Source organism: Dendrobates tinctorius, unplaced genomic scaffold, assembly GCF_039654945.1.
Source record: "Dendrobates tinctorius isolate UK_male_01 unplaced genomic scaffold, ASM3965494v1 ptg000008l, whole genome shotgun sequence".
Classification (NCBI taxonomy): domain Eukaryota; kingdom Metazoa; phylum Chordata; class Amphibia; order Anura; family Dendrobatidae; genus Dendrobates; species Dendrobates tinctorius.
This window is the reverse complement of record NW_027361676.1, coordinates 36,228,555-36,372,733: the sequence shown is the minus strand read 5'-3', so window position 1 is coordinate 36,372,733 and position 144,179 is coordinate 36,228,555. Positions and strand designations below refer to the sequence as shown.

Here is a 144,179-nt window from a genome sequence, read left to right as displayed (position 1 = left end):
TATCACACTGTGACTGTACATGAAATAGGGAAATGGGCCTTTCACTGTTCCTCGGGCTAGGGCCCTAGCTATCCCTGTTCCTAAAGGTATTTCTGAAGGTAAGGAGGTTCAGGCCTCATGCCTCATTGTTCTATCCTAAGCTGTCCCCACCCTCTCCGCCAGGAGGCACGGGACAGAAATACTAGTGTATCAACACATAAGACAAACAGGGATAACCGAAAAGCCACTAACATACAAAATCCATCACCAAAGGCAGAGTGGTATATAGGGTAGGGGAAAAAATGTACAAACCAAATAGGAATAGGACAAGGAAAAAAGCATACACCCAAAAGCAGCATATAACAATCTCTAGCAGCAACAAACGATCTCCAACTCAGCACACCAACTCCAGAGAAACAGGAAGTAGAACTTTCACTGGCAAGGAAGAAAAAGCCTGTACAGTTTTTATAGAGAGAGAGAATTACCAGATCAGAAGCAGCTGAGAGATGGAGCTGCATGTTTCTAACCCGCATAGAAAGGGTGGAGAACCTCTTCAGCATCAAAAAATAATAAACCCATTTAATATGGGACACGAAACACAAATGCTGAATGGATGACCTGCAATTCACAATACGTAATAACTTTCTAACTCAGCATCTCCCAGGAGGACACACATGACACACATGATCAATTTCCAAAATTTTGACAAAACTGGACCAGTTGAACCGCTGGAGCTTCCTTTTCTGGGCCTTATCTACCCCCAAATTCCCACCCAACACATGAGCATGAGCCATCTGACACTCTGCATTTATACGGTCATGTTACCAGTAACTGCTCTATTACCTCACCCCTTTGTTTTACTTTATATAACAGATCCCCATTCATGCAAAAATATGAGTATTGAGTGTCAACCCATGGATCATAAGGAACACCATTCAATACTGTTACATTTTCAAGGGCAACTTTCAGAGTTAGGTCCCTGAGTTGGGCGGTTCCAACGTTTTATATGGACACCTCTAGCTTGAGCCGTTGAATTCAGGGATGTTTCCTCATTCCCCTTGCCAGCAGGCACACAAAATGGAAACTAGTTGGCCGCAACATGCAATGAGGTTGCTTGACCACCCCCCCGACTTCATGGAATCCGGTGCCAGAATTCATGTTTATATCGACCCGGGCCACAGAATTGTTCTTTGTGTCCCCATTCCCACCACATTCACATTGACAAGCCGATGTGGAATAGTGGCCCTTACCAGGATCACCAGACTGTCAAAGTCCAGAAGTTCAGGCACTTGCACCTTGTTTAAAGATACCTGCCATTCCTGGGGCCCCTTGTGAAAATGAGGAACAATGTTGCAGGAAGGGTAGGCAAAGTAGGAGCAGTGCCGGCCTATGCTGCAGTCCATTGGCTCTGAGGTCATGGGACACCAGGTGGCTATATAGCATGGGGCAGAAGTGGATTAGATGCCTCCTGAGCCTTTGGAAGCCCCACAAGTGAGGCTTTAGTCCCCTTCTTTTGAGTGTCAGCCCCCTTTTGCGAACCCTAGTAAGGTGACTTTAAAGCTCCTTGACTTCCCAGGGAATTCTCGATCACCCGATATCTCTCTAGGAGGCTCACCGGGTCATCGGCATTCTCCCTGTGCGAACCCAATCTTAAATCGGTCTCGGCAACAAGTGTATCAATCCGTCCATCATCACTTTCTCCACCATCTGCGCTGGGGAACAAGCTCAGTCTACAGCCATTTCTGCACCAGGTGCAGGAGGTCAAATATCTGAGACCGGGGTGGCTTTCCTTTGCAATGGTCTCAGTAGTGCACACGTTGTGCCCTGACTGCCAGGGTTAAGCCATGATGAGCCAAAATCTCTGCATTTAATTTGCTGTACTCCCTGGCATTCTGAAGAGCCAGATCAAAGTACACCTTGAGAGGTTTCCCAGCAGGCACGCCATCAAGGCATTACTGCCATGACAGACATATGGGGCCTGATGAGCAGAGTGGGCTCGCATCAGGCCCCGTCTCATTTACTCATCGGGCCCTAGCGGCAGGATTCTGCCAGTGCAGAGATGCAGGTTCAGTTAAACTCTAACTGAGTTAAACTGAGTTAGACTCAGTTAAACTCTATGGGGCCCGCATGGCAATAGTTAAAAGCCGCCAGCCAATCGGAGGCTGCCAGCTGACGTCAGCGCGCACGTCGCCGGCGTATGACATCACTGTCATTCATTTTTTTTACTTTTATTGAAAGCGGCAAGCTGCAATGTTTCGAAGGCAGGATGGAGACACATGGACCATGTGTCTTCATCCTGCCCGAGGCAGAATGGAGACATGGGGCAGAATGAAGGCATGGCGCAGAATGGGAGACACGGGGGCAGGATGGGAGGCATGGAGCAGGATGTAAACACATGGCACAGAATGGAGACATGGGGCAGAATGGAGACATGGGGCAGAATGGAGACACAGGGGCAGAATGGGAGACACAGGGGGCAGGATGGGAGACACGGGAGGAAGGATGGGAGACAAGGGGGCAGGATGGGAGGCATGGGGCAGGATGGGAGGGACGGGGGCAGGATGTAAACACATGGTGCAGAATAGAGACATGGGGCAGAATGGAAACACGGGGCAGGATGGAGACACGGTGCAGCATAGAGACACAGGGTAGAATAGAGACATGGGGCAGAATGGAGACATGGGGCAGGATGGAGACAGATGGGGCAAGATGGAGACTTATGGGGCAGGATCATGGGACAGATGGGGCAGGATCATAAAATGGAGACATGGGGCAGAATGGAAGCATGGGGCAGAATGGAAGCATGGGGCAGAATGGAGATACGGGGAATAATGGAGACATGGGGCAGAATGGAGATATGGGGCAGAATGGAGACACAGGGGCATAATGGAGACATGGGGGCAGGATGGGAGACACGGGGGCAGGTTGTAAACACATGGTGCAAAATGGAGACATGGGGCAGAATGGAGACACGGGGCAGAATGGAGACAAGGGGCAGAATGGAGACAAGGGGGCAGAATGGGAGACATGGGGCAGGATGGGAGACATGGGGCATGATGGGAGGCACGAGGGCAGGATGGGAGGCACAGGGCAGGATGGGAGGCAGGATGTAAACACATAGTGCAGAATGGAGACATGGAGCAGAATGGAGACATGGGGCAAAACGGAAACATGGGGCAGAATGGAGACACGGGGCAGAATGGAGACATGGGGCAGAATGGAGACACGGGGGCAGGATGGGAGACATGGGGGCAGGATGTAAACACATGGTGCAGAATGGAGACATGGAGCAGAATGGAGACATGGGGCAAAATGGAAACATGGGGCAGAATGGAGACACAGGGCAGAATGAAGACACAGGGCAGAATGGAGACGTGGGGCAGAATGGAGACATGGGGCAGAATGGAGACAAGGTGCAGAATGGAGACATGGGGGCAGGATGGGAGACACGAGGGCAGGATGCAAACATTTGGTGCAGAATGGAGACACGGGGCATAATGGAGACACGGGGCAGAATGGGACATGGGGCAGAATGGGACACGGGGCAGAATGAAAACACGGGAGCAGGATGGGAGGCACGGGGGCAGGATGGGAGGTACAGGAGCAGGATGTAAACACATGGTGCAGAATGGAGACACGGGGCAGAATGGAGACACGGTGCAGCATGGAGACACAGGGCAAAATGAAGACACGGGGCAGGATGGAGACATGGGGCAGAATGGAGACACAGGGGGCAGGATGGAGATGGAGGGGGCAGGATGGAGACGAGGGGGCAGGATCATGGGGCAGGTTGGAGACAGATGGGGCAAGATGGAGACTTATGGGGCAGGATCATGGGACAGATGAGGCAGGATAATAGGACAGATGAGGCAGAATGGGGAGATCATATGGAGCAGGATAGGACAGCACATGGGGGCAGAATGGATACTCATGAGGGCAGGATGGGAGAACATATGGGCCAGGATGGGAGAACATATGGCTGGAGCCAGGAATGAGACACACGGGGGCCAGGATGGGGGATATTATTACAATGGGACTAATTAAGGGATATTATTACTGCAGGGATGCATTTAATTTATTTCTTGAGGACACTGTTTTGAATGGGGGAGGCGGTCATGTTACTGTGCAGAGCAACACTATGTCGCCTTTTTTTCTTTATCTGGTGTAGTTTAGAAGTTGGGAAAAAATTAAGTAATTTGTTATGCAAGCAGTGGTCTAGATAACTGTCATGATCTGCTTAGTTCATGGGATTAGGTAGTTCAGAGGTTAATCTGGACAGCCTCACTCTGAGATTCTGGGAGGCTTTTTATAGCCTCATTGTGGACTTATTCCTTGTTGCTTATACTCAGATCCTTGGTCGAGTGTTTGCGACCCTGGTGTGCTTTGTGACTGTGATACTTTATGCTTGTTTGGTTTTGACCCGGTTCTGTCCCTGTTACGAGATCTGCCTGTTCCTTTTGTACTGCTCTGCTATTCCCGTGTATGACTTTTGCCTTGGACCTGACTACTCTCTGACTGCCTCCCTTGTACCTCGTTGCTATCTCTGTGTATGACTCATTGCTTACGTTCTGACTATTCTCTGCTTGCTCCTCTGGTACCACTCTGCCCTTTCTGTGTATGACCCCCCTGCTTGTCTGACCTGAGTTCCCCTAATCTTCACTCCAGGATTCCTGTAATAGAAACCTACAGTCATCTACTGCAGCAGGACGCTAAGCCACGCCCCCTGTGGTCACATGATCGTAGGTCCTGGTACACTATACTACCTTTAGTGTCGCAGGTCCTGTGCTCAGAACTTTCTCTGCAATTTCGGACCTCGGGCCCTCCCGTAGTCTGGGTGAGTGACCCTGCTCACCCGTGAAAGACCGCCGGCGCTGACAGGATCCTGATAATAACTGTGTTATTTCCTGCAGAGATGAGCCCTGGCTGGAAGAAGTGATGGCGGTCTGTGCTGGATGAAGATGAAAAGAGAAGATGAAGGACTTCACCTAGACATGTCACTGGTGAGTCAGTGTGTTACCTGTACACTGACACTATACACTGTATACTATATACAGCGGTCCTGTGTAAAATGTCACCAGTGATCACTGTATTACCTTTACACTGACACTATATACAGAGCTCCTATGTATAATGTCATTGATCACTGTATAACCTGTACAATATATACAGCACTCGTGGGTATAATGTCACTGTTGATCACTGTATTACCCGTACACTGATACTGTATACAGAGCTCCTATGTATAATGTCACCGGTAATCACTGTATTACCTGTACACAGACACTGCATACTAAGTACAGATCTCCTGTGTATAATGACACTTATAATGATATTAGTATTGTGTTTTTTATTAATGATCAGTATTGTAGTATTCAGTCACTATGTGATGGTAATATGTTGTCCGACCGTGATGTCGCAGTATTTGTTCCTTGTATGTGCTATTATTTGGTCACTATGTGGTGGAAATATGTGGTCTGGTCATGGTGTGGTGGTATGGTGGTAATTGTTCCTTGTATGTTACGATTGGTCACCATGTGGTGGTAATATGTGATCTGGACATGGTGCGGTGGTATTTGTCCCTTGTATGTGAATTTATTTGGGCACTATGGTGGTAATATGTGGTCTGGACATGGTGTGGCAGTATTTGTTCCTTGTATGTGTTATTATAGGTCACTATGTGGTGGTAATATGGTGTCTGGTCATGGTGCGGTGGTATTTGTCCTTTGTATGTGATATTGTTGGTCATTTTAAAAATTGAAAAATAAATAAAAATATACCTAAATTGTATTGGATATTTAAATAAATGTTTCATAGGTTAGAATCCACCTTGTCGTGGTGGCGGCTTAAAAAAATCTTTTGGCCAAAACAAAAGCTTCTGGCTATATGTGTGATCTGGTGATGGGAACTGTTAATGTGTGATTGGTGAGAAGTGGAGTTTTTCCAAGAGAGAACATTTGGACTGTGAACAGTTCAAGGGGAGGAGGTGGGGCTGGGGTGGAGCCTGTGCTGAGTCTCAAATGGGTCCTGAAAATTTTGCTAGTATGGGGCCCCGAAATTCCTAGTGGCAGCCCTGTTTCCCAGTCAGATATGGCGCCAGAACCTCCACCCACTAGTCCGGAGGCAACTTCTCCCGGTCCGCCACTGTCTTGAACACAGTCATTAACACCTTGATGTCATCACCTGGAGTCATCTTCTGACACATCCCTCTTATCATCTTCCTCACCTGGATCTTGTCACTTCGGCTTGAGGAAGATGCGATTTACTGGACATGGACCATCTCTTCCAAAAGGGTTATCTGCTGTTGCTGTTGTTGCTGCTTTATCTGTTTCTGCTGGAACTGTTACATAGGCAGTTTATTAGTCAACTGCTGGGCTAGATATTGCTGCTGCCATTGCTGCTGTATATTGGTCTGTGTTAGGAATCCTAGAGTGGACCCTCAGGGTTGTGATACCCGAGCCCTCCTGAGTGAGCTGGCCTAGTGAAACCACCCCCTATACAGGGAGCGTCAGGGGCAGGTCCAGGGGGTCAAACACCACAACAGCCGGTATCAAGGGGCGGCTCATAGGAGACTGGGAAAAGGATAATAGGACTGCGGGATGACAGAGAGAGCGACAGGGAACAGCAAAGGTGCAGAGAGGAACACAGAACACACAGCCGGAAAGAGGAGGTGAAGGAATGGGATAAGAGGACCAGGAACCGTGACGGCAGCACAGGGTTCAGACACAGATAGGAATCTAGGGATCTCTTAGAATAAAGTGATGCAAAAATAATAATTTTTTTCATAAAATAGTGTTGTGTGGCTAAGGGTCATATTGTCGATGGGAGGTATGTGTCTCAGAGATGGCTTGTCTCTGTAATGTAAGCCCAGAGTGTTTCTTTAGTACACATAAGCCCTAATGGATATCATCATATTTCTAATGTTTTGCAAGGACCTGTGGTGAGGTCACAATCACATGACTAGTCAGCTGCTGGGTTCATGGGTGTGGCTATAACTTTATAATGTAGAGCTGTATGTGGGGAGGGATAAGCCTCCTGTGTGTGCTGGGGCTCCAGGACTGAGCCTGAAGTAATGGACATTTGTGCTTTCTTTTGCCTGAGCTAAAGGCTATTTCTTTTGTTTTGTGCTGCTTTATGGGTTATGCCGCAATAAACCCTATGAACTTTAAAAGGAACGTGCCTCCTGATTGACTCCCATTGCACCTGAGCGAGTAAAACCCCTACAATAGTTTTATTGCATAAAAGCGGCAAAACATAAAAAAAATATAAATAAGGTATCGCTGTAATCATACTGACCTGAAAAATAAAACTACCTTATCAATTTTACCACACACAGAACGGCATAAAACCCCTCCCAAAAGAAATTCCTGAATTGCTGTTTTTTGTTCGTTCTGCCTCACACTAATCAGAATAGAAAGTGATCAAAAAATGTCATGTGCCTGAAAATGGTAACAATAAAAATGTCAATTCGTCCTGCAAAAAACAAGACCTCACATGATTTTGTGGACCAAAATATGGAAAATTATAGCTCTCAAAATGTGGTGATGTAAACACAATTTTTTGCAATAAAAAGCGTCTTTTAGTGTGTGACTGCAACCAAACATAAAAACCCTATATAAATCTGGTGTCGCTGTAATTGCACTAACCCGAAGAATAAAGTTGCCTAATCACTTATACCACACGAGAAACATTGTAAAAAATAAATAGAACCAATTCTTCACATGCTGTTGATTTTTTCATTCTGCCTCCCAGAGATCGCAGGAAAGCTCGGCACAAATTTATCCTGTGCTCTGCTCTGAGCTCTTACATTGGGGTTTCCCTGTAAATCGCTGAAATACGTGATTCAGTCAGAACCATTGGCGGAAGATGCCCTATAATGAGTCAGATGGAGGCACTATGAACACTGTGTGACATGTGATCTAGCGGTGTCTGTCTTTTTAGGATTGCATAAAAGTGCCACAGTTTAGTCCAGTTATGAAAAGAGGGACACTGCTGAACAGAGGCCAGACGGCATCCAGAGTAACTCTGCTGCCTCATTATAGTGAAAGGATCCCAGGGGGTTTCATCTGAATCACGTCACTTGGAGATTTAGATGGAAATCCCAAAATAAGTGGTCAGCGTAGAGTGCAGGATGAATGTGATCCCAAATGTTATATAAAATGTTCCCAATGAAAGCTTCAACTCAATCCACAAAAAAAGCAAGCCCTGATCCGTCATCTGTTAACGGAAATATAGGGGGTTTCCACAATACTGGTAGCACAAAGGCTCTGGAAAAGCGAAATGAATCCTCAACTGCAAAAACAAATTCAGCAAATTCTCCGCTCCCAAATCCAAATGCCCCCCTCCCTTCTGAGGTTCACAAAGTACCTAAATCACATAATGCGTCCACGTTTGGCATTTCTGAATCGATGAGAGCCTGCCTAACTTGCGGGTGCATGCCTCCAGAAGCACGGGCTGGGCATAACATAAGGGAGACTGCAACGTACTGGTTACTACAATGGAAGTTTGCAATTTTCACTTGGCAACATTCCTTGCTGCTTGTTTCTGGAAAACACCCATGGAGTCAAAATCGTCACTACACCTGTAGATAAATTCCCCAAGGGCTATAGCTTCCCAAATGGGGTCACTTGAGGGGGGATTTTGCTCTTCTACAGTAGCAACTAGGGGCTCTGTATATGGAGTCCTCAAACTGTTCTAGGAAAATCTGCGCTCCAGGAGGCAAATAGCGCTCCATTTCTCCCGAGTTTCTCCGTATGGCTAAGTAGCACTGTACAGCCACATATGGGGTATTGCCACGTTCAGTAGAAATTGTGGGACAAATTTTGGAGTCATTTTTACCCACTTGTGTATAAATGTAAAATCTGGGGCTAAAACTAAATCTTGATGGTAAAAATGTAGTCATTTTGTCTTCACTGCCCAATGGTATAAAATTTTGTGACACATCCGTGGTGTTAATATGATTACTGCACCCCTAGATGAATTCATTGAGAGGTGTAGTTTGTAAAAGGGGGTTGCTTATGGGGGGTTCTGCTGTTCTGGCACCTCATGGGCTCTCCCAGTGGGTCATGGCACCTGCAAACCATAACAGTAAAATCTGGCACTCTTTGTCTTCTAAGCTTTGCACTATGCCTGAAAAATATTTCCTGACTGTAGGGTATTGGCGCACTCAGGAAAAAATGTACCTTAGTTTGTTGTAAAAAAAAATTACTATTAGCCCCTACAAGAATTAAAAACTTGGGGCTAAAACAACATTTTAGTGGTAAAAATGTAATTTAATCTTTATCTTATTTAATCTTAACCCTATATGTGCACAGGTCTGACAACCCTTGCCCTACATTTTAATGACACGGAATGTTTAATGATCTAGTGATCTTCAACCAAGATTATTGGTCCACCTGACCTAATAACTTTACTTTATTCTGTAACTGATGAAGTTCTGATGTAAGACCGAAATGTTTTGCTTACTACTAGTATGGACAACATTAAATTATCTGATCACTTAAGTTGAGTGCCGAGTCTCTTAATATATCCATACAGAAGAAGACTTTGTAGTCTAAGAGAGCATTGGCATTAAGTTAGGTCCTGGAAATTAGAATTGCCTTAACGTGGCTTCCAGGTACACATGAATTGGCCAATTTATGCGCTAAGCATTGTCAATATTTGTAGTACAGTAATATAATTTAATTTTCATATTTCATATTTGCATGCTATGGCGCTACAGAGTGCTGCCTTATTTGTTTGATTGTATATGTGTTGGTGACGCTAGGTAGGCACCGGTTGACACCTAGTTTATGTTTAGATGTGATGGTCAGTTTTTTAAAATTTGTATTCATTAGCCTTTTGACTGAGCATTTCGCCCCTTAACCTCACGTGTTTTTAATCACAGCAGGACCCTACCCCTTCACAGAGTTACAGATTTCAGGCCAAGAGAGGATTCACATTAGGTTCCCATACAGAAGAAGACTTTAGTATAAGAGAGGATTGGCATTAGGTTAGGTCCTAGAAACAAGAATTGCCTTAACGTGGCTTCAAGGTACACATGAATTGGCCAATATACAGTATGTGCTAAGCATTCTCAATTTTTCATATTTCTAATGCAGTAATCCAATTCAATTTTCATATTTCATATTTGCATGCTATGATGCTACAGAGTGCTGCCTTATTTGTGTGATTGTATCGGAGTTTGTGACTCTAGGTAGGCACCTGTTCACACCAAGTTTATGTTTAGATGTGATGATCAGTTTTTTGAAATTTGTATTCATTAGCCTTCTGACTGAGCACTCCGCCTCTTAACCTCAGTCGTTTTAAATCACAGCAGGACCCTATCCCTCCACAGAGATATAGATTTCAGTCCAAGAGAGGATTCACATTAGGTTCCCATACAGATGAAGACTTTAGTCTAAGAGAGGATTGGCATTAAGTTAGGTCCTGGAAACGAGAATCACCTTAACGTGGCTTCCAGGTACACATGAATTGGCCAATTTATGTGCTAAGCATTCTCAATTTTTCATATTTCTAGTGCAGTAATGCAATTCAATTTTCATATTTCATATTTGCATGGTATGGCGCTACACAGTGCTGCTGTCTTGCCCTCAGCCGCAGGTCCGGTCTCTGCTGTGCAGGGGGACCGGCGCTTATCGCTTAGCTCCATTGGTACTGCTCACCCTGTCCATGGATCCAGATGATTGGTGGCTCCTTTCTCTGCTTGGAACCTGCTTCCTCTTGGCAGGTCTCCTGGAAATGCTCTTAGGAGGAGCGCCCCACTTCCTGCACATACTTAAAGCATCCGGGCACCTGTTTTCTATTAGGGCTGTCTGTGCTGTCATACTCTGTGCATAAAAGGCTACCTCCCCTTAAGGGAGGTGCCTGGTCAATGTGTTCATTCTTTAGGACCGTGGCCTCCTTCTCAGGCCACACTATGCTGTGCTCTGCAAACTGAAGTCTGTTGCTTGCATGATACTAATTCCTCTGTCTCCTCAAAATCCTCTGCTGACAGTTCATGTTCTGGATCCTTCTGGACACTCCAGTTTCCACTCCAGGCTTACCAAGACTCTCTTCACAGGACCATCCAGATATTGCTGCCGGCTGGTTCAGCCTTTCTGGGATTACCTTTCTGGTCCGGGTATCTCGGCATTTAGGCCACCTGGTGTTGGATGGGGGAATCCCTGTTTAGGGGTACACCTTGCCCGGTGCTCCATTACATGATTCAGTGTCGTGTTCCAGAGTGTTCTCCCCCAGGCATCTCTCCCTTTTGTTAAGCTTCCTATAACCCATTTATCCGCAAGGGTGGTTTGCACGTTCATGACCGGGCCAATTTTTAAAATTCTGACCACTGTCCCTTTATGAGGTAATAACTCTGGAACGCTTCCATGGATCCAGGTGATTGACACTGACAATGTTTTCTCGTGACATATTGTACTTCATGAAAGTGGTAAAATTTAATACATATAACTTGCATTCATTTGTGAAAAAAATGGAAATTTGGTGAAAATTTCGCAACTTTGAATTTTCATGCCCTTAAATCACAGAGATAAGGCACATAAACCACTTAATAAGTAACATTTCCCACATGTTTACTTTACATCAGCACAATTTTGAAACCAAATTTTTTTTGTTAGGAAGTTATAAGGGTTAAAAGTTGATCAGCGATTTCTCATTTTTACAACACCATTTTTTTTTCGGAACCACATCACATTTGAAGTCACTTTGAGGGGTCTATATGATAGAAAACATACAAAGGTGACACCATTCTAAAAACTGCACCCCTCAAGGTGCTCAAAACCACATTCAAGAAGTTTATTGACCCTTCAGGTGCTTCACAGGAATTTTTTTGAATGTTTAAAAAAAAAAAATGAACATTTACCTTTTTTCACAAAAAAATTACTTCTGGTCCAATTTTTTTTATTTTACCAAGGGTAACAGGAGAAATTGGACTGCAAAAGTTATTGTGCAATTTGATCTTTTCACCCCCAATTTTTATTTTCCCAAGGGTAACAGGACCCAAAAAGTTATTGTGCAATTTGTCCTGAGTACGCTGATACCCCATATGTGGGGGTAAACGACTATTTGGGCGCATGGCAGAGCTCAGAAGGGAAGCAGCGCCATTTGACTTTTTTGGCTGGAATTGAGATCGGATGCCATGTCACATTTGGAAAGCCCCTGAGGTGCCTGAACAGTGGAAACCCCCCACAAATGACACCATTTTGGAAACTAGACCCCCCAAAGGAACTTATCTAGGTGTGATGAGAACTTTGAACCCCCCCAGGGCTTCACAGAAGTTGATAACATACAGCCAAAAAACTAAAACATTATATTTTTTCCACAAAAATTATCTTTTCACCAACAATTTTTATTTTCCCAAGGGTAACAGGACCTCAAAAGATATTGTGCAATTTGTCCTTAGTACACTGATACCCCATATGTGGGGGTAAACGACTATTTGGGCGCATGGCAGTGCTCAGAAGGGAAGAGGCGCCATTTGACTTTTTTGGCTGGAATTGAGATCGAACGCCATGTCGCGTTCTGAAGCCCCTGATGTGCCTAAACAGTGGAAACCCCACACAAATGACACAATTTTGGAAATTAGACCCCCCAAGGACCTAATATAGATGTGTGGTGAGCACTTTGAACCCCCAAGGGCTTCACAGAAGTTTATAACGCCCGGGCGTGAAAATAAAAAAATCATATTTTTTTCCACAAACATGATCTTTTAGTCCCCAATTTTTTTTTATTTTCCCAAGGGTAACAGGAGAAATTGTACACCAAAAGTTGTTGTCCAATTTGTCTTGAGTAAGGTGATATCCCATATGTGGGAGAAAACTACTGTATGGGCACACGTCGGGGCTTGGAAGGGAAGTAGTGATGTTTTGGAATGCAGACTTTGATGGAATGGTCTGCAGGTGTCATGTTGCCATTGGAGAGCCCCTGATGTGCCTAAACTGTGGAACCCCCCCATAAGTGACCACATTTTGGAAACTAGATCCCACAAGGAACTTATCTAGATGTGTGGTGAGCACTTTGAACCCCCAAATGCTTCACGGAAGTTTATAATGCCCGGGCATGAAAATAAAAAAATCATATTTTTTCCACAAACATCTTTTAGTCCCCAATTTTTTTATTTTCCCAAGGGTAACAGGAGAAATTGGACCCCAAAAGTTCTTGTCCAATTTGTCCTGAGTACGCCGATACCCATATGTGGGAGAAAACTACTGTATGGGCACACGTCGGGGTTTGGAAGGGACATAGTGATGTTTTGGAATGCAGACTTTTATGGAATGGTCTGCGGGTATCATGTCGCATTTGGAGAGCCCCTGATGTGCCTAAACTGTTGAAACCCCCTACAAGTGACCCCATTTTGGAAACTGAACCCCTCCAAAGAACTTATCTAGATGTGCGGTGAGCACTTTGAACCCCGTAGTGCTTCACAGAAGTTTATAACTTAGAGCTATAAAAATAAAAATCATATTTTTTTCCACAAAAATATTTTTGCCCCCAATTTTTTATTTTTCCAAGGGTAACAGGAGAAATTGGACCCCGAAAGTTGTTGTGCAATTTGTCCTGAGTAGGCTGATACCCCATATGTGGCGGTAAACCACTGTTTGGGTGCATGGCAGAGCTTGGAAGGGAAGGAGCACCGTTTGACTTTTTCAACACAGAATTGGCTGCAATTGAGATCAGACGCCATGTTGCGTTTGGAGAGCCCCTGATGAGCCTAAACAGGGGAAACCCCCAAATTCTAACTCCAACCCTAACCCCAACACACCCCTAACCCTAATCTCAGCTCTAACCCTAGCCCTAACCCTAGTTCTTGTTAGGAGTGGCGGAAGACACTAAATAAAAATAAATAAAGTGCCTTCGCCACTCGGGGTCCACCGTGCGGTGGATGGAAAAACCCCTGCTAAAAGAGGCAGGGCACTATGGCGGTAATGTGCACAGGGTTTTAACTGCACCCAGTGCACTGAAGCAAGCTCTGTTATGCTCACAGAGCTGCAGGCACAAAGCATAAACTAAACGCTGAGTCTGTTCAGGGTCACAGACTTTCAGCGACGCAGACACGGTATTAAGGGTCACAGGAGTAGCCTTAGACAGCAGGACTACTCCGTCTACACCTACCGTAAAATGAGGTGCGTGGCATCGCAACTGCGGATGCGGAGATAAGCTGCAAGTGCAGCGCGGCAAGAACTGAGCCGCTGGCAAGGCGCTGCAATAACGCTGGCGCAATGCAGACGCTAAGCTGCTGAGCACGATGGAGCTAAGGCGCGCTGGCGCTAGCGCTGCTACTGGCTGAACCCAAACACTCATACAATCGTATTATCAGAGGGAAAGGGTTTCTTAATAAGTCAGTCACTAGTCCAAGCATCCATCATCATACATACAGCAGCAAGTATAAAAATACTAGCGCATGGCGGAACAGCCATGCGTGCTTTTTATACTAAACGGGACCTTCCGGAAATCTCCAAGGCTCCAAGAGGAGCCAATAGGATTTGACACAGGACCTGAGCACCTGACTCCCGAACTCCAATGGGAGCTCGTCCCATGAGCATGCTCAGTTAAGGGAACAAAGAACTTAGCATCTGGAGAGAGTTGGCGCAAGGCACTCTCCTCTGCGATCTCCTCTGCAGCAGATGAAGCACATGAGACTGCAGAATGTAAGGGTCTAGATTTCAACATAGGAGAGGTAGAAATCTGACTCCTAACATTACCCCCCTCCTAGGGCCCCCTCCTCCCTGAGCCTTCCTGACCATCAACCTGTGCCCTACGGTGGCATAAGGCTCAAACTCGTCCGAAGGTAAGCTTGGTGTCCTGGTAGGTGCTACCGAACGCCGCCGTGAGTCAGCGACCATTACCACTCTCCGCCTAGGAAGGCTGTCCTGAGCACATAAGGTGCAAGCCTGGATACATTTTTTGATGTCCCGAGCCCTTTGGGGCCACCACTATGATCCGGCCAATAGCTTCGAGATTTGCATGTAACCCAGATGGTGTGGCGCATTGGACGCATGTGCCCAGGTGAGAACCTGAGCCCTAAGATGAGGAGGGACAAAGGTCTCGGTACCCAGTTCAGACTCCGACCATTGCGGGGAGCTGGCTTCCGGAGAAACCGCACATACATGGTGACAACCGCAAATGGATTCCTGGTCCGAGTCCGTATTAAGATTGGTACGAGACACCTCCATGGGCTCAGGGGGTAGAACCTCTGGCTCAGACAGCTCAAGATGCCGTAGTTTTCCACGTTTGCGCATTGAAAAGGCCTCCGGCGCTTGCACAGTATGCTTTGCCCAACTGTGGGCAAAGCATATAATCTGTACTCCGCATGCATCGGTATTTTTCAGCGCGGTCTATGCCCCAAAACTGTGTCCTGCATGTGAAGACTTCCGGGGCATAGACCGCGCTGAAAAATACTGGCGCATGCGCAGTACCGATTATATGCTTTGCCCACAGTTGGGCAAAGCATACTGCGCAAGCGGCGGAGGCCTTTTCAATGTGCAAGCGTGGAAAACTACGGCATCTGTGATATTCACAGATGAAGATTACGTCCAGCAAGCCGAGGAGGGGGGGAGAAGGCGAATAAGCCCCGCCCATCGGACCGGACCACGGCGATTTCCATACATCTCCAACAAGGTAAAAAAGGTATTTATGCATCAAAGGTGCGGGGTCGGAGGGAATCAAAAGTCCTAATAGAATCCTTATGAGACGCACAATTGGGTGATATCTTTATATGATATCACTAAAAATGGGTGACAGATTCCCTTTAACCCATTCTGGCTCAAGATGATTAGTTGCGCTAATATTAAAGAGCAGATTAAGGAATTTTTTTTAAATTGCCGTATATACATATGTATAAGCCTACCCATGTATAAGACAACCCCCCTAATTTTGTCACAAAAAACTGGGAAAACTTATTGACTCGCGTATAAGCCTAGGGTGTGCTGTGAGTGGCCCTGTTGTGAGTTCATTTTCCCCTTCGTCACTGAGGTCTGGTGAACTCCCTATTCTGGTAAAGGAAGGTAATGAGCCTGATTATCAGGCACCTGAGTCTAATGAGGATGACTGGCTGAGTGGAGTCACTGACTGGATAAAAGGCTGCCGACGCCCTTCTGCCCTGCGGGTGATTTTTTCTGTGGACTTCTAGGACACCAGTCTGATTCCTGCTTCCCTAAAGCTAAGTTTCTGCTTTGCCTGTTTGCATTTATGTTTGTTTTCCTTGCTTTTCTGGATTCTGCCATTCCCTGCTGGGATGAGCTGAATCTCCTTTTGCCGGTTGCTCTGTCTTCAGAATATTCCTGAGTACTGACATAGCTTTTTTGAAGCCTAGCGTCTTCAGGGCCTTTTTCACTGTCAGTCTGTTGGCTCTTATTTTCATAGGGTTTTTCACGGATTGCAGACAGCAGCCTTCCTGTCCTTTCCTATCTAGGTAGTTTGGGCCCCGTCTTTGCTCAGTCTATCTTTCTGTCTGTGTTAGTGTTTTCATCTTGCTTCACCGTCATTATATGTTGGGGGCCGCCTATTGCTTTGGGGTCTGCTCTGGGGCAGTTTAGATTTCCCCTTTCTTTCTTTAGGCCTATTTAATTCTCCGGCTGTGATCGAGGGGTCTAGGGCATCGTAGGAACCCCCCACGGCTACTGTTAGTTGTTGTGATAGGATCAGGGGTCTGCAATCCAATAGCTGCCAACCTCTCTGGTTTTCTGGACTTAGCTAGCATTTTTGTTTTTGCCTCCTACGGTGACTCAATCATAACAGGCCCCCAGATAATGCTGCACAGAGAGTGGCCCCAGTTTTGCTGCACAGTGAGTGGCCCCAGATAATGCTGCACAGGGACAGGTGAATATGGCTCCCCTCGCTCATACTCACCCCCTCCTGACACTCGTCTCTGCAGCGCAGCCCCTGCTTGTTCCATGTTCTCAGCGCCACTGTGCTCTTCCTCCTTCAGTGGTCACGTAGTACCGCTCATTAAAGTCATAAATATGCGCATATTCATGAGTTTAATGAGCGGTACCACGTGACCACTGAAGCAGGAAGAGCAGGGGTGCTGAGAACATGGAGCAAGCAGGGGGGCTGCAGAGAAAAGCCAGGAGGGGGTGAGTATGATCTCTGACACCCCCTATCCCCCTCCCCCGCCGACCCCCCGGTATATGACTTGTGTATAAGCCGAGAGGGGGACTTTCAGCCCAAAAAAATGGGCTGAAAATCTTGGCTTATACACGAGTATATACGGTAACTCTGGCACGGCCCATAGTAGTATAGTTTGGGATACGATGAAAGCCTTTCTGAGGGGAATCCTAATTAGAGAAATTAAAATGGTAAAAGATAAGTCAAGGAAAAAGGGGAGATCTTGGAAGACAGAGTTTGAGAAACTGAGGGCTGGGTTATACAAGACAACAGTGTGGAAAATAGGGAAAACTGGAAAGAGGCCCAAAAACAATAAAAAGCACATCAAAAAGAACAGGCGGATAATAAAAGAATGTTTATAAAACAACAGTTCTATGAGGATGGGGAGACCACGGGAAAATTATTAGCTCAAATGGCTCAAGCTCAAAAAGAAAATGCATATATACACAGGTTGAAAGATGACATGGATAGAATACATACTCAGACGTCAGATATTCTACAGGTTTTACGAGAGTTCTACATGAAATTATATTCATCTGGGGTGGAGTATACAGAAGAGGAACTGAGGGAATACCTACAAGGGATCCACATACCAAGCTTAAGGAAGGCTGACAGGAATTTTCTAGAACCACCAGTCACCAGCGTCGGACTGGAACACCTTGGGCCCACCAGAGAAAATCATTCCTGGGGCCCACTATGTAGCTGCATAGAGTTAAATACCAGACCACCAATTATGCGGTAAAACACGCTAATATCCGGGTATAATATAAGGTTGTACATGTCTTAATTATGTAGCAGGAGTTGGGGTAGCCCCCTCATAGAATATAAAGCAGCCCCCTCACATAGTATAATGCAGCCATCTCATAGAATATAATGCAGCCAGCTCATAGAATATAATACTGCCCCCCTCATAGGGTATAATGCACCCCCTCATAGGGAATAATGCTGCCCCCCCTCATAGGGAATAATGCTGCCCTCCTCATAGGGTATAATGCTGCCCCCCTCATAGGGTATAATGCTGCCCCCCTCATAGGGTATAATGCTGCCCCCCTCATAGGGTATAATGCTGCCCCCCTCATAGGGTATAATGCTGCCCCCTCATAGGGTATAATGCTGCCCCCCATAGGGGTATAATGCACTCCCTCATAGGGTATAATACTGCCCCCCTCATAGGGTATAATGCTGCCCCCCATAGGGGTATAATGCACTCCCTCATAGGGTATAATGCTGCCTCCTCATAGGGTATAATGCTGCCCCCCTCATAGGGAATAATGCCCCCCTCATAGGGTATAATGCTATATAGATATAGAGTTAGATAGATATAGATAGAAAGATAGATGTAGAAATAGATAGATATAGAGATAGATAGTAGATAATGGATAGAAAGTAGATAATGGATAGATATAGATAGAAAGATTCATAGAGATAGATAGAGATAGATAGAGATAGATATAGAAAGAAATATAGATAGATAGATAGATAGATCGATAGGTAGATAGATATAGAGATAGATAGAAAATAGATAATGGATAGATAGATAGATAGATAGATATAGAGAGATAGCTATAGATAGAAAGATATAGAGATAGATAGATATATAGATAGAGATAGATAATAGATAGAGATATACAGATATAATAATAATAATAATATAGACATATATAGATAGATATAGAGATAAATATATATATATAGATAGATAGATGGCTATAAATAAAAATAGATATAGAGATATATATATAGAGATAGATAGATATAGAGATAATAGATATAGAGATAGATAGATAGATAGATATAGAGACAGATAGATATAGAAAGATAGATATAGAGATAGATATAGAGATAATAGCTAGATATAGAGATATGTATAGAGATCGACAGATATAGAGTTAGAAAGATAGATAGATATAGAGAGAGATATAGAGATAGATAGAGATAGCTAGCTAGATAGATGGATAGATAGATATAGATAATAGAGATAATAGATAGATATAATAGATAGATATAGAGATAGATGGATAGATCAATAGATAGATAGATAAAGAGATAGATAGATAATGAGATATAGAGATAGATATAGAGATATAGTGTTAGATAGAAAGATAGATATAGAGATAGATAGATATAGAGATAGATAGATATAGAGATAACAGATAGATATAGAGATAGATAGATAGATAGATATAGAGATAATATATAGATAGATAGATAGAGATAATATATAGATAGCTATAGAGATATAGAGATAGATATAGAGAGAAACAGATGTAGATATAGAGATAGATATAGAGATAGATAGGTAGATAGATATAGAGATAATAGATAGATATAGAGATAGATAGATATAGATATAAAGATAGATAGAGATAGAGAGAGCGGTAGAGAGATAGATATAGAGAGAGATAGATACAGAGATCGATAAATATAGAGATAGATATAGATATAGATAATAGATAGAGATAGATAGATAGATAAAGATAGATAATAAATATAGAGATAACAGATAGATATAGAGATAGAGTAAGATAGAAAGATGTAGAGATAGGTAGATATAGATAATAGAGATAGCTAGATAGACATAATAGATAGATATAGATATAGATAGATATAGAGATAGATAGAAAGATAGATATAGAGATAGATGTAGAGATAGAAAGATAGATATAGAGATAGAGCGATAGAGATAGATATAGATAATAGATAGAGATAAATAGATAGAAATAGAGATAGATATAGAGATAGAAAGATAGATATAGAGAGAGATATAGAGAGAAATAGATATAGAGATAATAGATATATATATAGAGATAGATAGATATAGATATAGAGAGAGATAGATACAGAGAAAAGATATAGAGATAAATAGATAAAGATAGATAGATATAGAGATAGAGCGATAGATAGATATACAGAGAGATAGATATAGAGATAGAGATATATAGATAGCTATAGAGAGAGATATAGAGATAGATATAGAGAGAAATAGATATAGAGATAGATATAGATATAGAGATAGATAGAGATAGATATATATAGATATAGAGATAGATATAGATATAGAGATAGAGCGATAGATAGCGAGAGATATAGATATAGAGATAGATAGATACAGAGAAAAGATATAGAGATAGATAACGGATAGATAAATAGATAGGTATAGAGATAGATATAGATATTAGATAGAGATATATATAGATAAAGATAGATAGATATAGATGGTAGCTAGATAGATAATAAATATAGAGATAGATAGAGTAAGATAGATAGACATAATAGATAGATATAGAGATATATATAGAAAGATATAGAGATAGATATAGAGATAGATGTAGAGATAGAAAGATAGATATAAAGATAGAGCGATAGATAGATAGATATAGAAATAGATAGATATAGATAATAGATAGAGATAGAAAGATAGATATAAGAGAGATAGAGAGAGATATATATAGAGATAGATAGAGAGAGCGAGAGAGATATAAAAAACAAAACAAAACACAATACTCACCTCTCCTCCTCGCTCCCACGCTGATCCCGGCTTCAGTGTCAGGAGCTGCCCCCTCTGCCAGACACACAGCGGGTGCGCGATGTAGTGACGTCATCGCGCACTGGCTGTGAGCCAGGAGCAGAGAGGACTGAGGGCGGCGCCGGCCCTGATTTACAGCTGTAGTCTGCAGAGCAGCTTACTGGGCTGGGGGCGGGGCCTCTGGGGGTGGAGACTGTGAAATGATATTCACTGCTTCGCAGTGAATATTCATTTCTCTTTAGTAGCGGGGACAGGGGCTCCTGCCTCCTGACACCCGCTGCTGCTCCGCTGGCAGGGGCCCCCATAGCAGCTGCATGGTGTGCGACACACCACTGGCTGGGGGCCCCTGGAGCAGCGGGGGCCCTAGGCAACTGCTGGCCCTGTATGCCAGCAGGTGCCAGGGCCCACCGGAGAATCCACCGGTTCTCCGGTGGGCCAGTCCGACGCTGCCAGTCACCATAGAAGAAATACAAAAAGCAATAGGAAGCATGTCCAATTTCAAAGCGCCAGGACCAGACGGTCTCCCGATAGAAATTTTTAAAACATTTCAGGAAGAAATGGCACCTCATTATTTAGAAATGATTAATGGGGCATTAAATGAGGGAGAGTTACCGAAGTCATTATATGAAGCTACAATAGTGGTATTGCCTAAGGAGGGAAAAGATAAAGAATTGCCAGATTCGTATAGACCCATTTCATTATTAACAACAGACATTAAAATATTAGCTAAAATTTTAGAGAATAGGTTGAGCTCCGTTATTACGGCAGTTGTTCATGCAGATCAGGCTGGCTTCATGCCATCTAAAGCAACCGCCATTAATTTACGTAGGCTATTCTTAAATCTACAGGCAGGACAATCTGACCCCGGGGGTAAGGCAGTGCTTTCCTTGGATGCCACGAAAGCATTTGATAGTGTGGAGTGGGGATACACGTGGGCGACTGCAAAAAATTGGCTTTGGCTCTATATTTATTAAGTGGGTACAGTTGTAATATAAAGCCCCAATAGCAAAGGTAAGGGATAATGGGGAAACCTCAGAAAGTTTCAATCTGTTCAGGGGAACAAGACAGGGCTGCCCATTGTCACCTCTCCTTTTCGCTATAGCAATAGAGCCATTAGCATAGACAGCACCAGGAGATAAAAGGTTTTGCTTATGGACATAGAGAGGAGCGGATAGCACTATACGCAGACGACATATTATTGTTTGTGGGGGATATATCTACAGTACATCTCTTCCGAAGATTATGGACATAATTACTAGGTTTGGTGTATTCTCGGGATTAAAAATTAATTGGGGAAAGTCGGCTTTACTCCCTTAAGGAAATAATGACAATCTTCAAGTGAGCAGTTTCTCAAAAATCCCAGTAGTTAAAAAAATGAAATATTTAGATATTCAAGTAACTAGGGAAGTGAATGATTATACGTCACTGAATCTTGGCCCTTTAATAGTAAAATCAAGTAAGGTGGGAACTTGGGGAAAAGTACCATTGTCCCCCCCTTGGGAGAACAAATCTGGTCTCTGAGCACCACGTCTAATGCCCCTACACCTACCCCATCCTTTCTTTTGATAGCAGTGTGAAGCTCTTGTAGGGCGTTCATAAACTGGGTCATGGTCTCCCCCTCTCTTTGCACCCGATGGAACAGTCACCTCCGTAGTTCCCCTATGTCAGTGGGGTCCCCATATGTCTCCTCTTAGATACGTAACACTTTCTGCAAAGTATTTCTTTCTGGGGGGGTCTATGCATGACAGAGTCCCGTGCTTCCCCCTCTAGGGCCATGAAGGCTATTTCTGCCTCTAGGGCTGGTGCCAAGGGGTGCACCCGCAGTATCCCCTGAATTCTCTCTGTCCAGTTCCATAACATCACATTATTTCCCGTAAACCTCGGCAGGTTATTCAACATGGCCCCCAAGGAGATGCTAGTCTTGGGGCCTTCCCTGACTGCTTGGTCCGCTCTGTCCGTGTCTTCGTGTGACATCCTGCCGACTATGCCAAATGTAATAACGTGCAGGAGGAATATATGTCACCACGGAGCAGGCAGACCAACAGTAAAAGGGGAGGTTTATTTACAGGGAGAATATCTGGTGAACATATAATATAACAGAGAAAATGCTGTAACAGGTGATATTAGAGACTGAAGAAATAACAGAAGTGCAAAACAACAGACAGTTATTCTCTTATGGGGATGAAACTTATCAGTTCCTGGAGATCTTGCTTGTAGAGATCACTCTTCTCCCACGTAGGCACCCAGGCACCAGGGGTGCTTGATGTCGTCTGTCTCTGGGGTCCTAGGTATAGTCCAACTGGCGTATGGGGGGTTAACGTGAGAGCTCAAGGGGTATGCGGATGGCGGTATCCCCCTGTGTGCAAGGTTCTTCCCTCTGCTGCGCAGTGGCATTCCCTCACCAGGATCAGGGGCTCTGCCTGGTACAGTCTCTCTTGGCAGGTCAGTGTCACCTTACAGTATGTTCCTCGGTCACAGGGAAGCGTCTCAGGATAAAGCAGGGTCTCACTGCAGGGGAGTGTCTTAAGGCGCGCAGTCTGTCGGTGTGATAAAGTCTCTAAAAAGGAGGGGAGCGACCAGTCCTCCAGGCGGTGCAGTGACAGGCTTCTCATACTCAGTGCTCACCGCCTGTGTCTGCGGTCCCTCAGTGTTCAGTCGCTGCGCCTGTCCTCTCCTCTGTCAGCGTCCTCTCTGCTCCCGTCCCTGCGCTGCTCTGCTGAAAGCGCGCCCAATTCTCCCGCTCTCTGTCCTGCCATCTTCCCGTTTCTGGTGCTCGTGCAGTCCACTAAAGCATCCCCCGGGGAACCTAATACCCTGCTCGATGGTTCCGGGCATGGAGCTAGGAAGCCAGCTCCCCCTCAGCTCCTTCGGTGCTTCACCCCCTTACATTTGCTCTCCTCCTTTGCATGTTCTCCTCCTGTGAAAGTACATCTTGCTTTGTGTATGTGTTACTAAAAAGCAGTCTTTAATTTATTTCCTAGACATCTAGCCAGCCTGTATAAGAGAAGAGAAAGGTAATCTTAACATGCCTTATGTACTAGGTGTCACCAACTACTTCCGAAAAAGTCCACTGGCAATTATAACGTACATCTGATATAGATAATCTTGCAGGGGAAGCAGGTTTACTCAAGTGGTTTACAAGGAAACTGACCAATATTTTTGAGGAAGCTAAAAATTAAAAGAGAAAAAAAAGCATAGCGTTGTGTCATATTCAAGCTCTTATGCTTTTGAAGATGAAGCTGTCTTTGAAGTTGAGCCCGAATTTTCAAACAATTTTCTTTTCTCCCAAAGGATAAAGCTATGATTTTTGATATGTGAAATATATAAAAGAAACGTGTTATGGGCTTACTTAGTAAGCCGAAGGTCAGGGTGAGTAACAGAGACTGAAAGAGCTATCACAGCAAGCAAAACATGCCAGATAGTCTGTGGATCACCAATGTCCAGAACAGGAGGTTATGCAAGATGGTAAACGAACAAGCATAGCAGGATATACCAGAAGACACAGAGTCAGGATATATTGAAATACACAAGAACTGAAGAAGTATAGTCAATCCAGGACATTCAGCAAACATATAGTTAATGGCTTAACTTATAGTTAATAGTTATAGTTTATAGTTAATAAAGTTAAAAGCTGCAAAAACGCCCAGTGTGAACATACCCTTAAGCCCCTGTCACACATAGCGATCTCGCTAGTGAGATCGCTGCTGAGTCACAAGTTTTGTGACGCAACCAGCGAGATCAGTGTGTGACAGCTATCAGCGACCGGCCCTCTTGCCGGGTATCGCTGATCGCTGTGGAAACCTCTTGACATTTTTGGGGTCGCTGGTCTCCCGCTGGTCAGCACGCATCGTGTGACAGGCGGGAGACCAGCGACCAGGAGCTGGTAACTAGGGTAAACGCAGGGTTTCTAAGAGGCGCGCGGTGCCTAGAAAGCCGATGTGTACGTTAGTTACCAGCGCGCTGATGCAGGGAGCTGGTAACCAAGGTACACATCGGGTTTCTAAGTGACGTGCGCTGCTTAGAAACCCGATGTGTACCTTAGTTACCAGCTCCCTGCATCAGCACGCTGGTAACTAAAGCACACAGCGACGCCGTGCGCTCGGCGTCGCTGGTGAAGCTGTCTGTTTGACAGCTCACCAGCGATCATGTAGCGACTCACCAGTGAGCCTGACACATTGATATCGTTGTCCGGATTGCTGGTGAGTCGCTATGTGTGACGGGGCCATCAGGCTGAGTTCACACGTGGCGGTTTTTTCACGTTTTCGCAGCGGTTTTAAACGCGCGATTTTGCTGCGAAAACGCGAAAAATAAGCATCCCATGGGATTCCGCAATGCTGTGCTAATGCTGCAGTTTTTTCCGCGGCGGAATCGCTTTGCAGTAAAAATCGCAGCATGCTCATTAATTTAGCGGAATCGCGGCGATCATGCACCCATAGGAATACATTGTTCCGCTTACTTCCCACATGTGGTTGTGCCCACCATGCAAAAAGTAAGCAGAACATTTGCGGATGGTACCCACGGTCCGGAGGAGAGGAGACTGTCCTCCGGGCTCTGGGTACCATATCCCTGTAAAAAATAGAATTAAAATAAAAAATATTGTTATTCTCACCTTCCAGCGTCCTGCGCAGCCTTCCCGCCTCTCTACACGCTCCTGGTCCCAGTAATCCTTTGTGAGAATGACCGCGATGACGTCGAGATCTCGCGGGAGCGCGACGTCTCGTGGTCATTCGCGCAAAGGATTACTGGGACCGGGAGCGTGGAGAGGCTGGAAGGCTGCGCAGGACGCTGGAAGGTGAGAATAACAATATTTTTTTACATTTTATCTTTTACTACTGATGCTTCATAGGCGGCCTCAATAGTAAAAAGTTGGTCACACTGTCAAACACTATGTTTGATGAGTGTGACCAACCTGTCAATCAGTTCTCCAAGCGATGTTACAGATCGCCTGGAAAATGCTAGCATTCTACAAGCTAATTATGCTTGCAAATCGCTAGTTTTTCTGCAGGAAAATCGTGGGAATTTAAAGTGTGATTTTCCCGCGGAATCGAATCCGGAATTCTCGCGGTAACTTCCACGAGAGTTCCGCTACGTGTGAACGTAGCCTAAGTCACAACTGTGAAATGGCTCATGAGGGACAACGCTCCATCCAGTTAAAAGGCTGCAAAATCCACCTCAGGAGGACGTGCTCCAAAAATCTCCTGAAGTGGTTGTTGGTCACCTAGAGAAACCTGTGTGCACAGCGCCTTACCGCACATTTCATGTAGCTAAGCACTAGCTTTCCCCTGATAAATGCTTTCATGTGAAAGCCGTTACAGGGCACAACACGGGCCCCAAATCCCCACATTGTGCAGCCCAGGAGCCCCATAGCAGTCCCTTGGTTGCTATGGGCACTGGCGCCATTGTCCTCCCAGTGATGCTATTATCCGACCCCTGACGGCGGGGGGCGCACACGTGGGGGCTGTGCGGGGTCACCACCTCCGTATTTCGCGGGTCTCACCCCCAACTAGAGAGGAGCGAATGAGGGAAGAGTTTGCCGGGGACAGGAAGTGTGAGAGGAGGAGGAAGGGGAGGGCGGCGCACACGGATTATAGCTGCTGCTCGGCATTCAATGAAAGCCAAGGGACTGCAGCAGCAGCAGGATGGAGCGGAGCCGCAGGTTGCTGCTGGAGGTGGGTGCACTGTGCAGGGAATGAGGTCACGGCTGCAGCCCTGTATCCCGCGCCCTGCGGGGTCCCGGGGAGAGCAGTGTACAGGGCCCAATGCCGGGTCGGGCGCTGTGTCATGTGACCTTCCCGTCATGTGACCGCCAGGGTTTTCCTTCTTTTGATCGTCCTGTTCCAGAATGCTGGAGGTGTGTTTATCTGATCTGCATGTCCTTTATGCTTCTACCCCTTTACATCTACTGACACAGCGGCATCACACACTGGGCGGTTATAGCTCTGGTGTGTGGGGTGCAGTGTTTTATGGTGGGTTCTGTATAGGTGCCCTGTCCTCCCTGGTCCTGTGGGGGCGCGCAGTGTTTTTGTGGCGGGGTCCTTTTCCTCCCTGGTCCTGTGGGGGCGCGCGGTGTTTTTGTGGCGGGGTCCTTTTCCTCCCTCGTCCTGTGGGGGCGCGCGGTGTTTTTGTGGCGGGGTCCTTTTCCTCCCTCGTCCTGTGGGGGCGCGCGGTGTTTTTGTGGCGGGGTCCTTTTCCTCCCGCGTCCAGTGGGGGCGCGCGGTGTTTTTGTGGCGGGGTCCTTTTCCTCCCGCGTCCAGTGGGGGCGCGCGGTGTTTTTGTGGCGGGGTCCTTTTCCTCCCGCGTCCAGTGGGGGCGCGCGGTGTTTTTGTGGCGGGGTCCTTTTCCTCCCGCGTCCAGTGGGGGCGCGCGGTGTTTTTGTGGCGGGGTCCTTTTCCTCCCGCGTCCAGTGGGGGCGCGCGGTGTTTTTGTGGCGGGGTCCTTTTCCTCCCGCGTCCAGTGGGGGCGCGCGGTGTTTTTGTGGCGGGGTCCTTTTCCTCCCGCGTCCAGTGGGGGCGCGCGGTGTTTTTGTGGCGGGGTCCTTTTCCTCCCGCGTCCAGTGGGGGCGCGCGCGGTGTTTTTGTGGCGGGGTCCTTTTCCTCCCGCGTCCAGTGGGGGCGCGCGCGGTGTTTTTGTGGCGGGGTCCTTTTCCTCCCGCGTCCAGTGGGGGCGCGCGCGGTGTTTTTGTGGCGGGGTCCTTTTCCTCCCGCGTCCAGTGGGGGCGCGCGCGGTGTTTTTGTGGCGGGGTCCTTTTCCTCCCGCGTCCAGTGGGGGCGCGCGCGGTGTTTTTGTGGCGGGGTCCTTTTCCTCCCGCGTCCAGTGGGGGCGCGCGCGGTGTTTTTGTGGCGGGGTCCTTTTCCTCCCGCGTCCAGTGGGGGCGCGCGCGGTGTTTTTGTGGCGGGGTCCTTTTCCTCCCGCGTCCAGTGGGGGCGCGCGCGGTGTTTTTGTGGCGGGGTCCTTTTCCTCCCGCGTCCAGTGGGGGCGCGCGCGGTGTTTTTGTGGCGGGGTCCTTTTCCTCCCGCGTCCAGTGGGGGCGCGCGCGGTGTTTTTGTGGCGGGGTCCTTTTCCTCCCGCGTCCAGTGGGGGCGCGCGCGGTGTTTTTGTGGCGGGGTCCTTTTCCTCCCGCGTCCAGTGGGGGCGCGCGCGGTGTTTTTGTGGCGGGGTCCTTTTCCTCCCGCGTCCAGTGGGGGCGCGCGCGGTGTTTTTGTGGCGGGGTCCTTTTCCTCCCGCGTCCAGTGGGGGCGCGCGCGGTGTTTTTGTGGCGGGGTCCTTTTCCTCCCGCGTCCAGTGGGGGCGCGCGCGGTGTTTTTGTGGCGGGGTCCTTTTCCTCCCGCGTCCAGTGGGGGCGCGCGCGGTGTTTTTGTGGCGGGGTCCTTTTCCTCCCGCGTCCAGTGGGGGCGCGCGCGGTGTTTTTGTGGCGGGGTCCTTTTCCTCCCGCGTCCAGTGGGGGCGCGCGCGGTGTTTTTGTGGCGGGGTCCTTTTCCTCCCGCGTCCAGTGGGGGCGCGCGCGGTGTTTTTGTGGCGGGGTCCTTTTCCTCCCGCGTCCAGTGGGGGCGCGCGCGGTGTTTTTGTGGCGGGGTCCTTTTCCTCCCGCGTCCAGTGGGGGCGCGCGCGGTGTTTTTGTGGCGGGGTCCTTTTCCTCCCGCGTCCAGTGGGGGCGCGCGCGGTGTTTTTGTGGCGGGGTCCTTTTCCTCCCGCGTCCAGTGGGGGCGCGCGCGGTGTTTTTGTGGCGGGGTCCTTTTCCTCCCGCGTCCAGTGGGGGCGCGCGCGGTGTTTTTGTGGCGGGGTCCTTTTCCTCCCGCGTCCAGTGGGGGCGCGCGCGGTGTTTTTGTGGCGGGGTCCTTTTCCTCCCGCGTCCAGTGGGGGCGCGCGCGGTGTTTTTGTGGCGGGGTCCTTTTCCTCCCGCGTCCAGTGGGGGCGCGCGCGGTGTTTTTGTGGCGGGGTCCTTTTCCTCCCGCGTCCAGTGGGGGCGCGCGCGGTGTTTTTGTGGCGGGGTCCTTTTCCTCCCGCGTCCAGTGGGGGCGCGCGCGGTGTTTTTGTGGCGGGGTCCTTTTCCTCCCGCGTCCAGTGGGGGCGCGCGGTGTTTTTGTGGCGGGGTCCTTTTCCTCCCGCGTCCAGTGGGGGCGCGCGGTGTTTTTGTGGCGGGGTCCTTTTCCTCCCGCGTCCAGTGGGGGCGCGCGGTGTTTTTGTGGCGGGGTCCTTTTCCTCCCGCGTCCAGTGGGGGCGCGCGGTGTTTTTGTGGCGGGGTCCTTTTCCTCCCGCGTCCAGTGGGGGCGCGCGGTGTTTTTGTGGCGGGGTCCTTTTCCTCCCGCGTCCAGTGGGGGCGCGCGGTGTTTTTGTGGCGGGGTCCTTTTCCTCCCGCGTCCAGTGGGGGCGCGCGGTGTTTTTGTGGCGGGGTCCTTTTCCTCCCGCGTCCAGTGGGGGCGCGCGGTGTTTTTGTGGCGGGGTCCTTTTCCTCCCGCGTCCAGTGGGGGCGCGCGGTGTTTTTGTGGCGGGGTCCTTTTCCTCCCGCGTCCAGTGGGGGCGCGCGGTGTTTTTGTGGCGGGGTCCTTTTCCTCCCGCGTCCAGTGGGGGCGCGCGGTGTTTTTGTGGCGGGGTCCTTTTCCTCCCGCGTCCAGTGGGGGCGCGCGGTGTTTTTGTGGCGGGGTCCTTTTCCTCCCGCGTCCAGTGGGGGCGCGCGGTGTTTTTGTGGCGGGGTCCTTTTCCTCCCGCGTCCTGTGGGGGCGCGCGGTGTTTTTGTGGCGGGGTCCTTTTCCTCCCGCGTCCTGTGGGGGCGCGCGGTGTTTTTGTGGCGGGGTCCTTTTCCTCCCGCGTCCAGTGGGGGCGCGCGGTGTTTTTGTGGCGGGGTCCTTTTCCTCCCGCGTCCAGTGGGGGCGCGCGGTGTTTTTGTGGCGGGGTCCTTTTCCTCCCGCGTCCAGTGGGGGCGCGCGGTGTTCTTGTGGCGGGGTCCTGAAAATCTCGGCTTATACACGAGTATATGTAAAATTGCTCTGACTGGTACGGGGAGAGTGGGGGAGTTTGAAGCGGTAAGTCGGAGAGTTAGGCCCGGGTCACACTTGTGAGAAGCTAGCATGAGTCTTGCGTCTCAATGCCTGGAACTGCCGCGGGCACTCGGACTGGAGTGCTCAGCTGCATAGAAATACATGCAGCTGCACACTCCAGTCCCGAGTGCTGGCGGCAGTGCCGGGTATTGAGACTCAAGACTCGTACGAGTTTATCGCCAGTGTCACACTTGCAAGTCAAGATGTTGCAGTGTTCACACAGAAAATGCAGATCATCCGGCTAAATCTATTAGTGAAGCCCATACTATTAGATCAGGCGGGCCAGCCAGTGCTAAAACAATGCATACCGTGTGAACAGAGCCATCTGGGCCCATCTGCACCCTGAAAAAAAATACAGTGCAAAAAACATAGCGATGTATGTGAGGTATTAGTTTATATTATGCGAGTCCCTACTCTAACAAGAAAAACACCAAAAAAGACTAGGTTAGAAAAAAAACACCAAAAGGCAGTACTGGCTGGCCCGCCTGATCTAATAGTATGGGCGTCACTAACAGGTGCAGTCGGATGCTTAGCATTTTCTGTGTGAACACTGCCACATACAGATTCTATTTTTTTCGGGCATTATCCTACCAAGCGGCCATGTCCAGATTGGAGGCTGGCTGCCTCATTGGGTATTTTTGCACCTGTACCATTTTAATGGGTCCGCTGCACCTTGTTTAGTTCATTTGTTCTGTGGCTTTTGGCAGGTAAGCATCTTTGCCTGCCTTCTGGTGTTTTTATCTAACCTAGTCTTTGGTATTTTTCACACTTGTGAGTGCAATGCGCCTCAATACCCAGCACTGCCGCCAGCACTCGGGTCCAGAGTGTGCGGCTGCATGTATTTCTATGCAGCTGAACACTGCGGTCCCGAGTGCCGGTGGCAGTGCTGGGTATTGAGGCGAGAGACTCGTGTGAGTTTCTTGCATTGCACTCGCAAGCGTGTCCCCGGCCTTAGAGCAGCTCTGGTGGCAGTGGGTTGTTGTAGGCTTTTCTGAAGAGGTGAGGTTCATGTTGCATCTGATGGTTCCAAATGTGGCAGGGGCCCAAGAGGGGAGGGGGCCTATTTTACCTCCTAAGCAAGTGCAGTTGATGAGCTATTGGGCTGCAAAGAGCCCATACACTTTTCTTGTACCGGGGGCTCTCTTTTGTCTGTGTCCGCCAGTGGTGGAAGACATTCGAACATGCTGAGGAATACTTGGTGAAAATCTGGAAGGTAATTGAGGGAGGAAGAGAAGGCAATCTTGTGAGGAATGGGGATTAGTTTGGAGACGTGTGGGGGGAAACTAGAGGATGGATTTGTAAGTCAAAATTTGTCATTTAAACAGGATTCTCTGGGTAATTGGAAGCCAAAGAAGGGACTGGCAGAGGGGAGAGTTGGATTGATGGAACTGGAGAGGTGTGAGTGTTAGTTGGGAGGCTACAGAGAGGGATGTTGCAAAAGTTGTGGCAAGAGATGCTGAGAGAATTCATCAACATTTTAGACGATTTGGTGAAAGGATGGATTTTGGAAATATTGGATGCAGCAGGATGTGGTGAAGTCTTGGATGTGTGGTTCTGAAGGACAGAGTAGATTTGAGGGTTACAGCCAGATACTGGACTTGTGATACAGGGGAAAGTGTGATGGATTGTCCTGGGGGGACTGAGTAATATGGAGGAAAGATCAGGAGTCTAGTTTTGTCTACATTGAGTTTTAGAAAGTGTGATGAGAACGCAGGGCTGTGGAGTTGGTATTAAATGGGCCGACTCCTAAAATATATAATTGGGTACAGTAGTTCAGTATGTGGTGTAAATGTTTTTCACAAGAACATTATGAAATGTTCTGTTCGTTATCTAAAGATCTCTGCTTTTAGGTGAGATGAATCTGTGCTGCACTTTATGTACATGCTTAGTAGTGACCAGTGCTGTGGAGTCAGTGGCTTGGCTTGCTGACTACACAGCCCTGATGAGAAGGCGGATATGGTTGACAAATCTATGGGGCTCTTGACAAGAGAGGTTAGATTAATGTCATCAACATGTTGGTGATTAAGCGGTGGAGTTTTGATTGCACAGACTGAGGGAGGGGACCATTGTACAGACTTGATCACCTCAGCAATATTTGCAAGCCACTAGGTTAATTTTTCGGTAAAGGGAGAGAGGGATTTTCTAAACCCATTACGTGTTTACTCCATATGTATACGGCACTGTCTGCAAACCCCCTTATATTTATAGCACTGTAAATTAGTGCTATTTAGGTCTCGGCACCATACGGGGATTAGAGACTGCTCTGATCTCAGACATTTTACCCCTTAGATGTCAATAGTACCTGCTGCATCTAAGTAGTTTTGTGATCTTTCTGTTAATTCACCAGTTTATGTAATCTTTTAGGACTCTTAATCCGAATATTCTAAAAGAGCTGTATCTCGGGTGTAGCATTTTCTGCAGCCAATCTATGGGTTTACCAGCCATAAAATTGCTCAACAGTCTTTAACATGGTGAGACATGAATGCATGCAAGAGTGATAAGTAATCTCTAGTCTCTGCCAATTTAGCATAAAAGTTACTAATTAACCGAAGTAATGTATGCAATTACAGGTTTTTCATGCTAACTATGTCTGGCAAGGCATGCTTACAGTTGCCGTTTCCCAGGCGTGCTTTGGAGATCACTAGTCAGTTGTAGAACTCAGAAAATTCTAGAGTACCCCCCCCCTTTTTTTTTTTTTTTTGCGATCACTTTTAGTTCTTCAGTCGTAATCCTGCACTTAGGCCAATACCATACATTTACCGTATATAGTCGATTATAAGCCGAGGCACCTAATTTTGCGACGAAAAACTGGGTAAGCTTATTGACTCGAGTATAAGCCGTGTCTGCATTGTCCCCCTCATCCCTGTCCTGGAATCTGTGGCTCCCCCTGTTGTATACATGACTCCTCGGTCAACCCCCCCCCCCCCCCCCCGTCGTACTCGCTCCTGGCATCCTTGCTGCAAGTCCCCCCCATACATCTTTCTGTTGTCCCGGGGCCGGCAGCTTCTTCCTGTGTTTAGCGGTCATGCGGTACTGCTCATTGAAGTAATGAATGCGTGCTCCACGCCTATGGGAATGGAGACGTGCGCATATTAATTTAATGAGTGGTACCACATGACCGCTAAACACACGAAGAAGCTGCCGGCCCCGGGACAACAGAGATGCAGGGAGGACTTGCACGAGGAATGGGTGAGTATGATATGACAGCCGCTGGCTCCTGCTGCTCCCCCCTCCCCTGCCAACCCTCTGGGACAATAGCTCGTGTATAAGCCGAGGTGGGCGGTTTCAGCACAAAAGTGCTGAAAATATCAGCTTATACACGAGTATATACGGTATATTTAGTTGGCATGAGAATGTTCCATGATGCGCGGACTTTCTGCGGGTCTAACTAATCCTAACAACTTTAAACCTCATGTAACATTAAATAACGATCCCTTCAAAAACAAATCATAACACCAAAAGAGAGAGAAGGAGCAATTTGATCCAAAAAATACAAATTTTATTATATGAAATTAAAAAGCATGTCACATCAATAACACTTTACAAACAAATACAATACAAAGGATGGTAAATACCTATCAATAATTGCTAGATCACAGCTGTGAATACCAGAGAATTATTTAGGGCCACATCACCCAGACTATATAACAATGGTGTATCCTTTCATTACACCAAATGTACCCATCAGTATTTATCCTAAAAAAACACATAAAATAAATATCCCAAATATTCTGACTGGTGAACCTCCAACTGTAATAAGTACTATAATTCCCAATTACTCCATAATGTTCACCATAGGGATTAATACTGTAGGACTATATCATATATCTGACCACTATAACTAGAATAAATATGCACCATGTCTCAAATTTATATGGTAAAGGTAAGTATATAAATCATATCACCCTAAAGGCCCCGTCACACACAGCGAGATTGCAGATTTTGTGACGTCACAGCGATCTCGCCAGCGACATCGCTGTGTGTGACATGGATCAGCGACCGGCCCCTCTGCCGGATATCGCTGATCGTGCAGGATCATCATAGGCCATTTTTTTGATCGTTGGTCTCCCGCTGGCCAGCATGCATCGCTGCGTGTGGCAGCGAGAGATCAGCGATCCTACACACTGGTATCTAAGGTAAACAGCGGGTTTCTAAGAGCCGCGCGGCTCTTGGAAACCCGCTATTTACCTTAGATACCAGCTTGCTCGCTGGTCCTGATCGCTGGTGAGTCTGTCTGACGATGTCCCAGCGATCCCATCCACGTCGGATCGCTGGGACATCGTTGTGTGTAACGGGGCCTTTAATGTGATTCATGATTTACCTTCAGTCATGTTGCCGCCCGGGTATGTGGACCAGTGACGCGCACCCCCTTTCTGCGGGTCTCCTGACATGAACTCTTCAGCCTCCTGTGATGCTGTGCTGTGAGTTTATCAGGAGACTTGCAAATGAATTCACGAACTGAAGGTGGACTAACGCAGTAAAATGTAACCTTTATTGGTGTTTCTTTAAAGCAAATTCCCAAATCTTCCGTGCTATGTACAGTCTATCCACTATAGCCCTGCTATACAAATCAACATCTTATTATGGATACTAATAAGATCTTCTGTTTGCAACTGTCATTCTATCCATGACATGCCTATATAATACTGTAGCATTAAGGAATTTCTTATTTGTTACACTTTCCCAGAGTTATACTAGTGTCTTATTATTGCTATGGTTAACCTGTATTGTGTTGCACTAGATGGCATATATTACTGAAGTATTAGGAAATTTCTTATACCTGTATTGTCCCAGGACAAAAGGGAACCGGTCAGCTGTTTTGGCCGCTATAAGATGCTCCACCGCCTTTCAGGGCTTATTTACAACATTCTATAATGCTGTAGATGAGCCCTCGGTCCGACCTGAAAGATAAGAAAAATAACTTCTTATTATACTCGCCCTGGGGTCCGGTCCGAGGGGTGTCACAGGTCCGGGTCCAGCGCCGTCCTCCTGCTTATTTCATCGCCATCGCTCCCTGGCATCGCGCTCCTACACAGGCGTACTTCCCTCCGATGTTGAGGGCAGAGCAAATTCCTGCAGTGCGCTGGTGCTGGGCATCTCTGACCTTTCCCAGCGCCTGCGCACTGCAGTACTTTACTCTGCCCTCAACAGGGCATATAAATATGCCTGCGTAGGAGCGCGGTGCTGGGAAGCCATGAAGCAACAGGAGGACGGCATCGCAAGAAGATGGGAGGCGCCGGACCCGGACCTAGAACATCCATCAGGCCACTTATTTTTCTTATCTTGCAGGTAGGATCGGGGCTTATCTACAGCATTATAGATTATTATATGATAAACCCTGAAAGGCAGTGGCCTCATCTTGTAGTGGCCAAAACAGGTGACAGGTTCCCTTTAACCTAAATTGTGTTGTGCTATTAATAAGAGATCAGTGATACTATTGCACCACAGCCCTGTAAGTTAGGGCAATCTATTTTTCCCAACTGACCACATGAGACCATGACTATGGAGCATCTGCGCTAGCGGCATCGCATAACGCGATACAAAAAAGGCAGTTGCGCTAGCGAAGTTCGTTTATCGCATACGTTGAACGGACTACACTAACGCAATCTGAACCTGGCCTTAGGACTCTCCACATGTTGACTAGTTATTAACATTGCTAGATACATTTTGTGGTTGTAAAATGGCAAAATAAAACATTTCGGTCAGTACAGGACCTTCCCTTTCTAAAGAGAAAAGGAAATGTCATAAAATGTCTTGGGTTTACCTTCATTACTGCTGATGGATAACTTATTTTAACTTTATTCAAGTCTGTTGGAAGCAGGTCAGAACGCATTGTCGCCTGTTGCATCAGACATGAACAGATCTGTCTTGACACTGCTTATGGCCAGAAATCTTTATAGACTCCTCTAGTATAAATGGATCTGATAAAGAGAGACCAAAAACTGAAACCAAAGTTTGTTTTTAAATGGACAGATTTGTACAGAAACGGACTGAAACATTACTTAACCACTGATTAGGTGGTGATTGTTAGATCTGTGTGGTGCTGAATTTTGGGACAACTCCTGTCACTGCTGCAGCCAATCACTGAGCTCAGATTGGCTGCAGCAATGACGTGAGCTGTCAACTACCCTTATCCACCACCTTTTATGTTGTGATACTGAATGTCTGTTCGCTGTATTTATTCCTGGAAATGCTGGATGGCGAGCTGTCCCAGGAACTGAAGTATAACTAGCAGTGGCTGAAAAAACTTCTAGCATAGTAGAAGGGTGGTTTGCACGTTCATGACCGGGCCAACTTTTACAATTCTGACCACTGTCCCTTTATGAGGTCATAACTCTGGAATGCTTCCATGGATCCCGGTGATTCTGACATTGTTTTCTCGTGACATATTGTACTTCATGATAGTGGTAAAATTTCATTCACATAAATTGCGTTTATTTGTAAAAAAAAATTGAAATTTGGCGAAAATTTCGCAATTTTCCAACTTTGAATATGTATGCCCTTAAATCACAGATACGGCACGCAAGAAACTTGATAAGTAACATTTCCCACATGTTTACTTTACATCAGCACAATTTTGGAACCAAAATTTTTTTTTTTTTTTTGTTAGGAATTTATAAGGGTTAAAAATAGACCAGCAATTTCTAATTTTTGCAGCACCATTTTATTTTTACGGACCACATCACATTTGAAGCCACTTTGAGGGGTCTATATGATAGAAAATACCCAAAAGTGACACCATTCTAAAAACTGCACCCCTTAAGGTGCTCAATACCACATTCAAGAAGTTTATTAACCCTTTAGGTGCGTCACAGGAATTTTTTGAATATTTAAAAAAAAAAATAAAAAAAAATGAACATCTAACTTTTTTTCACACAAATACTTCAGGTTCAATTTTTTTTTTTTTTACCAAGGGTAACAGGAGAAATAGGACTGCAAAAGTTATTGTGCAATTTGTCCTGAGTACCCTGATACCTGATATGTGGGGGGGAACCACTGTTTCGGCGCATGGCAGGGCTCAGAAGGGAAGGAGCGCTGTTTGACTTTTTCAATGCAAAATTGGCTGGAATTAAGATTGGACGCCATGTCACGTTTGGAGAGCCCCTGATGTGCCTAAGCAGTGGAAACCCCCCACAAGTGACCACATTTTGGAAACTAGACCCCCAAGGAACTTATCTAGATATGTGTTGAGAAACTTGAACCCACAAGGGCTTCACAGAAGTTTATAACGTACAGCGGTACAATTAAAAAATCATATTTTTTCCACAATGATCTTTTCACCCCCAATTTTTATTTTCCCAAGGGTAACAGGACCCTAAAAGTTATTGTGCAATTTGTCCTGAGTACGCTGATACCCCACATGTGGGGGTAAACCACTATTTGGGCGCATGGCAGAGCTCGGAAGGGAAGCAGCGCCATTTGACGTTTTTGGCTGGAATTGAGAGTGGACACCATGTCGCGATTGGAAAACCCCTGATGTACCTAAACAGTGGAAACCCCCCACAAGTGACACCATTTTGGAAACTAGACCCCCCCCCCCTAAGGAACTTATCTAGATGTGTGGTGAGCACTTTGAACCCCCAAGGGCTTCACAGAAGTTTATAATGCCCGGGCATGAAAATAAAAAAAAATCGTATTTTTCCCACAAACATGATCAATTAGTCCCCAATTTTTTTATTTTCCCAACGGTAACAGGAGAAATTGAACCCCAAAAGTTGTTGTCCAATTTGTCCTGAGTACACTGACACCCGATATGCGGGAGAAAACTACTGTATGGACACACGTCGGGGCTCGGAAGGGAAGTAGTGACGTTTTGGAATGCAGACTTTGATGGAATGGTCTGCGGGTGTCATGTTGCCTTAGGAGAGCCCCTAATGTACCTAAACAGTGGAAACCCCCCACAAATGACCCCATTTTGGACACTAGACCCCCCATGGAACTTATCTAGATGTGTGGTGAGCACTTTGAACCCCCAAGTGCTTCACAGAAGTTTATAACGCCCGGGCGTGAAAATAAAAAAAAAATCATTTTTTTCCACAAAAATATTTTTCCCCCAATTTTTTATTTTCCTAAGGGTAACAGGAGAAATTGGACCCCAAATATTGTTTTGCAATTTGTCCTGAGTAGGCTGATACACTACATGTGGGGATAAAAACACTGTTTGGGCGCATCGCAGAGCTTGGAAGGGAAGGACCACCATTTGACTTTTTCAACTCAGAATTGGCTGGAATTGAGATCAGACGCCATGTTGCATTTGGAGAGCACCTGATGTTCCCAAACAGTGGAAACCCCCAATTCTAACTCCAACCCGAACCCCAACACACCCCTAACCCTAATCTCAGCCCTAACCAGAAAATGGAAATAAATACATTTTCTTTTAATTTTATTATTTTTCCCTAACTAAGGGGGTGATAACGGGGGGTTTGATTTACTATTTATGGCGGGTTTTTATTTTTGGCAGCTGTCATGCGCTAAGGCTATGTGCCCACGCTAGCATTTTTAAACGCTCAGGAAAAGGATCCCCTTTCCCAGAAAACGTGCGTTTTTTGACACACGATTTCTGGGAACATTGGGGATGGCTAAAAATGCTGAGCAATGCGGGAATTAATGAGCATGCTGCGTTTTTAGCCACTAAGCGATTCCTGAGCGGTTAAAAACGCATGCATTGGCACAGAAAGCCAAGAACGCATGCAAATTAATTAGAAGCATCTTGTAAGCATTTCTGCAGCGTCTGAGCTGGCACAAACGCTGCGGAAACGCTTACAAAAACGCAAAGTGGGCACACAGCCTGAAAGACACTTTTTATTGTAAAAATAGTTTTTGCATCACCACACATTGATAGCTTATAATTTTTCCATCTTTTGACCCACCGAGTCATGTTAGGTCTTATTTTTTGCGGGACGAGTTGACGTTTTTATTGGTACTATTTTCGGGCACGTGACTTTATCGCTTTTTATTCCGATTTTTTTGGGACGCAGAATGAACAAAAACCAGCGTTTCATGAATTTCTTTTGGGGGGTGCAGATCAGCGATCTGTCACAGGCACGGCTGCAGACTTCCTCTTGCCTGCGCTTTGCAGGCACTGAGGAAGTCAGCTCCCTGCAGGCCCTCGAAGGCCCCCGTCGCCATCTTGGATTCGGGGGCCTGCAGGAAAGGAGCCCCCTGCAGAAAAGGAGCCCCCCGCAGCAGCGCTACACATTGCGCTGCCGTGGGGGGCTCAGGGAAGCACGGAGGGAGCCCCCTCTCTGCCGATGCTTCCCTTTAACCCCCGGTACACCGCGATCGTGTTTGATCGCGGTGTGCAAGGGGTTAACGTGTCGGGGGCGGTCCGTGACGCCCGTGACACATAGTGCCGGGTGTCAGCTGTGATAATCAGCTGACACCCGTTTGTGATCAGCGGCGCTCACGAAGTGGGCGCCGCTGATCGCGCTAGACGTACTATCCTGTCCATGGGCATAGGGGCCCGGGTCCCATGGACGGGATAGTACGTCTGATGTCAGAAAGGGGTTAAAGAAGGGCTGTAATTTGTCTGCACCCTCCCAAATGCTGACCCTGGTCACTGCTTTAAAAAAAAATAAATAAAAAAATAAAACCTTAAGTTAAATTTGATCTCCCTTTCCCCACCCCCTTTACTTCTCCCCATTGAAGTCGCCACATCCATGAAAGCCGAGATGATAAAAATCTAACATTAACTATTTCAATAAATAGAAAAATAACTTGCATGCTAGATTTGCAGTTTTTCGGTCACATAATATCCTCTTTAAATAGTGATCAAAACAATACTCAAACCTCTGCTGGAAAAACAAGAACACTACGAGTCATTAAAATGATGATGCTTGGTACCATTGGTACATAAATATATTTCTTTTTTTTTTTTTTATGTTAAAACAAAAAAAAATTTGGCATCAAATTTGGTATCGCCATAATCAGCCTGCCATGATGTATCATGTTTCTGGATCCTTCTTATCATACAATAAACCACAAAAAAACAATGGTTAAGAACACTTTCATTGCCCTGCGGAGAGGGGCAACATTGTGACTTTCTCACCAGAAATGTTAGAATCGGCCCTGCCCGCCATACTCTCTGACATTGTGCTATGTCAGTAGCACCTTGCAAGTAACCAACAAACCAGCAGTCTCTGGTCTGTGATCCTAAACTTAAGCCTTCCCCTCCAGGGGCAGACACTGACAGCTTGGGGCCCCCTTCCTTTTATGGCGACAAAGTGAGAGATATATATCTCTATCTATATTAAAAGAGGGCGCTGTGAATAACAAAATTAACAAGAATACACTATGTAAGAGAAAACGCTGTACATAACAGCAGAGGAAGCTATATAATAAGGGACGCCACCATGTATAACTAGAGGATGGTATGTAATAAGGGATGGTGTTATACATAATAAAAGAGGAAACTGAATGGGAGGAGACACAGATTAGATATTAGAAAAAACTTTTTGACAGTGAGGGTGATCAATGAGTGGAACAGGCTGCCACGAGAAGTGGTGAGTTCTCCTTCAATGGAAGTCTTCAAACAGGCTGGACAGACATCTGACTGGGATGATTTAGCGAATCCTGCTTTGTGCAGGGGGTTGGACCAGATGGCCCAGGAGGTCCCTTCCAACTCTATGATTCTATGTAACTAAGGATGGTGTTATACAGAATTAGTGAGAACACTATATACTAAAGGACTGTTAGACATAAGTGAGCACACTATATTCTAAGTCACCATTATACATAAGTACGCACACTACATACTAGGTCACACTTAGCGATGCACCAGTGATCCCGACCAGCGATATGACGCGGTCAGGATCGCTGGTGCATCGCTAAGTGGTCGCTAGTGAGCTGCCACACAGGCAGATCTCACCAGCGACATAGGATCGCCTCGTCTGACAGGTAACGACCCCCGACCGCTGTTATGTCCTCCCACTCGTCGCTCGTCGGCGCCACAGGAAGCCCAGCAGGAAGCTGACGACGAGAAACGGTCCTGACGTTCTCGCGCGATCAGCGGGGGAGCCGGTCGGAGGTAAGTATCAGACATAGCGATATCGCTAGCAATATCGCTGCTACGTCACAAAAACCAGTGACGTTATAGCGATATTGCTAGCAATATCTTAGTGTGACAGGCCCTTTAGACATAATAAGAGATAATGTCTTCCCCACCACCCCCTGTTCCTAAAGGGGGTTTTACACATAGCGATATCGCTAGCAATTTCGCTAAAACGTCACTGATTTTGTGACTTTATAGCGATATCCCTAGCGATATCACTATGTGTGATGCTTACCTCCGATCGGCTCCCCGCTGTCCATCGCTGATCGCGCGGCTCCATTTCTCGTCGGGCGCTTCCTGCTGTGTGAGACGAGTGACGCGTGGACGCGGGCGGGCGGACGTCTGGATCGCTGTGTGTGAAAGGTAAGTATCGTCCGCTGCGTCGCTGCTGCATCGCTGTGAGATCTTCCTGTGTGGAAGCTCACTAGCGATCATTTAGCGATGCACCAGCGATCCTGACCGGTTCGTATCGCTGGTCGGATCGCTGGTGCATCGCTAAATGTAAAAGGCCCTTTAGTCCATTGTAAGTCCCTCTCCCCCACCCCATCATTGCCCTCTTCACCACCTCTGTCATTGCCTTCTCCCCTGCTACCCCATCATTTCCCATTCCACCACCTCAATCATTTCCTCCTCCCCCATCATTGCCCATTCCACCACAATCATTGCATTCTCCCCCATCACCCCATCATCATTGCCTTCTCCACTACCACCCCATCATTGCCCTTTCCACCACCTCCATCGCTGCCTTCTCCACCACCCCCATCATTACCTCCTTCCCCACCACTCCCATCATTGTCTCTTACACTACCACCATCATTTCCTCTTCCCCACATCCCCATCCTTGCCCATTCCACCACTTCCATCATTTCCTCCTCCATAGAGTTGAGCGACTTTGGTCGGATCGGGTTTCGTGAAACCCGAATGAAACAAAATAAGTTTCAGATGAAACTCGTCCGACTAGAGCAAAACAAAGTCAGACTTTGTTTTGCTCTAGTCGGACGAGTTTCATCTGAAACTTATTTTGTTTCATTCGGGTTTCACGAAACCCGATCCGACCAAAGTCGCTCAACTCTACTCCTCCACTTACACGCACACGCTCTCACCTGTCCGAATGCTCTCTCGCAGCATCACTGCCTCCGGCTGCTTCCGCTCTCTGGCACAGCCGACCGCTGATTGACGTCATCCAGCGGCGTTGCTGTCTGTGTCAGAGACGGGAAGCAGCGCGAATCACTGCAGCTCTGCTCCGCTGCCATTTTCTCCCATAGGCAGTGGAGCTGCTGGGATCGCTCCCTGCCCGCCGCACATGAGGGCAATCTGGCCAGGGCCCCCTGGAGCCTCGGGCCTGGAGAAACAGGCCAGATTGCCCTCATTAGCTGCCTCTGGGCCTGGCTGCAGCCGCACAGGCGGTATGTGCGCCCTTGTCTTACCCCCCCCCTCCCCCCTTCACTCCTTTTGTAAAGCACCAGAAGGGGTTGGGTTGGAGGAGTGACCTCAAACACATGGCAGCATTTCCTGCCCATATTTACTGCTGTTATAACTGAGAACACTAAACTAGGTTTTAACCCCTTCACTCCCGGAGCTTCGTTTTTGTTTTTCTCTCCGCTCCCCTTCTTTCCAGAGCCATAACTTTTTTTATTTTTCCGTCAATATGGCCATGTGAGGGCTTATTTTTTGCGAGACTAGTTGTAGTTTTAAACGACATTGATTTTACCATGTCTTGTACTTGAAAACGGGAAAAAAATTCCAAATGCGGTGAAATAGCAAAAAAAAGTGCAATCCCACACTTGTTTTTTGTTAGGTTCACTAGATGCTAAATCTGATCTGCCATTATGATTCTCCAGGTCATTACGAGTTAATAGACACCAAACATGTCTATGTTCTCTTTTAGCTAAGTGGTGAAAAAAGATTCCAAAGTTTGCTTAAAAAAAAAAATTGCACAATTTTCTGAGACCCGTAGTGTCTCCATTTTTCTTGATCTGAGGTCGGGTGGGGGCTTATTTTTGCGTGCCGGGCTGACGTTTTTAATGATGCAAATATGTTCTTTTGATCGCCCGTTATTGCATCTTAATGCAATGTCACGGTGACCAAAAAAACGTAACTCTAGGGTTTAGATTTTTTTTTTTTTTCACGCTACGCCGTTTAGCGATCAGGTTAATGCTTTTTTTTTATTTATTGATCGGGCGATTATGAACGTGGCGATACCTAATATGTGTGGTAATTTTTTTTTTTTTTTTTTTTTTATTTTGATTGGGGCGAAAAGGTAGTCGTTTGAACTTTAGTGTTTTTATTTTTTTTTTTTTTTTTACTTTCGGCATGCTTCAATAACCTCCATAGGAGGCTTGAAGCATGCACAACCCGAGCGGCTCTGCTACATATGGCCGATGAGCAGATTGCCCATATGTAGCAGATTTACTGCTGTGCTTTGAGCGCCGGCCACCGGTGTAGTATAGCGAAGCATAGTTGTATGGGAGGGTTTGCAAAGAGGCAGTGTATGGGGGGACTTTATGGAGAGGGATTGTGTGGGGGATGTGTTTATATAGAGGGACACTGGGGTGGGGGGTGGGGGGAAGTTATACAGAAATAGCAGACTGGGTGGTATTTTGGGGCAGGACAGTGTGTGTGTGGCTTATAGAGGGGGAGCATGGGCTGACGGCGATTCTGATGTGGCCCTTGGATTGAAAATGTGCACACCTGCTTTATATCTTTCCTTGCACTCACCCTTTCATGGCTTATTGATTTCTGAATATACCTAAAATCAATCTTCTTGATATGATTATGGGTTTGTGATATGCCTATTAGACAGTGAGTAGTTGTGGGAGATGTTTTTCACTGGACTATTATCATGCCCCAGTAGGTGCGAGTGAAATGATCTGCAAGTGTGACGTCATCAATGGCTTCTTGCCTGGGGAAATGGTGCCCCCCCCCCTCCGGCTAGACATCCACTAATTATCATGTCACAAAGTTATAAAGGTGACTTTAGGTATACTCAAAAATCAATAGGATCATAGAATCGTAGAGTTGGAAGGGACCTCCTGGGCCATCTGGTCCAACCCCCTGCACAAAGCAGGATTCGCTAAATCATCCCAGTCAGATGTCTGTCCAGCCTCTGTTTGAAGACTTCCATTGAAGGAGAACTCACCACTTCTCGTGGCAGCCTGTTCCACTCATTGATCACCCTCACTGTCAAAAAGTTTTTTCTAATATCTAATCTGTGTCTCCTCCCATTCAGTTTCATCCCATTGCTTCTAGTCTTTCCTTGTGCAAATGAGAATAAAGTTGATCCTTCTACAGTGTGACAGCCCTTGACCAAAAAAGGGCTTGTTAGGAAGTATACAATAGAATCAGTAAATACATGGTGGTGGCTTGGGGGCACTCTGACTGAAGACCTATGAGTCCTCACATTGCGTGCTGCTAGGATTCATGTGACCACAAGTATGTGATGGGTATATTTGCATATCCATCATTACCATATTCCGCCCAGGTGATGAATCTCATTAGGAGAGAGCACCCTAAACGAAGCTTGGACTAAAGCTGGGTTGAATAACAGAACCCAAACTTCCACGAGACTACTCATCCCTAGTTAAATTCCCAGCAAAAAGATCGCCTTGTTGGCAACTGGGCAGACATTTATTTACCAATTTATGTGCTAAGTATCTTCATTTTAATGTATATTCTAGAGCAGTAATGCCATTCCAGTTTCATATGATTTCATGTTTGCATGCTATAGCGTTAGAGGACAACTTTGTTAGTTACATATGGAGGCGGCTATTCTTAAGGTCCCGTTACATTTAGCGATGCACCAGCATTCCGACAATAATACGACCCGGTAAGGATCGCTAGTGCATCGCTAAATGGTCGCTAGTGAGCTGCCAAACAGGCAGATCTCGCCAGCGATGCAGCAGCGGTCGTCACTTAACTGTCACACGCAGGGAGGGTGATGTCTTCCGCCCGCGTCCATGGAGTCGCTCGTTGGCGCCAGCAGGAAGCCGATGACGAGAAATGGACCAGGACGATCTCGCGCGATATCCAGCGGGGTGCCGGGTCGGAGGTAAGTGTCACATGTAGCAAGATCGCTAGCGATAATGCTGTTGCGTCACAAAATCGGTGACGCTTTAGCGATATCACTAGCAATCTCGCTATGTGTGAAGGGGGCTTTAGCTTGCATGTGTTCACCAATTTTCTGTTTGGAAGTGACGGTCAGTCTTTCGATATTTATACATGGGCTCTCTGAGCTCTCCACCCATCAGCTTATGGCGGTTTTAGGCCTGTTTCACACTTCAGTTTTTTCTGTCAGTTGTAATCCGCGAAAATGGCAGAAAACGGATCCGCCAGCGTACGGACATCGTGTGTCACCGGTCCGTTATTTTTGACAGATCCGTCGAAATAAGAAATTTAACAGAGAGAGAATTTTTCAGCTGCCAGAACAGAGTTTGCGGCCGAGGTAAGTCCTCAGGCATGCGCAATGTAAAATGCGTATCCGGCTGGCAGGAAAAACGTTGCATTGTCCGTCCAGGCATGTCGGCGGATGACAAAATTTTGGCGGATCCGCAAAAAAAGGATCCAACGGATGGCCATCCGTCAAGATCTGCCGGTAATGCAACTCAATGGGGAAAAAAAACGGATCTGCCAAACAACCGCTCAATCATTAAATAAGTGCTGCCCCACCGAGTGGCTTGATCGACAATTGCCCCTTTCCCAGCATGTCTCTTCAGGATGGAATCAATTTTAGGGGTTCTGGCGGCAATAACCAATTTCCTCACTTTTCCAATCAGATTTCCATCATGTTCCTCTTGCAGACTATCTCTTATTGCCAGCTGCAGCGTGTGCACAACTTTCTCCAGCTCGGGGCCCAGGAATCGGATCCTGTGCAGGGCAGGCACCCCTCCCCCGCCTTTCTCTTGTGAAGATGGCAGAAGACAGGACAGAGGAGGGGAGATTGCCCCCTCAGTCTGGAGCCGGTGCAGGACGGGAGCACTGCAGCATACAAGTGAGTTTTGATAGGTGCGTGCCCCTGCTTCTAGGAGGGGGCAGCTGCCCCTCGCTGGCTACCGCCATGATTCACACACAGCGTTTTTGCGGATCTGTTTTTTGCAGTAAAATGCAGTGACTCTGGGCATCCCAGCAAAGTCAATGGGTTTTAAGATATGACATTCAGACACATTGTTTTGTGAGGATCCGTTTTTGGGCTGAATGAGCATGTCAGTTTGTGTGGCGTTTTTCTAATCTGCTGTTGCTATTGAAAACATTGAGCTCAAAAACCTTTCAGGTGATGCGGTTTTTTTAAAAGCTGATCTGCTTTTGCAGCTGAAAAATGTATCCTCAAAATCGCAGCAAAACCGCTGTGTGTGAATGTAGCCTTAGGGTACCATCACATTTAGCGATGCACCAGCGATCCCGACAATGATACAACCCGGTCAGGATCGCTGGTTCATCGCTAAATGGTCCCTAGTGAGCTGCCAAACAGGCAGATCTCACCAGCGATGCGTCGGCGGTCATTACTTACCTGTCAGACACGGCGATGAAGACGCCCGCGTCGCTCGTCGGCACCAGCAGGAAGCCGCCGCCGATAAATGGCCCAGGACGTTCTTGTGCGATCAGCGATAGCCAGCGGGGGAGCCGGTCGGAGGTAAGTATCACACATAGCGATGTTGCTAGCAATATCGCTGCTGCATCACAAAATCGGTGACGCTTAGCGATATCGCTAGCGATCTCGCTTAGTGTGACGGGGCCTTTAGTGTTAGGCGTCAGATTCCTGCCGCTGCACTGCAGGAATCCTGAGCTTTGCCTTCAGCGGTCTCCCACTCCTCTCCAGCTGCAGTGGGGCCTGCTCAGCAGACTAGTCGATCCCGGCGCTCTGCTCACACCAGCATTGTGGGTTTGGTTGCTGCTGCCACCTCTGGTCCAGCTATAGCAACGCATGCTGGTCAGCAGCGTACGACTCCAGGGTCTAAGTCCCCCTTTTGGTCCACTGAGCATGCCCGTGGGATGATCTCTCACTGGAGATCGGTGGTCACATGTTCAGGTCCTTCTCCAGCTCGGATTGGACCATCAGGAGGGTACCGGAAGAACACTGCTATAAAAGGTTTGCATGGCCGCCCCGCCATGCGCTATGATAGACATTAGTTCTTATTCTTGCAGTGGTGTGTGTATGATGATGATGGATGTATGTGACAGGTGAATGACTCATTAAGAAACCCCTTCCCTATGATACGCGTAGTAGTAGGGTTTAGAGGTTAGAGTCAGCACTTAGTACTGGCACTGCCTAGCGCCGCAGTGCATTCAGCTCTCTCATCCGTCGGCGCCAGTCAGCACAGGCATCACAGTACACCTTCAGAGGGGTAAGCTAATGCTTGCTGCACCCTGTGACGTTTAACAGGGCACAGCGTTCCTGAGGGAACTTTCCCTGGCTCCGCAGTAGCAGTTCCAGGCGCTAGCGGGTCTAGAGGGGCACGCTTCTCGTGTCTCAGAAGCAGTGTCCTGTGAACTCAAGCTAGCGTCCCTCTAGCCGTAGCCTGTGAGGTTTAACAGGCTTCGGTATAGGTTTCTGCGGACTCTGTGCAGTAGCAGAGCCCGTTTCCTATCACACTGGCTCAGTGGTTACCCGTCGGTGTCTAGCGAGCATTTACCACTCGCCATCCGTTATTGTATAGCAGCAGTCTCCAACTCTGCACAGTGGACCCCGGGTTGTGATCGCACCTTTTCATAATTTATATTTGGTGTGATCCACAAGCCCTAACACTTAGAACAGGAATAGAACAGCTATTTATAGGAGATTTCATAACTTTCCCAAATTCCTATGAAAAAATATTCAGCACATTCTGCATTGAACTATTGTACCCAATTTATTATATATTTTCAGTCGGTCCATTTTATACCGACTCCACCAAAACGAGCACCGACTCCACAGCCCTGGTTACATTTTTCCAATAGTATTTATTTTTTTTTTTTAACTTATTTCTTTGAGTGTGGTTTTGCCTGATTTTTTTTTTTTTTTATTTTTTTTGGGGAGAGCAGTGTTTCCGATCTAGTGTTTTACCATAAATCAAGTGATCTTGATGTTAGTCCCTTCCAGTGGCACGATGCTGGTTAATATCTAACTCCATTTAGGAGAACATTGGAAACCTGACCTGTTGCCTGACAAGAACCTGAATTTTTCTGAGAACTAGTTTAGGCGGTCCACTCTGGATTTGGCAAACCTCAATATGACCGTCTGTAAAGGTCTCCGCCGTGGACAAGAAACATTTGAGTAAATTGGTAATAACCCGGCTCCGTTTAATCTCTGCATCACAATCGGTACAAATGTTATCAGATAGGGCGACCTTTTCTAAATGCCTCGTAAATGGAGACTATTCCATTCATCATTTATTTACTTGCTTTCACTGCGGATGTTGGATATTTTTGAGGATGACAATTTGTATTGCCTTATAATGTATACAATATAAATGGCTTGTGATGTATAAGGAATGATGCTGCCGTGATGGCTGTAATTAATTTCTGACACGTGTGCTAGAACTGTGTGGGTTTTTTTTTTTGTTTTTTGTTTTGAATTTTTATTGAATTTTTTTTAACGGGAAGGTAAGGGTTAACAAGGGATAGGAAAAAGATTACTCCGCTAATATAGTATTACATCACACAGGAAAAAAGAGTTTCTTGACTCCAATACAATAAACTATCAAGGCGAGAGAAGAAAAAAGAATTTGGCTATTGCATATCAGTAGCCCACAATAAACTAGACCAATAATGTAAAGATCTTACATTAAATAGTAAATTGCTGAATACAACTAAAAACAGAAAACATAAAACACAAAAATAAGAGTATAATCATATTAACAAGAATTTTGAGTTCCACAAGTCCCACTTGTTATGGTAATTTTCCAAGGTTTTATTATTAAAGGCAAATCTTTTTTTCCATAGAGCTATGGGCACGAAGTTTGTCCAGTATATCAAAGAAAGGAGGTAAATCGGTTTTTAACCACCAATAGGCGATTGTATTTTTAGTTGTCAGAAAAATATGGATCATGACATTGAAGGGTCAACTGTATCAGTATTTAGAGAAAGAAGTGCCATCTGTGGTGTAACCTTAACACTTTTGTCAGATAAGGTATCTATATGGTCTTTGACCTCCTTCGAAAAGTTTTTCAATCTTGGACAGCCCCAGAAAATATGATGTAGATTACCTGGAAGGCTGCAATCTCTCGAGCATAAAGATGAGTACACTGTAAACAAATGAGTATTTTGATCACATCATCCTTTTTATACATGTTGTCCTACTCCAAGCTGTATAGGCTTGAAAGCCAACTGCTAATTATGTAAATCAGGTGATTTGCATCTCTGTAATGAGGAGGGGTGTGGTCTAATAACATCAACACCCTATGTAAGGTGTGCTTAATTATTAGGCAACTTCCTTTCCTTTGGAAAAATGGGTCAGAAGAGAGATTTGATGGACTCTGAAAAGTCAAAATTGAGGGATGTCTTGCAGAGGGATGCAGCAGTCTTGAAATTGCCAAACTATTGAAGCGTGATCACCGAACAATCAAGCGTTTCATGGCAAATATCCAACAGAGTTGTAGGAAGCGTGTTGATAAAAAGCACAAAATAACTGCCCATGAATTGAGGAAAATCAAGCGTGAAGATACCATTTGCCATCAGTTTTGCCATATTTCAGAGCTGCAACGTTACTGGAGTATCAAAGCACAAGGTGTGCCATACTCGGGGACATGGCCAAGGTAAGGAAGGCTGAAAAACGACCACCTTTGAACAAGAAACATAAGATAAAACCTCAAGACTGGCCCAAGAAATATCTTAAGACTAATTTTTCTAAGGTTTTATGGACTGATGAAATGAGAGCGACTCTTGATTGGGCCCGAGGCTGGGTCAGTAAAGGGCAGAGAGCTCCACTCCGACTCACACGCCAGCAAGGTGGAGGTGGGGTACTGATATGGGCTGGTATCATCAAAAATGAACTTGTGGGACCTTTTCGGGTTGAGGATGGAGTGAAGCGCCACTCCCAGACCTACTGCCAGTTTCTGAAAGACACCTTCTTCAAGCAGTGGTACAGGAAGAAGTCGGTATCGTTCAAGAAAAACGTGACAAGCTTTATTTAGGCATAAAATCCGAATACAAAAATACACATTTAACCCCTTTCTGACCTTGCTCTTTCGTTTTTGCTTTTTCGCTCCCCTTCTTCCCAGAGCCATGACTTCTATTTTTCTGTCAATATGGCTGTTAGGGCTTGTTTTTTGTGGGACAAGTTGTAATAATTTTGAATGACAGCATTAGTTTTGCCATATTGTGTACAAAAAAAATGAGGGGGAAAAAATACCCCAAGTACGGTGAAATTTTATTTTTTTGGTGATTCAGAACATGGCGATGCCAAATGCTTTTTTTTTTTTTTTTTTTTTTTTAACATTTTGAATGGGGCGAAAGGGGGGTGATTTGAACTTCTATATTATATAATTTTACTTTTTTTTGCCTAGACTAGAAGCTGCCATATGCAAGCAAGCTCTCCAGGAGACCTCTGGTTGTCATACCAACCCATCGGTGACCCTCGATTACGTGGAAGGGGTCACTGATGGGTGGGATTTCCGGCCCATTGGGTGGGATTTCCGGCCCATTGGCCGGGATCGCGCATTAAATGCCGCTGTCAGTTTGAGCATTAAGTGGGTTAACAGCCGCGGGTGGATCGCGATTCCACCTGCGGCTGTTTGGGCACATGTCAATTGTTCAAAACAGCTGACATGTGCTGTGAAATATGTGGGCTCCGAGCCCTGTCGGAGCCCACATCAAAAGGAGAGAAACGACTTGTGCAGTACTAGTGCATCGTGAAGGAGTTAAGAGAAAAACCGCAGATGAAGTAATTGGGTGAGTAGATCTGGATCATAAGATAAAAACACTATGTTCAGCAATGATATGAACACATTGTGTATGTATATAGAGATCTCTAATCTCTGCCCTGTTCTTCCCACTTGCCCTGTAGCAGTGGCAAATGGGGTTCATATTTGTGGGGTTGATGTCACATTTGTATTATAACATCAAGCCCATGGATTAGTAATGGAGAGATATCCGAGATGCTTCTCTATTACCAATCCTATAGTTGTATTGTAAATGAACACACAAAGTATAAAGCCCTTTTATTTGAAATAAGAAAACCCATGCTTTAAATAAAGTAAAAAAATAACAAACACTTAACACTCAAAATAACAAAACAAAAACTAGCCTAACGTCCATTCCATTGAAGCTTTTATCTTCTGTAATAAAATAAACTAAAAATAAAATATTCCTCACTTGTCCGTCGTAATCCATGTCTGGGGATAAACCGTTTTCAACCTGGATGATGCCCAGATGTGACCGTCCAGGCTCGGCCACTGAGAGAATGAGTTGCTGCGAGCGCAGCATCAGTGACCAACGGTGACCTCATCGACCTTCTGCATCAGCCAAAATCTGCTTCAACTGATTTAAAAAGCCCGGACCAATGCTTGTCCAGTGATTGTCCAAAGAACATACTGCACCATAGCTCGTCACTTCATCATGTGCAAAATGGAATTCTATCGTGTTGGCACAGCGCATATCAACCGTTTAACCAGAGGGCCGAAGGACTTCTATAGTGATGCAAGTCGATGGCTTGCAGGGTGCAATTGTCAGCAGTGAGAACACCGATACAATGCTTTCTGCAACAGTGCATCCAGGCTGGGATTGTGGTGGAGAAATTGCTGTACCACCAGGTTGAGGTTGCCCCGGCGTAGGGCCGCCACTAGGTTTGCAATGTTATCGCCACAGCCTTCCCTGGCTCCAGGTTCAGTGGAGACAACCATAGCTCAAACTTGGCTTGATAGCTGTCCACAACTCTTGAGCTGTGGGACTGCAATCTCCAAGGCATATTAACTTAAACGGTGCCGATTGTGGTGCACAATACGGAGGTGGTGGTGGGGAGATTCTCTTTAAACTGTTGGAACGTGTGTGTGTTATTGTGGGGATTGTCGGTTTGTTGGGAAATCCCCACTAGCTGTCTAGCAGCTGCAAATCATGCAGATACAGCGATAAACTAAATCTCCGAGCACATTCAAATAAACTGAGATCACCCGAGCATGCTCGGGAAATCTAGAGTAGCGAGTATACTCGCTCATCACTAGTGGTGTCTGATATGCTGATGTAGCGCAGACACAGCTTTCTTAGAGAAGTAATGGCAACTGGTACTGGGGGATTGCGACGGCTATCAACATTCGGGTAACAGTCTGTGTTCACCAGGCGGAAAGGCAGCATTTCTTTGGCCAACAGATTGGAAATTATTGAATTCACGCGCTTAGCTTTGGCATGTGTAGGAGGAAACATTCTTTTATGTGACCACGACTGCAGGATCGAGGGTTGGCTGCTGTGCTGAGAGAGGGTGGAGTGTGGACAACACGACAAACTCCTGGACTATGATTGATGTGCAGGCAGAGATGTTATGGTGGATTGAGAAAGATGTGTTTTGCTAGGTGACACACAAACAGCAGTCATTTCCAATTCTATAACAGCTGATGGGCTCACTCATCCCGACTGTATGCGAACACTATGCAGCAGATGTGGCTGATGGGATGTGTGGTGGTTTTTTTAGCGCAGTGAGATTCCCACATTAAGGCATGTTGATCTCACATATGCTGGTTTATGCATGTAGTTGTCAAATTATTGCAATTTTTGCTTCTAAGGTATATCTCCATGTTCCGGATTGTCAGTGCTTTGAACGCATTGGATACCTGCCCCGCCCAAAGCTCTGCCCTGTTTTGTACGCGTGGTAATTCCGCATGGGTTTATTGAACACGTGCAGAATCACCGCATCCCATACATAGAACAGTGCTATTTTTCCACAAGATAAATAGACATGCTGCGGTCTGTAAAGGCCAGTTTCACACGTCCTGATGTTTCCAGTAGCGGAAAAACCTGTACTGGAGATGTCCGTGTGTCTATTTGTTGCATCCGTGTGTGCTGTCCGTGTGGATATGCACCAGAGCCTAGCATTAAAACAATGTCTCAATTTTATCCCTACGACATAAACGCACAAACACCATCCATGTGCAATCACGTGTTTACACGGACCCGCTGACTTGTGTGATCCGTGCAGATGCACAAAGACAGACCTGTCGACATGTGGCGCGCACACACACACGGTTCTTGAGATAACGCAGATATGTGCACATACCCATTCATTTTGCTTGGACCCTAATTCATCCGGTCCTGGATCCAACAGGAAAAAAAAATTGGACTTAGGTGCAGATGCTTTTCTCCTTGTTTCTGTGTATCTTTGGAGCAGACCTTTGATGCCCATGGAATAAAATGTGTGAACAGCTCTGCAGACTTGCCCATCTTTTTTTTTTTTTTTTGCCCACACACACACACACACACACACACACACACACACACACACACACACACACACACACACTTTTAGTTGGAAATTTGTGAAGTGAGAGGGAAACTAGGGTGCCACCTCTGAAGATTGTACTGTGTATGTTCTGCTAAGGCGGAGGAAGAGGAGAAGGACACTTGATGCAGCGCTTGCCAGCCACTGGCGCACATGCTCTTTCTGAGCCTTATCTTCAAAGTGTACTGCTGCCACAGAAAGGAGTAGAATAGCCTGCCTTTAACAGATGTCAGTGGTCCTTGGAAAGGAAGATAACTTGTTCAGTTGAGCTTTCATTAACATTGTCATGAGTGTGTCAAAGGCTGCAGACCACTGCACTGTATCTGGCTGCAGAATGTCTCGGCACTTTGCTTTGACTCTGACCCAATGGCAACCTTCCACCGGCTCTAATGGATACACCTGGTCCTGGGTGTTCATAACTCCCATCTTGCTGCTCGGAGTTGCTGATGATATTTCCATTTCCCTGTTGATGCTTGGAGCTACAGCAGTCGGCTATATTCCTCTTTTGGAGTTTGGAGGACGTCTGTGTTTCTCTGAATCTACTTGAGCTAAGGGTTCTCCTTGTTTGTGTATCCCATCTGTCTTTAGTTAGAGTGGGATCTGTTATGATTAGGTCACCGAGGAGGATAGCCGGGGAATAAGTTAGGCAACCAGAAAGGTTGGTAACTAAGAGGATTGCAGACCCCTAAAACTAACACCACTAGAATTAGGTGTGGGATGTACCTATAATGCTCTAGATGCCTCAGCACAGCCAAAGAATTAACTAAGCCTAAAGCAAGAAAGGGGGAAGCTAAACTGCCCCGGAGTAGAACCCCAAAGGAATAGCCCCCAAACATATATTGCCGGTGAAACAAGATGAGGCACAAACACAGGCAGAAAATGGAGTAAGCAAATGATGGGGCCCAAACTGTCTAGAAAGGACAGGAAGGAATACTGTCTGCAATCACACAAAAAACCCTAAGAAAAATCCAACATGTCTGATATGGAAAAATACTGAGGCCACACGACCTCTCCCCCACTAGATCAGCATTTTTGGTGTGAACTGGAAGCAAGCAAAAGATACGGATATAACAAGGGACTAGCAGTACTGAACAGACTGACATAATCTGTGGCATATGGAACGGGGTCCAGCACTGGTCCCAGCAGGGAACAATGCTGAACCCACACAGCAAAGCAGAGAAAGGCAAAAACTGGATCAAATGCAAAAAGATTCCAGAAAGCCAAGTAACTTACCTGAACAATCCAGGACCAAGCAGGGGGCAAGCGGACTTCAAAATGCACAGGAAGAAAACCAAATCACCAGCAGCAACAACTGAAGGAGCTTGCTGACTTAAATCTTCCCAGTCTGTAGCACCTGACTTCCAATCATCTTCAGGTGATTGACTTCTGTCAACCCGACCAGCTCCATTACTCGCAGGAACCACCAGAATGAGCCCAAACTCAGAAGTCAGGTCTAAAGTCTTCACAACAGGGATCGACCAACGTTTACCCCGTCCTTTCCTAGGCAGGGCCTACTGGATGCAGAACCTATATGGGGAGGCTTAGGGCAATTAGGGTGACGTTAGATCTGCCTAGGGGGTCTCCACTCCCCGCTTTCCTAGTGTTGAGCTCCCTTCCCCTTATCCCTTTGTGGTGCACTTAGTCTTTCCTACATTGTGCGTGACACATTAACACCTAACCGATGTACATGTCAAACACTAATCCTATTTCCCCTTCCACCATAAATTTGCTTTTTCTTACCCTTACTGTACTTGCCCTTCCCCCTCTTTTAAAGGGAACCTGTCACCCCCCCCCTTAGGCGTTTTTAAGTAAGAGCCATCTTGTGCAGCACTAATGCTGCATTCTGTCAAGATGGCTTTTTTTTATTTAGCGTCCCTTCCACCACAGAAATAATAGTTTAAAAAATTGGTCAGACATAACAAAATTTTGACCGGGGGGCAGGTCTTTCCCCCTCTGACACCGACGCCTCGCATCCATCAGTCATTTCATCCTTAGGTCTTTGCTCCGCCTCCTGTGTTCAACTTCAAATGCTGGCACCTGCACTGTAATATACTTTCTTAAGAAACAGACAAAGAAAGATGTGTGTACCAAGGGTGCGATCAACCCCAAAATCAAAATATAATATCCAAAAAATACTGAAACAATAAGTTTTATTGACATATGAAAAAACACATTTTCAGGTGACAAATTCAATTTAAAACGGCCTAAAAGACGACCGTGAAAGACACTCCAAAGGCAAAAGATCCCATAATGGGGATCTGTTGCTCACCTCCTCAAAAATGCTGGGCAAAAGCTATATTATACAATATGTAAGTACATATTTTTTTCCCCTGAGGAAGCCACGTTACGGTGGCGATACGCGTGGGGTTTCCATCCACCCCCTCTTGATACATCATGCGGGTATTAGGATCTTGTTAGGATCTGTTTGCTCAGATTGGGTTTCGCTATTCAGGCATATATTTTTTTTTTTTTTTTTTTGCTCCTTTTGGAGATTTTTTTTTTCACAGCATTCATGGTGTGCCTATAGGAATGTTATACTCCTGGTTGCATTACAATCTGCAGCTTATTTGCCTTTTAGGGGCTATATTTCTATACTGTATATTTGGTGATGTTCTTCACCTATTGTGATATTGTATTATATATTAAGATAGAGGCCTCTTTTCCATGACAATTTTATATTGGTATAAGCCTATTTTTTACTTTAGCATATCGGTATAACCTTTATTGAGAATTATTGTATGGTATCCACTACCTGGTCCATCTTTTAGGTATCTTCATAAAGGTTTATCTATACCAAGCTTATTTCATCAGGCTCCAGGGTTTCTATGTATTACATTCCTTTAAATCTCTTGTATAATGCCTTGTTATGATATCAAGTGATTTCTTGTTTAATACATGCTTCACCCAGGTCCTACTTTTCATATGTACTTACATATTGTATAATATAGCTTTTACCAAGCATTTTTGAGGTGAGCAACAGATCCCCCATTATGGGATCTTTTGTCTTTGGAGTGTCTTTCATGGTCATCTCTTTGGCTTTTTAATTGTTTTTAATTGAATTTGTCACCTGAAAATGTGTTTTTCATATGTCAATAAAACTTATTGTTTCAGTATTTTTTGGATATTATATTTTGATTTTGGGGTTGAACGCGCCCTTGGTACACACATCTATCTTTGTCTATTTCTCCAGTTTCTATGTGTGTGGTCAGCAGTCCCCCTTATTTTTGGTAGTGCCCTCAAAGCCTCCTTTTTTTATTCAGTAATATATTTTCTTGGGCATGTGCAGTTAGCGCTGCCCGTTCTCTCACATCACTTCATGGCCTGGCTATCGTGCCTGCATGGACGTGCTGCCAGAGATCCCACCCTGCAGTTGCTTATGACTTATTCACACTGTGGGGCTGGGAATCTTGGGCATGAGCATTAGTTCCCTGCAGCTCTCATGCCCAAGATTCCTAGCCCCGCAGTGTGAATACATCATAAGCGACTGCGGGGTGGCATCTCTGGCAGCGCGTCCACGCAGGCGCGATAGCCAGGCCATGAAGTGATGGGAGAGAACGGGCAGCGCTAATTGCGCATGCCCAAGAAAATGTATTACAGGGCAGGCGCCAGCATTTGAAATTGAACACAGAGGAGGCGGAGCAAAGACCTAAGGACTAAATGACTGATGGATGCGAGGTGTCTGTGTTAGAGGGGGAAAGACCTGCCCCCTGGTCAAAATTCTGGTATGTCTGACCAATTTTATAAGCAACTACTTCTGTGGTGGAAGGGACGTTAAATAAAAAAGCTATCTTGACAGAATGCAGCATTAGTGCTGCACAAGGTGGGTCTTTTACTTAAAATCGCCTGTGGGGGGGGGACAGGTTCCCTTTAACCTGCTGCTTCACAACCTTAGACCCACACTTGTCAGTCACGGTCACTAAGTGAACAATCGCTATTTATTTTCTTGGTGTGCCTGAGCAACACTATTATATACTAACTATTTTGATGATCAAATGTGGCCTCCTGACTCCTCACTGCAACACAGTGTGACTGGTTGAATCGCTCAGCTGCTTCCCAAGGTAGATGCAGGAATACTTCCTGTGGTAAATCACCTGCTGGATTTTTGTGGAACAGCATGAACCATAGCAGGGTTCAGCAAAGCAAACAGAGCCTTTCTGACATAGCGACAGAACAAAAAGAAAATGTATAATTATAATAAAGTTCAATTGTCTGAGGGATTCGCCCTTCCAGACAACCATGTGTCTTCAGCTCCACCTGGAGCCACCATTTGGAGTCATTCCTCTCCAAACACAACACACAGGCTGCCTCTCAAGTCCAGCTAGTTAAACCCAGGCCATGTGATTGATTACATGACAGTGACATCACACAGGTTGTTGGCGCACACGGCTGTGCCGCCTCTGCAGGTGGAGCTAAGGTGGACATCGTCCCACCACTCTATAGATTTCCACATAAAACCAGCCCATGTATGCAAATTTAACTTGGCCCTCACAACACATAGTGTGCTGGAGGAAAACACTCTGGATTCACATCACTGATGGCATTATGCACAGTGACACATCTCCCGTCATATACCGTGCCAGTGACCCTGTCACAAAGTTTTATGACAAACTATTTGTATTTGCAAATGGGGCTTCCTTAGACTGCAACACAGTTCTAGCACAATCTAGTTTGAAATCCATTTTCCAGCATCTCGCAGGACAGGATTATATCTAGCAAACTGACAAGTTCACTTGCAGCACTATCAGACGCAACATCTCTGCACTGTGATAGTGAGAAAATGACGTCAGCAAAACAAGATGTCCGCTTTTTTATAGACAGGGACATGTGACTTCAGCAGCCAATCACAGAAGACCTTGTGTCATGACATGGAGTTTCTGTTCCCTGGTTGGCTGCTGGAATGTACGCAGTTATTAAAAAAAAAAAAAAAAAAAATCACATTCTTCAGCTCCTCTGACCTAGACACCCCTCCCCTTCTCATCAAACACTATGCTTATCATATAGCACCACTGTCCTAGCCAAAGTCTTATCATAACTAACAAAAGCATTAGTGGAAACACGCTGATTTATTGAACTGCGACCTGAAATGTCAACTGAGTAAAAATGCTTGTGGATCCGAATTTGAGATTGGTGAACAATGTTTGCTCATCCCTTGTCGCAAGTCCTCTTACAAAAAAAAAATCCCTGATACCACTTAGTCAGCGGAAAAATCTCACAATATGGTGATAATTTGGTTTATGTATCTTTTTTTTTTTTTTTTGTGAAAAAAATTACTTTTAGTTTGCAATTTATTAAAATGTTGTATAAATGTGATATCACTGTAGTCATAGTGACCTGAATATTTTTCTCATTAATTATGCCACATGACAAAATGAAATAAAAAAAAAAAAGGGAATCCCAAATTGTGACAAAATATAAAAAAAATCCTAGATAAATCTTGTACACCGTAAGACAACTGGTTTTTTTTTTTTTTTTTTTTTTTTTTTGTCAGATATCACTTATACTGTACAACAAACAACTTTAAAAAGTTTCAGATGAAATCTCTGACCTCTAATGTAATGTGGCACAGCTAAACTTGGCTTTCCTGCCTCTTCTTTCTTATTTATAGGGGTCTTGTGTGAAAGGTGTGAGTCATCTGTGCTCTGTACCAGCATTATCTAATCATAAAGGAGGATAAGCCCCCCCGTCGCACGCAGCGATCTCGCTACGTTTGACAGGTAGCAGCGACCAGGCTGTGAGATCGCTGGTCGTGTCGGAATGACCTGGACATTTTTTTGATCATTGAGGTCCCGCTGGGTAGCATGCATCGGTATGTTTGACACCTTACCAACGACCTCGTTAGCGACTCAGAAGCGAGACACACAGGCGTGGATTTGCGTTGCCTTTTCCGCGCCCCCTCAGCTCCGATTGGTGGTCGCTACTGCGTCCTGATTGGTGGCCTTGCCTTAAAAGAAGGCAACATAGTAGCGCTTCCATTCTTTGTTCATGACCGCATGCTGGTTTCCAGATCGTAGTAGCGTTCTCCGGCTGCGACTCCACATCAATTTAACTATTCTTCAAGTAAAATGGAAACGCATTTGAAACTCCAAATGAAACCTACCGTGCACACGAGTATAGGTGTCAGAAGAACCGTTGAATAGATAAATTGATGTGGTGTCGCAGCCCCCCCACCAATCTGAGCTGAGGGGGCGCGGAAAAGGCACTGCAAATCCATGCCTGTGTGACTACAGCGTCACACAGTACATCCCTCATCGAGGTCTGAATCGTCAGAGTAGCTGCTATGTGACAGGGTCCCAATGACCGCTGACATCGTTACAAAGGTCGCTACGGGTCGCCGTATCATTCCTGCGTCTTTGGGAAGATCTGACTGTCTGGCATCTCACCAGTGACCACGTAGCGACGCAGCAACAATCCCTACCAGATTGTATCGTCGGGATCACTGTAGCATCACTGTGTGTGACGGGAGCTTTAGACCAGGAGCTCAAAGCTCTATCATTACATTGTTTATTTTTAGGGCACCATTGATTCCATTCCATGGTGCTGTACACATGAAAAGGGATTACACACAGAATATAGATCTAAGTTATAATAGGCAAAATAAGTGACGTCTCACCCACCTTTCTTCGGCCTGTTTGATTGGTCAGCAGCACTGAAGAACGAGTGTGCGTGTCGCTGCTCATTACTCGCTTGAGCTTAGGGATGCTTGTTACTCGCGTGTTTTTTTTTTTTTTCAATACTCGCGTGCAAGCCTGAGTCGCCTCCCATCATATTTGGAGCTTGTTATACCGTAGCCATGTTGGTAGTGACATTACTGTGACTGGCTGGCCACGTAACCGTCATTGGGTCAATAAAAGTCCCAGGATGCCATGCTCAGCGTATCAGTGGAAACGGGCAGAACAGGAAAAGGTGCTGCTGAACTTGGGACAGAATTTTAGCTGCCTATAGGCAGGGATTAGACCCCATTAATACTACTGTTTAGTAACAGTTGGGGAGAGATTGTACCGAAAGGATTTTATGACAGGATACTGTTAATTGTACATCCTTTCTGCTGCATCTTGTACCAAAAGCCCTTTTCAGAGGTAATAATCTTTTTGCTCTTAATCCTGCAAATTGTTCTGAGCAGGGAAATATTATACGCCATTTATACTAATCCTCCAGCCAGACTTGGTTGGTTGCATTAGCATTGCTATATTACTACTACAGTGTATCAAATCCATCTGAGGTGGGCAAATTTTCCTGCCAACCTAATCCTGCAATGTTTTCTCAAAAGGGATATGTCAGTAATTTGCTGGTGGGTACATTTTAGGAGCCTTACTTGGGGACCACCCTTGTAAGGGCAGTAGCAATAAAGAGGTGTGAAAGGGGATGTTAGAATTCCTCCCCCCTCACACACAGGCTGCTTTCACATATCAGTTTTTTTGACATCAGTCGCAGTCCGGCAATTTTTGAAAGGGGAAAAAAAAAAGATCCAACAAGGGATGCCGTGAATTTTTTTTTTTTTTTTTTTTTTTTTTAATCCTATGGGATTTACAATTTTCTGTGCACATGCTGTGGATTTTTAACTGTGGAAAAACTGCGGTTTTGAATCCGCAGAAAGAAATGACATGTCCAATTCTTTTCTGCGGATTCTGCTGCGGTTTACAATCTCCTCCATTGTAGAGGTGAAAAACCGCAGGTCATTTTACCTGCGGTTTTACTTGCAGATCCGCAGATAAAAAATCCGCAGACCAATCCGCAACGTGTGCTCATAGCCTAATAATAATAAAAAATAACATCCCCTAGGAATTTTTTTTTTTTTTTTTTTATCAGATAAAGGAGAATCAATACACCCACAGTGAAAGCAGACTAGTGATGAGCAAGCCCTAAAATGCTCAGGTACTCGTTACTAGAGACGAGCAAATTGTAATGCTCGAGCCCTCGATTCGAGTAGTAAGTATAATAGAAGTCAATGGGAAACTAGCATTTTTCCGGCAATGCCCAAAGGATGTCTGGGGGAGGTGGGGTGGTGTTAAAAACGACTGAAATGGCATGACAACAGCATGGGGGGGAAAAGCATCTCTCAATCTTGGGTCGCTGCGGGGAACAGTGTTGTCAGAGTATTGCGACACTTTTACGGAGTAACAGTAAAAACATATAAAACCTAAGACCACAAAATGGATTTTACTGGAAAAACTTTTTTAAACATTCTTTCCAGGATAATGACTTGTGTGGAAGGCAAAATATATAGAGAAAATATATTCTCCACACTTTGTGCTTTGTTCCTGTGAGCAGAGGTCAGGATGCAGTGACAGACAGGAGGCAGAGAAAGTGTTAACAATTTTAACTATTTTAATTGGGGTTAACTCCTCACAGGGAGATGAATGGTTAAACGTGGGGATAAACAGTTCAATGGAAAAGGATATGCAGAGTTAAGGAACAAGGTAACGGCAGTTCTTTTGTGCACTTATCGTGTCAGAAGTTCCTCAGTCTGCAGATAGTACTTGGAGGTCAGAAGCGCCAACACGGTTGAGGTGGTGCTTGTACAAGTGGGTCCTGCTGGTAATGGTGGTTGGTCTTCGGCATATTCCGCTGAGCCTCTAGTCTATAATCATGTGTGGCTGAAACAAACAAGGCCGCAGCACTATAGGGGTCCAATGTGGTCTGGCAAGTATAAACTGGCAAGTTAGGCCACAAATGTCTATCCAGTACTCTGTTTTCTCTTTGCCGCACGTGCGCTGTACTCACGGTCACAAGCTAACGGCACCTTGCTCTCTGGCAGTTACCAGGCACGCTGCACTTCTCTCTGGAATTCCTGCTGGTGATGGCAGGAGTACATGGACGTGGGCAGGTGCAGTTCTGGTGCTCAAGGGATGGAGCACTCCTCTCTCCCTGCTGTGCGCTGCCTGTTCCTTCCAAGACTGACTACTTCCGTGCACATGGTAACATTGTTTTGAAGGCTGAAGGAAGACCTTATGTCCATCTAGTTCAGCCTATTTTTAGTGCAGCTGTTCTGCATTGTTGATCCTGGGGAAGGCAAAAAACCCACAGAGTAGAAGCCAATTTTCTCCATAGGGAAAAAAAATCCTTCCCCTAAGCTGGGTCAACCATCTACCTATAATCTGTTATTCGTAACCTTCTATACTGTTACTCACAAGAAAAGCATCCATTCCTTTCTTTAATTCATTCAGTGAGTTGGCCATCACCACTACCTCAGGAAGAGAATTCCAGAGCCTCACTGCTCTTACTGTGAAGAACCCTCTTCTATGCTGGTGCAGAAATTGTCTTTCCTCCAAACGAAGAGAATGCCCCCCTTGTTCTTGTCACAGTCCTTGGTACAAACAGTTCATTGGAGAGAGCTCTGTATTGCCCTCAGATATACTTGTACATATATATTAGGTCTCCCCTAAGTCTTCTCTTATCTAGAGTAAATAGACCTAATTTTGATAACCTTTCTGGGTTTTGTAGTGAACCAACTCCATTTATCATTTTAGTAGCCCGCCTTTGAACCCTTTCAAGTTCAGTAATGTCTTTCTTGAGCACCGGCGTCCAAAATTGCACACAATACTCCAAGTGTGGTCTGACGAGTGATTTGTACAGAGGGAGAATTATGTTTTCATCTCGTGTCCCCAGACCTCTTCTAATGCATCCCATGACCCTATTTGCTTTGGTGGCAGCTGCCTGACACTGGGCACTCCAATTTAGCTTCGTATTAACTAAGGCCTCTTTCACACTTCAGTTTTTTACAATCAGTCACAATCCGCCAGGTTTTGGAAAAAAAAACTGATCCGCAATTTTCTTTTGAGGATCAGTTTTTTTTTTTTTTTTTCCTCATTGACTTCCATTATTGGCGGATTGTGACGGATTGCCGTCTGTTGCATTCTCTCTTTCTCTCTAAAACGGATCCGCCATCCGTCCTTTTGGCGGATTATGACTGATGCAAAAAACTGAAGTGTGAAAGAGGCCTAAGATGCCTAAGTCTTTTTCCATGTTTGATTTCCCCAGCAGTTTCCCATTTAGTAAGTAATTGTAGCATCTGTTTCTCCTTCCTATGTGCATAACCTTACACTTATCTGTGTTAAACCTCATTTGCCATTTTTCAGCCCAATTCTCCAATTTACTCAAATCTGTCTGTAGTTGCAAACTGTCCTCCTTTGTGTAAACTACCTTACATAGTTTTGCATCATCTGCAAATACTGATATTTTACTGTGTAAGCCATCCACTAGATCATTAATATATTAAATAGTAGGGGGCCCAATATAGAACCCTGTGGTACCCCACTAGTAACCCTGACCCAATCTGAGTATCCCCCATTAATAACCACTCTTTGTTTTCTATCACTAAGCCAGCTACCTACCCATCTACACACATTTTCCCCTAGCCCAAGCTTTCTCCTCTTACTTAACAATCTTTTATGTGGGACAGTGTCAAATGCTTTAGAGAAGTCGAGATAAATGACATCCAATGATTCTCCTTGGTCCATCTGAGAGCTTACATCCTCATAGAAGCTGATCAGGTTAGTTTGACAGGAGCGATCCTTCATAAATCCATGTTGATATGGAGTTAAACATTTATTAACATTGAGATATTCCATAATGTTATCCCTTAGAAACCCTTCAAAAATTTTACCCACAACAGATGTTAAGCTTACCGGCCTATAGTTTCCAGGTTCCCTTTTACACCCCTTTTTTGAATATTGGTACCACATTTGCTTGCCACCAATCAAAAGGAACAGACCCTGTTTCTATAGTCTTTAAATATAAGGAATAGAGGCCTGTCTATCACATTACTTAACTCCCTTAATACCCGAGGGTGAATGCCATCAGGGCCTGGTGATTTGTCAATTTTAATCTTACTAAGGCGGTTCTGCACTTCTTCCTGGGTTAGGCAGGTAATACTTAATGGGGAGTTTACATTATCACTCTGCATTTCCCCTGGCAAATCCTTTTCCTGTGTGAACACTGAGACAAAAGTATTTAAAACATTTGCTTTTCCCACATTGCTCTCTATGATTTCACCCTCATTGTTCTTTAAAGGGCCGACACCATCAATTTTAATCTTTTTACTGTTTATATAATTAAAGAATAGTTTGGGGTTTGTTTTACTTTCCTTAGCAGTGAGTCTCTCAGTTTCCACTTTTGCTAAATGTATTTGTTTTTTACACATTTTTATTTTTTTTCTCTATAACTTTTTAATGCTTCATCATTGCCTTCTTGTTTTAGCTTCTTAAACGCCTTGTTCTTGTTATTGCCCTTTTTACATCCTTATTTAGCCACATTGGTGTTCTCCTGTTCCTAGCCCTTTTATTTCTGTACGGTATGGCTAGCTCGCAGTGGGTGTGTAAAACTGATTTAAATATTTCCCATTTATTTTCTGTGCTCCTATTTTTGAGGACATTGTCCCAATCAATTCGACGAAGGTCCTTTTCAAAGCTGATCAAACTTTGCTTTCCTGAAATTCAGCGTTTTTGTAACCCCCTTCCAGGGCACCTTACTGAAGGACAAGTGGAATTGTATTATATTGTGGTCACTGTTCCCTAGGTGCCCAGCGACTCGTACTTGTTGTTCTATCTGGCCTGTTGCTTAAAATTAAGTCCAGAAGGGCTGTGCCTCTAGTTGGGCCCTGCACAAGTTGTGACAGATAATTATCCTTGGTTACTGACAGAAATTGGTTTCCTTTCTGAGATACGCAGGTTTCAGTTTCCCAGTCTGTCGGGGTAGTTGAAGTACCCCATAATAATCACCTCATTGTGATTTGCTGCTTTGTCTATTTGTTTCAATAATACATTTTCAGTGGCTTCTGTTATATTTGGTGGCTTATAACAAACGCCTATGAGGATTTTATTACTTTTCTCTCCTTGTATCTCCACCCATAGAGACTCCACCTCTTCATTTCCCTCTTGTATATCTTCTCTTAGTGTGGGCTTTAAAGTGGACTTTATATATAGACAGACTCCACCCCCTTTCCTTTTTTTATGATCCGTCCTAATCAAATCATATCCTTGCAAGTTAGCCGCCCAGTCATAGCTGTCGTCTAACCATGTCTCAGTTATTCCTACGATGTCGTATTTTTCCTCATACATTACCAACTCAGATCTTCAGTCTTATTGGTCAGGCTTCTTGCGTTGGTCAGCATGCAGGAAAGAAGCTTTGCTTCCTTTTTCTTAGCTTCCTTCTGAGTACCCTGTCTTGGGTCCTCTTTACCACATCTAGTATCCTTGATTTAGTTTGTCCTTCTGCTGCATGTTCTTGTCTGCTGTTTTTTCTTCCCATCCCCTCTTCTAGTTTAAAGCCCTCCTGATGAGTGTGGCAAGTCTTCTGGCGAATGTGTGTTTCCCAGGTTTTGTGAGGTGTATCCCATCACTTGCGAGAAGTCCATCGTAGAGGTAATTCACGCCATGGTCCAAGAATCCAAATCCTTGCTGCCTGCACCACCGTCGTAGCCAGTTGTGACCTCTAGTATCCTATTCCATCTTCTGATGCCATGACCATCGACTGCCGCTTAGCCACACACCCTGCTTCTGAGTGCAAAGGTCTGTCCGTTCTTGCTATTTCTCCCGGACAACAGAGTAGACAGTCCCAACAGTTCCGGACCTGGCACAGGACACAGGGCTGTGGAGTCGGAGTCGGTGCTCATTTTGGTGGAGTCGGTATAAAATGGACCGACTCCGACTCCTAAAATATATATAATAAATTGGGTACAGTAGTTCAATGCAGAATGTGCTGAATATTTTTTCATAGGAATTTGGGAAAGTTATGAAATGCCCTATAAATGGCTGTTCTATTCCTGATCTAAGGCTACATTCACACACAGAATTTTTGCTGCGTATTTTGTGGATACGTTTTTCAGCTGCAAAAGCCGATCAGATTTTTAAAAAACCGCATCACCTGGAAGGTTTTTGAGCTCATAGATAATGTTTTCAATAGCAAAAGCAGGTTAGAAATCTGCTCTGTCTCCATATCTTATCTGTACCAAAAAGAATGAAAGCCGGGTAGCACACAGACTTAGGGTACCGTTACACCTAGTGATGCACCAGCGATCCCGACCAGCGATATGACGCGGTCAGGATCGCTGGTACATCACTAGGTGGTTGCTAGTGAGCTGCCACACAGGCAGATCTCACTATCGACATCGCTGGGGACGGGGATCGCTACTTACCTGTCAGACGAGGCGATCCTGCGTCCTCCCGCCCAGCTCCACGCGTCACTCGTCGGCGCCACAGGAAGCGCTGCAGGAAGTGACCGACAAATGGTCCCGCAGCTTCTCGCGCGATCAGCGATAACCAGCGGGGAGCCGGTCAGAGGTAAGTATCATATGCAGCGATATTGCTGCAACGTCACAAAATCGGTGACTTCACAGCGATATTGCTAGCGATATCGCAGTGTGTAACGGGGGCTTAACACTTCCTGCCAGGCAAAGGAGGAGGAAAGAGCGTCTCAAACATCATTAACAAGATATTTTGTAAGTGACAAAGTTACTGTAACAATGACAGCAGAAATGTCTAAAAGACAGCTCATACAGCTTGTTGTGAAGGATGGTGTACCATTAACATTATTTGCACGACCAGCTTTTACAGCTCTTAATGGAGAAATGGCCCCCAAACTTGGTGTTTCTCTGGAAAGAGAAAGTATTAGAAAATTAGTGATTGAAGAAGCCCTTAAACAAAAGGAAGATCTTAAAGACTCTCAAAAGACGCTTCATGTCTCTTAAAATGGATGGCTGCACACGTCACAGAGTGAACTATTTTGCCATCAATGTTCGATATGTTTGTGACAACAAAAATTGTTACCAACACGCTGGCAGTAAAAGATACTAAAGCTTATCACAGCAGCCAGTTTCTCCAGGCCTTAATGGAAAAAGTTCTGCAAGATTACGAACTCAAAAGAACAGGTTCTTGCTATTGTAACGGACAATGCTTCAAACATAAGTACAATTACACTGATCAATGAGAGTAATGAACAACAGCTAGAGGAACATTTAGGATTCAGTATGTTGGAGATGGAAGGCCACAGTGCTGTTCATGTAACTGAGGAACAAACAGATATTATTGCTACAGAAGAAGAGCAAAATTATACTGTAGAAATAGATTATCTTGTTGAAGCTGCTTCAAAACACTTTCCTATTCATCACATGCGCTGTGTTGTGCACACGCTGCAGCTGGCAATAAGAGAGAGTCTGCAAGAGGGACATGCTGGAAATCTGATTGGAAAAGTGAGGAAATTGGTTATTGCCGCCAAAACCCCTAAAATTGATTCCATCTTGAAGAGACGTGCTGGAAAAGGGCAATTGTTGATCCACTAAAACCGTTTCTTATAGATATGGCGAACCCTCAGGTAACCCTAAATGAAGGTCAATGGACACAGGTGGCTGAATTGAAGGAATTGCTTAATCACCCATTTACTGTGACTAAAAAATTACAAGCTGAGGATTTAACTCCTGGCATTTTCATGAGGGAGCGGAAGAACTTGCTATTTTGCTGTTTAATCGCAGATGGCATTTCTGCTTCAATGAAACGGAGTGAGACACAGCTATTGGAAAATAAAATTTTTCTGGCAGCTGTTTTTGTGGACCCAAGTCATCGTATATTGCTTGATGATCAACAGCTTACTAAAGGAAAAGAAGCTCTGACTGAGGTAGCAGTTAGGATGAGTGGCCTACAGGAGGACTGCCAGGCGCAAGAGGACTTGGGTCCTGACAGTGCTACTGCTGCCATATCTTCATCCTCATCAGATGAGGAGTTTGACAAGTATTTGTATGACATGGAGCAGGCAAAGCGTTGCCGCAAGGAAAAAGATTTCACTGTCTCCTATAGCAAGCAGATTGACCATATTTCAGCAAAATGTTTCACTTGTTCTCCAAGAAATAGAAAAATTCAACCTTTCATCAAAACTGACTGTGCATGAGGCAATTCCTTTATACCCGGAAATTGTTAGAGATGTTGCCCATGTGGTTACGGCTTTGCCTCCAACCCAAGTTACTGTAGAGAGGTTGTTCTCTAGCCTTAAAATTATTAGGTCAGATTTGAGGTCATCTATGAAGGAGGATCTGATGGAGGCAATTTTATTTCTTAGAACAAAGTCACAGACTGCACAGATGTTATTTAGTATGTTTTTGTTGAAAACTGGTTTTTGGCACTTATAGTTTATTACATAGTGATATATATATATATATTTTCATTCGATATTACATGTTTACAATTTATTACAGTTTTTTGTGTTCTAAAGTTGTATTCCAATAAATATTATGTTCCATCTAAATATCTTGATTATTGTATCATAAAAATGATTTAATGTCTGATGTTCACATTGTACTAGAATAAATTTTTCCCTTAAATATAAGCAATATATGTCGGAGTCGCGGAGTCTGTGTAAGGGAAATTGAGGAGTCGGAGTTGCAGGTTTGGCTTACCAACTCCACTGCCCTGACAGGACAGGTACCCACGGCCTGGTTCTCCACCTTACACTCATACGTAGTGTTTTTGCACGTTTGTATTACTTTCCAAAATAAAAAATTTGCCAGGAAATGTATTCTTAATGTAGTAAAATGTTATCTGTCCATGGGGTGCGTGAAACGTGATCAGACACATCCTGTTTATTTTATGAGGGAGGGACTTTTTGACTTTTTTTTTTTTTTTTTTTGCCCAGAGCCAGCCGTTGGCCCTCACTAAGCATTTTTGGAGAGTCAGCTGCCTGCTTTGCATAGCCGTATATTGCTCATCTGAGGTTGGCAAATTTTTATTTTTTGTATTAATACTATAAAGTTTGAAACTTGAAAGGCCAGTAGGCGTCTTGTGGAGAGATGAAACCAAAATAGTTTTTCGGTAAAGCACATCATTCTTCTGTTTACTGTATATGGAATGAAGCCTACAAATAAAAAAAAAATAAAATAAAAAAAAAAAAAAAAAGTTAAATATGGTGGCGATTCCAAAATATTTTTGGGTTGCTCTGGCACTGGGTGCCTTGACTGTATGCAACATGAAATGTAAAGATTACCAAAGGATCTTGGTTCGCAATGTAGTGTCCAGTGTCAGAAACCTGGGTTTGCATCCTAGGTCTTCAAGCAGGACAATGCCTCAAAAAATACTTCAAGAAGCCCTCAGAAATGGATGGAAACAAAGCACTGGAGAGTTCAGGTGGCAATTCCAGCTACAGTAGCGTAAAGTCTCCCACCACTACCTCTTGCGTACAGCTGCTACACAGAAACTGCAAATGGACACATTAAATCAGTTAGTTTTGCCTGCTTTGATAGGTTTAAATACAGATCTCCGCCAAAAAAATATCAATTAGTGTATAGAAAAAAAAGCAATCAAGTTATGGACTGTGGAAGAGATGTGTGACCAGTCTTGTAGGGCCTGAAATGTGTAAGAAAAGGCACTGGCACTGCAAGGGAGTAGGAAAGGGAATTCCTGGAAATTTTGCGGACTGCTTGTGTAAAGGGGTGGATTATTATATAATGTTTGATTTGCTGCACTTTTGTATGCATTTTTACCGGCTTCCTATGGTGGTTCTCACTGTGTAATCTGTGTGAGATTGTGGGGAAACACTGGTGCGGTGGTTCTGATCGGCGGCAACGCTACCGCCAGTAAGACAGTCAGAGCGCTGTGGGGTCATGCTGTCAAATGTCAGCATGACCCGCAGCTGTGTCTGTGACCCTCCCAATAAAAAGCTTACTGTAGGTCAGCAGGCATGGGCTGATGAGACTACTGATCCCATCGGGCAGGAGGTAATCTCTCCCGCAATGTGTCACTGAGCTGCCGTGAGAGAGTTCACTGGAGTTCATCAACTGATCAGATGGGGTCTATCACAGTGATCAAAATAAAAGAAATAAGGGGGGTTTTTACAATTGGGCTAAAGTTAGGGTATATTTCCACATAGTGTATGCTGTAAGAATCTGCTGCGGATTGAACACTGCGTACAGCCGCAGCGTTAAGTCTGCCGCATCCAGATGTTGCAGCATAATGGAGGGGATTTTATGAAACCCTGTCTCCACTATGCTAGCAGGGATGCGGGTGTCACACCTGAAATTACGGACATGCGGTGCGTCTTTCTAGACTGCAGCATGTCTATCTTGTGGAGACAGTCTCCGCAAGGTTAATAACCCAGTCTATGGATAGGATGTGGTGATTCCGCATGTGTTCAATGAACACATGCGGAATCACTGTGCATACAAAAGCCGGCAGCGCTTTGGGCGGAGCCGGGTATCCGCTGCGTCCAAAGCGCTGCCAGCACGCAGCGTGGAAACATACCCTTAGGGTTGGGATTAGGGATGTGTTGGCATTAGGGTTGTGATTAGTGTTATGGTTGGGATTGAGGTAAGGGATGCTTGGGTTAGGGTTGGAGTTAAAATTTAAAGGGTTTCCACTGTTTAGGTACACTAGAGGGTCTCCAAACGCAATGTGGCGCGACCATTGATTCCAGTCAGTTTTGCGCTCAAAAAGTCAAACTGTGCTCCCTCCCTTCTGAGCTCTGCCGTGCACCCAAACAGTGGTTTCCCCCACAGATGGGGCATCGGCGTACTCAGGAGAAATTGGAACCCAAAAGTTGTCCAATTTGCCCCATTACACTTGGGAAAATAAATTGGGGGCAAATCATTTTTGCGGGGGGAAAAAAAAAATTATTTTCACAACTGTTAAAAACTTCTGGGAAGCACTTGGGGGTTCAAAGCACTCACCACACATCTAGATGAGTTCCTTGGGGGGACTAGTTTCCAAAATGGGGTCACTTGTGGGGGGTTTCTTATGTTTAGGCACATCAAAGGCTCTCCAAACGCAACGTGATGCCTGCAGACAATTCCATCAAAGTCTGCATTCCAAAAGTCACTACTTCATTTCGAGTCCTGACGTGTGCCCAAATAGTGGTTCACCCCCCCCCCCCCCCGCATATGGGGGTACCAGCGTACTCGGGACAAATTGGGAAAACAAGTCTTGGGGTCCAATTTCTTCTCTTACCCTTGTGAAAATAAAAATTTGGGGGTTGTGATGCAGTGACCCCTGTGACAACTAGGGGGTGCTGTATGGGCTCTCCAGGTTATGCATACAGGTGTTCCCTCTGTGGTGATGCAGAAACAGTGACTGGCAGGATTGTGGATGGCCGATATGTCACAGGGATGGATGCTCACTGATATGCAACCCGGAGTGTTTTATTGAGCACTAAGATAAGGTTAGTGTACCTGGGTCTGGGTTGCGGGTAGCTATGAGAGATGGGAGGGTCAGGCTACCCATATGACCTCACCTTTGGGTGAGGGTGCTGGCGGTACCCCTGTTTCCATCAGAAGCTGCAGGTATATTCGGGACCTGCTGTGAGGTCGTGTCCAGCCGTGTGATCCATGCCTCTCCTGGGGGTGGGGTTACAGCTACATAATGAAGGTGTGTTTAGCACATGAGAGTGTTGGGAGGCTGGATTGTGCACAGACTTCCATGTGTCCAGGTGGGACACTACAGAGTTATCTGTGACCTGGGAGGTAGAAGGCCTCCTATGTGTGTGGCTCCAGGCCAACCCTGCTTGCTGGATATCGCACAGCCTAAGGGTACCGTTACACCTAGCGATGCACCAGCGATATGACTCCGTCAGGATCGCTGGTGCATCGCTAGGTGGTCGCTAGTGAGCTGCCACACTGGCAGATCTCACCAGCGACATCGCAGGGGACGGGGGTCGCTACTTGCCTGTCAGACGCGGCGATCCTGACGTCCTCCCGCCCGCGTCCACGCGTTGTCACAGCAGGAAGCGCCGCAGGAAGTGGCCGACGAGGAATGATCCAGGAGCTTCTCGCGCGATCAGCGATAACCAGCGGGGGAGCGGGTCGGAGTTAAGTATCACATGCAGCGATATCGCTAGCAATATCGCTGCAACGTCACAAAACCGATATTGCTAGCGATATCGCAGTGTGTAACGGGGGCTTTAGGAAGCCGTGCTGGCTTTCCTGAACCAGAGGAACGAGGTCTGTGAGATACCTCCAGAGTGGATGCGGTCGGACAACCGTGAGTGGCACTGACCTCTGTCAGTAAGACTGTACTGTCCTATGGAACTGAATGTTTAACGGACATTGCCCTGGCCTGTGTGTGAACGGGGTCTGAGGAGAGCAAAGCCCTGTTTATGGACATTATTATTTTATTTTGCCGGACCTAAAGGCTGACTACTGTGTTTGTGTTGCTGGGGATATGGAGCAATAAACCCAGGAGAACTTTTAAGGAAATTGAGTCTTCCTGTATGTTATAGCGCTGCCAAGCGGGCGTTCCCCAATGCACTCAGAGAGCGCTACCTTACAGGGTGAAAACATCTCTCTTGTAGAAAATAAAAATGAATTTTATTTCTTTTTTTTTTTTTTTTTACGGCTCTATGTTATATGCTTCTGTGACGCACTTGGGGGTTCGAAGTGCTTACCACACATCTAGACAAGTTTCTTGGTGGGGGGGGGGGGGGGGTCTAGTTTCAAAAATGGTGTCACTTTCATCCACAGGTATGTCTGGTGAACCCGCTTCAGAATACTCACTGCACCCCTGAACCCTCATGCATTGTTCACCCTCTGTTTTTTATTGGTATGTCTGTACTGTTTTTTTCCCCCTGACTTTAATTCTATGTATCATACTTCAAATTGACTGTATGCATATTAATATACCCATCCTCCTCACACCCAGTTTTATCTGTCCATCCTGTCCTACCTCTTTCTTCAACTTTGATGCTAGGCAAATGTCCCATTAACTGCAATCTGCTAATTGCCTCCTGCTGTGAACCGTCCTCCAGCCCCCTTCTCCTCCCTCACTCACCTGGCTTCATTTCCTGGACATTTGAATGGTATAAGTTGAAGAGAGCAGGTCAGATGTGACATATTTAAAGTGATACATAAGAAATATTACCAGAAATAGTCCAGAAATCAGACGGTAAGACTAACCACTGCTTTCTTCCTTTATTTGTTTTTTTTTTTTTCCCCCTCCTCTTTAACCATGCTCACATTTGCCATCAGTTTTTGCTCCACTAATCTTCACTCTCCTTCGCTATCCCCAAACCACTGCACCCTCAAACCAAATAACTATCTCCCCCCCACCTTACTTTATCTGCAGACATACTGCCCAGGCACAACAACCTCACCAAAAAACTTCCACAAGCATCCAGGGTCACAGAGCGGCGTTGAAAGAAAACACGCCCGCCAGACCACTTCACTGCTTTCAAACAAGCTACACTTGCCTTTAAATCAGCCCTCACCTCTGCTAAACAGACCTATTTCACAAACCTTGTTTCTTCACTATCCCACAACCCAAAACAACTGTTCAGCACATTCAACTCTCTCCTCCGCCCACCACTGCCACCTCTATCTCCCCTCATCTCTGCTGCGGACTTTGCCACCTACTTCAAAAACAAGATTGACCAAACAAGGCAAACCTTTACAGTTCCACCACCCCAACCGCTCCACATACCAGACCTCTGCCCTTCCCTTATAACCTCCCTCTCCAACATCACGGAAGGAGAGCTTACTCATCTCCTTTCCAAATCACTCCTCACCACCTGTGCACTTGACCCGATCCCTTCCCACCTGCTCCCCAACCTCACTAACATGATCATTCCAGCCCTAACCCATCTCTTCAACCGATCCCTTCCCACCTGCTCCCCAACCTCACTAACATGATCATTCCAGCCCTAACCCATCTCTTCAACCTATCCCTAACTTCTGGTACCTTCCCCTCTGCCTTCAAACATGCTACCATAACACCATCCTCCAAAAAAATCAAACCTTGACCCAACTGCTATGCCCAGCTATCGCCCCATATCACTGCTCCCGTTTGCTTCCAAACTCCTTGAACATCATGTCCATGTTCAACTTTCCTCTCATCTAACTCCCTCCTTGACATCCTGCAATCTGGCTCCTGCCCCCACCACTCCACTGAAACTGCCCTGACCAAAATTACTAATGACTTACTCACAGCCAAAGCTAACAGACAATTCTCCATCCTCCTCCTTCTTGACCTGTCCTCTGCCTTCGACACCGTTGACCACTTCCTACTGCTACAGATTCTTTCTTCCCTTGGCATCAAAGACCGTGCCCTATCCTGGATTTCCTCATACCTTTCTGACCGCACATTCAGCGTCTCCCACTCCCACACTACCTCCTCATCCTGCCCCCTCTCTGTTGGAGTCCCCCAAGGCTCTGTCCTGGGGCCCCTACTTTTTTCCATCTATACTCTTGGCCTAGGACAACTCATAAAGTCCCATGGCTTCCAGTACCACCTGTATGCAGGTGACACTCAGATCTACCTCTCTGGCCCAGATGTCACCTCTCTGCTGTCCAGAATCCCGGAGTGAGCCATATCCTCCTTTTTCACCTCTTTCTTCCTAAAACTCAATGTAGACAAAACTGAACTCATTATCTTTCCTCCATCTCGCGTATCTTCCCTACCCAATCTATCTATTATGGTAAATGGCATCATGCTCTCCCGCACCTAAAATCCGCTGCCTTGGATTAAAGACCCCTTTACATTTAGCGATGCACCAGCGATCCCGACAACGATACGACCCGGTCAGGATCGCTGGTGCATCGCTAAATGGTCGCTAGTGAGCTGCCACACAGGCAGATCTCACAGCGATGTAGTGACGCAGCAGCGGTCGTTACTTACCTTTCAGACGCGGCGATCCTGACGTCCTCCCTCCCGCTTCCACGCGTCGCTCGTTGGCGCCAGCAGGAAGCGCTCGACGAGAAATGGAGCTGCACGATCTCACGCGATCAGCGACAGACAGCGGGGGAGCCGGTCGGAGTTAAGTATCACACATAGCGATATCGCTGCTGCGCCACAAAATCGGTGATGCTTTAGCGATAACGCTATGTGTAAAGGCCCCTTAACTCTCGACTCTGCCCTGTCCTTCAAACCGCACGTCCAGTCTCTTGCCACCTCCTGTCGCCTCCAACTCAAAAATATTTCCAGAATCCGTCCCGTCCTCAATCTACTAAAACTCTTATACATGCCCTCATCATCTCCTGCCTTGACTACTGCAATACCCTCCTCTGTGGCCTCCCTGCTAACTCTTGCACAACTCCAGTCTGTCCACAATTCTGCTGCCCGACTAATCCACCTCTCTCCTCGCTACTTCCCTGTCTCTCCCCTCTGCAAATCCCTCCATTGGCTCCCAATTCCCCAATGAATCCAGTTCAAACTACTAACACTGACCTACAAAGCCATCCACAACCTTTCCCCTCCCTATATCTCTGAACTAATCTCCCAATATCTTCCCTCTTTACTCTTCGTTCCTCCCAAGACCTCCTACTCTCCTCCACACTTATTTGTTCCTCACACAACCGCCTCCAAGATTTCTCCCGAATATCCCCTGTCCTCTGGAATGCCATGCCTCAACACGTCCGATTATCCACCACCCTCGGATCCTTCAAACGGAACCTGAAAACCCATCTTTTCAGGAAAGCTTACAGACTGCAATAACCATGCTGCCGCCTCATCACCACCAGAGCTGCTGCACCCCCGACCTTCTGTCTTTTCCTCGCTATCCCGTAGAATGTAAGTCCGCAAGGACAGGGTCCTCTCCCCTCTGTACCAGTCTGTCATTGTAAATTTGTTGTGGAAACTTGTTTATTGTTAATGATATCTATAACTTTGTATGTAACCCCCCTTTTCATGTACAGCACCATGGAATTAATTGCGCTATATAAATAAATAACTTGTGGGGGTTTCCATTGTTTAAGCACGTCAGGGGCTCTCCAAAAGCAACATGGTGTCCGATCCCAATTCCAGCCAACCTTGCGTTCAGAAAGTCAAACTGCGCGCCTTCCCTCCCAATCTCTGCCGTGTGGCCAAACAGTGGTTTACCCCCACTATGGGGTATCGGCGTATTCAGGAGAAATTGCACAACAAATTTTGTGGTTCATTTTCTCTTAACACTTGTGAAAGTTAAATGTTAATTTTTTACTTCCACATTGCTTCAGTTCCTGTGAAGCATATAAAGGGTTAATTAACTTCTTGAATGTGGTTTTGAGCACTATGAGGGGTGCAGTTTTTAGAATGGTGTCACTTTGGGGTATTTTCTGTCATGTACACCCCTCAAAGTGACTTTTAAATGTGATCTCTTAAAAATAAATAAATTTAAAATAAAAAAAATGCTTTTGTAAGTTTTGTTGTAAACATTAGAAATCGCTGGTCAACATTTAACCCTTTTAACTTCCTAACAAAAAAATTTTTGTTTCCAAAATTGTTTGATGTGAAGTAGACATGTGGGAAATGTTATTAATGTAATTTGTGTAATAATATATCTCTCTGATTTAAGGGCATAAAAATTTAAAGTTTGAAAATTGCAACATTTTAAAATTTCGCCATATTTCCGTTTTTTTTTCCTAAACACAAGTCATATCGAAGAAAGTTTATCTCCAACATGAAGTAAAATGTCAGGAAAAAAAACAGTCTCTGAATCAGTGGGTTACGTCAGTGTTCCAGAGTTATAACCTCATTAAGTGACAGTGGTCAGAATTGTAAAAATTGGCCTTGTCATTGAGCTGCAAATTGGCTCAATCACTAAGGGGTTAAGAACGCATGCTGGCTCTGGCTGAATTGTCATGTCTATTTTCAGTTGCTGGCAATTATGGTAAAATGACTTGTATTTTTTTTTTTTTTTTTTTTTGTTGTGATGCAGAGTTCTGGAGAGCTGACCCAGAGTACAGACATTGAATATTTGCTGAATGCCCCGCTCCTTCCATCACACAAACTTTACGTTGATACCCGGCCAAAGTTCCGCCCTGTCCCTACAGTCTGTGTAATCATTCTCCTTCTTCTCATACAGGTAACCGCTTTCATAACATTAGAGAAATGCTGATATTCCGCCTGTTGGGCACAAATGTAACACAAATGACTTAATTTTGTCATTAATACAATTTGAAAGTTTAGCAGCTGTGTGAAATTTAAAGTATTTTCACAAGGCAAATTTTGTGGGATTTTTTTTTTTCCTGTGGAACAAAAACATGAATTTTCTGAAAGAGGACAACCCCTTTTAAAGGGGTTGTCCGGTCCAGATTGCTAAGTCTGCAGTCACTCCATGAATCTGCCCCAACTACCTCCCAGTGCATGTACTGTGTGCTGCAAGGATTCGCTGGTTTCAGACCCAGGAGCGGAGGGTAGGAGTTGTGCATATGGTCTTCCACATGCCCGCTGGCGGACTGCATCACTAGAAGGGGCACAGCCTCGCTTAGTACAAGTGTATGATGCAAGGTTGAGCCCACTGGCTGGCAGTATGTATAATGCATACATACTCTCCAGTCCCACGTCTGAAACCGGGGAATATCCACAGATCAAAGTGCATCGATTTGGACTGGACAACCCCTTTAACCCCTTAATGGCCGCCAATACATCTTTTAACTGACGTGAGATATAAGAGAATAGCATCCCCATACAGGTGACAATCCAGCAGCTGTCGGCTGCACACTATAGCTGACAACTTGCTGCATCAGCCACGATCAGTGTTGGCACTGTCCAAATCTTTTTAACCCCTTAGATGCTGCTGTCAATAGTGACAACATCATATAAATGGTTAACAGAGTGTGGGGGCTTCCTCTATCTCCATCCGCACCCTAAGATCATGATTGTGTGGTCCAGATGTTTGCCATGGCAAATCAGGATCAAATAGCGGCCTTAAAGTCTTGACGGCTGTTGTAACCTGTTCAGAAGTCAGCGACATTTAGTTGGTAAAAATACACTTTCATTTGTCATGCCACTTTGATGTAAACATCACATGAGGGTTTACATTAACCCTTCAGGTGATTTTCAGGAATTTATCTACCTGACTGCAGTTTTCAATATGTCAGGGGGTGCTGTTTTTAAAATGGTGTAACTTTTTGGGGGTTTTCCAATATATAGGACCCCCAAAGTCACGTCAAACCTGGATAGGTTCCAAAAAAAATAAATTTGATAAATTTCCTTGATAAAATGAAAAATTACTGCTACATTTTTAAGCCTCCTAAAATGCTAACAAAATAAAGGAACATTTTACAAATGGTGCTGATGTAAAGCAGACATGCGGAAAATGTTATTTATGAATGTTTGTGTGGTGAGACTATCTGGATTAAAGGGGTTGTCCGGGCTTTTCACATAATCTCAGTGCATATCTGGGCTGCAGAATGGTGACAATGTAATTTACCTTCTGTCACCAGTTTGCAGGGTTTTCTAGATATCATTATCTTGCTTCTGAGCAGAACGTCCAAGGCGGGGTGTGTTCTGGCATTGAAATGAGAACTGGTTGTTTCCTCCTACTCTACTAAAAACCTGCCCTCTATAGCAACAACCCCACCCTCCATTGCAACAGACTTTCCCCGTCCACATGAACAAGCCCTCCTCACACAGTAACAAATCCTCCCCCTCTAGCAGCCTCAGTGCAGAGAGCAGAACCACCGAGCTGCTCCTCCCCCAGACACACACTGAACAGTGATCTATGGAAAGTGAAACTCTAGTGAGGAGGCAAAATCGTCCTGTATTCTGGGCCACTCCATGATTACAATACATAAATCATCAGTGATTCCTTCCCTCAGTGTCCCAGGCGGCTGGCAGTGATGGGGCTCGGCTGCTGGCAGCAGTGAGAACAGACTGTGTGATGGGGGTCTGCAGCTTCTAATCTGCACTGGGGATGGCAGTCACTGACGTAATCTGTTCTGTGACAAAGCCTCTGCTGTGTGAATGAGACAGCTCTGTGTCACTGATGCCTTCACACAGCAGCAGATTTGGTGCAGTGTATGCGTGAGCATGTTTATTCTGCATACAGCCTGCAGCAGCCATCCATTGTGTATACAGCCTGCAGCAGCCATCTATTGGGTATACAGCCTGCAGCAGTCTCTATAGTGTATACAGCCAGCAACAATCTATATTGTGTGTGTAAAATATATGCATGCATGCATACATACTGGAGTTGAGGATGGGCGGCATCTCCAGGGGACCTGAATATGTGGTCAGTAAGGGACCCTGAAATTTCAAGTGTCAACCCTGCAGAGATGTGAGCATAGATGGAAGAAGACATCAAGGTGGGAAGAGCACAAAGGAGAGAGCACATGAGGGGAGAAGAGAGCGGACAGGGTGAAAGACGGCTCCACAGAGCTCACCCCATCACCACATCACTGCCCTCCTGATGCAATAGCATCGGGCCCACATCTAGTGTGTGTGTGTGTGTGTGTGTGTGTGTGTGTGTGTGTGTGTGTGTGTATATATATATATATATAAATATATTCTACTATAGACTTGCATTAGGTGCTATATATAGTTTTATTACACAATATACAGTTATCTACAAGGAGTATGGCATGGAACATGTAATGGCCCTATCTATTACCATTGTGGATGTTATGTAGATTGTGTTGCTTTCACAAATACAGGATCACTGCTGTGTTCTTTCCAATGCTGGAATGATGAGTGCTGGTGCAGTTTACTGTCGGCCAATGAGTGGGCAGTGGGTGGTGCTGGTCACTGGAGCTTGGTGGAGCTTCACATACACTGCACCAAATCTGCTGCTGTGTGAAGTCATCAGTGACACAGAGCTGTCTTATTCACACAGCAGAGGCTTTGTCACAGAACAGATTACATCAGTGACTGCCATCCCCTGTGCAGATTAGAAGCTGCTGACCCCCATCACTGGCCATCACACAGTCTGTTCTCACTGCTGCCAACAGCCGAGCCCCATCACTGCCATCAGCCTGGGACACTGAGGGAAGGAATCACTGATAATGAGTGAGTTATGTATTGTAATCATGGAGTGGCCCAGAATACATGACAATTTTGTCTCCTCACTAGAGTTTCACTTTCCATAGATCACTGTTCAGTGTGTGTCTGGGGGAGGAGCAGCTCGGTGGTTCTGCTCTCTGCACTGAGGCTGCTAGAGCGGGAGGATTTGTTACTGTGTGAGGAGGGCTTGTTCATGTGGACGGGGAAGGCCTGTTGCTATGGAGGGGTGGGGTTGTTGCTATAGAGGGCAGGTTTTTAGTAGAGTAGGAGGAAACAACCAGTTCTCATTTCAGTTGCAGAACACACTCCGCCTTGGACGTTCTGCTCAGAAGCAAGATAGTGATATCTAGAAATCTCTGCAAACTGGTGACAGAAGGTAAATTACTTATTGTCACCATTCTGCAGCCCAGATATGCACTGAGATTATGTGAAAAGCCTGGACAACCCCTTTAATCCAGATAGTCTCACCACACAAAAACATTCATAAATAACATTTTCCGCATGTCTGCTTTACATCAGCACCATTTGTAAAATGTTCCTTTACTTTGTTAGCATTTTAGGAGGCTTAAAAATGTAGCAGTAATTTTTCATTTTATCAAGGAAATTTAGCAAATTTTTTTTTTTTTTTTTTGGAACCTATCCAGGTTTGAAGTGTCTTTGGGGGTCCTATATATTGGAAAACCCCCAAAAGTTACACTATTTTAAAAACGCCACCCCCTGACATATTGAAAACTGCAGTCAGATAAATTCCTGAAAATCACCTGAAGGGTTAATGTAAAGTGGCATGACAAATGAAAGTGTATTTTTACCAACTAAATGTCGCTGACTTCTGAACAGGTTACAACAGCCGTCAGACTTTAAGGCCGCTATTTGATCCTGAATTGCCATGTCAAACATCTGGACCACAAATTACTTAGGCTAGTTTCACATTTGCGCTTTATAGCGCTGCGCACGGTCGCCGCTAAGCCCCGCCCCCTGCCGCCTCCCTGCCCGCCCCATCCGGTCATCGCCTCCTACTAGCGCACATGGGCGCTTGCGATTTGCGCACCCTATCTTTAGCATAGGGTGCGCAGATCGTGCGCTGGCCGTGCACTAGCAGGATTTTGCCGTGCGCTGCGCACTTTGGAAGGTGCGTCGTGCGCAGCGAAATGCAACATGCTGCGTTCGGCGCACACGGGCGCACCTTCAAAAGTGCGCAGTGCACACCAAAATCCTGCTAGCGCACGATCTGCGTACCCTACGCTAAAGATAGGGTGCACAGATCGCAAGCGTCCATGTGCGCTAGTAGGAGGCGATGACCGGATGGGGCGGGCGGGGCTTAGCGGCGGCCGTGCGCTGGCCGTCGCCGCGCTATAAAGCGCAAATGTGAAACTAACCTTATTGTCACCATTCTGCAGCCAAGATATGTACTGAGATTATGTGAAAAGCCCGGACAACCCCTTTAAAGGTATAATCATTCAAAGTTTGAAAATTGATAATTTTTTAACATTTTTCTCAAATTTTTGATCATTTTTATAAATAAAAACAAAACGTATTGACCTAAATTTACCATTATCATAAAAAGTACAATGTGTCATGAAAAAACAATCTCAAAATCACTGGGATTTGTTGAAGCATTCCAGAGTTACCACATAGTGACACTGGTCAGATTTAAAAAATTTAGCTGTCACTGAGGGGTTAAAGATAACTGTTATAATACTACTTCCTGACACGTATTATTGATTCGGTATGTTTTAAACTTTATGGACAAATATGCAGCGTCATTAGAGGAGGTCTCATCCAAACTGATAAGTCTGCAGTCACTCTGATTGCGGACTTCTGAATGCCCCCCTCCACAGTACATGCACTGTGCGCTGCGGGGGATTTGCTGGTTTCTGAATCAGGACCGGAGGCTACGTATGAGTTGTACATGCTCTCGGCCAGAGCCCATATAGTGGACGAAGCCTCACTTCATACACTGGACGGCGTGTGTCCCTAGTAGGACTCTGGCAGAGAATATGCATAAGGCGGGAGTCACACTAGTGAGAAATATGGACAAGTGCTATGCAATAAAAAAAATCGCTTAGCACTCCTACCAATGTTAATCTATGGGGCAGCTCCCATCATCCGTTATTTTCTCAGCCGTATTATACATGCGGGTGAAATCGCAGCATGCTGCGACTTTCACCGTGTTACGCCCGAGACTCGCCATTGCAAATCTATGTTTGCGAGAAAAAAACAGATTACTCACGGACCATGTGTGTGGCTTTCGAGAAATACGCACCGGTGTCCTTTAGAAAAGCCGTCAATTCAGTGCGGTGTACTGTAAAATCACAGTGACATGTTAACACAGAATATATTGTAGGGATGTGACTCGCTCAGGTGCAGCGGGAGACAATCATGAGACAGGTTCTTCCAAAGTTCATGAGGTTTATTTGTGTCATAAACCATAAATCAGCGCATCACCAAAAATAGCCTCTAGCTTAGGCAAACAAAACACAAACGTTCGTGGTTTCAGACTCAGACCGGGAGTCTCGGCACACGAGGGAGGTGTAGTCCTCCCCACATACAGCTACCTGGTTCAGGAGCAGGCCACATTATAAGGGTGTAGCCACACCCACAAACCCAGCAGCTGACTGGTCATGTGGCTGTGACCTCACCACAGGTCCTTGCAAAACAAGCACAGCAATATCTGTTATGCTTTACATTATGGAGACAAGCCATTTATGAGACACATATCTTCCATCGACTACACAGCCCTTTGCCATGCCACATACCTCCCTCCTCTGCCTAAAGCCATGGAGCTTGGCACTTTCACCTACCAGGCAAAGGATTCTTGAGAGGGCATCGGCATTACCATGTAGTTTCCCGGCCCTATGCTTTACATGGAAGTTGAAGTCTTGCAGGGCTAAGAACCAGTGGGTGACCCTAGGATTCTTACCCTTTGTTTCCCTCATCCACCTGAGTGGGGCATGGTCGGATATTAATCTAAACTTGCGTCCCACCAGATAGTACCGTAACGTATCCACTGCCCACTTTATGGCCAAACACTCCTTCTCTACGACTGAGTAATTCTTTTCGCAAGAAGATGGCTTCCTACTCAGGTAGAGGACAGGATGCTCCTCCCCATGTATCTCTGCACCTATCCCGACATCTGAGGCATCTGTCTGAAGGATGAACCTTTTTTTTTTTTTTTTTTTTTTTTTTTAAAGTAAGGGGCCACCAAAACGGGTTGCTTACAAAGAGCTCCCTTCATTTATTGGAAGGCTGACTCTGCTTCTTCGGACCAGCTGACCTTCACTGACTCTGTCCTCTTAAGCAGATCAGTTGGAGGTGCAGCCATTGTGACGAAGTTTGGGATGAACCTCCTGTAATATCCCACAATCCCCAGGAAGGCCTTAACTTGCTTCTTTGACAGAGGTCTCGGCCATGTTTGAATTGCCTCCACTTTATTGATTTGGGGATTGATCTCGCCACGCCCCACTACATATCCGAGGTACTTGGCTTCCTCCTTACCCAAGGCACACTTTTTCAGGTTTATTGTAAACCCCGCCTCCCTTAGAGCATCAAACACTGCTTTGACCTTTTCTAGGCGAGACTCCCAGTCCGGGGTAAAGATGACGATATCCAGGTACGCAGCAGCGTATAGCATATGAGGTGCAAGGATTCTATCCATAGCCCTCTGGAAGGTTGCCGGAGCTCCCTGCTGGCCAAACGGCATCCGGACATACTGGAAGCACCCGTCTGGTGTGGAGAATGCGGTCTTCTCCTTGGCTTCCTGTGCCATGGGGATCTGCCAGTATCCCTTTGTCAGATCCAAAGTGGTTATGTACCTGGCAGGTCCAAGTCTCTCGATGAGCTCATCAACTCGTGGCATGGGATAAGCGTCGAACTTGGAGACCTCATTCAGCTTCCGGTAATCGCTGCAGAACCTCCATTCACCATCAGGTTTTGGGACCAGGACAATCGGGCTCGACCAGCCGCTCTTTGATTCCTCAATGACCCCGAGTTTCAACATACGCTGCACCTCCTTGGAGATTACCTCTCGCCGGGCCTCAGGAATACGATATGGTTTCACGTTCACCCGCCCATGTGGCTCGGTCATAACTTCGTGCTCCACCACCTTCGTGCACCCCGGCAACCCTGAGAACAGGTCCCAGTTTTTCTGGAGTAACTCCCGGCACTGCGGTTTCTGGGCCTTCGATAGCGTCTACGCTATGGTAACCGCTCCAACCTCCCCTTCTAGGTTGCCCAGCAAGCACGGAGTTACCGCTGGCTCTCTATCTTGCCACAGCTTGATGAGGTTGACATGGTAAACCTTCCGTCTTCCGGGTTGGTGGATCTTGCAGTTTACGTCTCCCAGCTTCTCCACCACCTCATATGGCCCTTGCCACTTGGCCAAGAACTTGCTTTCCACCGTCGGGATTAGCACGAGAACTCAGTCTCCCGGATTGAACTGCCTCACTCTGGCTGACCGGTTGTAGACCCTGGCCTGAGCCTCTTGTGCCTGGCGGAGATGTTCTTTAACAATGGGCATCACCTTCGCAACCGTCTGAGCATGTGGCACTGATGCAGCAATGACGCCTCTGTGGGGCGTGACTTCAGCTTCCCAGGTTTCCTTGGCTATATCTAGGAGACCTCGCGGATGCCAGCCGTACAGAAGCTCGAAGGGCGAGAACCCCGTGGAGGCCTGGGGAACTTCACGGATAGAAAACAGTAAATGCGCTAAGACAATCCCAGTCTCTACCATCTTTCTCTATGACTTTTCTTAGCATGCTCTTCAGTGCCTTGTTAAACCTCTCAACAAGGCCATCTGACTGTGGATGGTACACTGAAGTCCTCAACTGGGAGATTTGCAAGACTCTGCACAATTCCCTCATCACCTTGCTCATAAAAGGTGTACCCTGGTCAGTCAGGATTTCCTTCGGCAAACCCGTCCGGGAAAACACATGGACCAGCTCGTGGGCTATACTCTTCGCGGAGGAGTTGCTCAGGGGAATGGCCTCAGGATAGCATGTGGCATAGTCCAGGATGACTAATATATACTGATGGCCCAAGGCTGGTTTAACTAAGGGAACGACCAAGTCCATGGCACCTCAATGGGCACTGGAAACAAGCGGGTTCCGAAAATGAGATGTGGGGGCAGTTAACTGACATGTCGGGCAGGACCTGCAATAGTTTGCTATTTCCTGGTGACACCCAGGCCAATAGAACCTCTGTACAATCCATTCCTGCTTTCCCCCCCCCCCCCCCCTCTCCCAAGATGTGTGAATGGGCAATGTCCAACACTTGCCGTCTACAGGGGCCTGGTACTATTAACTGCTCTACCACCTCCTCCCTTATTTTCGTGATCCGGTACAACAAATCCCCAGTCAACATAAAATAGGGAAACCTTGTGTCTGCTCCCAGCTCTTGTGCAACCTCATTAATGACGGTGACATTGTTAAAGGCTTCCCTCAGCGTGGGGTCCCTATGTTGGGCAGTCCCAAAATTCTCCCCGGCCACCCATAACTCCGGGATGTCAGGGACAGGGAACCCTTCCTCTTCATCCACAACAAGGACACACAAAGAAAACCTGTGTGCCTCTGGTGGTGGCGATACCTCGTTGGGGTGGATTGGTTCCCTGCTTGCTAGCACACTCAGAACCCTTCCCCCACAAATCCCAAAACAAGACAGAAATCCCGGCCAATAATTATGGGATGCAAAAAGTCTCGAACAACGCCAACTTCATGCGACTCGGTGCCATGCGCTGTTTCAATATTCACCCTAGCCATAGGGTAGTCGTTTGCATCGCCATGTATGCACCGAACGCCAATCTTTTTACCCAGGAGTAGGTAGAGAGGAAAACTGGCCCTCACAAGGGTCACCAAGCTCCCGGAGTCCAGAAGCGCCATTACTGCTCGACGGTTCACCTTCATGGGACACGCTTGAGGCCCCTCGTTAGGTGGCGTGTTCACACTGCAAGCTGGATAGGCGTAGTATGAACTACGGCGTCCCATGCTGCAGTCCATCTGCTCGGTGGTCTGGGGAAAACGGGCAGCTATATGTCCTGGCCTGTGACACTTCCAGCAAATATCACCCAAGGGGACCTTGGGCACCGCCTCCCCTGCCCCTTTTGACCTTGGACGCACCACCCCTTTTTGGGACTCCGCCCCCTGCTGGGAACCCCATTACGGAATGGGCTGCTTCCCCAAGGAACCTTCCGTCCCCTGGTATCTCTCGACCAGCCCAACCAGTTCATCGGCACTTTTGGGGATCGCCCTGGACAACCCAAGTCTGTAGGGGTCTCTGCATGGCATGCACAAACCGATCCATCACCACTCGCTCTACCGTCTGCGCAGGCGTAGAAGACTCGGGCTGCAGCCATTTCTGGACCAGGTGCAACAGGTCGAACATTTGGGAGCGAGGCGATTTGTCCCGGTGATAGGCCCAGCGGTGAACGCGCTGTGTCCTGATAGTCAGTCACCCCCAAACGTGTGAGAATCTCGGCTTTTAGCTTGGGATACTCCTTGGCATCTTGTAAAGTCAAATCAAAGTACGCCTTCTGGGGCTCCCCCGTCAGGTATGGGGCCAGTACCTCTGCCCACTGCTCTGGCTGAAGTTTTTTCCGCTCAGCCACCTTCTCAAACGCTGTCAGGAAGGCCTCCACATCATCCTCAAGGGTCATTTTTTTGCAATGTGCGTCTTACCGCCTTCCTGACGTGGGTGTCATCAGCCAGACCTGGGGTTGGGGCGTTCGTCCTTCCCTCCTGGATGGCGGTTGCAAGAAGCTGCATCTGCTGCCGTTGCTCCTGCTGGCTTTGGTGGATCTGCTGTACCAGCTTGTTGGTTTCCTGTTGCTGTGCCTGGGACTGGACCAGGTGTATCAGCAGGTCCTCCATTATTCCAGGCAGTGCTTGTTGCCCCGCTGCAAACTTTACCCAGGACATGCAGCAACTGTCTCAAGTCTCTGCTGGGATCGCTGCCCGCATTCTCCACCAATTGTAGGGATGTGACTTGCTCAGGTGCAGCGGGAGACAATCATGAGACAGGTACTTCCAAAGTTCATGAGGTTTGTGTCCTAAACCATAAATCAGCGTGTCACCAAAAATATCCTCTAGCTTAGGCAAACAAAACATAAACGCTCGTGGTTTCAGACTCAGACTGGGAGTCTCAGCACACGTGGGAGGTGTAGTCCTCCCCACATACAGCTACCTGGTTCTGGAGCAGGCCACATTATAAGGGTGTAGCCACACCCACAAACCCAGCAGCTGACTGGTCATGTGACTGTGACCTCACCACAGGTCCTTGCAAAACAAGCACAGCAATATCTGTTATGCTTTACATTATGGAGACCAGCTATTTATGAGACACATCTCCCATCGACTACACAGCCCTTTGCCATGCCACAATATGTAGTTGGGTCCATATATATTTGGACCTAGACAACATTTCTCTAATTTTGGTTCTAGACATTACCACAATGACTTTTAAACAAAACAATTCAGATGCAGTTGAATTTCAGACTTTCAGCTTTCATTTGAGGGTATCCACATTAAAATTGGATGAAGGGTTTAGGAGTTTCAGCTCCTTAACATGTGCCACCCTGTTTTTAAAGTGACCAAAAGTAATTGGACAGATAAAATATAAATAAAACGTTCATTTCTAGTACTTGGTTGAAAACCCTTTGTTGGCAATGACTGCCCAAAGTCTTGAACTCATCGACATCACCCGACGCTGTTTCCTCCTTTTTGATGCTGTGCCAGGCCTTCACTGCGGTGGTTTTCAGTTGCTGTTTGTTTGTTTGGCCTTTCTGTCTGAAGTTTAGTCTTTAACAAGTGAAATGCATGCTCAATTGGGTTGAGATCAGGTGACTGACTTGGCCATTCAAGAATATTCCACTTCTTTGCTTTAATAAACTCCTGGGTTGCTTTGGCTTTGTTTTGGGTCATTGTCCTTCTGTAGTATGAAACGACGACCAATCAGTTTGGCTGGATCTGAGCACACAGTATAGCTCTGAATACCTCAGAATTCATTCGGCTGCTTCTGTCCTGTGTGACATCATCAATAAACACTAGTGACTCAGTGCCACTGGCAGCCATGCATGCTCAAGCCATCACACTGCCTCTGCCGTGTTTTACAGATGTGGTATGCTTTGGATCATGAGTAGAGTTGAGCGATACCGTCCGATACTTCAAAGTATCGTATCGGATGGTATCGGCCGATCTTTTAAAAAAAGTATCGGTATCGCCGATTCCGATACCGGAAGTCCCATTCAAGTCTATGGGACTTCCGGGATCGGAATAAGAAAAACCCTTTCCTGCCCTTGTACAGCCTCTCTGGGGTCTGTACGGGCCTTTCGGGGGGCTGTGCCGGCCTGCCAGGGGGTCTGTGCCGGCCTGCCAGGGGGTCTGTGCCGGCCTGCCGGGGGGCTGTGCCGGCCTGCCGGGGGGCTGTGCCGGCCTGCCGGTGGTCTGTGCAGGCTCCAGGGGTCTGTGCAGGCATCGTCCGATGGGACTACAAGTCCCATCGGGCGATGCCTGTTACCATGACAGTGATTGACACATTAGCCAATGATGGGACAGTAGTAGTCCCATCATCCGGCTAATGTGTTAAATGTAAAAAAAAAAAAAAAATTACATGCTACATACATACAACATGCATACTACATACATGCTACATACATACTACATACATGCTACATTCATACTACATAAATACTACATGCAACATACATACTACATATATACTACATGCATGCTACATACATACTGCATGCTACATACATACCACATATATACTACATACATACTACATGCATGCTACATGCATGCTACATACATAACACATATATACTACATGCATGCTACATACATACTACATGCTACATACTACATACATACTACATGCTACATACTACATATATACTACATGCATGCTACATACATACTACATGCTACATACATACTACATATATACTACATGCATGCTACATACATACTACATGCTACATACATACTACATACATACTACATGCTACATACATACCACATACATAACACATATATACTACATGCATGCTACATACATACTACATGCTACATACATACCATATACATACTACATGCATGCTACATACATACTACATGCATGCTACATACATACTACATGCTACATACATACTACATATATACTACATGCATGCTACATACATACTACATGCTACATACATACTACATATATACTACATGCATGCTACATACTACATGCTACATACATACTACATATATGCTACATACATACTACATGCTACATACATACTACATATATACTACATGCATGCTACATACTACATGCTACATACATACTACATATATACTACATGCATGCTACATACATACTACATGCATGCTACATACATACTACATGCTACATACATACCACATACATACTACATATATACTACATGCATGCTACATACATACTGCATGCTACATGCATGCTACATACATACTACATGCTACATACATACCACATACATACTACATATATACTACATGCATGCTACATACATACTGCATGCTACATACATACTACATACATACTACATACATACTACATGCATACTACATATATACTACATGCATGCTACATACATACTACATGCTACATGCATGCTACATACATACTACATGCTACATACATACCACATATATACTACATACATACAATACATTCATACAATACATACATAGACATACAGTACATATAACATAGAGTAACATACTTACCAATACTTGTCACATTGTTCCCCGAAGCCATTGTCTTTTCCGGAATAAATATTAACATAACAAACCACAAAAATACTCACCCACGATCCGAAGCAGTCCACGAGTGTGTCCCACGACGATCTTGGGTAGAGAACGGCAGCATCAGCTGTTGCTGCCGTTCTCTACGGGCTGCAGGAATCCAATGACGGAAGGTAGGTATCCTTCCGCACTGTATTCCTCCGCCACTTAAAAAAAAAAAAAGTCCCTAGTCTCACTTTATGCCATTGCTGTGTGGGAATTTCCCACGCAGCAATGGCATAAAGTGAGACTAGGGACTTTTTTTTTTTTAAGTGGCGGAGGAATACAGTGCGGAAGGATACCTACCTTCCGTCATTGGATTCCTGCAGCCCGTAGAGAACGGCAGCATCATCTGATGCTGCCGTTCTCTACCCAAGATCGTCGTGGGACACACTCGTGGACTGCTTCGGATCGTGGGTGAGTATTTTTGTGGTTTGTTATGTTAATATTTATTCCGGAAAAGACAATGGCTTCGGGGAACAATGTGACAAGTATTGGTAAGTATGTTACTCTATGTTATATGTACTGTATGTCTATGAATGTATTGTATGTATGTGGTATGTATGTAGCATGCATGTAGCATGTAGTATGTATGTAGCATGCATGTAGTATATATGTAGTATGTATTTAGCATGCATGTAGTATATATGTAGCATGTATGTAGTATGTATGTGGTATGTATGTAGCATGTAGGTAGCATGCATGTAGTGTAGCATGTAGTATGTATGTAGTATGTATGTAGCATGCATGTAGTATGTAGTATGTATGTAGTATGTAGCATGCATGTAGTATGTATGTGGTATGCATGTAGCATGCATGTAGTATGTATGTAGCATGCATGTAGTATGTATGTAGCATGCATGTAGTATGTATGTAGCATGCATGTAGTATGTATGTAGTATATATGTAGTATGTATGTAGCATGTAGTATGTATGTAGCATGCATGTAGTATGTATGTAGTTTTTTTTTTTTTTTTTTTAACATTTAACACATTAGCCGGATGATGGGACTACTACTGTCCCATCATTGGCTAATGTGTCAATCACTGTCATGGTAGCAGGCATCGCCCGATGGGACTTGTAGTCCCATCGGACGATGCTTGCACAGACCCCCCGGACATCAGCACAGCCCCCCGGCAGGCCGGCACAGCCCCCCGGCAGGCCGGTACAGACCCCCACAGGGTGCACAGACCACCGGCAGGCCGGCACAGCCCCCCGACAGGCCGGTACAGACCCCCACAGGGTGCACAGACCACCGGCAGGCCGGCACAGCCCCCCGGCAGGCCGGTACAGACCCCCACAGGGTGCACAGACCACCGGCAGGCCGGCACAGCCCCCCGGCAGGCCGGTACAGACCCCGGGCAGTCCACACAGCCCCCCGGCAGGCCGGCACAGCCCCCCGGCAGGCCGGCAGAGACCCCCGGAAGGCCCGAAATGACGGCGCATCATGATGCGCACACACCGCGCATCATGATGACGTCAGTCTGTCAATCAACTTTGAACTTCCGATTCCGATGCCGAATTCCGATATTGAAAAAATATCGGAAGTCGGTATCGGAATTCCGATACAGCAAGTATCGGCCGATACCCGATACTTGCGGTATCGGAATGCTCAACACTAATCATGAGCTGTACCACACCTTCGTCATACTTTTAAACTTTCCATCATTCTTGTAGAGGTTGATCTTGGTTTCATCTGTCCAAAGAATGTTCTTCCAGAACTGTGCTGGCTTTTTTTAGGGTGTGTTTTTTTTTTTTTTTTTTTTTTCATAGTCCAGTCTAGCCTTTTTTATTCTTGATGCTTACGAGTGGCTTGCACCGTGCAGTGAACCCACTGTATTTACTTTCATGCAGTCTTCTCTTTATGGTAGATTTGGATATTGATACGCCTACCTCCTGGAGAGTGTTGTTCACCAGGGCTGTGGAGTCTGAGTCGGAGCTCATTTTGGTGGAGTCGGTATAAAATGGACCGACTCTTAAAATATATAATAAATTGGGTACAGTAATTCAATGCAGAATGTGCTACATAGTTTTTCATAGGAATTTGGGAAAGTTATGAAATGCCCTATAAATGGCTGTTCTATTCCTGATCTAAGGCTACATTCACACAGCATTTTTCCTGCGTTTTTTGAGGATACGTTTTTCAGCTGCAAAAGCCGATCAGCTTTTTAAAAAACGCATCACCTGAAAGGTTTTTTAGCTCCTAGATAATGTTTTCAATAGCAAAAGGATATTGGAAATCTGCTCTATCCATTTATCGATATCTGTCTATCCATATCTTATCTGTACCAAAAAGAATGAAAGCCGGGTAGCACACAGACTAAAGCCCCCGTCACACATAGTAATCTCGCTAGCGAGATCGCTGCTGAGTCACAAGTTTTGTGACGCAACAGCGATCTCACCAGCGAGATCGCTGTGTGTGACACTGGCCAGCGACTGGCCCCCCTGCCGGTTATCGTTGATCGTCCTGAAATGGCCAGGACATTTTTTTTGATTGCTGGTCTCCCGCTGGCCAGCACGCATCACTGCGTGTGAAAGGCGGGAGATCAGCGTGCTGGTTACTAAGGTAAACGCAGGGTTTCTAAGCAGCGCGCGGTGCTTAGCAACCCGATGTGTACCTTAGTTACCAGCACCCTGCATCAGCTTGCTGGTAACTAACATATACAGCGACGCGCCCGCTCGGTGTCACTGGTGCTGATCGCTGGTGAAGCTGCCTGTTTGACAGCTCACCAGCGATCCTGACACGTTGATATCGTTGTTGTGATTGCTGGTGAGTCGCTATGTGTGACTGGGCCCTAACACTCCTCCCCCTTTTTTTTTTTTTTTTTTTTTTTTTTTTATAAAGCTCCAGTCAGGTACACCTCATAGCTGCCCAAAAGGATGCCCAGTAACACATAAACATCAATTGATAGTTGGAATAAATAGACTGCATTCATCACCACATCTTCAGGTGTAGGGGTGTGCAGTATGAGGTTCTCCAAAAAAGTGTGAAACAACTGAAAATATCCAGAAAAGGGGAAAAGACACCACTGCAATGAGCGCACACTAAACCACATAGAATTAAATTTTATTGATGCAAAAGGTAATACATTAAAAACACACAACATGGTAAACAACCCACAATATATATATAAAGTCAAACATAGCATATACAACATATCAGACCTAACACAATAATCCATATATAATCCGTGTGTAATACAACCCCTCTATAGTACCCATGACCAATACCCTATATTTATTGGTCATGGGTACTATAGTGGGGTTGTATTACACACGGATTATATATGGATTATTGTGTTAGGTCTGATATGTTGTATATGCTATGTTTGACTTTATATATATTGTGGGTTGTTTACCATGTTTTATTGTGTTTTTAATGTATTACCTTTTGCATCAATAAAATTTAATTCTATGTGGTTTAGTGTGCGCTCATTGCAGTGGTGTCTTTTCCCCTTTTCTGGTTATTGTGTTTCCCACTGTTGCGGCACCTATACCTTTCAATTGTATATTGGTCCATTCACACAGCTGGTGCGCCCTATTTTTTGTACTACAACTGAAAATATGTCTTATATTCTAGGTTCTTCAACCGCCGCCCCCGGCACATTAACCCCTGGCACACCGCGATCAAACATGATCGCAGTGTACCGGGTGCATAGGAGAGAAGCGTGCTTACCTGAGACCCCCGGAGCAGCGTGATGTGCTGCGCTGCACTGGGGGCCTCCTTCCCTGCAGGTCCCCGGATCCAATATGGCGACGGGGACCTTCAGGGGCCTGCAGGGAGCACGCTTCCAAACTACCTGCAGAGCGCAGGCATGAGGAAGCCTGCGCAGCCTGTGCAGCGCCTGTCAGATTACTGATCTGTCACATAACAGTGATGCCCCCCCCTGGGACAGTGTAATAAAGTTTAAAAGAAAGTGTAAATTTATAAAAAATCGCTAAATTAAAAAAACTATTTCCTAATTCATTTTTTGAAAATAAAAAAATAACACATTTGGTATCGCCGCATTCGTAACGACCCACCCTATAAAACTGTCCCACTGGTTAACCCCTTTATTGAACCCCTTAAAAAAATAAAAATAGAACATTATTTTTTGCTTTGTTTTTTATCGTACCGGCTAACAAAAAGTGCATGAACGCGCGATCAAAAAGAGAGATATAAATAACCATGCTAGCGCTGAAAACGTCATCTTGTCCCGCAAAAAACGAGCCGTGACACAGCTTCATCAGCGAAAAAATAAAGCTATACCTCGCAGAATAAAGCGATGCAAAAATAATTTTTATATAAAATTGTTTTCATTGCATAAAAGCGCCAAAACCTAAAAAAAGACATTAAATTAGGTATCGCTGTAATCGTTCAGACCTGAGGAATAAAAACAGTCATATCAATTTTACACCACACTCCGTGGAACGATGTAAACGCACCCCCCCCCCCCCCCCAAAGAAATTCATGAAATGCTGGTTTTTGTTCATTCTTCATCCCAAAAATCAGAATAAAAACCGATCAAAAATTGTCACGTGCCCAAAAATGGTACCAATAGAAACGTCAAATCGTCCCGCAAAAAAGACCTCACATGACTCTGTGGGTCAAAATATGGAAAAATGATAGCTCTCAAAATGTGGTGATGCATAAACTATTTTTACAATAAACGTGTCTTTTAGCGTGACAGCTGCCAAACATAAAAACCTGCCATAAATAGTAAATCAAACCCCCCTTTATCACCCCCTTAGTTAGGGAAAAATAAAATTAAATGTATTTCAATTTTCCTGCTAGGGTTAGGGGTGTGTTGGGGGTTAAAAAAAAAAAAAAAAAAATATATATGAATCTGCCGGCGGGCGCACTGCGCATGCGCCCGCCATTTTTCAAGATGGAGGCGCCCATGGACCGGGACGGCCAGAGGGGGTGAGTATCATGGGGGCGGGGCAGATTGTGACAGCGGCGGCCAATCTATCGCTCTGATTGGCTGTTTCACTTTTAACAGCCAATCAGAGCGATCGTAGCCATGTGGAGGCGAAGCCACGCCCCCTGTTGTGAATAACAAAGCCCCCTGCAGGGGGGCTTTGAAGTCATGACGCATACGCTGTGTCACAGGTCGTGAAGGGGTTAATTTGATCACTGTGATAAACTCTCAGTGATCAAAATAAAATAAAATAAATTAAAAAAAAAAAAAAAAAAAATGTAAATCACCGCCCCCCTTATCACCCCCATAGGGACAAATAATAAAATATTTTTATTTTTCAATTAGGGTTAGGGGTGTGTTGGGGTTAGGGTTGGAGATGGAATTGAGGGGTTTCCACTGTTTAGGCACATCAGGGGGTCTCCAAACATGACATGGCGCCACCATTTATTCCAGCCAATTTTGCGTTCAAAAAGTCACACAGTGCTGCCTCCATTCCGAGTCCCGCCGTGTGACCAAACAGTGGTTTACCCCCACATATGGGGTGTCAGCGTACTCAGGAAAAATTGCACAAGAACTTTGGGGGTCTAATTTCTAATGTTACCCATGGGAAAATTAAAAATTGGGGGTTAAAAAAATTTTTGTGGAGAAAAAAATATTTTTTTTCACGGTTCTGCGTTATACACTTCTGTGAAGCACTTGGGGGTTCAACGTGCTCACCACACAGCTAGATTAGTTCCTTGGGTGGTATAGTTTCCAAAATGGGGTTATTTGTGGGGGGTTTCCACTGTTTAGGTACATCAGGGGCTCTGCAAACGTAACATGATGCCCGCAGACCATTCCATCAAGTTGACATTTCAAAACGTCACTACTTCCCTTCCGAGCCCCAACGTGTGCCCATTCAGCGGTCCCCTCCCCCCACATATGGGATATCTGCTTACTCAGGACAAACTGAACAACTTTTGGGGTCCAATTTATCCTGTTACCCTTGGGAAAATAAAAAATAGTGGGCTAAAAATCATTTTTTGAGGGGAAAAAAAATTTATTTTCACGGTTCTGCGCTATACACTTCTGTGAAGCACTTGGGGGTTCAGAGTGCTCACCACACATCTAGATAAGCTCCTTAGAGGGTCTAGTTTCCAAAATGGGGTCACATGTGGGGGAGCTCCAATGTTTAGGCGCACAGGGGCTCTCCAAACGCGACATGGGAACCGCTAAATATTCCAGCGTATTTTCCATTCTAAGTCAAATGGCGCTCCTTCCCTTCTGAGCCCTGCTGTGCACCCAAACAGTGGTTTATGACCACATATGAGCTATCCGTGTACTCAGGAGAAATTGCCCAACAAATTTTATGATCCATTTTATCCTGTTAGGCTGGTTTCACATTAGCGCTTTTTAAGCGCACGGCCGGGGGTAGCTCCGCCCCCGAGCCGGCTCTCTGCCCGGCGTGCCCGCCCCTTGCTTGTAGCGCCGCCTCCTAGCACACAGCGGCGCCTGCGATCGGCGCACCCTATCTTTAGCATAGGGTGCGCAGATCGTGCGCTAGTTGCGCTTTGACCTGCGCTGCGCACTTTGGACGGTGCGCCGTGCGCGCCAAAATCCGAAAAAACAGGATTAATCTGATCGCTAAACGGCATAGTGAGGGGGGGGGAAAAAAAAAATTTCTGGTTGCTGTGACATTGCATTAAAATGCAATAACGGGTGATCAAAACAGATCTACATAAAAGTGGCATCTCATTAAAAACGTCAGCTCGGCGTGAAAAAAATAAGCCCTCACCCAACCCCAGATCACGAAAAATGGAGATGTACGGGTCTTTGGAAAATGGCTTTTTTTTTTTTTTAATTTTTAACAAACCTTGGAATTTTTTTTCACCACTTAGATAAAAAAGAACCTAGACAAGTTTGGGGTCTGAGCTCGTAATGACCTGGAGAATCATAATGGCAGGTCAGTTTTAGCATTTAGTGAACCTAGCAAAAAACATGCGTGGGATTGCACTTTTCTGCCATTTCACTTCACTTGGAATTTTTTTCCTGTTTTGTCGTACACTACATGGTAAAACCAATGGTGTCATTCAAAAGTACAACTCGTTCTGCAAAAAATAAGCCCTCATATGACCATATTGATGGAAAAATAAAGTTATGGCTCTGGAAAGAAGGGGAGTGAAAAACTAAAAATCGAAAATACTCCTGCTGCTTAAGGGGTTAAGGACAGGAATGTCGCCTTCATTTATGAGCTTTTTTTTTTTTTTTTTGTCCTGCTCAGTGGTAAATAAGCGTTTAGTTTGACATGTGACCACCACACTAAACCTATTGGGGGAATGCTGTGGAAGATAATTTTTTTTTTTTTTTTTTTAATCTAGGTCTGGACGATTTATAATGCAGGGCAATAGAAATAAATCTTGCTGGCATTGCCATTGTACATCACATAGCCGGGTGACTACATGACCATGCTAGTAACTTGGGAATTATGACATCTGCTGGCTGCATATTGGTATTACAAATGAGGGGAACAAAATGACTGAAATGTGAGAGTACAGGGTTATTCTCAGGAATTGCTAGTGCATTAAAGAGGTTGTCTGACCTAGAAATCCAAATTATTTTTTTTCTCTTACTAATCTGTGCTTTATTGTAATATATAACACCCCTATTTTGTTTATAGCTTTCGTTCCTCCTGAATTTCACATCATTTCCTTCACCCACTTCTTTATTTTTTATTTTATACCTGCTGCTCTACCGAGCGTGATATCTCCTGTGCTTTATCATCTACCCTCATTACCCTGGTGCTTTTGGCAATCTTATAGTAAGAGTTTTTGGGGTTGATCTCAGTGGACATCAAAGCCAGGGATTAGAAATAGTGAGGTGCCCCATTACTAGCCCAGTAGTAAAAAAAAAAACAAAACAAAAAAAAAACTACTTTTGGAATATACACTCCCGTGTTCACCCACGCAGGTCAGACATAGTCCACCTAATCTAATGTAGACCAGCGAATCCAACAGTCTATGGAGCCTTGTTCTGACACTCAATAGACTTTGCCACTACTTCTTCCTCGGCGACTCTACAATAGATACATGGGTACACACAGCACATTATACTCACATGTGTAGAAGCCTGGACAACCCTCTTAATTGAAAATTGACTTCCATGATATATATATATATATATATATATATATATATATATATATATATATATATATATATATAATTTTTTTTTTTTTTTTTTCTGGGGTACCAGCTATTTTAGTGGAACATTGTTGCTTCCTTTCCTGCTGAAATCACTATTGTACTAAACTTCCCAACATTTCTTGTTTGTGGTGTGTGGTTTTTTTTTTTTTTTTTTTTATATTATAACTTTTTCAGTAAAGCCAAAAATGCGAGTTTTCTGGAAAGTATTTGCACATGGTTATCACATACAGCTATTTAGAAATGTTCACTTCTTCCATTTTGACAAATCGGCACTACAAAGGATTTTTACCCAGTAATTATTTGCTGTTTCGTTCACAGGTGGCTTTTGTAGCTCTGACTTGTGTAGCTGTGTTTTTTTGCGTGTTTAATGGTGAAGAAGAAAGATGCAAGTCATACATAGCGCCATTTAATCTGAGCACAACTGTGGTCATTGCTAAAGTCCTCCTGTGGTTGCTTCACGTGGTCAATGAGCGTTTCGTTCAGTACCAGCACTGCCGAGCGAAGGGACGAGGATATCTAAAATTGTACTGGTCTGTCAGGCACCTCAAGACTGTCCCCCTGGTCGCTCTCTCTACAGGTAAGAGCAAAATACGTTATACATTGTAATGCAGAGATGCTATAAAATGGCAGGATCTAATCATATTAATGCACTCTGATAGAGAGAGAGAGAGAGATATATATATATATATATATATATATATATATATATATTGCATATATATCTATATTGCTATCTATGTCTCACACTAGAGGTGTGCCCGATGCTACCGCATCGGGAGGCAAGTGTGTGTGACCTGCAGCTGCCCGCCCATCCACCTCCGTGCAGTCACAGCCAGCAGGAAAGAGGGTGGTTTGCAGGCGCCACCAGAGGGCGCCCGCACCCCATCTCCAGCACAGGCCGCAAGCCACGGTCTTTCCTGCCAGCTGTGACTGCATGGAGGTGGGTGGGCAGGCGGCGATGGGTCCAGCAGCGTCCCGCTGGTGGTACTATGGAAGGGCCTGGTACCACCAGCGGGTGCCATATTGGAATACCATCACTTGGGTATTCCAATATGGCGGTCGGCGTACTTCCAGTGCGACGGATTGTGGGATTCGGGACATGAAGACACAGTATTTTACGCTTTGTAAGACGTGCTTTTTTTTTCCCGTAAACTTGGGGAGGGGGGTGGAAATGGGGGTGTTTCTTACAAAGCGTACATGCCTTACCGGGTGTAGGCTGCAGGGGTGTGCGGCGGTGCTGGCCGGTGCCCACCGGTGTCTCCAAAACTGCCCGGGGCTCTGCCGACATTTTGCGACAGGCCAGAGCCCCGGGACACCTTCACGGTTCCCTCTGTGTGATGGACTCCATCAATATGGCCGGCGGCGCATGCGCTGATGGTGATATCGGGACTATGACCTCGAGAGATGAGATCTCAGCGCTGAAATTTTATCTCTCGAGGTCTTGGTTCTCAGATCATCATGTGCGCGTGCGCTGCCCCCGGCGGTGGCCATATTGCTGGAGTCCATCACACAGAGGGAACCGTGAAAGCGCCCCGGGGCTCTGGCCTGTCGCAAAATGTCGGCAGAGCTCCAAGCAGTGTTGGAGACACCACTGGGCACTCGAGCCCCCCTGGCAGCGCGCTGCACATCGGGACACCCCCTCATCCCTGCCTGCGGCCTGCAGCATCACCCCACTCCTGCCTCCTCCAGCAGTGACCCTGGGACCCTGATTCACCGCAGCCACCACCCCCGGTAAGCAATAAGATGCATGGATTATAAGAAGCACCACCATTTTATTAAATATTTTTTCTTATTTTTCTCCTCAATATTTGAAGTGCGTCTTATAATGCGGAGCATCTTATAAAACAAAAAATACGGTATAGTGTGTGTGTGTGTGTGTGTGTGTGTGTGTGTGTGTACAAAATGTATTTATCATAGTAGTATTAACCCCTTTCTGACATCCGACGTACTATCCCGTCCACGGTACCCGGACCCGTATGACCGTGGACGGGATAATATGTCGGGCCCTTTAATGCGATACCGCGACTTAAGTCACGGTGATCGCATTAAAATTCCGACGCCATCTCACCTTACAGAAGATGACGTCGGCCTCCCCGCCTGCTATCCCTCCCCCCCCCGGCATCCAGAGGGCTGTAATTGGCTGTTCAATTCTGGACAGCCAATCGCAGCGTTTCTCATTGTTTCAGCAAATCGGCTTGGCTGAAACAATGATGTGCTAGGATCGGAGTACCGATGTACTCGATCATAGAGCCGGTGCCTGGCCCGAATTGGCGCGATCGCCGATCTAATCTGTTGCGCCAATCGCAGTGCACAGCAGCACTATATCGCCATTGTGCCCTGCCAGTACCGGGCCGGATCGGTGCTATATTAGCACCGATCCTAGCCTGGAGCCTGATGCAGGGCCTGCGGGAGCTGGCTGGCGCGGTCGATTTAGATCGGCGATCGTGCCAACCACAGGGCACAGCTGCGGGCACCATGTGACTGCTCTGTGCCCTGCTGGTGACCTGGGCATGACCTGCCTAGGAATTGGAGCTGTGATCTCCGATCCTAGGCAGTTGCCATGGTCACCAGGCAGATCAGGGATTGGTGGATCGATGTAATGATTCGATCCCACCAATGATAGGTCACAGCAGCGATATGACCGCTCTGTGACCTGCCCCTGACCTGCCTCTGACCTGTCTGCAGGGGTCCTCACTCTAGCTGAGGATTCCTGCAGAGAGTTCGGACGCAGCAAGAGCTCCTGTGCTGGGTATTGTGGTGCCACAACTTGTAGCATCACAATCCCTGCAGGAAAGAAAAAAACGCCAACCGTAAGTGTCCTGATCCCCCTGCCCCATCTATCTTCACCCCCCCCATCTATCTCCCCCCTCTCCCCTTCCCCCCTATTTTTACCCCCCTCCACCCCACTTTTGCGCCACCTCAAGGCTTGGCGGCTGCGCACAGATCGGTGATGCTGTTCACCGATCAACACTCGTGCTCGCTTTTTTTCCTTAGCCCCCTTTGCGCCACCTCCGTACACACATCCCGCAGCTGCAAAACTTGGATAAGTGACACACGTCACTTATCCAAGCTTGTGCCTGCCGCTTTTCATTTTTTTCACCCCCCTTTGTGCCACCTAACTACAACCCTAACTGTTGATCCACCGCCCCCCCCCCCCCTTGCGCCACCCCGTGCTTACATCCAGCAGCCTAATTTTGATAAGTGACACTCATCAGCTAGGGCCTGCTGTTTTAGACTTTTTTTTTCCACAGCTGCTTCTTCACAGAAAGTTTACACCAATCACGACCCCCCCCACGTACACATACAGTTTTCAATAAAGTGTACACCCAAGCACCATATTTACACAAAAATGTCATCAAATTCATCCCAACAGTGCTATTCAATGGAGGAGGCATATGCTATACTTGCCTCCGACACTGATAGCGATGATGGCGATCCCACTTTTCTTTATTTTTCGGATTCCTCATCCTCTTCCCCCTCATCTTCCTCCTCGGGTCCTGCGGAACTGCCACGCAGACGCTCCAGGACAGAAGATGAGGCAGCGCCCACCATGCCCACAGCTTACCCAGTGCTCCCCGTATGGACGTCGCGCGCCCCCCCCCCCCCCCCCCCACACACACACACCAAAAATTACGAGCCACTGATTCCTGATTTTGTGGCAGAATCAGGAATCAAGTTTTACACCACCAGCCTCACAGAAATTGACTTTTTCAAAGTCTTTTTCTCTGAGGATTTTGTTAACCTCATGGTGGAGCAAACTAATTTGTACGCTCGTCAATTTTTGGAGCAAAATCCGCGTTCACCATTTTTCAACTGGTCTCCTGTAGACGCAGTTGAAATGACGCTGTTTTGGGGCCTGGTCCTCCATATGGGGATACTGAAGAAGCCGGAAATTCGTCAGTGTTGATGTTTAATACAACACTCCAGTGTTCCGAATGGTCATGGCCCAGACGCGTTTTGAGGCCATCCACAAGTTTCTGCATTATACTGATAATGCACAGTGTCCCGCACGAGATGACCCCAACTTTGACCATCTTTTCAAAGTTCGGCCGGTCATCGAACACTTCAACAAAAAGTTTGCTGAAGTGTACGTGCCCCAAAGGGATATCTGCGTGGATGAGTCCTTGGTTCACTTCAAGGGAAGGCTGCGATTCCGTCAATACCTGCCCAGTGAGAGGGCCAGGTACGGAATCAAATTTTATAAGCTGTGTGAGAGTACCTCAGGGTACATCCACAGGTTTAGAGTTTACGACGGGAAGGACACCCGGATTGAACCCCCCTGAGTGTCCTCCTTTCCTGGGAGTGAGTGGGAAAACTGTGTGGGATTTGGTGCACCCACTGCTGGATAAAGGTTCTCACCTCTACACTGATAACTTTTATACCAGCATCCCACTCTACAAATCCCTCTCTGAGCGACGTACCACGGCCTGCGGTACTGCCTGCAAAAATCAGAGAGGCCTCCCGAAGACGCTACTTGGGCAGATGCTCCGATAAGGTGAGAGCAGAGCCCAAATGTAGCGACCACCTACTGGTGGTCAAGTACAAGGGCAAGAGAGATGTCCATCTCTTGACCACCATACACGGTGATGGCAGTACCCTCTGCACTGTATGGGGTACCTCTACACAGGTCTGCAAACCCACGTGTACTGGGGTACAACAAAAACATGGGGGGGCATTGATCTCTCCGATCAACTCCTCCAACCGTACAATGCATTGAGGAAGGCCAAGGTGTGGTATAAAAAGCTGGCCGTGCACATCGTCCAAATGGCAATGCTCAACGCATTCCTGCTGTCACAATGTGCATGCTCCAGTGATACGTCGTACCTTCAGTTCCAGGAGGTAGTGGTTAAGGCCCTGATGTTTGGCGCTCAGGAACGAGCGGGCCCCAGTACTTCTGGAACTGAAAGTGCTCGTATTGTACCAGGTCAGCATTTTCCGGGGATGGTCCCGCCAACCCCAAGAAAAGGTAAGCCGCAAAAAAGGTGTCGAATGTGTTAGAAAAAAGGAATACGCAGGGACATCACAATGCGACACCTGCCCCGAAAAACCTGGCCTGTGTATGAAAGATTGCTTCAAATTGTACCACACCTCCATGCACTACTAATTTACATTAGGTTAGTTGGGGGCACATCTAGATTTGTTCTTTGGGGGTCTAGTATCCAAAATGATGTTACATGTGGGTTTTTTTCCTGTTTAGGCACATCAGGGGCTCTGCAAACGGAACATGACGCCAGCAGACCATCAAAGTCTGCATTCCAAAACAACACTACTTCCCTTTCGAGCCCCGACGTGAGCCTAAACAGTTTTTTCCCACATGTGGGGTACCAGAGTACTCAGGACAAATTGGACAATGACTCTTGGGGTCCAATTTCTCCTGTTACTCTTGGGAAAATTAAAAATTGGGGACTAAATGATCATTTATGTGGGAACAAAACAGGATTTTATATTTTTACGCCCGGGCATTATAATCTTTAGTGAAGCACTTGGGGCTTCAAAGTGCTCACCACACATCTAGATAAGTCCCTCAGGGGGTCTAGTTTCCAAAATGGGGTCGCTTGTGGGGGGGTTTCCACTGTTTAGGCACATCAGACGCTCGTCAAACGCGACATGGCGTCCGATCTCAATTCCAGTCAATTTTAGGTTGAAAAAGTCTTAACGGGGCTCCTTCCCTTCTGAGCCCTGCTGTGTGCCCAAATAGTGGTTCCCCCCCACATATTGGGTATCGGCGTACTCAGGACAAATTGGACAACAACTTTTGGGGTCCAATTTCTCCTGTTACCCTTGAGAAAATAAAAAAATTGTTGCTAAAAAATCATATTTGTGACTAAAAAGTTAAATGTTCATTTTTTTTTCCTTCCACGTTGCTTCTGCTCCTGTGAAGCACCTGAAGGGTAAATAATCTTCTTGAATGTAGTTTTGAGTAGCTTCAGGGATGCAATTTTTAGAATGGTGTCACTTTTGGGTATTTTCTGCCATAGACCCCTCAAAGTGACTTCAAATGTGAGGTGGTCCCTAAAAAAAAAAAAAAATGGTTTTGTTGTAAAAATTAGAAATCGCTGAACAACTTTTAACCCTTATAACTTCCTAACAAAAAAGTTTCCCAGATTGTGCTGATGTAAAGTAGACATGTGGGAAATGTTATTTAGTAACTATTTTGTCACATATTTCTGTTTTAAGGGCATAAAAATTCAAAGTTTGAAAATTGCAAAATTTTCGTCATATTTCTGTTTATTTCATAAATAAACGCAAGTTATAGCGAAAAAATGTTACCACTAAAGTGAAGTACAATGTCACGAGAAAACATTCTCAGAATCGCCTAGATCCGTTGAAGCGTTCCAGAGTTATAACCTCATAAAGGGACAGTGGTCAGAATTGTAAAAATTGGCTCGGTCATGAACGTGCAAACCACCCTTGGGGGTGAAGGGGTTAAAGACTTAAAAAAAACAAGCATGACAGGTATCCCCTATAAGCAGCCTGGGAGGGATAGTGAGTCATAAAGGGTATAATATTAATGGTTCAATAATGCAATAAACTGTAATTTTAGTTTTTCTATGACGTTTTGTCCTGTTTGATTAAAGACAAATGAAGTGCAAAATAGGCTGGAAGTCAGCAAGACTCTAGCATGAATCATATTGTTCAGAAAGAAAGATCTAGGTACCAGTAAACGCAATTATGTTCAAAGTTTACATACCCCTTCTGGCAAGCTTATGCTTTTCCTCCAATGGTACTGTTGCCAACGGTGGTCAGGAAAATAAGGGTAGAAGGTGCAAAGGTCATCTTAATTGCCCCATTTTGGCCCAAGAGGCCGTGGTTCTCATGGCTGAGGGCCATGTCGATAACCGACCCATGGATTCTCCCACTACATTCTCAAGTCAAAGCCCTGCGCCTAGCGGCATGGAATTTGAAAGGGGGTTATTGAAGCTGAGGGGGTTCTCAAATAATCTGACACCATTCTACAGAGTAGGAAGGAATCCATGACGAGAATTTACACGAGTGTGGAAAAAATTCTTGGCTTTTCACCCAGCAACACTCACCAGCGAAGTGCCTATTGCAGCCATTTTAGAATTCCTGTAGAAAGGCCAAGAGTTAAAACTCTGTTAACACTCTGAAGGTCCATGTATCAGCTCAAGGGGCCTTTTATATAATTACGATGTGGCAGGTAATAAGTGGGTGGCCCGGTTTATATTGGCTTTTCAGCGAGTGAACCCAGTCCGCATTCCTCAGCTTCCGACATGGGACCTTAGCTTGGTCTTAGATGGCTTCACTCAGTCCCCTTTCGAGCCCATACACTCAACATCAATAAAATGCCTTTCATTGAAAACTGCTTTACTGGTAGCTCTAGTCTATGCAAGGAGAGTAAGTGACCTACAAGCCCTATCAGTAGATTCCCCCCCCCTTCCTGTCAGTAGTCCAGGATAGACTAGTATTAAAAATGGACCCATCTTATCTTCCCAAACGGGCTACTAAGTTCATAGGTCCCAAGAGATCTGCCTACCCTCCTTCTATGAGAGCCCAGCAACACCAGAGGAGGATAGATATCACACATTAGACGTGAAGTGAGCAGTCCTAGCCTACTTGGATAGGACCAGTCCCTGGAGGCAGAGCAGGGCTCTTTTTGTCTCCTTCCAGGGTAACAAGACTGGGTCTAGCATTACGAGAGGCACACTTTCCCGGTGGATCAGGGATGCGATCACTATGGCATATTCGGCAAAAGAAGACCCTTCACAGGGTATAAAGGCACACTCTACTCGAGCCACATTATCCTCCTGGGCCGAGAGGACAAACGTCCCAATTGAGCTAAGGCTGCAACCTGGTCTTCTCCATCTACCTTTTATAGTCACTATAGACTAGATTTATCTTCTTCCGAGGATTTGGCCTGTGGTAGATCTGTCCTTAACACGGTGTGCCCCCCCAAAGTGATTATCTCTGAAATGCTCTCAGTGGGTGCTGTCGTGGCGAAGAGAAAAAAAACTGATTACTTACCGGTAATAATGTAGGTTTCCTGTTCCTAGGGGCGGATCCCCTCTCTGTGGGTGTTGTCGTGGACTCTATAAAAGAGTATTATTGGTAAGTAATCCGTTTTTTTTTCTGCTGATGGAGCTGTACTCCATTTTGTTTTTGTGGTACAAAATTTCTTCCTCGGTGATGACATTTTTATTTTCATTTTTTTTATCGCGTTTTATTCCACTTTCTATTCGGTGGCATGATAAAGCACTTTTTTTTTTTTTAACTGTCTTCACTGATGCAGTTAACTAGATTTATTGGAAATATAAATTGGATTTGTGTATGTATTTTTTTTTTTTTCACACATGGCACATCAACTTTACGCTGATGTAATAATACTCTGCATTGCAGGGCATTGGACCGGTGATTCTTGCACAGGCAGTAGATGTATCAGCTTGTTCTCTGAGCAGGAGCCTAAAGACCACTGTCCCTGGGTTACTCCGTGGCCATCTTTCAGTTCAGGGACACCATGGAGACCATCGGCACTACACAATCGAGTTGTGCTGATGGTCTCTATGGTGTCAGGAAGGTGAAAACAGGCTGGAAGGTGAAGGGGTGATACTCCTGTATACATATTATAGGAGATGAATCTAGTTTAGCAGAATGCATATAAAGGCAATCTAGGCATGTGCACCTGCGATCTCCTCTCCAGCCACCAGATGTCAGCCTAGTTACACTTTGGGATAATCTGTGGAGCCCTGGCATTATGGGTATGTAGTTATAGAACAAGTCTCCACTTCTCCAGAAGTAATTTACACGTTTTTATATAGCACCAACTTATTCCAAAGCAATGTATAAAGAATACACACATTGATGCCTTTTCCCTCCGTAGAACAAAATCTTAATTCCTTATGGCAAGCACTTTGAGAGCACGGAGGTCGGTTTCAGCTTAAGTGAATGCACCTGTCAGTCCTTTTAGAATGTATAAGAAATAGACACTTGTTATAGACTTTTGGGTTTTCTTTTATCAAAGATAAAGGAACTGTAGACCCCAGGAGATGTTTGAATATGGCGGCCTCAGCAGTTTTGGGTACGTGTGTGTATATTCACACACCTGCCAGCCATACTCCTCTGGCAAAAATTGAGACCACTGCAAAATTTTCACTTTGTCTGATTTTTCTCTTTTGTAGGTATACTAGCTGAAGAGCCCGGCATTGCCTGGGCATAGTAACGAACTGTGGTTAGTTATAACAAATTATAATGGTTATCCTCCATCCCATAGTCCAGTGCCCATATACCCATCACACATCCTCTATCCCATAGTCACGTGCCCATGCAGCCATTGTGGCATGGGCATCGGGGCAGCCATTGTGGCATCATAATGAGGGATGGGGCTTGATGCACGCATACGCACATGTTCACACATACGCACATGTTATTATTTATTTTATTATTTATATAGCACCATTGATTCCATGGTGCTGTACATGAGAAGGGGTTACATACAGATTACAGATATCACTTACAGCAAACAAACTAACAATCACAGACTGATAGAGAGGAGAGAGGACCCTGCCCTTTCGGGCTTACATGCTACAGGATGGTGGGGAAGGAGACAGTAGGTTGGGGGGTTGCAGCAGTTCCAGTGATGGTGAGGGGGTAGCTCCAGTAGTGGTGAGGAGGCAGCGGGGATCACTGCAGGCTGTAGGCTTTCCTGAAGAGGTGGGTTTTCAGGTTCCGTCTGAAGGATCCGAGTGTGGTTGATAGCCGGACGTGTTGGGGCAGGGAATTCCAGAGGATGGGGGCTATTCGGGAGAAGTCTTGGAGGCGGTTGGGTGGGGAGCTAATAAGTGTGCAGGAGAGAAGCATGCGCACGTAGATGGAGATTTTTGAGTAAAATGTAAATTGCTCTTTTATTCTATAAACTACTGACATGTCTTCAAATTTCCAAACACTAAATTTTGTATTTTCAGAATATGAGAAATGGTCGAAATAACAAAAAAATGCAGTGCTTGCAGACCTCAAGTAATGCAAAGAAAACAAGTTCATAATCATTTAGTAACAACAATATTAATGTTTTAACTCAGGAAGAGTTCAGAAATCAATATTTTGTGGAATAACCATGATCTTTAATCACCGCTTTCATACGTCTTTGCATGCTTTCAGTCAGTCTTTCACACTGCTTTTGGGTGACCTTATGCCACTCGTGGTACAAAAATTTAAGCAGTTCTTTGTGTAAATCAAGTTTATTGAAATAATGCAATACATAATCCAAACTAGTTATAAAGTATAAAGAAAGCATATAATCCATATTAGGAAGAAATTGAAGAAACTGTAGGATATAACTGATAACTTTGTCATTTCTATTATAATTAAACTTGCTAAACTGACAGCAATCAGTACATTGATTAATAGAGTAGTCAATAAGAGAATATTGACATTTTTGTAAATAGAAATTATTTATGCAACCTAAACGAAGTGATAAGAAAGGAGAAGGAAAACAAGAGGGGAAGAAGAGAGAAGAAAAGAGGGGAAGGGAGGGGATTAAATGATCGTATGAGAAAGACATTACAAATTAGAAATGGCATTTGAGCATTCCCTGGATCCGGAAGGCTATAAATCCCTCGAACACTCCAATAGGAGTCAAGATCCGGAACGGCCATCCAGGAACCCAGGGCGCCCCGAAAACCAATCAAATCAAAGGGGTGTTCATTTATTGAATATCCTCAGTGTCCTGATACCCATACCTCCAACCCAGGGGTCTCTCTAAAAGCAAGCCAGGGAGCCCAAGTGTTATAGACTTTGTATCACCTACTATTTGGCCTATCATTTGCTCCATTCTATAGATATCGTTAAGCTCAGCGACAAACTCAGAACGAGAAGGTGACTTTACCTGTTTCCAATATCTGGGGATCAAGTTCCTGGTAGCTGTAAGGAAATGTCTAAAAAGGCCTTTTTTGGATTTGGAAACTGAGATGGCACTCAGGGACAATAATGCAACTTCCATTGTGGGTCTAATATTGGTAATGGATAATCTGTTATGTAGGTCAAAAACTGCTGACCACAAGTTTTTGATGGGCAGACAGTGCCACCTAATATGAGAGTAAATTTGCCTTCCTCATGTAGGCATCTCCAACAAGTATCCGGGACCACCGGGAATATAGAGTGGACAGTTGATGGGCATGTATACCATCTTTCAAGAATCTTGTAGCTCCTCTCCTGTGATGTAGAACATGGTGAAGATCTAAACTTAGAGAGAAGGATTTTTGATCTAACTTCAGAAAAGAGTTTGAGTTTATGATCTATGTGATTATTGTTATCCTGTAATGTCTATCGTCTGTACAAGTCCCCTCTGAAATGTAAAGTGCTGCGGAATATGTCGGCGCTGTAGAAATAAAATTTATTATTAGCATGGATACGGTATGATCCGGAGGGCACTTGGACATACAGAGGGTCTCAAAGGGTGTTAATGCTCTATAAAAAGATTAGTCCGATTAGCCAATTTAGTTATAAAACTTCTCAATTGTTCAAAAAAGAACCAGGATCCCTCCGGTGGTTCCTCATCTGAGAAGATATTCTGTAACAACTTCATACCTGATCGAGTTATGTAATCACAGACTATATAGGATGAGTGCTTTTATCTTTATTTAAAAATTCTTTCCTATGTAGTCCCGCCGGAAAATACGGATTATCATAGATGGGAGTTAGAGGGCCAGGAGATGAAGAGATCTCTAATGTTTGGCCTCCTCGTTTGAGAAAAACCACTATGTTCCTGGTAAGAAAGGGTAGAAATATGTTGCTCTTACTGTCCTTTCTTGGGGACCAGATGATTATTTGGAAGTCATGGCCATTGAGGTCATTTCTCCTTCGTCTCATTGGGGGACACAGAGACTGTGGGTGTGTGCTTCTGCCGTCTGGAGGCTGACACTAAGTATACAAAAAAAGAGTTAGCTCCTCCTCCGCCGCATACACCCTCGCCCCCAGACCGGGCGTAACTCAGTTTTTGCTTAGTGTCTGATGGAGGCACACGCAGTCTGGAGCTCCAGACTAGATTTTTTTTTTTTTTTTTTTTTGGTCTCTTTCTATGAAGATAAGATAGGGGCGACGGATCCTATAGAGAGGGTCCGATCGCCCCAAATCATCAACGGGCGACCACGTGTGAGTAGCCCTCCACGTGTTTTCTCTCCCGCACCGAGGGACACATCTGGGACTTTTCCCCAGACAACCATTTTTCTTTGTTATTTTTCTAAAGAGGTGGCAACGCATCCTGATAAGAGGATTCGGTTCCCCATGAACCCCAGCGGGCGAGCACGTGTGAGTGATCCTCCACGTTGTTACTCTCCTGCAACGTGGGAATGCATTAATGCCCCTACCACCCCTAGGTAGGAGACCAGGGGTGGTCCTGGAGGCACAGGTGAGCCAAGGGAGCGAAACGTCGAAGACTGGTGCAGTAGCCTCCCCCTTCCGGCCCAGGGATGGGGTTGAGAGCACCACAAGCCCACGGCGCAGAAACCACAGGGGGGAGGCCCGGCTCACCTCTCTTGTTGATGGGCGTGGAGTGTGGCCAGAGCCCCGTCGGCGGCCGCGGCCCCCGCTGTATGGTGAGGCCCGAGATTCTGCCCGCCCGCCGGCCAACTTCCGGGGGTAGCCGGAAGCCCCGCCCACTAACTTCCGGGGGCGGAGAGCGGCGGGCGCGCTCAGTTACCGGGGAGCTCCCGCCCTCCTCCCTCGAACGCCGCACGTGTAGTGCGGCCAGAAGCCCCGTCGGCGGCCGCGGTCCCCGCTGTATGGGGAGGTCCGGAGTTCCGCGCGCCCGCCGACTTCCGGGGGTAGCCGGAAGTCCCGCCCACTAACTTCCGGGGGCGGAGAGCGGCGGGCGCGCACAGTTACCGGGGAGCTCCGCCCCCTCCCCCTCCTCATTTCCTCGCGAAGTGCGGCCGGAAGCCGCCGCCTATCTCCCGGAGTGCGCCGCAAGTGCCCCGGCGAGTGACGCCGCACGCCCCGTGGAAGAGACGCAAGGTGGACATTACCGGTGGGTGAGTGCAACCCCGTTTTCGAGTGCCGCACTAGTGGTCAAGGAAGGGGTTATCCTCCTACCCTACCCTGCAATATGTCTGGCAAAGGGAAAGCTCATTCTTTCCTATATGCTGTTTGCGTTTCCTGTGGGGTCAGGCTGCCTAAGGCGCAGCCGGATAAATTTTGTGAAGCCTGCGAGTCGGAGCGAGCCCAGGAGCCCCCCATTGTTGCAGAGCCCAGAAGTCAGGCCCCCACAGAATGGGCGGTGTCTTTATCACACTCTATGATGTCCCTTACAAGGGCAATTGAGTCTCTTCGAGGCCCGGGCAGGGACAAGGATGGTGGTCTGCCAGCGGAAGACAGCTCGTCCACGTCTCAGGACCCTCCGACCGTTAGAGGCCGCTCCAGCACCAGACAAGCTCATAGCAAAAGAGCTCGTTCCCCGTCGGCCGGACCCTCTGGGGCTTCGGCGGCGGGTATTAGGGCATCTCGTTCCCCGTCGCCGAGCTCGGGAAGCGAGCAGGATGAGGGCGAGGAGGAGGGAGAGGAGGCCTGGAATCCAGAAAGCCTGGGATACCAAGACTCGGTGGACAGCCTCATTGAGGCAGTCAACCAGACATTAGAGATCGAGGACGATGTGTCCACGGCCTCAGGTCACAAGGTCTCCTTCAAGAAGACCAGGCGACCGCATAGAAGGTTTGCCACGCATCCGGAGTTCGAGGAGATAGTCCAGAAACATAGGGAACACCCGGATAAGCGTTTTGCAATGCAAAAAGCGCTGCAAGCAAAGTATCCGTTTCCTCCTGAACTCCATAAAGGATGGGTGGAGTCGCCAGTAGTGGACCCACCGGTATCACGTTTGGCGTCAAGATCGCTATTGTCGATACCCAGCGGTTCTTCTATCAAGGACCCAACTGATCGCCTTATAGAGGGGCTTGCCCGCTCAGTGTATAAGGCAGCGGGGTCGGCCCTGGCCCCCTCCTTTGCGGCTACTTGGGTGGCTAAGGCCATGGTTTCATGGGCGGACGCTCTGCATAATGCCCTCCAAGACAGAGATCTGCCTGCGGAGGTCTTGGAGGTTACAAATCAGATATCAGGGGCAAGTGATTTTCTCGTCAGCGCCTCTCTGGACGCGGCCGAGTGTTCTGCTGTGGCAGCAGCAAATGCGATCGCCGTTAGGCGAGCATTATGGCTGAGATTGTGGAAAGCGGATTCTATCTCCAAAAAATCCTTGACCTCATTGCCTTTTCAGGGCAATCGGTTGTTCGGTGAGAAGCTTGATAAGCTTATCTCAGAAACCACGGGGGGGAGGAGTAGTTTCCTCCCGCAGCAGAGGACGTGGCCAGCATTCAGGCAGACACAGAGGCGTTTTCGGCCCTTTCGTAACCCCTGGAGGGGGACTTCGGCCAGAGCATCCACCTCCGCAAATGATGGTCAGATTAGGGAAAGGCAAATCTCTTACAGAGCCAATCCGCTGGGCAGAGGCCGTTTGCCCAGAACGAGGGGGGCCAGATCCCAAAAGCCTCCAGCAAAATGACTCGAGGCGCTTCGTACCTACGGACGACAGGGTGGGCGGACGCCTACTAAGGTTCAGCCACGTTTGCGGTTCCGGCAGGGATCAAGGCACACTCGGCTCGAGCAGTGGGTGCCTCATGGGCACTGCGACACAAAGCTTCAGCGGAACAGGTGTGCAAAGCAGCTACCTGGTCCAGCTTGCATACGTTTGTCAAACATTATAACGTACATACCCAGGCATCCTCGGATGCAAGCCTGGGAAGAAAGATTCTCCAGGCAGCAGTTGCGCACCTCTAATCAGGGGCGCAAAATAGCATGGATTGGGTGAGCTAAGATCCCGCCCAGGGACTGCTTTAGAACGTCCCACAGTCTCTGTGTCCCCCAATGAGACGAAGGAGAAACATGGATTTTTGTGAGTACTCACCGTAAAATCCTTTTCTCCGAGACGCTCATTGGGGGACACAGCACCCACCCTACTAGCCAGTTGGCTTTTGCTTATTTTGAGTTATACAAATCCTTATGTAAGGATCAGGGTGGTCCCTTTTCCAGACGTATAATTTCTTGCCTGAATTTAAGGCGCATTCTCCTACTGCTTATGCACTAAACTGAGTTACGCCCGGTCTGGGGGCGAGGGTGTATGCGGCGGAGGAGGAGCTAACTTTTTTTTGTATACTTGGTGTCAGCCTCCAGACGGCAGAAGCACACACCCACAGTCTGTGTCCCCCAATGAGCGTCTCGGAGAAAAGGATTTTACGGTGAGTACTCACAAAAATCCATGTTTTCCAATCCTACCCACTTTTTATGTCCTTTACTATGGAAGAGGTCAAAAATGCATGTTCCAATCGATGCGTGACTATACAAAGAAAAACCAGGCAGACCCACTCACCCACTCGTTTTGGGCCGGCTTAACAGAAAATAGGAAATGTGAGCTCGGTTATGTGACCATATGAATCTAGTAATCTTTGAGGCGTGACAAGGAGGCAGGTAGACATATAGGGATTGCTTGGAGATAATACAGGAGACTAGAGTTGAGCGACTTTGGTCGGATCGGGTTTCAGCATTGAGCGGATGAAATTCATCCACTCAATGCCGACTTTTATTCCCCATTGACTTGCACTGGGGTCGGGTTTCGGACCAAACTCCGACTTTTTTTGCCCTAGTCGGACGAGTTTCATCTGAAACAAATTGTTTCATGAAACCCGATCCGACCAAAGTCGCTCAACTCTACAGGAGACAAGGCAATAAGTCCATCTTTATCACATTAACCCGGCCCAACCTTGAAAGCTGCAGTCTATGCCATCTTTCCAAATCCAACTCGGCCTTGTGTAAGGCTACCTTAAAATTGGCATCATATCATTGCGACAAGCAGTTCTTCTTTGTTTGATGGCTTGTGACTATCCATCTTCCTCTTGATTACAGTCCAGAGGTTTTCAATGGGGTTCAGGTCTGGAGATTGGGGTGGCCATGACAGGGATTTGATGTGGTGGTCCCTCGTCCACACATTGATTGACCTAGCTATGTGGCATGGTGCATTGTCCTGTTGGAAAAAACAGTCATCAGGGGACAGGACCGCATCTCTGCTCGTGCATATATTAAATTAACTTCTCAGGCTCCCTGAATCTTGAGCTTGTGACTCCACATTTGCAGACAGCAGCTCTAGCTATGAGCCACAGCACACAAAGATGTAGATGGGAGAATTTGGTACTGTTGAGCAGTATTGCAGGCAGTAAATCCAGAAACAGATTATACAGGTACATAGAGACCCATTTTATATAGCAGTGTAGTTCTATGTTCTTTGTATATTAGAGGTGAAGTTCCTATAAAACATCTAACAATTATGTACTCTTTATTTTGAGTCTCCCTGGGAATTGAACCCTCAGGCTTAAAATTTCCAGTAGCTAAAGCTATTGAGCCACTGGTTCCAGCGAAGTCAATTCACAAATTTTACGTAATTAAGCTTCATTGCAGCCACTAACCCCATACACAAATGATACGCTGTACTTGGCAGAGATTTTTTTCTTCCTATAAATTTACTAAAAAATGAACAATTACAATGTCCTTTTTAATGCGCCTTAAAAAAAATACCCTCACAAATTGGCAAATAACACGAACATATTTGGTGTAATCCTAATGACTGGTGCAACACAGCAATCACATTATCTACAAGGATTGGTAAATGGTGTGATTCAATTTTTATTTTTTTCTCTTAGACCGGTTGTACTAAACATGTACAATCTTCACTGCATTTAGTACTACAGAAGAGCTTTGGTTCCGTGCTAAAAAAAAAATGCAATGGTTCTTCCCCCCCACCCCCCCCCCTTGCGTTTAAGGCTCCACAGAAGCCTGACTACTAACATAAAGGGTCCAAATCATAACTTCCAAACGTATCCAGAGACACCCGATGAACTTTAAGTGCCAGCAACTCAGGATACTATTGAGTGTTTATAGCCTGCCACATTGTAAGATTTTTAATTTTACTAAAAAAAAAAAATCTAATGCAATGGTCGACCATGAAATGCAGGCCTTCTTAATCACATCATTAATGTTGAAAGACAGTCCAAAGATCATTCAAAATTATATAAAGGATGCCAAAAAATGGCTTAACCTATTTATTTGTTGCATGATATTACTCAATTGTATAGAAAGACCTTTGTTATAAAATAGCCAAATATATTACTTAATGGAAAAAACTCAAGTGAGATGTGGTTCAAAAGCCCCGGCGTATGTTTCATACGCAACCTAGTGAAGCTAGGGTAAAATGTACTCTTCAGTATTAAAATTCTGCTTTTCATTCTATACGTGTCACACTGACAGCACACATACATACAGATATGACACGGCTCTCACCAGTACTAGTTTTTCCAGTTCAGCAATCACCAGGATGTGTGATTGAGGTCTAATGGCCGTGCCTCACCGTTCAGGGACATGGTCTGATCATACCACTACTCCTGGGCATTTTCCCTACCTGTTTTCAAACGATGTTTTACTTCAAAGAGAGTAATTTGCAATCCCATGCTGCAATGTATGTATACTATTTTTTTTTTTATTTTTATTTTTTATTTTTTTTCTGCCCCCTCTCCCACCAAATCATATCAAATAAGAGCGAAAAGGAATAAAAAATGTAGCAGTAAGGCAATAACAAGAGAAGATTGCTATTGCATAGGTTTGTGCGGACACCTGCAGAAAACAAAAAAACACGGTATTTATAGTATGTATGAACATGGCCTTACAGACCCAAAAAAAGCAAGATGTCATATAGTACATAATCAGGAGAAAGTTCTGGCGTCTTCAACTGTGAATAAATCCATAGTAGTAATAGTAATCCAAGTAGATATGGGCAATACACACAGATGACGTCGTGCCAGCCCTGAGTAATCAATAGGCACGCCAGGCGGTAAGAGGTTCACTGCCTCCTGTCCAGTCGTCAGGTAGCACTGATCTGGATCGGAGCCCGGTGAATCAATCCGCTCTTTTCCCAACTGTCCAAGATTTGGGTCTACGCCTTGCCGTCTCGGGGGTATGACTGTCCCTCACTGCTACCACCGCTCTCGCCTCTCCTGCCAGGGTAGAAAGAAATGACAAATCGACGTGGATTGGGATGTGGGCATGGTCAATATTTGCTGCTTCTGTTGTTCAAAAATAGGGTGGTATGCACACATTTTCCAGACAGAAGAGAAGTTTCATCAAAGAATCTTACATCAAGACTAGATGTAGGTTGGTAAAGCAGTGAAACGTGGGGAAAAAAAAAATCTGAGCAATCTTTAGGCTACGTTCACATGTAGCGGAAATTACCGCGAGAATTCCGGATTCCATTCCGCGGGAAAATCGCATTTTAAATTCCTGCGATTTTTCTCGTGGAAAAACTAGCGTTTTGCAAGTGTAATTAGCTTGCAGAAAGCTAGCGTTTTCCAAGCGATCTGTAGCATCGGTTGGAGAACTGATTGACAGGTTGGTCACACTTGTCAAGCATAGTGTTTGACAAGTGTGACCAACTTTTTACTACTGATGCTGCCTATCCCATAGGAATGCATGGGATGCTTATTTTTCGCGTTTTCATGGCAAAATCACGCGTTTAAAACCGCCACGAAAACGCTATGTGTGAACTCGGCCTTAGACTGAACAATTGCTGTTAAGCAGGCATGCCTAGGAATGCTTGTTCACCAGTGTAAGCGGGCCTACAGGCTTTTTTCATTTTCTAATTCTTTTGACTCAATTTCTTCCTTTGGCTAAAAAGAAAGATTGCTCGTGTCATTCATTCGTTATTATGTACTTTGCGTGTCAAAAGGTGTATGCATAATACAGTACAATGATCTTGGAAAAAAATGAGGGCTCACTCTACAAGACAAATAAAATAAGCTCTTTCCATGTATTAGATCAAATAAATGCTTGCTTGATTCTTCTTAACATGTTCTAAATGGACTTGGAAGCCATGAATAAAAAAATAAGTCAATGAGCTGTTGTTTTTTTGTTTCTCCCTTTTCCCCTGGAGCTTTGTTCTTAACTTCTGTTTGTTCCTTTCTGTTAGGCAATGCAGCTGTACTCCTGATAATCTCTGCCGAGGTTTCTTTTGGTTTAAAAAATCTCCATCTCTATCTCATCCTGAGTGTCCTTATACTGGAGTTGATCCTATCTGTGATATTCCTCCTGATATATGCAGGTGAGCACATCCGCCGAAGACCAGCTGTGGAATTCCTTTTTACTGTAGTTACAAAACCTTCACGCCGGCTCAAAAGTGAGTGCTCTGACATCTGCCCTTTTCTGCTTTTGAGACTGGTTTTGTTTTCTTTTATTTTGGAGGTGGGAGGGTGTTAAAGAAAACAGGAAATGTTAACAATTGAAAGTTGGTCATTAAAGTTTCAATGTTTGCTTATAACTCAAATATCCAGGAGCGGGCGGGCAGTGGAGGAATGCAGGAAGAATGTATGCGTCCATTGAAACATTAGAAGGCAGAAACCTGATGGAAGGGGGCATTAGAAGAAAACTGTGGAGTGCGCCAATTCTGCTCCCTACTTTCATTATTCATTATTTTTTTTTCTGGAGGCTTTTTCTTAAAGGATGCCAAGGCTCTGATTATTCCAGGAATGAGAAGTGTTTCCTCCCTGATCAGTATGTCTTTGATGTACGTTTATGCCCTCTCATGGCTGTTATCTGTAGAGATGGAGATTTCTACTGTTACCTGCTAAGTGTGTGTCCCTCAGGCTCATTTATATGGCCCCAAAGCAAGCCTTGTACAGAGTGGGCCATGTTTCCTTTGCGCACTTTAACAAATCCCTTTCACCCTCATTTCTGGAATTGGTTCGTTCACTAAATATAGATTTTCCTAAAAAGAAGGGCTGTGCTTTCTAGGAAATGACAGAAGAAAGCTTTGACCTTTTTGATTAAATTCCATGAATGTATTTATTCAGTAGTCCTTAAGCCTTTAACGCTTTCATGTATCTGTCGTGAGTGAGTATATCCATATTCCCACTCGTATAACCCAAGTTATATACAAATTTACAGCTATATGCAAATATCTGTTATGTGCAATCTTTTTAGACTGGGTTCACACAAGCATATAAAAAGGGTCAGTTTTCCATCTGTATTGTCGCATTCATGTTTATACATAAGCAGCTAAGTAATATTTTAATTTGAGGCCACAGAGGAGAATTGTTAATCTTCCCCATTGTTGCCGCATACATTGAAAAATTCCTCTCCTATTTAGTATAATGCCCCCCCATATTATGGTGCCATATACAGTATACCTAGTTTTCTCCTTTTCCATACAGTATAGTGTCCATATAATGGTGTTCACCTATGTGGCCCTCATTTAGTGCTTTTGTGCTCTTTTACATGGAAATTACCCCCCCCCCCCCTTAAAGTCTTTTCCAGCAACTTCTTGTCTGAACGCACTTTTCATGTGGCGTGCGATGTTGCCTAATGCCGCGACCTCTGATTATCCGTCTGTGTGTTTAGATATTGCGAGGTGGGGAGCTGGTGGTGGCTTTCTGCTCCGCCAAGATTTTCCACTGATGCCTCCTTGTATGCACATCCGGCTGAAATGGACACTGACTCTGGCGCCACTGTGGCCTCACAGTCTGCAATCCCTCCACCCATTTGGACTAGTCTGAGCCTGGTTATACAGCGCGTCATGCTAAATTTACTGGTATTGGAGTTGTACTTGCGAGATCTGCATCAAGCCTTGCTAATGCAGCCCTTAGCTGGACTGCTGCTGAAATTGCAGAGATCTATGGAAATAATTTCTAAAATGTTGTGGCCGTTATTGTGGCTGGACAGAGGGCAGTGGCTCGCTAAACAGAGTGATCAATGTCTAATCATGGTGCCTCTCGGGACTTTAAGATGGCAAGCATAATGCACTGCAATACAAAAGTATTGCGTTACATGAGCAACCCAACTTCACTAGGACCAAGTTACTTAGTGTGAGCTAAGTTTGTGTGTTTTTTTTTTTTTTTTTTGTCTTAATCGGGATTAGTCTGTAATGGCCCACCCTGTAGAAGTATCACTTCTTTTAATACATGTGAAATACACTGTAAAAAAATCTTCTATTGCAGGATTTGCCATAGTTTAATGATACATTTATAAATGTCACCTCAACTCGCAGGATTGCAAGCCCTTGCTCAGTTACAGAAAAATAATATTCTACAGTATGTTTATAAGAGTTCTCCTCAAAATTGCCGAATTGCGCTTTTCCTCCCCACACCCCACCAAAAAGTTATTTTCAACATGTGTAGACGAAAATGGTGCCATTAGCAAATACAACTTAACGCAAAAAGAAGTCCTCATATTGCTACAGTGATGGAGCAGTGAAATTGCTAATGTTCGAAGAACTTAAGGCAATAAATAAAAATCTGTTCCCTAAAAGATTTAAAGGGGTTTTCCCACAAACAAAAGTTCATTTTAACTCCTTTCTTACCGATGACGGAATAGTACGTCATCGGTAAGGATCCCCTGCTTTGAGGTGGGCTCCGGCGGTGAGCCCACCTCAAAGCCGCGACATGTCAGCTGTTATGAACAGCTGACATGTGCCCGCAATAGGCGCGAGCGGAATCGCCATCTGCCCGCACTTATTAACTAGTTAAATTCCGCTGTCAAAGCTGACAGTGAGCTTTTAAATAGCACTTCCGGCCGCCGGGCCAGAAGAGAGCTAGCTCATCGCCGACCCCCGTCACGTGATCGGGGGTTGGCGACGCGTTGCCCTGATAACCAGAGGTCTCATAGAGACCTTTATGGTTGTTGCAGGCAGATCGCTTTGAGCGCCGCCTGGTGGCCGGCGCTAAAAGCACAGCAGTAAATCTGCTACATATGGGCGATCTGCTCATTGCCCATATGTAGCAGAGCTGATTGAGTTGTGCATGCTTCAAGCCTCCTATGGAGGCTATTGACGCATGCCAAAAGTGTAAAAAAAAAAAAAAAAGTTCAAATCGCCCCAATCAAAATAAAACAATAAAAAAAAAATCCCACATACACATATTGGGTATTGCCGTGTTCAGAATCGCCCGATCTATCAATTAAAAAATGCATTAACCAGATTGCTAAACGGTGTAGCGGGAAAAGAATTCAAAAAGCCAGAATTACGTTTTGTTTTTTTTTATCGCCACGACATTGCATTAAAATGCAATAACGGGCGATCAAAAGAACGTATTTGCACAAAAGTGGTATCATTAAAAACATCAGCCCGGCATGAAAAAAATCCCTCACCCGACCCCAGATCACAAAAAATGGAGACGCTACAGGTCTCAGAAAATTTGGTATTTTTTTTTTTTTACCATGTAGATACAAAAGAACCTAGACATGTTTGGTGTCTGTGAACTTGTAATGACCTGGAGAATCATAATGGTAGGTCAGATTTAGCATTTAGTGAACCTAGCAAAAAAGCCAAACAAAAAAAACGAAGTGTGGGATTGCACTTTTTTTTTTTTTTTTGTGCAATTTCACCGCACTTGGAATTTTTTTTTACCCTTTTTCGAGTACACGACATGCTAAAACCAGTGATGTCATTCAAAAGTACAACTCGTCCTGCAAAAAATAATCCCTCATATGGCCATATTGATGGAAAAATAAAAAGTTATGGCTCTGGAAAGAAGGGGAGAAAAAAATGAAAACGCAAAACCGAAAAAAGCTCTGGGGGTTAAAATGTTCCTGTGCTGAGAGAATCTTATAAATGTGCTGTGTAATGGCTGTGTCTGACCGTACAGGGACATAGTCTGATCACACCACAGCTCCTGGGCAGGGGCAGGCACGAGTATACAGACATTATAGCGTGGGGTCATAAATTATGTTTCTGTATTCAGTGTGGACAAGGCTGCCGAGTCATAACCTTGTTCTAATGGTCATTCATAGTGAATTGCAAGCTTGTGACGAGCCTAAATCTGCATCCAGCTTTCTTATTAGTGTGTGGTTTATGCTATGGACCTGGCGGTCTTAGGGCCCCGTCACATATAGCGACTCACCAGTGATCCCGACAACGATATCAACTTGTCAGGATCGCTGGTGTGACGCTACATGATCGGTGGTGAGCTGCCAAACAGGCAACTTCACCAGAGATCAGCACCAGAGATGACGAGCGCTTGCGTCACTGTGTACCTTAGTTACCAGCGCGCTGATGCAGGGAGCTGGTAACCAGCGGGTTTCTAAGTGCCGCGCGGCGCTTAGTAACCCGATGTTTACCTTGTTTACCAGCTCCCTGCATCAGTGCGCTGGTAACTAAGGTATACAGAGGTATACAGCGCCGCGCGGCACTTAGAACCCGCTGTTTACCTTGGTTATAAGCTCCTGATCGCTGCTCTCCCGCCTGCCACATGCGTGCTGGCCAGCGGGAGACCAACGACCAAAAAAATGTCCTGGCCATTCCAGCACGTTCAGCGATACCTGGCAGGGGGGGCCGGTCGCTGATAGCTGTCACACACAACGATCTCGCTGGTGAGATCGCTGTTGCGTCACAACTTGTGACTCCGCAGCGATCTTGCTAACAAGATCGCTGTGTGTAACAGGGGCTTTACTTTCACTACATGTCCTAGCCCTACACTTTTGCAGAGAAGATCCTTTTCTGTTTGACGCTGGCAAGTGATAGACCGTTGCATATCCTCCATCATGCTCTCTCTACATACTTGCAGTGTTTGCTAATTTTATTTTTTCCAGCTATTTGAGCAATTAATAAGATCAAAGGATATTTTCTCAGTCTACATCAAACGCTTTGGTTAGGCTATGGGAATATAGGGATGTAGCCAGGACTCGGATACAGTTTTCCTCTAGACTTTATTTAGAAACAGTTAATGTTTGGGTATTAAAATAAAAACTTAGTCCAGTGTCCTTTTTGGTCCTATTGATAAAGACCCGTTTATAGAATGATTGGGTATGTCAGTAGGAGACATTTAAATATAAATAAAAAGCATGAAAACTGTGACCAGCCCATGGATTTCTAGAGATATACATTTCCTTTTGGCACCTACTTTTCCCATAACAATAAAATAAGTGAAAGCTTTAGATTTTTAGAAGCTGGACCCGTAACCATAAGCTGATCTCTGGCCTAATTTCAACATGGAAAAGAGGGAGTCTTCATGAGACTGCTCTTTTAATGTAGATGTTTTGCAGAGAAGAGGGAATTTCCTGACTAGGGGCATGGCATATTCGCAGGGGTATGTTTTTTTTCTTTTTGCCATAGAAAATGCAGCATTTTACAGTCCTTATCAAAGAGGGATTTTTGAAATTTCATGCACATGCTAAAAAAGAAAAATTTAAGTGTTATCCAGAGTCTTTTGAATGAGGAGGGAGGATTGCAATTTAAAAACGTGCGTGTTTTTTTTTTTTTTTTTTCCTGCCGAGAGACTTGTATTTGCTGCAGACCTTTCTGCATCAAAAACTTAACGTGGGCACATAGCTCAACTCTTGCATGTTTGGCTTGTAAATATGGGAGGTACTGCTTTGTCAAGGTGTGCAGATCCTATCTGAATCGTGCTGCTCACACAACGGTTCTTGTTTGTACCGTAAAGCCTGACCACTGGGTCTCCGGTCAAGAGCAAACTGCTTCATAGGCATATACAAAGCAGTATTCCATTGCTCAACTTATTCCCTGTGGGACTGCCGGATATGGCTAAGAATGGAGTGGAGGTGCATGCATGACTATTGCTCCTTCCAAAGAGGGCACACAAGAACCCTGTTCTCAGAATTTGAGCGCATCCTAAGGCTGTGTACCCATGTAAGCTTATTAGCGTTTTTTGAGCATTTTTACCGGCTAAAACGCTTACAAGAAGCATCCCATTCATTTCAATGAATTCCGCACTTTTTGTGCATATTGATGCGTTTTTTCCGCAAAAAAAGCATTGCAGTATGCTCATTAATCTTGTGGAAAAATACGCATTTCTAACTGTATTCTATGAGCAGGAGGATGCTCCTGTAAAAAAAAAAAATCACGCAAAAAAAGCGTGCTTTTTTTTTTTTTTTTGTCCTGGGAAGGAGTCCGTTTTTTTTTTTTTTTTCTGCATACGTGGGTACATAGCCTATATGTAGGACCCCAAGCATGCAGAAAATGTATGTCTTATCCTGTGCAAAGGTTATAATTTCTATTAGAGCTCAATGCCACCTGTAGTTTGATGTGCTGTTCCTATAATATTTACTAGATTTCCTAAGATCTTTCCTGTAATACATTGTAAGAGGAGAATATCTTATCTCTCTCGTGTTTTTGACCCCTATTGTTCTATCTAATTTTGTTGGTGTTTGTGTTAGATTCTCCTTGAGCCTTTGCAGGTTACTTTGATGTTATCCTCTTTGCATGTTTTTTTTCAGTATTTGGACCTTGAAGGTTGTATTTTGTTTTGCAAGTGAAAACCCATCCAAAGCGATGCAGTTTTCTTTTCTATACAATGCCTAACTTCAAAGACTCAATACTTTTTTTTTTTTTTTTTTCCACTCTTAACATCCTTGGTGATTTAAAAGGAGAATTGATTATCCTTTTTTTGATCAGTGTCCTTTACCATTTAATTGGACAAACATTTCACTAAGTAGTTGGCTTTTGTCTTTTAAGGTGTTTGAAGTTCAGTATCCAATCCTTGCTGTGATTGAATGAAATCAGCTTTTTAAAATGGGGGTTTCACACCTGCTTTAAGATAATGTTCCCTACTTTATGTTCTTATTAAGCCTACTTGTGTAGCTTGAGCAGTGGGATAAGGTGGAATGGAGAACACCAACATAGGCTAGTACTTGTAATCAAACACTATTTCATATCCTTTGCGGTTGCTTTTAGATTGTATAGTCTTAGCTATCTTATTTTTTGGAAGAGTTACCTTAGGGGGCATTTACACTGTCTGACCCACAGTCATTAAATAACCGTTGATCAGCTACATGATGGCCCATTGATTGTCGCTAAATAACCGGTTTAGGCAGGCCGACCACACTGTCATGCTCATATAATGATCATTCATTTGACTTTTTGCATAGAATATCATTGTTCTCGTTAGAACTTGTCCTCTTTACAGATCTATTATTTTCAACCAAGCTTAATTATTACTGGTGCGTCAGGTGATTAACAGCCAGTTTAGATTGGCCAATTTATCATGGAACCATTATTTTCTTTGATTTCCCTTATGATCCCATTATCAATGTCCCGATCACTAATTCTCCTGTGGATAGACCTGTGTCTTTTTAGAATTGTCAAGAGCTGCACTATGTGCCCACTATTGAACAGGCAGCATGCTGCCTTTTTATGCTACCTTCATCTTGTTGGGAACATAAGTACAGACAAGATTATATAAAGAATCAGTTTAAGAGTAAATTTTCTAAAATATTCAGCCGAGGACTATAAAATCATTCCAAAAACTTTGACTACTTGATGTGCTTGGTAGTAAATTTTTAAGGTGGTACTGGATCAGTGTCTTAATTTGTGCTTCACTTTCTTCAGTCAACTGGGACATGGTACTACGCATCAACAAGTCCAAGGAAGCCAATCTCTTCCCAATGACTTTGATGCATTTGTGTCCACCATATGTTGGACAGCATTGGGATTCTATGAATGAAGTGTTTGTACAGATGTGATTGTAGAGTGAAAGCTACAGCCCTATAAAATGGATGTTGTCAACCGGCTCTTCTGTTTTTGTGTAACTAAAGTTTAATCACTGTTCAAACTTTATAGAACGGTTTCTGCTCCTCATGGTTTGGAGCTCTGCTTGCTGTTATAGTAACATAGCTTGTAAAGTATCCTAATCATCAAACTTAAAATAGTATTCCTCTAGAACATAGGTTGGGAACGTCTGGCCCTCGGGCCATATATGGCCCGCGATATCATCTGGTGCGGCCCGCAGCCATGTTGCCCGTTTTTCAAACGGGCGCTATGTGGCCCGTCACTGCCCCTATCACTCATTCAACTTATTGGCATCATAGACGCAGATACAGTTGAAAGCAGTGATGGAGAAGAGGGAGTCAGACGCTCCCTCTCCCATCAATCCCCCTCTGCTTATGACTCAGCAAGCGCGCAATATTACTTTGTGCGCCACTCTGTACCAGCAGTGGAGCCGATGAGACCGGAGCAGCAGAGCGTGGAGTAGCGTGGGAAACTAGGAGGGGTGAGTAGTATGTGTGTGTGTGTGTGTGGGGGGGGGGAGCTGCACTACACTGTGTGAGGGATGGGGGGCTGCACTATACTGTGTTGGGGGGAGCTACAAGTTATTTAAATGTTTGAATAAATATAGTTGGTTAATGGTAATTTTTTACGGCCCCCGAACGCTATTATAAAATTCCAAATGGCCCTTGGCAGAAATAAAGGTTCCCCATACCTGCTCTAGAAGAAGGCAAAGAAACCCTTATGTGGCTATTGCTAAATTTATTCTGAATGTAACCTGATTCTTGCGGAAAAAATAAGTACTTCAGTCAATGACTCCTCTCGAACTATATGTAAAAGGCTAAGTTAAAAGCTCTTTTGAATAAGAAATGTTAAACCTCTTCTAGGTTAATGAGCATATTTAAAAAAAAAAAAAAAAAAATCTGAGGTGATTACTCATCTGCACTGCTCTATTGAATAACATTGGTCGGAGTGCTGTCCATTTTTTCACAGACCACATTTAGACCAAACATGCTGTCGTGTGAACTTTGTCGTAAACTGAAACAAAATGTTGTGAAAGCCTCAGATCTGATGGGTTTGCAAAAAATGTTGCTGATGTAGGATTGCCTACAATGGATGCTCTCATGTCCTGATAATCTGCCACAATGTATTAGTTCATAAAGCTTCAGCTGTGAGACATCACTCTGCAAAGTTTCTGCTGTGAATCCATGGAGAAGCTGCATGTAGTGAGGAGGCTTTCATGGCCCCAGCTTCCCACAGCTTTTCCACTTATAGTGAGACGTATTATTTTGACTTTTTCGTTTCCATTTTCTTGACTACACTCAAAGTATCAAACACCCATGTTCTAAAATGTAATGTACAATGGAGGAGGTGGAAAGAGACCACCAGCAACCGATCTGATGGTGGCCTGTCTGATTGCTTTACAACCTGCTGTTTGATATTCATATGCTTCTGTGGGAGAGTCATTGTGGGGCTCTCCGGCCAGTCATATACTCTGCTCCTAAACAAGCAGGTGGTCCAGATGAACAATGGCGGCAGAATGTGCTACCATTACAGAGGAAGACAAAGGAGGTTTAATGGGACCTCGTGTGGGATCAAATACTGGGGTAGTGCCTACTCTGAGACAGTTGTCCTTTTTTTTTGGATGAGCTGGATAAGCTGGGGCGTTGAATGTGGTTCATGTCTTTTGTGGGAGAGAGGGGGCTGTGTGTGTTTTTTTTTCTTTTTTTTTTTTTTTAACATTTAAGAATGCTTTAACTTATGTAAAACCCTTTCACTGGCATGTCTGTCAGTTGATTTAATGTCTCAAATTTTTTTGGGGGGGTTAACATTGCTCAAAATGTTGCATAACATATATTTAGAATTGCATATTATAGTACTTTTGTATAATGCTGAAAATGTGAATTTTAGTTGTACCTCACAAATAGTATAAGAAAGACAAACATCTTGGGTTTTATGCTCGATAAGGGTATTAATCATTAATACGGTGTGAACTCTGCTTAAATTGTGTGCAGTATACATGGTGTATATGTACACTAATATATTATGTATATTTGTATAATATATTATACACACTATTACTATATACAGTACTTACCAAAAGTTTGGACACACCTTCTCATTCAAAGAGTTCTCTTTATTTTCATGACTATGAAAATTGTAGATTCACTCTGAAGGCATCAAAACTATGAATTAACACATGAAATTTTATAATTAACAAAGTGTGAAACAACTGAAAATATGCCTTATATTCTAGGTTCTTCAAAGTAGCCACCTTTTGCTTTGATTACTACTTTGCACACTCTTGGCATTCTCTTGATGAGTTTCAAGAGGTAGTCACCAGAAATGGTCTTCCAACAGTCTTGAAGGAGTTCCCAGAGATGCTTAGCACTTCTTGGCCCTTTTGCCTTTACTCTGCGGTCCAGCTCACCCCAAACCATCTCGATTGGGTTCAGGTCTGGTGACTTTTGTTAATTATATAATTCCAAATGTGTTAATTCATAGTTTTGATGCCTTCAGAGTGAATCTACAATTCTCATAGTCATGAAAATAAAGAAAACTCTTTGAGAAGGTGTGTCCAATTAATTAAAACTGAACTTCTTCTGCTCCTGCCTTCTACTAACCTCCCTAAATCTGACATTTCCCTCTCCGTGGGTGGGCACCATAACACCCCAGCAGCAGGAGCGCTGTCTGAGTGTAAAGTTTGACACCAATCTCTCCTTCACATGCCATATACAATCTCTTGCCCGCTCTTGCCGCTTACACGTAAACAACATCTCTAGAATCCGCCCTTTTCTCACCACGGAAACAACAAAAACCCTCTCTGTAGCATTGATCCACTCCCGCCTGGACTACTGTAGCGCTCTATTAATTGGCCTCCCCGTTACTCGACTATCCCCTCTCCAGTCCATCCCTTAATGCAGCAGCGAGGGTCATCCATCTGGTTAATCGGTACTCGGACTCGTCCGCTCTTCGCCAGTCGTTACATTGGCTGCCCTTTCACTATAGGATCCAATTCAAAGTACTTTCTCACCCAGAGAGCTCTCCACAGTACATCACCCCCCCTACATCTCCTCCCTCATTTCTGTCTATTGGCCTAACTCTGCAAACGACTTTCAACTGACCTCTGCACTAATCCGCACCTCCCACTCCCAACTCCCAAGACTGCTCTGTCACTGATGTCTTCACACACTGCACCAAATCTGCTGCTGTATGTGTGAGCACTGTGTCTCTAATGACACAAATACTGATGGGAGCAGCCTGTCCAATCAGCAGCTGTAACAGTGTGAAGTGTTGAGGGGTGTATGTAGATTGTGCTGCTTTCACAAATACAGGATCACTGCTGTGTTCTTTCCAGTGCTGGAATGATGATTAAGATGAGTGATGGTGCAGTTTACTGCCAGCCAATGAGTGGGCATTGGGTGGTGCTGGTCACTGGAGCTTGCTGGGAGTTTGGTGGAGCTTCACACATACACTGCACCAAATCTGCTGCTGTGTGAAGACCTCAGTGACACAGAGCTGTCTCATTCACACAGCAGAGGCTTTGTCACAGAACAGATTACATCAGTGACTGCCATCCCCTGTGCAGTTTAGAATACAGGACGATTTTCCCTCCTCCTTACTGATTTCACTTTCCATAGATATAGATAACTGTGTGTGTCTGGGGGAGGAGCAGCTCTCTGCACTGAGGCTGCTAGAGGGGAAGAATTCGTTACTATGCGAGGAGGGATAGGCTTCTTTATGTGGACGGGGAGGGCCTGTAGCTATGGAGGGTAGGGTTGTTGTTATAGAGGGCAGGTTTGGAGTAGAGTAGGAGGTTACGACTAGTTCTTGTTTCAATGCCCTAACACCCCCCTCCTTGGACGTTCTGTTCAGAATATCTAGAAAACCGTGCAAACTAGTGACAGTAAATTACTTATTGTCATATTTCTGCAGGCCAGATATGTACTGAGATTATGTGAAAAGCCCGGACAACCCCTTTAATTATTGTATTGTTAACGTTGTTACTTATGACTTGTGTTTTGAAACTGTTAAACTGTAAAGCGTTGCTTAACATGTTGGCGCTATATAAAGATTATTATTTAAATAAAGATTATCTAGCAATGGCTACATTACACGATCTATGAATGAAAAGTTGAAGTCTGATCATTACAATATTTATCTAAGATCTGGTCCCAATGGTGAGACCACATTGTTGAATATAACTCATTTAACCTTGTTTTTCAGTGAGAATATACAGGTTCAATAGAAGCATGCCTAGACCAGACATTATTGAAGAGGAGCATATCCATTCATTTAAAGGTCACATATTACCAGGAATTGGATTTAGGTAACTTGTGTTTTTTTTTTTTTTGTTTTTTTTTTTGCCTTTCTTATATAGCACAAACCTGTTCTATAGTGCAGTACTTAAAGGTAATCTGTTGGCAGGATTTTGCTACCTTCTCTGATAGCAGCTTGACATAGCTTGATTTAGCTTCTTTGCCTATGTATTTAGATTACCAGGTGCAGTCGTTCTGACAGTGTTTAAGATTTAGGAGTGAAGCAGAGCTGAGGAACCGAACCCCGCCCACACCACAGCTGACCCTGCCCACACCAGTCTCTGTACATACAATGTCCGTAGACAGTGAGCTGCCTATCGCAGAAGGGGTGTGTTGGACTAGCTTGCACTGTGCTGCAGTGTCCCAGCAATATGCTTCTGATACTAGAAAAAGAAAAATATTTGCAAGCAAACAAAACTAACTTGATAAGAGAAGCATTGCTGAAATCTGTTTTCACCCCTACAGCATGTTTGTCGCCTGTAGCTGCATGATTTGCGGCTACTTGACAGCCTGAATACATGTGGGAATTCCCTATCGCAGGCAATCCCCACATGTATTCAGGCTGTCACGTAGCTGCAAATCATGCAGCTGCGGCAACAGAAACAAAATCTCCGACCATATCCAAATACTCGTTACTCTAGATTTCCCGAGCATGCTCGGGTGGTCTCAGAGTATACTCGGTCATCACTAGTCTCCTGTCCTGAACGAATATTCTTGTCTTTAAAGCTCTTAAGAGCCCTGTGACCAGTTTGAAAATTGTTTTGTCCTCAGAAGAGCATCAGATGTTTGAGTCTGCAAAAACATGGCTACTTATTTCCAGGAATGGCACTACTGTTATCCATAGGATGTTTGGTGCTGCAGCTCAGGACTGCTGGCTAACAGTTGTGCTATTTGCAGCATATGTCTGTGTGTTTCTTGCTGTTGTGTACTAGAGATGACAGCTACAATGGACACTACACTTGTCATCGCTATATATAAATTGAAAAATTATGCCTGTAACTTACCCACTGTTCCCAATATCAAACTCTTGCAAGGAAACAATACTGGGAGCTGTGCTGCATTCCTTTTTCACAGTAATGGCCATCAAAGTACAGAGGTCACCAAAGGGAATTGATAAAATCTCAGATTGGCCATAAAATTCTAGTCACAACATATAGGTCTGTCACAAAGCCTTACAACTTCAGGATTTTTTTTTCTGCTTCATGCATGTGCGTTACAAAGAGGTCAAATGGCATGCTGAATCCCAATCAGTTGGTACAAGTCAGTAGCTGTTAAAGGAAACCTGTCCACATTTTTTCATTCTTAAACAAATGCCACATTACAGGGCTTCTAAATATCTTTTCGTGTAGAAATTGGCACCGTTACAATAAGGAAGAAACAGGTCTGAACGCCAGTATTTCCAAGAGATATGGTTGTAGGCACACAACTGCATGCTCACTCTATGGTTGTCCTGCTTCACATGCACTGCCAGATGTCAATCAGTGAAGAGTGGGCCAGTCAGCGCAGTAACTCTACCTAGATGGCTGTTCAAGAGCTGCATGTGGCGTTTATAACTGCACTTTCCCATAGTTGGGCTACTGATTTCCACAGGGCCACAACACTAATGCACTGCCGGATGCAGCTGGCCCCCATGGTAAAAGGTTGAGGCATCACAAGTGCAGAGTACTGATGAACACCAACCATCCATGGGGGAGTGGAGCATTTGCTTAGTATTACACATGCACACTAATGAGGCTAGTATAATGTGCCAGACAGTCTTGCAAATATGTAGTGCATCATGCCAGCTTACAGCCTACTGGTCATGCCCATAGTATTAGATCAGGATGGCTGCCCACCACTCTTAAGTGGACAAAAGACGTTAATTCCCCACACCAGCATTGTGGAAGTGACTAGAAGCAGTCATCCTGGAAAGCTTTAATAACAGGTTGTCCACGCTGGGGATGACACAACTTAGGGAAAAAAAAACTGTAGAACTGGATTTAAAGGGAAAATTCCAAACTCTACTCGACCCTCTCCAATCCGGTTTCCGCTCTCTACACTCTACTGAAACTACCCACACTAAAGTCTCTAATGACCTACTAACAGCTAAATCTAACGGTCACTACTCCATGCTAATTCTCTTGGATCTCTCTGCAGCATTCGACACTGGATCATCAGCTCCTCCTCACTATGCTCCGCTCCATCGGCATCAAGGACACCGTTCTCTCTTGGTTTTCCTTCTATCTCTCTGACCGCTCCTTTACTGTATCTTTTTCTGGCTCCTCCTCCTCTCATCTTCCCCTTACTGTTGGGGTTCCTGAAGGATCGGTTCTAGGCCCCCTCCTCTTCTCCTTGTACACTGCCCCTATTGGTAAAACAATCAGTAGATTTGGTTTCCAGTACCATCTCTATGCTGATGACACCCAATTATACGCTTCTTCTCCTGACATCATGCCAGCCTTTCTAGAAAACACCAGCGATTGTCTAAACGCTGTGTCTAACATCATGTTCTCACTATATCTGAAACTGAACCTGTCAAAGACTGTACTCCTTGTGCTTCCTCCCTCAACTAATGCACCTATACCCGACACTGCCATTTCCGTGTGTGGTTCCTCTATTACTCCCCAGCAACATGCCCGCTGTTTTGGGGTCATACTGGACTCCGAGCTTTCATTCACCCCCCACATCCAATCACTAGCTCGCTCTTGTTATCTGCATCTCAAAAACACTTGTAGAATTCAACCTTTTCTCTCTCACCCATGACGGCACCACGGAGAGAGGGGGGGTCCGCCCATCAAGGACAGGAACCTACAGATAAAAAGGCGGCACCTCTCCTCCGCCCCCCCCCCCCAGTTGGGTTCCTGTCCTTGACGGGTGACCCGTGGAACTAAAAGCAGCGGCAGCAGCTTACCGGAGATGGAAGAGGAGTCCATAGCCCCCCATTCGCAGTCCGGCAGTGGGGAGGCCCCTGTCGCGGTGGGGTCGGTTCCTGAAGCCGCCACCGCTGCAGCTGATGGGCTATTCAGCGGGCGGGGCGAGGACAGAGCCACCGCTCCGGAGAGGACAATGGGGCTGGGAGACGCCGGCACACGCGGGCAGCGCCGTGGTACAGAGGTGTACCAAGATGGCGCTGCCCTGGAATTGAAGCGACGACTTCCGGGGCCCCGCGGTCAGCGCATGCGCAGTGCGCGCTCCCCGGGGCACAACGGTGCAGGCCGGGAGAAGCAGGTGACGTCATCGCCTGGAAATTTAAAAAGAACGCTGGAGCTGCTCCATGCTGGAAGCGTCCTGTGAACATGGAGGACAGTGACCAGCAGCAGCAGCAACATAGGCAACACCACCATCGCCGGCAAAAAGATAAGGACGGGCAGGAGAGCCGATCCAGTAGTCACTCCACGCAGTGGAGCAAATCGACTGCAAGGAGCAAGTTACCTGCTGTGGATCGCCCAGTGAGGGATTTGAATCCACCTCCAGAACCGGTACCTGCAACCATGCATAGGGGGTAAGTGATCTACGTGAATGTTCCCCATTGTGATAGATTTCTTTCCCTTATTAGGGAAAGAAAAAACAAAGAACAGGGAATGCCCCACCTGTTAAAGCCCGTTAACCAGCTTCCTGGGATAAAAAACTATGCGACTCCTGCATACAGGAAGTTATCTGTGACGAAACCTCGTATTACGCCTGAGAGCTAAGAGCAGTAATCCGTTCGGAGTTTCAGAATGCCCTTTCATCCATAAAACAGAAAGGGAAGAGAAGAAAGAGGAACAATGTAATAGAATCCCAGTCGGAGATCTCAACATCAGGGGAAGTTACCTCCCATACTTCAAACACCGACTCGTCATCCTCTGATGAGGAAACAAAGGGTCACCATTGTTTCCCCCTGGATGAGGTTGATGCATTAGTAAAGGCAGTAAGGTCCTCCATGGGGGTGGAAGATCCTCGGCCCGATAGATCAGTCCAGGACATAATGTTCGGGGGACTGGGCCAAAAGAGACGGAGAGTCTTACCATTAAATGAGAACGTACAGGGCCTCATAAACAAAGAATGGGAGAGACCAGATAGGAAGAACTCCACGGTTCCCTCTCTTAAAAGGAAATACCCGTTTGAGGAAGCATCAAAGTCCTGGGATAAAGCCCCCAAGCTAGATGTGGCGGTCGCCAAGGCTTCAAAGAAATTTGCACTCCCCTTTGAGGTTATGGGTACTCTGAAGGACCCATTAGACAAAAAGGCGGATGCCCTACTCAAGGGCACCTGGGAGTCAGCAGGAGGAAATATTAGGCCAGTGGTAGCGGCAACCTGTACCTCCAGAGCCCTCATGGTGTGGGTAGACTGACTAGAGAAGCAGCTAAGGGAAGGTACACCCAGGGAAAAGATCCTAGAATCCATTCCTATGATAAGAGGTGCAGCGGCCTTCTTAGCTGACTCTTCGGCTGATTCGATAAGGATGTCATCCAAAACGGCAGCCCTGTCAAACCCAGCCCGAAGAACGCTGTGGCTAAAATGTTGGCCTGGAGATTTACAAACTAAAATGAAATTATGCGCTATCCCTTGTGAAGGGAAATTCCTGTTTGGAGAGACTTTGGTTGACATCCTTGAAAAGGTGGGGGACAAAAAGAAAGGATTCCCAAATCTTGGCCCGATAGGCCCCACAGGCTTTAAACGGTCCTTTCGTTACAAAAATTTCTTTCAGAGGAGACCCCCGAGAGAACAGAAATGGGACGACAGAAGGAGGGACAGGGGGTTCATCTTTGGTAATTCGTCCCGGGACAAAAAGCCCTCCAAGTGACTGTTTGCCCAGGGTGGGAGGAAGGCTAAGCTTTTTTTTCTCCCAGCCTGGAAGAAAATATCGAACAACCCTTGGTTGCTAAATCTGATAAGATCAGGGTTAAGGATAGACTTTCTCTCTCCTACCTCAAAAATATATAGTGACCCCCACTAAGATCATCCAAAAAAAGAGGTCCTAAGCCTGTTGAACAAAAAGGTCCTCCAGGAGGTTCCCACGCGGGAGAAAGGCAGAGGATTCTACTCTCCTCTCTTCCTAATAACCAAACCGGACGGTACCTTCCGGACAATTATAAATTTAAAAAGACTGAACGATTACGTCAAAAATGAAAAATTCAAAATGGAGTCGATCAAGTCGACCATCAAAATTCTCTTTCCACATTTCTTTATGGTGGTATTAGACCTCAGCGATGCCTACTATCATGTCCCCATCCACAAAGACTCCAGACAATACCTCAGACTGGCGGTCTCTATAGAAGGCGAAATAAGGGAATTCCAGTACAGGGCTCTGCCATTTGGGATCTCTGTAGCCCTGCGAGTCTTCACGAAACTAGTGGCAGAGATGATGGCTCACCTAAGAGAACAAGATGTTCTAATAGTCCCATATCTGGACGACTTTTTAGTAGCGAGCAACTCAGCCCAAAGATGCAGGGAACAGAGGGACAGAGTGATGGGCACGCTAAAAACCTCGGATGGCTCCTAAACCTAAAAAAATCAAGGATGGAGCCCAGGAAAGTCCAGGAGTTCCTAGGCCTGACACTAAATTCAAACACCCAGGAGTGTTACCTGCCAGACCACAAAAAGGAGAGGATCGCTCACATGGTAGCAAGAGCAACGCAAAACCCTTCCATGACACTAAGAAAAGCAATGTCTCTGTTAGGGTCCCTCTCCGCATGCTTGCCGGCGGTCCAGTGGGCGCAGACACACACGAGAGATCTCTAATGGGATGTGTTGAGCAACCAGTCTGTATTAGGAGGTCACTTGGAAGGCTATGTTACACTAAACTCAAACTATTCGTTCCCTAGCTTGGTGGGGGAACAGAGACAACCTGTCCAAAGGGATTCCCTGGGTGATAAAAATCACACACATAATCACCACAGATGCCAGTCCCGCGGGATGGGGAGCACACATGAGCAACAGGGTGGCTCAGGGGGAATGGGGAGTTCAGGAACTAAAAGCCTCCTCAAACCAAAAAGAACTGCTGGCAGTAGGCTACGCCCTAAAACACTTTTTACCAGTATTAAGAGGCCATCATGTCTGCATATTCTCGGACAATCGAGTGACGGTGGCCTACATAAATCACCGGGGGGAACCAAATCCAGAACACTAATGAACACATCCTCCAAAATATTCACGCTAGCCGAGGAAAACCTACTATCCCTATCGGCACTACACATACAGGGAGCAGAGAACCAGACAGCAGACTTTCTAAGTCGCACCCAGCTACATCAAGGGGAGTGGGTTCTAAAACAGTACATTTTTCGGAAGATCGTAAAAATGTGGGGGACCCCGGACATAGATTTGTTTGCCAACCCCAAAAACAAAAAAGTGGAAGCATTTTGTTCCCTAGATCCCAAGGGGAATCCTCGGACCCTGGATGCGTTTGCTTCCGTGGACACAGGGCCTAATGGATGCCTTTCCGCCGCCCATTCTCATCCCGGCAGTAATAAGGAAAGTCAGGGAAGACTGCACAAATGATATTGATAGCCCCCTTTTGGCCAAAAAGAACTTGGTTTTCATGGCTGAGAATGATGTCAGTAACCGACCCCTGGGTTCTACTAGATCTCCCCGACCTTCTGTCTCAAGGTCCCGTGCTACTCCCTCGAGCAGTGAACCTCCATTTAACAACATGGAATTTGAAAGGGCACTGCTGAGGGGGAAAGGGTTCTCAGAAAATCTGGTTTCCACGCTACAAAAAAGTAGGAAACCGATCACAACCAGAGCCTATGGTAGAACTTGGAGGAAATTTCTATCCAGCTCCAGAGCAAGGGTTCAGGATGGAATGCAAATTGATAAAATCCTTGAATTCCTGCAAAAGGGGTTAGAACAGGGGCTGGCGACTAATACACTGAAGGTACAGGTAGCGGCTCTAGGCGCCCTTTATAATCAGGATGTGGCAGGCGACCCTTGGGTAACACGATTTGAAGGCCGCAGCCAGGTCTAGACCAATAACCACCCAGAAGATACCATCATGGGCTCTAAACCTAGTATTGTCTGCCTTAACAGGACCCCCATTCGAGCCCATTCATTCAGCTCCCCTGAAAACCTTATCATTAAAAACGATACTATTAGTGGCCCTAACATCCGCTCGCAGAGTGAGTGACATTCAAGCCTTGTCAGTGATACCCCCATTCACTAAAATCCTGGACGAAAGTCATATTAAGACCTGACCCAGCATACCTACCTAAGGTGTCAAGACACTTTCATAGGTCATAAGAGGTAGTCCTTCCTAGCTCAGTACCTAGAGGCCACCAAGGGATGTAGGAAGGAAGGGTCTCTTTGTGTGTTTCCAGGGACCTCGGAAGGGGCTCAAGGCATCCAAGAGTACCTTAGCAAGGTGGATAAGGGATGCGATTGCCCTGGCGTACTCATCCAGTTGGGAATACCATCCCGGAAGGTTTAAAAGCCCACTCTACAAGAGCAATGGCGACCTCATGGGCAGAAAGATCAGAGGTATCAATAGAGCAGATCTGTAAGGCAGCCACCTTGTCAACACCTTCTACCTTTTTCAAGCACTATCGCCTAGATCTAGCCTCTACGTCTGACCTGACCTGACCTTCGGGAGAAGGGTCCTTCAGGCTGTGGTCCCTCCCTAAGCTACCAATCTCTGAAATTCTCTCCGTGGTGCTGTCATGGGTGAGAGAGAATAGCTTAGTTTCTCACCGATAAAGGTGTTTCTCGGAACCCATGACAGCACCCGCTTATTCCCCCCCCTTTCACGTGTGCGGTGAGCACGGTTTAATGTGTGTAGAGTGTATTTTTTTGTTACACAGGGGGCTTCTCCATAATATCCAATATTTTAACGTTATGTATATACTTTTAACTAACCGGGAGACCCTCTGATGCTCTGTAACCCACTGGGGGCGGAGGAGAGGTGCCACCTTTTTATCTGTAGGTTCCTGTCCTTGATGGGCGGACCCCCCCCTCTCTCCGTGGTGCTGTCATGGGTTCCGAGAAACAGTTATCGGTGATTAAGCTATTCTTACCTTTGACTCTGCAAAAATTCTTACTGTTTCGCTCATTCATTCTCGTCTGGACTACTGTAACTCTCTTCTAATCGGTCTCCCTCTTACCAAACTTTCCCCCTTCCAATCTGTCTTGAATGCTGCAGCCAGGATCATATTCCTTGCCAATCGTTACACCGATGCCTCTACCTTGTGCCAGTCATTACACTGGCTACCCATCCACTCCAGAATCCAGTACAAACTTATTGCCCTCACCCACAAAGCACTCCATGGCTCAGCACCACCCTACATCTCCCTTGTTTCAGTCTACCACCATACCCGTGCCCTCCGTTCTGCTGATGACCTGAGGTTACCATCCTCGATAATCAGAACCTCCAAGACTATACACGTGCTGCGCCAATTCTTTGGAATGCACTTCCCAGGTCAATACGAGTAGTCCCCAATCACTACAATTTTAAGTGTGCCCTGAAAACTCATTTATTCAGACTGGCCTACCGCCTCAACACATTAACCTAACTATCCCTGTGTGGCACAGTCAAGTTTTTTACCATAACCAGGTTCCCCGTATCATGTTCCCACATGCTTTATGCATCTATTAGCCCTCTTTGTCCGTACTGTTACACACTTAACATTATGGCTGGTCCAACAATCAGGGCAATTATAACCACCCACCTTTCGTGTCTCCCCTTTTTTCCTCATAGATTGTAAGCTTGTGAGCAGGGCCCTCATTCCTCTTGGTATCTGTTATGATCTATGTGATTATTGTTATGCTGTAATGTCTTTCGTCTGTACAAGTCCCCTCTGAAATGTAAAGTGCTGCGGAATATGTCGGCGCTATAGAAATAAAATTTATTAATAATAATAATATTTTCATTATTTGCACAGAATTCAAGCTTTCCAGATATGCAGATTAAAATCTGTGCTCCGTCCTCTGAATAGTTTTGCTATTTTGGCTTCCTTAAGAGTTCTAAGGACCTCTGGTAAAGTTGAAATGCAATGCTGTTCGGGCACCATCTTTTATTTATATATTTTTTTTTCTACATTCTGCTAGATTGCAAGCTTAAATTTAGTAAGCGCAAGAATATTTCTATTAAACTTGATCTTTTGCTTTAATAGTCACCAAATCCATTATATTGTTAGGCTGCTCTTCAGAAGGTACATTATGTACTATGTATAGTGTATATCTTGTGATTTGTCCTTTCATCTACAGTATATAGCTTCTTTTTTTTTTATATATAATATATAATATATTATTATATTATACAGGGAACGATCCAGCCTAGAAGATGTGATTGAAAAGCAGGGAGACACAATTGAATATCTAAAGCAACACAACGCAGCTCTTAGCCAAAAGATTCTGTCTTTGTTACCCCAGCAATTATAGCAGCAGTGCAAAATAACGGAAGGACGAGGACTGCAATGCTGATTATGGCTAATGGTTCTTAATTGCAATTTCGCTTATGGTTTACCATCGTAGAGTTGACTTTCAAGACTTATTACAACTAATCTTTTTATCTTCTGGCCTAGACCTCCATCCTATGAAATGCTTAGTGCCCTCTTGCTTTTGGGGGCTTTTGCGCCATGTAAGTGACAGGAATGTTCACCTCTGTAAACAATTTTTTCTCTCGCTTCATTGGCCATGTGTTGTCCATGGCTACAGACAAACATGGCTACTGATCCCATAGCCATGCAGACATGCATGTGAAAGGTATGACAGCAGGAGGAGACAACAAAAGCTTTGTTTCTAGTTTGTAACCACGGAGGAAAAGTCGTTGTAAATACTAAGATTTTTGGATTCTATTTGCCAGAAAATAATTTTCTTTGTCATTGCTTAAAAGGATATTCAAAACACCTGCTCAATTTTCCATTCATCCATGAAAAATCATTCACCGCATTTGGTTTATATTGATTGAATAGCTAATTCCTACTTTAAAGCAGTATACCAATGGTCAACTAATATTTCACAAAGGTTTCCCATTAAAAAATACTGTTAATCTACTCCTAATGGTTTTCTGCGAGATTATTTTTTCACGTTCCATTTTTTGTGTCTTGCATCACACACATCTTGGTTCCAGTACCTTTTTTCTTTTTTGGAGGAGTTTTGTATTAATGGCCTTTAGACTAGACCCGGATTTACACCTACCCCACACCAAACCCCTAACCACAGCCCTACAGAATATGCCACAAAACTGTTTATTGTGGGTTACAGAGACTTTTTAAAGGGAACCTGTCGTGTTGCAGATGGGATGTTATAAGGGAGGAGGAGCTGATCAGATTGCTGTTACTATTTTTTTTGTGTGAAAAGTTTCAGTAAGGCTATGTGTACAATGAGTCTTTTTGGAGTAGAAACTCCATGTTTTTGAGGAGGATTTGTAAAGTTTCTGCTTAGTTCCTTCCCCAAAACCTCCTCCAAAATACTCAGTGTGCACATAGTCTAAAACTTGCACTGTGTTTGTTGAGATCTCTGGCGTTTGCATGCATGAGTCCAGTGGGTGGCCCTACCTAGTGATTTCTATGCGCAGTTGTACAGAGAAGACTGTCAGTCGCTAGTAGGACCGACCACTGGACTCCTATGAATAGTAATGCCAGGGATTTCAATGAATAATCTATACTGAATATTTTCCAGCAACCCCATAGATCATTCTACTCAGAATCTCCTTGTCTATACCATGCTGTCCACAGATCTGTCTGCGTATACAACATTACAGCTTACTACTTAAGATGCTGTGTAATTCCAGTTGATGTTTTAGTGTTCTGACAAGGTGATATCCTAAAATGATCCTCCTTGCTGAAAAATGTAGTTGCGACACTTTTTTTCATAAATCATTTAGTTGTGTGTTTTCCCATTCACAGTTTAAAAACTGTATTGTTTGTTTTGAAATATAATCAAGTCGTGTTTAGTTTTTGTTTTTTCACTGGTATATATAAATTGTTGTTCAACTGTGAAGTCCATGTAACTACTATTTTTCTTTCTATCAGTTTCACTTTTATTTTACAGATTGCTAATGCAACTACTACTGCCTTCAATTTCTATGTGTTTGAAAGAACAGTGTATAAATATAAAGAACAGATGACCGAGCTACATGTTACATGGCACTGCAGAACTTGCTGGTTGGTCTGCTTCCAGATTCACTTGCAACATTTAATAAAATAAGGTTGTACCAGTATCTGTTAGTAGAGCAGTATTGTGTAGTCACAAACTGATTATGCCCAATAGGAATTCACAGTGGACTCTCAACCTGTAATTAAGCCTCCAAATTGGCTAAACATAAGCAAAGTTTGGCCTACATTCTGAATATTTTTACTGTACTATACAATATAACTTTCACTTTTTTATCTTTATGCTTTTATTTTGATTCTTAGTGATGAGCGAGTGTGCTTGGGTAGCGTGTTGTCAGAGCATGCTCGAGTGCTATTCAAGCATCTTCAGCGTGTTCTAATATTATGTTCAAGTCCCTACGGCTGCATGTCTCGCAGCCATTCGATAACCACATCACATACAGGGATTGCCTGTTTGTTGGGCAATCCCTGCATGTGTTGCGGCTGTCGAGCAGCCACGGCAACTGTAACATGGTATTAGAGCATGCCGAATATGCTCTATTAGCACTCGAGCATGCTTTGATAAACCTTATCCGAGCACGCTCGCTCAGCACTAACGTTTGTGTAAGTTTTGGTTCTGTCAGTGCAATGCACAATCTTCACACCTAATCACAAACTTTAGAAAATCCTTTTTTTTCCAAGAACGATTTCTAAATATTAGTATTACATGTCTTTACTTTTAAATACAATGGGTTGATGATCCGCATTTCATAAAAAAACTGACTTGCTATGGAATGACGAGAACCTCGCACACGGACATGTAGCACTGTTCATTTACTTGCTGCCCACTAATAGGAATAGCTGAGCAGATTTAACAAATTGACAGCGAAATCAATAAAACTTTTATTTGTTGCCACTACATTTCTGCTCTTATGTTTAGAAGTCGGTCCTTTTTAATATCCACCTTCACTGTATAACTGTTGGACTGCCCACTGGACTTAAAATAAGCAGGGATTTGAATGAATAAAAGTAATCTTTGTTCCAAAACCATATCTGATCACATACTGGTGTACACAGTCCTATTTAGAAACTAACTAAACGGGTTGATGTATAATTGCGTGAAAAGCTTCATTTAATTCCATGCTTATTCTGTACCGAGTCCGGTATCTCGGTATGTATAGGTCAGCAGGAAAGACTATAAAGGGAATCTGTCAATAGGATCAATCCTCCGCCAGTTATATGAGCACATACGTCATAGAATGGCAAAATGGTCCCCTAATATCGGTGATCCGATGTCTTATTCCAGAGAAGGCCATGTTTCTCTTATATGTAAATGAGCCGCTCGGGACAGTTGGCCGGACACTGATCTGCATGAGAATCTGCTTCCAGAGATTTTTAATAAAAGCATTTCCGGTGTAAGACAAGTAATTAAGACAGAACAGAACTGAACCTTGTCTCCTTAAAAACACATTTGTTGCAGCTCTCACAGCTCTGCTGTATTACAGCCCTGTCTGCCGGTGAGGTGGAAGCTCCGCTTAACCTGCAGATGTGTCAGGTATAATCGCACAGCTCTGCAGTGAGATCAGGAGAGCAGAGAGCGACCATCACACATCAGTGGTAACTCTCCTTCATTTAAAATACGAATGCAGATTCTCATGCAGATCAGTGTTTGGACTATAGTCAGAATCAGCACATTTGCATATAGGGGAAAAAACATGGATTTCGCTGGTATAAGACACTGGATCGCAGATATCAAGGCATGTAATTTAGCGTCATGACTTATATGCTCATATAAATGGCAGAGAAATGATCCTACTGACGCATTCCCTTTTAATCACTGTGTAAAAGTTAAGTAGGTGGTCCTATTGTAAGGAAGAGTAGGAGTATTAAATATTATCTCCTTGCCTTCCACCCCCCCCCCCCAATCCTTTCTATAACTTCTACAGTACTCCTCCTGCTCAATAACATGCTGCCACCAGCAGATCATACAGAGACTGTGTGACAGGGTCCCTAAAATCGTTATTCTCGGTCACGTATCAACATGCATCTCCTGCTGCATGCTGAGCCGACTCATATGGTACTTGGCGGTATATACGTCATTGTGTATTGGTGTGATTGCATCTCAAGGCTGATTGAGGCAGTGCAAGGCTCAGAAGCTGCTGCACATATACTTGGATGGAAATTGGGACATGCTTGTCGTTTTTTTTTTAATGCCTATTTTATGCCCATGGGGAGGAATGTTGTAAAAGCTGGTTGTATGTGTGTGCCCTAAAACCTTATTTCAGGGTAATTGACTAACCATGGTGTGTATTGCTGAATCTACAGATATTCAGACTCCGATAAGTCTCCAATATCTGTTAAATTTCCGTTTTCTTCTAAAACTACTGAAGTCTTTGATGTAGAAATTTCTGGTGATCCTTGTGTTATTATTGTATTACTTTTTTTTACCTTATTTGAAATTGTTGTCTTCATATAGGACAGTGTTTCTCAACTCCAGTCCTCAAGACCCACCAACAGGTCAAGTTTTTCAGGATATCCTTAGCATTGCACAGGTGACTTCAACACCTGCTCAAGCATTAATTCCATCACCTGTGCAATACTAAGGAAATCCTGAAAACATGACCTGTTGGTGGGTCTTGAGGACTGGAGTTGAGAAACACTGATATAGGATGTTAAGTATTACAAAAAACTGCTGTATAGTATGATAAACTGCAATAAATGCGATGTCTTGCATTAGAAAAATATCACTGCTTTCTTCCAGTCACTGTGCATACCTGTCTATAGTTTGCCGCCTGTAGAATACGGCGCAGTTTTTAGAAGAAGAAAGCGGGCGTGTTTTTCTAATCTTTGACAACCCCTTTTAAATTGATGGTGAATTTTGTAAAGCATCTCGAGATTAAAGAGGAGTCTTCCTGAAGAAATTGACCACGAGTGAAACTGGCCTAAGTGGTTGCATACTTGATATATCAAAGTGCTATGAGGATATTGGTCGTCTTTTATGATCAGAGCTGTAATCCATTTCCGTGCGATCAACAATCCGATGTTAGATGTCATAATTGACCTACAAAATCTGGCCTTTATTGGATATCCTATTTACTGTCAGTTACTTTTGTATCTGTAATTGTTGTTTTTTTATTGCTATTCTAGAAGGGAGAACTGATTTATAAAATATATTTTTATATTATGTATATTCATGTTTCCCTTACAATACATTAATGTGTTTAATAAAGATTTTTGAAGTGTAATATTGACGTTTCCTGTAAATTTATATAGGTATACGAGTTTGGTGAAGGCTGTATAGAAATAAATGTCATTAAACTATGCTGCCCTTTGGAAGAACAACAATGTAACTACGTATAGGGACCAGTCTGCCCTGCTATCAGCCAAAATGTCACAAAACATTGTGCAGTTTTGGTTAAGAAACTCTCTCCTTTATGTATTCAGTGGTCTCTAAAAGATTTATCAAGTTAGACTCGAACAGGGTTTTTTCTTTTTTTTGCCACAAAAATAGTTTTTAATTACTTACGTAAGCCCTTATATATGTGCTTGAGACGAGACCTGTTCTACTGCTTGCCCATCAAGGAGATATTGCCTCACTAAAGAGTGTGTTGCTTAGCAGAATAGATAAGGTGTACTGTGCATCAAAATTGAGGCACACCTTACCGACAAAGTATGCCACCTAATAGGTGGGGTGAACTTTGGTTAGACAGATTACATCAAATTTTACTTATGAAGTCTTGCACACTTTGAAATGCTAAGCTGGTCATACACATTATATAGCAGTTGGCCGAAATATGCATTCAGCCAACATGTCATCCCATCCTATACTCCCATACACGAGTGCTCGCTCCACCGAGCACACGTGTGCCTCTACGACCGATATTCTGCCGTCCCCCCCATACACATCAGATGGGTATGACTGACCTAAATTTGGATGATCCAATCAGACAGTCTGTCTATGGTGACCTTAAAGATGCATCTACACTGAGCAATTATCAAGAATGAGCTGCTAAAAACACTTGTTGGGTGAAAAGATTTTTAAGCTCACTTAAAACTCATTGTTCTTAGCAGCACATTGGCCTTTGTAAATAAGACATGTTGCCAGGAACAAAATGTTTATATGATCCTTTTGTGACTATAGCTAAATGTTCTGTGCGCATAGAAATGTGGTCTGCCTGTCTTTTAACCTATTCACGACCTATGACTTAAACGACGTAAACTTAACCATGATGTAAACATAAGTCATGCTGAGTCATGCTGAGCTCCCGGCCCACACAATTGCCATAAGTTAGAGCTGAGCTCCCACTGTCACAATCGGGAGCGGTGCCCGCACTGCCCCGTGCAATTTTGCCCCCTAAATGCTTAGATTGATATCGGTTGCAACATTTAGGAGGCTGGGAAATGGAGGGGGGCTCCTTCCTTAAGATCAGCAACCCTGTAGCATAGAGAGGGTCTGATCGTTGCCATGGCAACCAGAGGTTGTCATGCCAACATCCAGGTCGCAAGGCTATGGAAAGGCTCTTAAGAGGCAGTTTGTCCGTGCAGCACTGACAGGTATAATGAGGACCTAACCTAATGAAATTTATGCCCTACGCATTCTAAATTGTTCATATTTCTAGTGCAGTAATGCAATTCAATTTTCATATTTGCATGCTATGACGCTACAGTGTGCTGCTTTATTTGTTTGATTGTATGAGTTGGTGACTCTAGGTAAG

General features: G+C 45.2%; 1 protein-coding gene across 3 annotated transcripts; it reads left to right on the top strand.

Annotated features, from left to right (window-relative positions):
• Positions 1 to 26,129: 26,129 nt before the first annotated feature.
• TMEM192 (transmembrane protein 192) lies at positions 26,130 to 142,709 on the top strand. Of its 3 annotated transcripts, XR_012232513.1 has the most exons (8): positions 26,130 to 26,277; positions 45,490 to 45,680; positions 76,686 to 76,832; positions 97,958 to 98,216; positions 105,652 to 105,706; positions 116,640 to 116,771; positions 128,388 to 128,490; positions 137,692 to 142,709. XR_012232513.1 is itself a non-coding variant. In XM_073576961.1 (7 exons), exons 1-7 carry the CDS (start codon positions 26,217 to 26,219, stop codon positions 137,807 to 137,809), a joined length of 1,011 nt encoding a protein of 336 aa, XP_073433062.1. In that variant the 5' UTR covers positions 26,143 to 26,216; the 3' UTR covers positions 137,810 to 142,709. The 3 variants fall into 3 exon arrangements, 2 of the variants coding, with proteins under 2 accessions (XP_073433071.1, XP_073433062.1); XM_073576961.1 differs by lacking the exon at positions 105,652 to 105,706 and having other exon boundaries at positions 26,143 to 26,277; XM_073576970.1 differs by lacking the exons at positions 105,652 to 105,706; positions 116,640 to 116,771 and having other exon boundaries at positions 26,140 to 26,277.
• Positions 142,710 to 144,179: the final 1,470 nt, after the last annotated feature.

What these genes read in the sequence shown, in the direction of transcription:
- TMEM192 (XM_073576961.1), top strand. Translation starts at nt 26,217, where the DNA reads ATGAAAGCCAAGGGACTGCAGCAGCAGCAGGATGGAGCGGAGCCGCAG. An exon ending in ATTCCTCCTGATATATGCAG is followed by an intron (nt 116,772 to 128,387) that starts GTGAGCACATCC and finishes CTTGTTTTTCAG; the next exon opens with TGAGAATATACAGGTTCAAT. An exon ending in TTACCAGGAATTGGATTTAG is followed by an intron (nt 128,491 to 137,691) that starts GTAACTTGTGTT and finishes TATATTATACAG; the next exon opens with GGAACGATCCAGCCTAGAAG.